The sequence below is a fragment of the Pinus tabuliformis genome, chromosome J (assembly GCF_031772625.1).
Source record: "Pinus tabuliformis cultivar Carrire ecotype Pingquan chromosome J, CPIR1, whole genome shotgun sequence".
Classification (NCBI taxonomy): Eukaryota; Viridiplantae; Streptophyta; class Pinopsida; order Pinales; family Pinaceae; genus Pinus; species Pinus tabuliformis.
In genome coordinates this window covers 1,534,422,044-1,534,566,222 of record NC_142295.1, presented here as the reverse complement: position 1 = coordinate 1,534,566,222, position 144,179 = coordinate 1,534,422,044, and positions in this window count along the sequence as shown.

The window sequence follows — 144,179 nt, the reverse complement described above, 5'->3', positions numbered from 1 at the left end:
GAACCCGCCCACCAACATCATCGCCAGCGTCATCGCCGTGTCAGTGCCCTGTCCGCCGTTTGCTCCACCTGTCTGCCACCTCACCATCCCCGTGGACCTCTCTTATGCCGCCACGTCACCCGATGACGTCATGCTGACGTCATCTGACCTTGACCCCACCTGATGACGTCATGCTGACGTCATCCAAAAAAAGCGCCAATGTTCCGAAAAATCCATATTTTGGCCAAATTTTCGTGTTTTTCGCACTTTTTGCCAAAAACGTTGTTGCTTTCTCTGCATGGTTTTTTATGTTCAAACCGCGCACCAACCTGTTGAACTCAACCTGGAGATCACCGGCGCGCCATTTCCACCTGCATTCGTGACCATTACTCGCTATATACCAGGTATTTATCTTTGTGAATCCCTCCTGCGCCTGGTTTGTCTGTGATTTACCATAAAAAGCTCAAAACACTGAGAAGCTTATAATTCACCGGCAAATCCCCTGTGCCTGGTCCCCATTTGCACCTGTAAGGTCGAAAATCACCAGCTGAGCCTTGTTTGCCCGAGCTTTTACCAAAAAATTGCATTCTGTTCGCGCAATCGTGAACTGGTAACCCAAATCGTACCAATTTGTTGTAAAAGAGAGACTAAGGATAGACATTGGTCTTATCCATGCATTAAGCAGTATTTCAATTGCTGCAATTGACCATTTATCCTCTGTCCTTAAGTAATTCACATTTCTCTGTCAAAGTAAACTCTTTGTATTGCTTTGCATAGTAACACCAGTCTATAAACAACCGAAATCCTTAAAGAAACCATGGATCCACCAGTAGCCCCGGTGGCTTTGAACGTTGCTCCATTGAACGCTCCCCAGAGAGAATTGGAATGGCAACCTCTAGCAGACCTGGATTATCAGATATCCGAAGAAATGTTGATGCACAGCAAGTTTCACATTCACCTATTGAATGAGTTGAAGATTAAACATGAGGTTGGAACAGATGTATTAGGTATTTGGGACTCTTTTCTCCCTATCTTCAAGCTCCCACAGGTCAACCAGTTTCCTGAGCTAATCCACCTATGTGCTAACTGTTATGATGCCACTCAGAGGGCTGTGATTGACCCTTCAGGCTCAATTGTTTTCTATGTCACCCCTGAAGCCATCAGAGAGATGCTGCAATTCAAAACTCAGAAGAAATTGGTTCCTTTGTCACTAATTGATCTGATTAAGCAAGGAGCCAACTTGACAGATGCTCAGGTCACCAAGCTAAATCAACTATACATTGACTTTGATACGGTGATGTACCCTCCTATCTCCCATGTATACCTCAATCAACTGGGCAGAGACCTAGTAGATATGATCAGTCCCATTCTGGGCTATAATTCTATTGAATTTGTTGATGAGACTGTGCTGGTGATGATGCTCATGTTTGCCCCTGGCAAGTCTCCAGTCTGCTATGACTATGCCACTTACATATCAGACAAAATACATGAGCAATTGATGAACTTGGCAAGAGAAAGGGTGTTTAGATACACCTCCTACATCTACCATTTGATTTTGTACTATCAACACGAGAAATTTCATTTTGCTATGAAAAGAGTGGATGCACAAGGAAACCCAAGGTCGGTAGTCTATTGGTCCTCTGCCTTCCACTGCAGATCTGAATCTCCATACACTTACTATGAGTTCATACATCTCTTCATCCACCTAGCCATTTCTATGCTAATGAGCTCACCTCCTCCAAGACTTACTGATGAGATGCAAAGGGTCCTTCAGTTGTCCAAATCATACAGCATTGGGGATTGGTACTTTTACCAACACCACACAGTCATCAGAATATATGGGTGTGAGCTGCCCCCTTACAGATTGCCCAGATATGTGCCTATGAGATTATTTTCCCTTGAATATTTCAGGCAATTTGGAAATGCTGATGTGCTGCACTTTTTAGGCAGAGGCAAGAAAGCACAACTCAAGGTCAGAAACCAATTAGGCCACTTTATCTATAACAAGAGGGAGGAAGGTTGGCGAGAAGCAGACAGAATGCTTAAATCCCTTGGCCTTCAGACCAGTTTTCTTTGGAAACCTTATGACCCCAATCACTTCATAACTTTAAGAAGGGTCAAGTATAGGCTGTCCGGTTATGATCATGTAAGGATTCCTCACATAGAAAAATATGCAAATCAAGTAAAATGGAGGAGAGGAACCTTAGAGGAGGCTGTCACACAAGAAGAGTTAAATGAAAGAGCAGTAAGAAATCTGAGGAAGATGGCTGACCTTGAGCTTTGTTCACAGGTGTTTACTCTTCCAAGCACTCAAGTGGGAGTAGCTGCCTCTTCCTCCACAGCAAATCAGCAAGCGGTTAAAGCTACTGGGCAGACTTCTAGCAAAGGCAAGGAAAAAGAGATGGAAACCGAACAGCCACCTCATGAGGAGGTGCAGCAGCAACAGCAACAGGTACAACAACCACAAGAGGGGCAGCAAGAGAAAGAGCAACCATTACAGCAAGAAAAGGCAGCTGAAGCCCCAATTTCCACTGAGCAGCAGGCTCAGGACACAGTGCCTCCTAGGCCAGAAACAACAGTGGAGGCCTCAGTCCTCGAAACCCCACAAAAGGAAGACATAAGCAGAAAGAGGGACAGAGAGACTCCCCTCACAATGACAACGACTCAAGGGAGAAAAGACACAGAATGAATCCCCTTTCAGAAGAGGAAATGCCTTTGGGGCAATCTTTGGGCATGGGCCCACCAAGTCTGGAGGCCTCAGCAAGTTCCTTCCAGCAGGAACAAGAGAGGATGATGGGAGGAGAAGTCAGCTCCTCAAGCCAGCAGAGAGAAGGTGAACTGAGCATCAAACAGCAGTTCATTGACATAAAGAGGAGGAATGAGCCAATAAAGATACAACTATATAATCATTTGTTGAAAATGGATCCCACCAACCAGCAAAGGCTCATGTCTGCATATGATGTTAATGAAGGAAAAATGATCATGATTCACTTCATGCCAACTGCATTGTAGCCATAGTCCCCTTCAGACTACTTGAGGACCAATCTTGAGGTCCTTGCCAAGGACATCCACCCAATGGACAAAATCGAATTGCATAAACAAACGGGTGAGATGGTGTATGCCTCCTTGGCAGATAAGACACTAGATAACTACATGCTAGAAAATAGCCTGAATAATACAGCTGCCCAACTTGAGTTGGAGAGAGCATCCTCTCAAGCAAAGGATAACAGGATCAGGGCCTTAGAAGATATAATCATAGAGATTGGACATGATCCTAAGGACATCAAGGGCATACAAGAAATATTGAAATTGAGGGATGCAGACATGGCAGCTTTGAGGAGAAAGATCAAAATCCCAGCAACAATTCACCCTCAAACAGATGAAGTTGCCTAGCTGAGACATGATCAAGATGCCACAGCTTTGCTGGTGTCTTTATATAAACAGCTAATCCAGACTCAAGAAAAGTTGGGTGAATCAGAGGCTACACGGGCAACATTACAAGCATCATTACAGCAAAAGGAAGGAGGTCAATCATCTCAGCCTCCTCCAGAAATAATTAACCTGGAGGAACCTCCTCAGACCATAGCTCCTCCTACTGAAAAGACAGCACCATCTACATCAGCAACTGCACCAACAACAACAGAGTAGGCTCCAAGCCTGGACATGCAGAAGCTCAAAAATGAAATACAAGCCCTGGAAGCCCAAATGGCAGAGCTAAATGAGGCCAGGGAAAGTCTAGCCAAGCTCAATGAGAGGTATGATAAATCCAAGCAGACTGTGGCAGAAAAGGGCAGGGAAATAAAAGCCCTCAAAGACAGGATAAAGGAGCTGGAGAAGGAGCTCACACTGGATAAAGTGACAGCTGAGCTCAAGACAGTCTTATGGGCCAACATTGGCCAATCCATCACTGACCAATGGCAATATATTGAGACAATTCATGAGCAGTTGGAGCTCATTGCAAAAGCACAGAGGGAAATCCAGAGATCAAGGGCATCTCTAGGCAATATGCCTGAGGTTGCCAATAGAATGATCAACGTGCTTAACAACAGAACAAGTGCTCAATTAGCTACTATGGGAATCTCCAATAGGACTGAGACTATTTTATTAGTAAAGAGGGTCCTAACACTAAGAAACCTGGTGCAGACACTAGAGAGAAGGACCCAGGACATGCAGGCAGAGGTCAACAGATTCATGGACAAATTTGTGGCATTTCAAAACAGAGGTCTCCCTGGCTCACTGAACAGCGCAGGAAGGCTACTTATACATGAGCAGTATGCCAAGAGGGTCAACACATTCACTACAAATCAGATCAATGAAAGCCCCAGCACCTCAGAGGAAACAGGGCCAGCTACAGGACAAAGTCTCTACAATAGGGTAGAGAATTTATTCTTTATAATGAATGAAATTAAACACCTGTTTGAAGTGCCTCCCAATTTCTATAAATACATAGAGGCAGATGAGACTTTGGATGCAATTCTTAGACATCAACTGCCCACACAGGAATGGTGGACTAGCATGATACAGAAGATACTGTAAATCCAAAGGCTTCCAGCACAGTTTTCAGCAAAAAACATAAGTCATCACCTTCAGAAAAGGTGATGCGTACACGGTGGATGAGAGAGGAATGGGCTGAGCCAACTCAGCAAATCATATTTGTCCAACAAAAGCAAGATTGACAGCTAACAGGTAAACAGGGCCAAAAAGCTACAGCACAACAGCCATAAACGCACATTTCCAGCATTAAAGCAGAACGTCCAGACCGACTAAGTGGCCTCCAAGGGTCAAAGTATCTCCTGACAGATATAAAGGGCATTCATTTTGTATTAATAGCAGCAATAACTACTTTTTTGATATTTTGTAAAAGTTGGTAACGTATTTAATTATCAGATAACTCAGCGGTTCAGATATTTTGCAACCGATTGTATAAATTCCCCCTCACATAAGCTTGCAGGGGTTGTTGATTTCCTCTTGAAGAGATCCTATGCTGTAATTTATTCAAAGTTTAATAAAAGAAGTGATGGAATTTCTCAAGTTCTGAGTTGTTTGAATGCGTTCATGGTGTTTGTTAAAGGTTGCAGGATCCCTGTGCATCTCACAATACAATAAGTCTTCTGTAACTCTCTTCGTTATGTGTTTTAGTCTTTTACAATCCATACATGTTTCTAAGTTCTAGTATTTAGCAGCAAAGAAAAAGAATAGCTTCAGGATTTATTCATGAAATACCCTGAGCTCAATCTATGTTGTTAATGAGTGTTTTCTTCAGTTATAATCTTGATAAGTGTAATTCTTAATTGCTGCACTTTCAGAATATATCTTTCACAGTTGCCCTTGTTTCGGGAATTCAAGTTTGCTCCTGTGCAATATACTTCAATTTCACACCACTAGCTTAATGGGAAATTCTTAATTGTTTTCCATTAGCTAATCATACATCATCACCACGGTTTTAAGTTTGTTTGTTGAAATACCCAATAGGCCCTGCAGTCTGAACACTCTCACTTAAGCATTTCAAGCAATTCACAGCTCTAGACTCCATTGCCCAATGAATTACAACTGTCTGAACACTACATCTTAGGTATTGAAAGATATCATTCAACCAAAATTCAAACCAAACCCTCACTTCATAACTAGCCTAAAATCCTCATAAAACAGAGACAAATCTTAAAGAGAGAGCCCTCTCTAATTACAGTTTGGCTAGAGACTGTAATCCAAAGCTTGGTTAGTGGTTACCCCGGCCGTATTCCCTTGGGAGTCATAGGGAACAACCTGGGTGTTAACATAAATGGCGACTCCGCTGGGGAACTCTTTAGGATTTTCTAATTACTATATATCTCCTAAGGCTACAGATGAAGCCTGAATATCAGCCAGGAAACCTTCAAAACTGTTTCTGTTTTACATTAACAGCTTTAGGGAAGAGCTGCTTCAGCCAATCTTCATACTAGCTTTGAGATCTATATAGCCATTCCAAAATCTTATCCAGTCCTTGCAGATATAAAAAAATTTCCTAAAAAATATTCAAAAACTAGTTAGAAGCTGGCTCCCAAGAAGAATCCACGGTACACTAGGTCAAATCCTGACCCAAATCCACCCCCTGTTTTTGAAAATCCTAACACCATCCCTAGAATCATTAAAAAGCAGCAAGAGCAGGAAAATCTTGCTGATTTGAGTCCAGAGACAGTTCATCCTAACCCTGTTTCTACCCCAATCAAGGTTCTTTTTTGGTCTACCCCCAATTCCCCTAGTTCACCATCCACATCTCAAAGCACTCCTCTCACTTCTTCATCCACTGCACATATCCCCTTGACCAACACTCTAGGTGCTGCTACACCTGGTACCCCTGTGGTACCCATCGTTCCTTTTGTCCCAGTTGCCCTTGTCAATCCCCCAAACCTTGTGAATATGGCTAACAGATATGCACCTTTGCAATTACCTGCTAATCCTGCAGCTTTACCTCAGGATTACCAAACCAAAATCTCATATTTTGACTCCACTGGCCCTTACTCTGCTATTCAACATGCCAAGAGGATGCAGGATCACTTTGAGAACTATGAAATCGATGATGATAGTGTGAGAATGAGAATTTTTGTCCAGAGCCTAACAGGTGATGTACGAACTTGGTTCAGATCACTAGCTGCAAATACTATCACAACTCCTGATGACCTTTATCAAGCCTTTACTAATAGGTGGGAGAAGAAGAAAGATCCCCTGCACATACTTGGTGAATATGACACAATCAAACGAGGTCCTCAAGAGACCGTTTTGGAGTATTGTGAAAGATTCAATAATGTATATAACGCAATACCACAGAATTTAAGACCTCCCCCTGATTTAGCCTTGTACAAATTTCCTGATGGTTTTGACCCTGATATGGCATATCAATTGAAAGAAAGGGCACCTGAAACCCTTGAAGAAGCCCAAAAGGTTGCTGTCACAGTAGAGGCTAACCTGATTGCCAAAAGAAACAGGGCAAGACTAGAAAAGAGAACCACCTTCAAAGAAGAACCCTCAGCCTTTGATCAAAAACTGGATGCAATACTCACTGGCATGAAGAGATTGGGGGACAGAGTAGAATCAGTTGAGAGAAAGTCATCATGGGATACACCACAAAATAACCCTAACAGGAATCCAAACTTTAGGAGAAATCAAAACCCAAACGTTGGCAAGACCGGTTCTGACCCAGACATAAGACCTCATTTCCAGGAAAACTATACTGAGGCATCCACTTCGGATGAACAAACAGATGACACCCACATTAACCTGATGGGCCTGAATGATGAGCAGCAAGTTTTTCTAAGTCAAGAGGATCATAAAGATGATGACATTCAGCAATTCCAAACCAGGTCAGGTGAGTCATTTGACTTTAAACAAGGATATGACACAACTTTTTATGAAGTTCACAAACAATATAAGCTAAGAAGCAGAACTATAAATGTGACACAGCCTGACAAGACAAAGGGCACAACACATCCTAAGAAAGCTATTATCACAGAACCAAGTGACAAAACTGGTCCAATTACAGATGAGGTAACAGTTGAGGAAATAGTTGTAACTTCTCCCTCAAAACAGCAACCAGTAGAGTCATCACCCTTGCAGCCCAACCCAACTAACATTCCTCAAGAGGTCAGTAACAAGGATAAGCTTCAAGATCAAGATAAGAATCAAGAAGAAGAGTTAGTGAACAAGGAAAGAACTGTCATCCACAACCAAAAGACCCAATCTGAAAAACCCTTTGACCTGGAAACTGAAATTGGTAAATTGAAGGTAGTTATTCCTCTTTCAGAACTAGCCAAGCATGACATTTATAAACAACAAATCAAGAAGTCCCTTCAACTTACTAACAACAAAAATGATGTCAATGTGTTGGATGATACCCCAGAATTGTTGTTCGGTCCAGAAGTTGATGGAAAAACAGTAGTCACATGGATCTTACCTTTTTATGTCAGTTTACATGTTCATGATAAGATATTGCACAATGTAATGTTTGACTCAGGTGCCTCTCACAACCTCATGCCAAAAGCAGTCATGGAAAGATTGAATCTAGATATTACAAGACCATATAAGGACCTATTCTCATTTGACTCTAGCCAAGTTAAGTGTCTAGGCTTGATAAAAGACTTATGTGTGTCCCTTGTTCAGTACCCAAATAAAACAATTCTCATGGATGTGGTGGTTGCTGATATCCCACCTAAATATGGGATGCTGTTATCAAGATCATGGGGGAATAAACTCCAAGGTTCCCTACAACTAGACATGTCATATGCAACCATCTCTATCTTTGGGCAACCAAAAAGACTATACAGAGAAACACTTATGAAGTACATGGTCAGCAGTGAAGAAAAACCTCAAAATTTTCCCATATATGTTGTTCATTCTGATATAGACTCATATATTCTTTTCAATGACAATACAGGTCTTACAAATAATGATGTTGAAACCAAAACACTTGAGCAAGACCAGGATATTGATGAACAAACTACTACCCAAGAAATAATGGTTAAACCATCACTAAACAAAACTGCTGTTCTAGAAATCAAGCTACTTCAATCAAGTGATCAGACTGTCCTAGAAGACAAACCAGGTGAAAAACCAGAGCTTCAACTCACTATCCAAGATCACAGAGAAATTATTAAATCACCCCTAGAAAAAGAGAACCTATGGTTTCTAGAATTTGATGGGTCAGTCAACAAGTTAGGGGCGGGAGCAGGGGTTTGGATACATAATAAACAACACAGTCATGCAGAGGGCCGAGCCTATAGGTTAAACTTCAGATGCACCAACAATATGGCAGAATATGAAGCTCTCTTGTTAGGCCTTAAGCTAGTAAAATCCTTACAAGCCATGAAGGTTTCAATTATGGGAGATTCAGACTTGATCATCCAACAAGTAAAGGGAAATTTTGTTACTAATGATAAAAGACTAAGATATTATAGGTCCGCTGCTGCTGAACTACTACAGTCCTTCACTGAATTCCAGATTACCAAAATTCCTAGAACCCATAATCTGCATGCCCATAGCTTGGCCACATTTGCAAGTACCTGCAAAATACCTTTTGAGCCTCACCACTGTTTTACAGCTGAGGTAAAACACAGACCATTTATCCTAAACAATGTCAAGGATTGGCAAGTATTTGATGATGATACACAAATAAACAATTTCTTGACTTTACAGCAAGAATTTTCAGGACTAAACATTGACACTGAAAGAGCAAGTCAATCACAAATACTTGAAAGAGCAAGTCAATCACAAATACAGAGTAAACAGAATAACAAGCCAATGTCACCTAAGACAGCTCACCAAATCCTACATCCAACAATTTTTAACAAAGAAAACATACAAGAACTTGGAGAAAACAGTTGGGAGGAGGCAGCCGAAGATGAAGCTGAAGTTATACAATTGAAGGACAATTTTCTTCCAACAGGCTTAGCTCCTTTAGAAGACATTTTCGACTCCAATGATGTTCCCAACAAACCAAAAATGCAGCCCCTCAACACTGCCATAGAAGAGTGTAACATTGGGACTGCTGAACAACCCAAAATAATAAAACTGTCTGCTTTATTACCTCCTGATCAAAAGCCTAAATACATTGACCTCTTCAAAGAGTTCCAGGATGTCTTTGCATGGAGTTATGAGGATTTAAAATCCTATGACACCTCTGTAATTCAACACACTATCCCTCTCAAGCCAGATCAAAAACCCTTTAAACAAAAATTGAGGAGAATCAATCCTATGCTTCTCCCAGCAATGGAACAAGAGGTACAGAAAATGTTTAAAGCAGGCATCATAGCACCAATCAGATTCTCTGATTGGATTTCAAACTTAGTCCCTACAAGAAAGAAAACCGGTGAAATAAGGCTATGTGTTGACCTAAGGAACTTGAATCAAGTATCCTTGAAAGATAATTGCCCCTTACCCAAGATGGATCACATCTTGCAGAGAGTAGTGGGGGCCTCAAGAATTTCTCTACTTGATGGATTCTCAGGTTTCAACCAGATCTTAGTTCATCATGATGATCAGGATAAAACAGCATTTACAACCCCATGGGGAACCTTCAAATATGTTAAAATGCCTTTTGGGTTGAAGAATGCAGGGGCTACATTCCAAAGAGCAATGGATATTGCTTTTGCCAAAGAGATTCATGACTTTCTTGTCATTTATTTGGATGACCTCACACCTTTCTCCAAATCTGACCAAGAACATTTGAAACATCTAAGGCAGATATTCATAACCTGTAGGAAATATGGAATTTCCTTAAATCCCAAGAAATCCCTGTTTGGTTTGGAAGAAGGTAAACTGTTGGGTCACATCATTTCAAAGGATGGCATTAGGATCGACCCAGACAGAATCCAGGCCATCTTACAAATGCCTCATCCAAGAAATGTAAAGGAATTACAAGCCTTTATGGGTAAAATCAACTTCCTAAGGAGATTTATCCCAAATTTGGTTGAATTAAGCAGATTACTCAACAGCATGCTAAAAAAGGATTCAAAAGTAAAATGGATAGTAGAAGCAAGTCAAGCCTTTGAAGGAATAAAATTGGCCCTCACCCAAACTCCAGTTCTAACAAATCCACAATTTGAAAGGGAATTTATCATATTTTCCTTTGCTTCCCAACACACAATTGATGTTGTCTTATTACAGAAAGATGACCAAGGAAATGAGAAACCCATTGCTTTCTTTAGTAAAGCTCTTAGAGATGCACCCCTGAAATACCAGATCATGGAAAAGCAAGCATATGCTTTGGTCAAAGCTATTAAAGACTTTAGGATCTACATCCTATACTCCCATGTTATAGCCTATGTACCAAGCCCAATTGTGAAAGACATACTTACTCAAGAGAACTTAGAGGGCAGGAGAGGAAAATGGATTGCAAATATTTTAGAATTCGACATTGAAATAAAACCTACAAAACTGATAAAAGGACAAGGTCTGGCTAAATTAATGTCTGAAACAAATTTCCAAGCCTTGGACATCAACCAACTGGACAGTGAACCGGAGCTGGCGACTCCAAAGATCAATGTAGCCTTTGAACAATCCCCCTGGTATTCTGATATCTGTTATGTGTTACAAAACCTGTGTGCTCCCCCAGGACTCTCCAGAACTAAGTGTAGGTTCCTAAAAATGAAAGCTTCAAAATTTTGTGTAATAGATGGAAATTTGCTTTGGAAAAACCATGAGGGTATACTGTTAAGCTGCTTAATTGAGAATGAGACTAACAATGTCACCAAAGAATTTCATGCAGGTGACTGTGGTGGACACTTGTATTGGAAGTCCACTGTGGATAAAATACTGAGGGCTAGTTACTATTGGCCCACTGTTTTCTCTGATGTCAAGAAATTCACCACCTCATGTCATAAATGTCAAGTGTTTGAGGGAAAGAGAAAGTTACTGCCACTTCCTTTGAGGCCTATTGCAACAGAGAGACCTTTTCAACAATGGGGCTTGGATTTCATTGGGGAAATTCATCCCTCATCTTCAGGCCAACATAGATGGATTCTAACAGCTACAGACTACTTTACTAAATGGATTGAAGCTGTTCCATGCAGACAAGCTAATGATTCCACTATCATTCAGTTCCTTGAGACCAATATTCTTTCTAGATTTGGTTGTCCTGATAAGATAATAACAGACAATGCTGCTGCTTTCAGATCTAAGAAGATGGTGAATTTCTGCCACAAATTTCACATTACCTTGGGCCATTCTACTGCATACTATCCCCAAGGAAATGGCCTTGCAGAATCATCAAATAAAAGTCTGGTAAACATCATAAAGAAAGTGTTAGAAGAAAATAAAAAGAATTGGCATAAGAAACTTGTGAATGCCTTATGGGCAGATAGACTAACAACCAAGAGATCAATTGGGGTCAACCCATATGAGTTAGTCTATGGACTAGAGGCCAAATTCCCTTCATCACTAGGGGTTCCTGTTATGAAACTACTGCAAGAAAGTCAAGCTGAACCAAATGATATGCAAAGGAGGGTAAATCAAATTATATGTTTACAGCAAACTAGAGACCAAGTTTACAACAGAGTTCAAGTTTTGCAAGAAAAGTTAAAGAAAGCCTTTGACAGAAGGACCAAGGCAGAAGATTTTAATGTTGGAGACAAAGTCCTCAAGTGGGATTCAAGAAGAGAAGATAAGGGAAAACATGGAAAATTTGATTCACTTTGGAGAGGACCATTTGCTGTTCAAGCAGTACAAGGAAATAATACTTACTTCCTTAAAATTCTTAATGAAACTGATTTGGATGAAGGTCCTGTGAATGGCAGGATGTTGAAGCACTATTTTGACTACCATCCATAAGTGCAACCTGAGGTTCCCTTGTACATATCCAGGTGTATATATTACTTTCTGTTAAATATGTAAAAATGCAGTTTCTCAAGTTTATAAGGTATCAGCATAAGGCAAATAAGTTCAAAGATTCACCAATATGGGAAGAGCACAAGTTTGGCATTTCAAAGCAGCATACTTCAAACTTTGGTAAAAGCAGTCAAGGGCCCAAGGCATTCTGACCTGCTGTTCTTGGCCTTTCAAATGGAAAAGCCATCCCCATGTGGAGCCACTGTTAGCTACCTATATCAATAGGTTTCATTTTTCATGATTGGCAAAGAAATTTCCAAATATGCTCTGCTTTGGTGATACAAAGATCCCATATTTCCATGAGGAAACAATGTGTGTATATAGCTTTATGTTGACTCAATTTTGATGGATGGTCCAACAGCCTAATCTGGATCATGCCATGTTTCAATTTTCTATTGTAGAATAGAGAAAGAAGTATGTCCAAACTGTTTAATCTTGGTAGACCAGTAGCTTAGGTAGAGAATTAAGGTTCCCAACTGCTTAATCTGGGACCTTGGAAGCAATAAGGGTAGTTCTAGATAGAAAATCAAAAGAAAAAGCCAAGAGAAAAGAAAAGGCAAATAAGGGTCTGCAAGTCTAAGTGCACCCTCCAAGAAGAAAACAAAAAATGCTAGGCAAGTAGATGGGTAGGCAGATGGGGTTGCAGAAATGTCATTCCTTACAATTGAATGTGTGCTAACCTATTCACAAAGGAAAATCAATGGATTGAGAAGGTCTTCTTCTCCATCATGTTGCAGCAAAGCAAAGGAGCATGTCTAACTTCCCATTTTCCCCTTTCCCATTCATTACTAACATCCCTTCATCAGTTGAGATTCATGGAAGAATTTGAGGTTTTATGCTGGTTCTTATTCCATTAAAAGCCACATTTCTTGTCTAAAAATTCATTTCATCTTGATCTACTCCCTAAACTAAGTGATTTTCAAATAAACTTAGTGATCTCACTCTTCATTCACCTTGTCCATCCATATTAACCCCTAACTTCTATTATCTAAATCCCCTATGTTACCCTTTCCCTACTATTATAACACTATGGTGTATAAACCCCAAACATTGTATAAATATCCCTCTCCTTGGCATTATAGCCATATGTTCACTGTTAGGGATTAAATTGGCATCTGGTCAGTTTAAGAACCCTAAACCTTACCCCTTTTCCCCTTCTGAAGCCATTTGACCCATTAAACCCTTCATTGGCTAAGAAACCTTGTGATAAACCCTTTTTTACCCCTAACCCGCTTCATTTGCAAAATGCGCATAAAAACCCACTTTTTCCATTTACCCAAAGTTTTAGCGCTATCCGCATTTTTATAAAAATACATTGAAAAACCATGAAAATCCACCATATTCCAAAGGTTTCCGCCGGGCGCAAATCCCAAAAGAAATATTATTTTAATCCCGCCCGCATCCGTATCGTCCGGCCACCTCAACGATCCGTCGACCGTCGGATCAGGCCCTTTTCATCCGACGGCTCTCGTGCATATCGGACCGGCCCCGACGTCCGAAAGATACCTTCCGATATCTGTCAGAGGGTGACGTCAGGCCTCTGCCACACGTCACCCCCACATCGTATCGGAGGTACCTCTGACATTTCCGCTTCCGTATGGAAGGCGGTGCGATATGAAACCGCTAACCACCTCCGGTTTCGGTGAACCCGCCTACCAACGTCATCGCCAGCGTCATCGCCGTGTCAGCGCCCTGTCCGCCATTTGCTCCACCTGTCTGCCACCTCACCATCCCCGTGGACCTCTCTTATGCCGCCACGTCACCCGATGACATCATGCTGACGTCATCCGACCTTGACCCCACCTGATGACGTCATGCTGACGTCATCCAAAAAAAGCGCCAATGTTCCGAAAAATCCATATTTTGGCCAAATTTTCGTGTTTTTCGCACTTTTTGCCAAAAACGTTGTTGCTTTCTCTGCATGGTTTTTTACGTTCAAACCACGCACCAACCTGCTGAACTCAACCTGGAGATCACCGGCGCGCCATTTCCACCTGCATTCGTGACCATTGCTCGCTATATACCAGGTATTTATCTTTGTGAATCCCTCCTGCACCTGGTTTGTCTGTGATTTACCATAAAAAGCTTAAAACACTGAGAAGCTTATAATTCACCGGCAAATCCCCTGTGCCTGGTCCCCATTTGCACCTGTAAGGTCGAAAATCACCAGCTGAGCCTTGTTTGCCCGAGCTTTTACCAAAAACTGCATTCTGTTCGCGCAATCGCGAACTGGTAACCCAAACCGTACCAATTTGCTGTAAAAGAGAGACTAAGGTTAGACATTGGTCTTATCCATGCATTAAGCAGTATTTCAATTGCTGCAATTGACCATTTATCCTCTGTCCTTGAGTAATTCACATTTCTCTGTCAAAGTAAACTCTTTGTATTGCTCTGCATAGTAACACCAGTCTATAAACAACCGAAATCCTTAAAGAAACCATGGATCCACCAGTAGCCCCGGTGGCTTTGAACGTTGCTCCATTGAACGCTCCCCAGAGAGAATTGGAATGGCAACCTCTAGCAGACCTGGATTATCAGATATCCGAAGAAATGTTGATGCACAGCAAGTTTCACATTCACCTATTGAATGAGTTGAAGATTAAACATGAGGCTGGAACAGATGTATTAGGTATTTGGGACTCTTTTCTCCCTATCTTCAAGCTCCCACAGGTCAACCAGTTTCCTGAGCTAATCCACCTATGTGCTGACTGTTATGATGCCACTCAGAGGGCTGTGATTGACCCTTCAGGCTCAATTATTTTCTATGTCACCCCTGAAGCCATCAGAGAGATGCTGCAATTCAAAACTCAGAAGAAATTGGTTCCTTTGTCACTGATTGATCTGATTAAGCAAGGAGCCAAGTTGATAGATGCTCAGGTCACCAAGCTAAATCAACTATACATTGACTCTGATACGGTGATGTACCCTCCTATCTCCCATGTATACCTCAATCAACTGGGCAGAGACCTAGTAGATATGATCAGTCCCATTCTGGGCTATAATTCTATTGAATTTGTTGATGAGACTGTGTTGGTGATGATGCTCATGTTTGCCCCTGGCAAGTCTCCAGTCTGCTATGACTATGCCACTTACATATCAGACAAAATACATGAGAAATTGATGAACTTGGCAAGAGAAAGGGTGTTTAGATACACCTCCTACATCTACCATTTGATTTTGTACTATCAACACGAGAAATTTCATTTTGCTATGAAAAGAGTGGATGCACAAGGAAACCCAAGGTCAGTAGTCTATTGGTCCTCTGCCTTCCACTGCAGAACTGAATCTCCATACACTTACTATGAGTTCATACATCTCTTCATCCACCCAGCCATTTCTATGCTAATGAGCTCACCTCCTCCAAGACTTACTGATGAGATGCAAAGGGTCCTTCAGTTGTCCAAATCATACAGCATTGGGGATTGGTACTTTTACCAACACCACATAGTCATCAGAATATATGGGTGTGAGTTGCCCCCTTACAGATTGCCCAGATATGTGCCTATGAGATTATTTGCCCTTGAATATTTCAGGCAATTTGGAAATGTTGATGTATTGCACTTTTCAGGCAGAGGCAAGAAAGCACAACTCAAGGTCAGAAACCAATTAGGCCACTTTATCTATAACAAGAGGGAGGAAGGTTGGCGAGAAGCAGACAGAATGCTTGAATCCCTTGGCCTTCAGACCAGTTTTCTTTGGAAACCTTATGACCCCAATCACTTCATAACTTTAAGAAGGGTCAAGTATAGGCTGTCCGGTTATGATCATGTAAGGATTCCTCACATAGAAAAATATGCAAATCAAGTAAAATGGAGGAGAGGAACCTTAGAGGAGGCTGTCACACAAGAAGAGTTAAATGAAAGAGCAGTAAGAAATCTGAGGAAGATGGATGACCTTGAGCTTTGTTCACATGTGTTTACTCTTCCAAGCACTCAAGTGGGAGCAGCTGCCTCTTCCTCCACAGCAAATCAGCAAGCGGTTAAAGCTACTGGGCAGACTTCTAGCAAAGGCAAGGAAAAAGAGATGGAAACCGAACAGCCACCTCATGAGGAGGTGCAGCAGCAACAGCAACAGGTACAACAGCCACAAGAGGGGTAGCAAGAGAAAGAGCAGCCATTACAGCAAGAAAAGGCAGCTGAAGCCCCAATTTCCACTGAGCAGCAGGCTCAGGACACAGTGCCTCCTAGGCCAGAAACGACAGTGGAGGCCTCAGTCCTCCAAACCCCACAAAAGGAAGACATAAGCAGAAAGAGGGACAGAGAGACTCCCCTCACAACAACAACGACTCAAGGGGAGAAAAGACACAGAATGAATCCCCTTTCAGAAGAGGAAATGCCTTTGGGGCAATCTTTGGGCATGGGCCCACCAAGTCTGGAGGCCTCAGCAAGTTCCTTCCAGCAGGAACAAGAGAGGATGATGGGAGGAGAAGTCAGCTCCTCAAGCCAGCAGAGAGAAGGTGAACTGAGCATCAAACAACAGTTCATTGACATAAAGAGGAGGAATGAGCCAATAAAGATACAACTATATAATCATTTGTTGAAAATGGCTCCCACCAACCAGCAAAGGCTCATGTCTGCATATGATGTTAATGAAGGCAAAATGATCATGAGTCACTTCATGCCAACTGCATTGCAGCCACAGTCCCCTTCAGACTACTTGAGGACCAATCTTGAGGTCCTTGCCAAGGACATCCACCCAATGGACAAAATCAAATTGCATAAACAAACGGGTGAGATGGTGTATGCCTCCTTGGCAGAAAAGACACTAGATAACTACAGGCTAGAAAATAGCCTGAATAATACAGCTGCCCAACTTGAGTTGGAGAGAGCATCCTCTCAAGCAAAGGATAACATGATCAGGGCCTTAGAAGATATAATCATAGAGATTGGACATGATCCTAAGGACATCAAGGGCATACAAGAAATATTGAAATTGAGGGATTCAGACATGGCAGCTTTGAGGAGAAAGATCAAAATCCCAGCAACAATTCACCCTCAAACAGATGAAGTTTCCCAGCTGAGACATGATCAAGATGCCACAGCTTTGTTGGTGTCTTTATATAAACATCTAATCCAGACTCAAGAAAAGCTGGGTGAATCAGAGGCTGCACAGGCAGCATTACAAGCATCATTACAGCAAAAGGAAGGAGGTCAATCATCTCAGCCTCCTCCAAAAGTAATTAAACTGGAGGAACCTCCTCAGACCACAGCTCCTCCTACTGAAAAGACAGCACCATCTACATCAGCAACTGCACCAACAACAACAGAGCAGGCTCCAAGCCTGGACATGCAGAAGCTCAAAAATGAAATACAAGCCCTGGAAGCCCAAATGGAAGAGCTAAATGAGGCCAGGGAAAGTCTAGCCAAGCTCAATGAGAGGTATGATAAATCCAAGCAGACTGTGGCAGAAAAAGGCAGGGAAATAAAAGCCCTCAAAGACAGGATAAAGGAGCTGGAGAAGGAGCTCACACTGGATAAAGTGACAGCTGAGCTCAAGACAGTCTTATGGGCCAACATTGGCCAATCCATCACTGACCAATGGCAATATATTGAGACAATTCATGAGCAGTTGGAGCCCATTGCAAAAGCACAGAGGGAAATCCAGAGATCAAGGGCATCTCTAGGCAATATGCCTGAGGTTGCCAATAGAATGATCAACGTGCTTAACAACAGAACAAGTGCTCAGTTAGCTACTATGGGAATCTCCAATAGGACTGAGACTATTTTATTAGTAAAGAGGGTCCTAACACTAAGAAACCTGGTGCAGACACTAGAGAGAAGGACCCAGGACATGCAAGCAGAGGTTAACAGATTCATGGACAAATTTGTGGCATTGCAAAACAGAGGTCTCCCTGTCTTACTGAACAGCGCAGCAAGGCTACTTATACATGAGCAGTATGCCAAGAGGGTCAACACATTCGCTACAAATCAGATCAATGAAAGACCCAGCACCTCAGAGGAAACAGGGCCAGCTACAGGACAAAGTCTCTACAACAGGGTAGAGAATTTATTCTTTATAATGAATGAAATTAAACACCTGTTTGAAGTGCCTCCCAATTTCTATAAATACACAGAGGCAGATGAGACTTTGGATGCAATTCTTAGACATCAACTGCCCACACAGGAATGGTGGACTAGCATGATACAGAAGATATTGTAAATCCAAAGGCTTCCAGCACAGTTTTCAGCAAAAAACATAAGTCATCACCTTCAGAAAAGGTGATGCGTACATGGTGGATGAGAGAGGAATGGGCTGAGCCAACTCAGCAGATCATATTCGGCCAACAAAAGCAAGATTGACAGCTAACAGGTAAACAGGGCTGAAAAGCTACAGCACAACAGCCATAAAGGCACATTTCCAGCATTAAAGCAGAACGTCCAGACCGACTAAGTGGCCTCCAAGGGTCAAAGTATCTCTTGACAGATATAAAGGGCATTCATTTTGTATTAATAGCAGCAATAACTTCTTTTTTGATATTTTGTAAAAGTTGGTAACGTATTTAATTATCAGATAACTCAGTGGTTCAGATATTTTGGAACCGATTGTATAAATTCCCCCTCGCATAAGCTTGCAGGGGTTGTTGATTTCCTCTTGAAGAGATCCTATGCTGTAATTTATTCAGAGTTTAATAAAAGAAGTGATGGAATTTCTCAAGTTCTGAGCTGTTTGAATGCGTTCATGGTGTTTGTTAAAGGTTGCAGGATCCCTGTGCATCTCACAATACAATAAGTCTTCTGTAACTCTCTTCGTTATGTGTTTTAGTCTTTTACAATCCATACATGTTTCTAAGTTCTAGTATTTAGCAGCAAATAAAAAGAATAGCTTCAGGATTTATTCATGAAATACCCTGAGCTCAATCTATGTTGTTAATGAGTGTTTTCTTCAGTTATAATCTTGATAAGTGTAATTCTTAATTGCTGCACTTTCAGAATATATCTTTCACAGTGACCCTTGTTTCAGGAATTCAAGTTTGCTCCTGTGCAATATACTTCACTTTCACACCACTAGCTTAATGGGAAATTCTTAATTGCTTTCCATTAGCTAATCATACATCATCACCACGGTTTTAAGTTTGTTTGTTGAAATACCCAATAGGCCCTGCAGTCTGAACACTCTCACTTAAGCATTTCAAGCAATTCACAGCTCTAGACTCCATTGCCCAATGAATTACAACTGTCTGAACACTACATCTTAGGTATTGAAAGATATCATTCAACCAAAATTCAAACCAAACCCTCACTTCATAACTAGCCTAAAATCCTCATAAAACAGAGACAAATCTTAAAGAGAGAGGCCTCTCTGATTACAGTTTGGCTAGAGACTGTAATCCAAAGCTTGGTTAGTGGTTACCCCGGCCGTATTCCCTTGGGAGTCATAGGGAACAACCTGGGTGTTAACACACAACACACTAACGAAGCACGGAGCCTTAAGGTGCATGGCACATTCTTGAAGCACAAATCCTTCATCCTTCCCTTTGAGTGAATAGAACACTATTTAAGCTTCAATCCTTTGAGATCATGGCACACTCTTGAAGCAAGAATATTTATAGTGCACTCCTTCGACTCGAAGAACTGTGCCCTCCTAGTTCCTCTTTGAGCACATAAGCGCACTGCGAAGGGTTGAAGCCTAACCTGTTCTTCCCTTTAGTGTGTGCCCTATCAGAGTCCTATATTATAGAGATCTTAGTCATGTTAGTATTCTATTTATCTAAGGTTAATTTTTGAATATCAGTCATGATGTCCAGACTATGATGGTTTAAAAAAGGTTTAGATTAGGGTTGAGTGTCATGAAAAGTGTGTCTATTTTTCTTAAAATTTAAATGTCTAATGTCATGAAGGATCATGATTAAAGGGATAATCATAGGGAGTCATTGGTCACCATGGAAGAGTGGTGAAGGGTCATGTCATCAAAAAACATTTGGTCATCATGAGTTAGTCACCTAAGTCTAGAGGTCAACTTACATCAAAGAAATCATGAGAAAGGGTTTGGCATAGATTTGGTAGGAGTTTTAGTCAGTTTAGATGTATTTTCATGATTGGTCATGACCTTAGCAAGTGTATAACGGTCAAGAGTATAATCTGCTGCATTTGGTCACATGTCGCCCTTCCAAACAAGGTGTTTCCCATTCATCATCACAATTTGAAGATGCGATTTCCGCCATCAACTCCACTCCAAACCATTTTGGGAGGTTATTTGTAATACTTCCTTCATACAACATCACTCGGTTCTTGTTCAGTCACATCGGAAGCTTGTGGTGTGATTGTGTTATGTTGCTGCACAAAGGAGGCAGGAGCATTGCATTTCCACCCAGCGCTACGTTTCTTGCTATTCAAAGATCAAACTCCTCTCCTAGGTGAAAACTCAAGATAATTTCTCTTCCTTGGTCATGAATGAATGCTAAATTGCATGCATGAGCTAGCCAAAATCATAGAAATCCTGTAAAAATAGTTAATTCTACATCGCTATGCTTTTCTCAATTCATTGCACTTTCTCCTAATTTACTATGCTTCCACACCGTCCTTCATCTTCTCCATTTAACATGACCAAGACTAGATTTTCCTCTATAGAGATTCCATATGCAAGGTATGTCATATGTTCAAATTGAATTGAAGCCTCCCACCTTAGTTGTGTGTGTTTAAGAAGCATTTGAAAGATCATTACCTTGTGCGCTGTGTTTCTAGCATTACGCCTATCCCTATAAATTTTATTCCATTAATATCAAAATTTGTAAGTTGTTTTAGGGTTTTTTTAAGAAAGTTTGTTTCCATTAGTCTTTGGTGTAGATTCTTCTTCTTAATCATCATCGGATTTTTAACCTGAAAACTCCTTCTTGTCATTACTCTTACACTATTTCACAAAAAAAGTTGCCTTAAAATCCTAGACTATTCATTGTTACAAAACAAAATCATGTCTATAGGTTTTAACCCCGTACAGAAATTACTTTCATACAAATTATAAAACACAGAAAATAAAAAATAGCGAGAGCATAACACATAAAACAAATATACACAGAGATTTTCCCCTGGATCCCAAAACCGAGACTACCAGATTGATTTTCCATTATGTTCCTTTCAATGTTACAATACATATATATACATGCTAAAGCATCCAATACCATGGACCAAAAACCATCACGCCCAAAACCATGTGCAAAAACCACGCACAAAACCATAGGTAGGTCTTCCCACCTAATATAGGGTCCAAAAGAAATTTCCCCGGGGCACTACCCTAGACCCCATAGAGGGGGTCTAACCACCCCCCTCAAAACCCCTGTACAGGGGGGGCTACCGCCCCCCGCTGCACAAAGAAGGGGGGTAGCTAGTCATGGAAACAATATAACACAACCCAGCATTCTCCCACTTGTTGTTTTCTTTCCACAGGGGGCCATAGGAGAGCTTAGTCATTTATCTAGCCCTGCAACACCCATTGTTTCTCTAAACCAAGAGAACTTCTTAGAGCTCATAGATTTTGTCAATGAATCTGTAGTATTCTTCAAAGTGTCCACCTTTACCAGCAACACCTTTTTGTCTTCTATCGTATACCTCACAAAGTGATACTTAACATCAATGTGATTTTTCTTTAAATGATAAGCAAGGTTCTTTGCCAAGAAATTTGCACTTTGGCTGTCACAGTCTATCCTTATAGCTCCCTGTACTAACCCCATACTTGAACACAATCTCTGCAACCATATTGATTCCTTTCTTGCATGAGTGGCTACCATGTATTCTTCCTCTATAGTTGATAGTGCCACTACAAATTGTTTCTTACTCATCCAACTGACTGCACCTCCAAATAGGTTAAACACATACCCACTTGTAGATCATCTTTGATCCAGATCTTCAACCCATTCTGTATCAACAAAGCCTCGAATATCCAAAACTTTGTTCAATCCTAGAATTCCTTGGTAGCACAAACCATAATCACTAGTGCCACGCAAATACCTGAAGACCCACTTCACTATTGTCCAATGCTCCTTCCCTGGTTTTGACATAAACCTACTCAATACTCCCAGTGCATGTGCAATGTCTGGTCTAGTACAGACCATCACATATCAGGCTACCGACTGCACTTGCATATGGAACATGGGACGTGTCCTCTTCCTCTTCTTGTGTCTTGGGACAATGTTTAGCAAATAACTTTACACCTATAGGAATAGGAACCTTCACCAGTTTATTATCCTGCATATTAAACCTCTGCAGTATTTTCTCGACATACTTCCTCTGGTTTAACCAAAGCTTCCTCTTTGCCCAATATCTTTTAATTTCCATGCCCAAAATATAGTTTCCAGCACCAAGATATTTCATGTGGAATTTGGATGAAAATTGGGTCTTCCAATCCTAGATAATTTCTTTGTCATTTCCAACCAACAACATATCATCCACATACAAGATCAGATAAATAACACAGTCACCAATTAATTTAAAATACACACATTGATCTGCTTTACTTCTAGTGAAGACAAGTCCCCATATAAATGTTTCAAATTTCTGATACCACATCCTTGGTAACTATTTTAACCCATACAGAAACTTCTTTAACTTGCATACTAGTTCTTGCTTACCCTTCAACACAAAGCCTTCAGGTTGCTTCATGCAGATATCCTCTTCTAGATCCCCGTGAAGAAATGTTGTCTTCACATCCATCTGTTCTACCTCAAAATCAAGAGTAGCATCAACAGATAAAAGTAATCTAATAGAAGCTACCTTGGCAATAAGAGAAAAAATATCACCAAAATCAATTCCCAACACCTGGGAATAACCTTTTGCTACCAACCAAGCTTTGTATTTCTCCACCTTTCCTTCTGCATTTGTCTTATTCTTGAATACCCATTTACTGCCAATGGATTTCCTTCCAGCTGGCAACTCCACCAAATCCCAAGCCTCATTTTTGTGCAAAGATGCCATTTCATCAACCATGGCCTCTTTCCAAAGTTTTCCATCCTCTAAATCTACTGCTTCCTTCACAATTCTGGGATCATCATCAGTAATAGATAAAGAAACATTTGGATAGAAAGCAGATGGACTATACCTTTATGGCTGCCTTCTTTCTCGAACTAATATTCTCACAACTGGAGTTTGTGGATGTTCATCTTTTGATTCCCCTTCTGTTGTAGAGTCTGATTCTTCCTCCTTTAACTCAATCTCTATCTTCTCAGGTTCCTTTGGTTGGACTTCATGTTTAATAACATCTTTCACCTCTCTAAACACCACATCTTGGCTATACACAACCTTCCTTGTTACTAGGTTCCAAATTTTATAACCCTTTAAACCATCCTTATACCCAATAAAGATGCACTTTTTAAATTTATTATCCAACTTTATTCTTTTCTCCTTTGGAACATGTACATATGCATCACATTCAAATACCCTTAGATGTGAAAGAGAGGCTTTCTTACCAGTCCATACCTCTTGTGGGGTCTTATCTTCCAACGCTGATGAAGGTGATCTGTTGACCAGGTAACATGCAGTCTCCATCACCTCTACCCAGAATTCTTGTCCTAACCTGGCACCACTGAGCATACTGAGCATACTTCTTTCCCTTTCCATCAACACCTTGTTCATTATTTCTACAACTCCATTTTTCTTAGGTGTGTATGGAGTAGTCTTCTGCCATGCTATACCACACTTCTTATAAAATTCTTCAAATTCCTTCTTGCAAAACTCTCCACCATTATTTGTCCTCAGCACCTTTATCTTCTTCTCTGTTTGGTTTTCCACCAGAGCCTTAAATTTTTTAAACCTGTCAAAGACTATAGATTTCTTCTTAAGGAAATATATCCATGTATTCCTTGAGAAGTCATCTATAAATGATACATAGTACACAAACTTACCCAATGATGGAACCTTCATAGGTCCAAACACATCATTGTGCACAAGCTCTGATATATGTTTCGCCCTCTTACCACCAAAGGGGAAACTCACCCGCTTCTGCTTCCCATATACACAATTTTCACAAAAATCAAAATCTAGAGAGCTATTAGTCATACCTTTACCATGAAGTATTCGAAGGCCCTTCTCTCCAATATCTCCAAGCATTTTATGCCATGGCATGGTCTTTTTTCCAGACACCACTAGATTTTTTGCTCCACTTTCAAGAACCATGGAACTATTGCACCCATAAACAACAGTGCTACCTTGCAGCTTGTACATAGTTCCAATCTGAACTCCTGGCATCAATACCAGTGCTTCCCAAACCATCTTGCAGATATCCTTCTTGAACACTGTTTTTACACCTGTATCATCCACCTTTCTCACAAAAATTAGATTTCCAACCAATGCAGGAATATGCAGAACACCTGGAACTGTTCTAATCCTTCCACCTTGCAAATTCAACTTAACTTTCATGCAACCAAAGATTTTATCCTTCCTATCATCCCCCAAGAAGGCATCACCACCATCATATTTCTCATACTCATAGAACCACTCTCTATGGGGAGTGAAGTGAAAGGATGCACCTGAGTCAATCAACCATGCCTCATGATCTACATGTGTACTTGAAGAAGCCAAATACACATCCCCACCTTCATCTGAGGTGGTTTTCACCTCTGCAAAAGGAGCATCATCAGATCCCTTTCATTTGTTAGGAGCTTTAGATTTACAGTCCCTTTTGTAGCGCCCTTCCTTCCCACGTTTCCGTCACACCTTTATAGGTTTTCCTAGAGATTTAGGTCCCTCTAGATTTAGATCTCCCACTCGATGACTTTTTTTTGTTTATGTTATGGGACCTTCCTCATATAGACAAGGCATCACCATTCTGGATCACCATATTTTTCCGTCTCATCTCCCCCGTCAGTAAGGATGAGACTATTTCATCAAACTATGAGGCAGTTGCATTACTACCTATTACAATAACTAGACTATCCCACAAATCTAGTAGAGAACACAACAAAATAATGCACTTATCTTCATCTGAAATTTTAATATCAACAAATAATAACTGACTTACCACAGTATTAAATGTGTTCAGATGCTCTGTCACCAAATCTCCATCTTTCATCCTCAGGTTATATAGCTTTTTCCATAGGAATAGTCTATTCACCAGAGACTTAGATTGGTATAAAGTCCCTAACTTGTCCCACAAAGCCTTCGTCATAGCTTACCCTGATACATTCAATAATACTGAATCTGAAACACACAATCGTATTGTTCTCTTTGCCTTCTGATCCAACTTCTTCCATTCTTCATCAGACACTCCCATTGGTTTTGTACCTAGATCTACCACGATCCACTAATCTTTATCCACCAACAAATCCTCCATCTTGAGTTTCCACAACTCAAAACACTGACCATTAAATTTATCAATCTCTATCTTTCCACTTCTTCCCATCTTATTTCACCACCAGAATCGATACTATTGGCTTGAGGGGGCCTGACCTAGGTTCGAAGTTAATTAGCCAAACAAATCCCTACACTACTGGCCCTTTCCGCATTAGCCCGCGATGCGCGAACTAAAGTCCCACCCGAAGCAATATGGGGGGATGCTAGAACCAAGTTTCCACACCCTAGTGATGTATGAGGTGTCAATTTAATCCAACTGTGCCTACCTTCGTCCAGGTCGCTTTGCGCACTATCCTGACCTATGATACCTTCACAATCTGTTAGGATCGCCTTTCGCATAGCCCTAACTAGTGGCTGATATGCTTTTGCGTTGCTAGGGTGGCGATCTGTGCTATTTCCCCATGTTACATCACGTATCTTACTTATCTTCTTACGACTGTTAGTTAACTTCACATAAACAGATACCTTATCTCACATTTACTTAATCAACACAATCATATATGTTTGTGCACCATATAGACAATAGAAATGCAATTTATACCCAATATATTCGATACAGAAAATAGGAAATAAATACACAAAATTGATGTAAAAATTCTCTTTATAATGCTTCAACAATTACAGACTCGACTCACCCTACGCACTCAGCTGCAAGGGTCCAAGCACTCAGATGCAGACTACTAGGCCTCTATGCACTCAGCTACAGAGCCTTCTCCTACTCTACGACCCAAAGACTCGACTCTACGCTTAGATCTTCTGCTATCCTTCTATTCCAACATCATTCCTTCTAATTCTATTATGTCTCAACTACTTAGAGCCTCGCTCTATTTATATAATCCCATGGTCCACGAACCATGGGTAGATCTCTAAAGCCAACATTACATTACAAAATTGAGGGCAAACAACCCTATGACTCATTTACAACTTCGTGCTCTATGCCCACAAAATGTGGAGTCTTTACATCAGATTTACAACTTTTAACCAAAAACTGGGCTTTATGCCCCAAAACTTTCCTTGGGGGATCCCACGCCCAACAGGCCCCGAACACAAACATTGTGACTTGCCCTCGAGTCACTCTGTCAGTGTGAAGATCTTCGCATGGAGACCTCCCAACTCTTCCTAGACTGCTGCAAGATCGGCAACACATTAAGTAGCTACCTATTGCACTTACTGGATGCGTTGTTCAAAGAATGTTGTAGCTAAACTACTACCCTACACTTATTCATAGTCCTGCACCTCCTTTCAGCTACCTATAGTGCTAAGACTGTGCTTTTGTCGGCTAGTTAAATAGGCAGGCCACCTGTGTATGGCTTCAACCGACTACCATTCACTTTTCCTGGGAAAGGTTCTCCATTTGACTTTATCAACTACACCATGCCTCCGTCTGTGACCTCCTTCATAACATACAGTCCCAGCAAATGCATTATGAGTTTTCCCAGGAATTTATAAAACTTACTATCATATAGTAACACCAAATTGTTCACCTTGAAGGTGCGTAACTTAATATGTCGATCATGCCAGGCCTTTTCGCGATGCTTTTGTACCTATTGGTTAAAGCCAGCCGAAAATCGTTCTTCCTCAAGTTCATCCAACTGCGCAAGCCTCTCCTCTAGGGCTTTACAGTCCATCATACCTATGAGCTTTGCTATGCGCAGACTAGGCATGATGTATTCTATTGGCATTATGACTTCTACTCCATAGACCAGCTAGAAAGGTGTCTGTCCCATCAGTTTCTTGCATGTCGTCTTATAAGCCCATAATACTGTGGGTATGCACAGGTCCCAATCACGTTTTTGTGCATTGCATACCTTGGTCAGCGCAATCTCCAATACTTTGTTAAATGCTTCTATTGTCCCATTAGCTTGTGGGTGATACAGTGTGCTTTTTTTATGATACACCTGAAATGCTTCTGTTAGCATGCTAATCATCTCGTTTAGGAAATGTGTACCACGATCGCTCATCAAGATCTTCAAACATCCAAATCATGTCAATACGTGTTCAAACAAAAACTTCGTGGCCATCGCGTCCATGCAATATTTTACTGATTGCGCTTCCGCCCAACAAGTCAAGTACTCTGTTGCAATGATAATATATATCGCGCCCATTTTTCCTTGAGGTTTGATAGGTCCCACAAAGTTGATCGCCCAATTTTCAAAGGGCTACAATGTCATTTGTGGATTCAAAGGCATCTCGTCCCTCTACGATGGTTTACCTGTTCTTTGACATACATCACAAGCCTTGCAATGTGCTTTTGAATCCTGATGAAGGGTTGGCCACCACAACCCTATGCGGAGAATATTCTACGCGGTCGCTCTCCCTGCATAATGTCCTCCCACAACGCCCCCATGAGCATCCACAAGAATATTACTTCATTCAAATTCAAGTACATACCTTCATAGTATCTCATCATTCCCCATCTTATATAGGTGCCATGCAATGATAGAGAAATTTGTTGCATGCATCACTAGTTCCTTCTTTTGCTGGACAAAGTATCTTTTCAGTGCAGTTCTAGTCATGAGAAAGTGAATTAGTGTTTCCATGAAAACTAGTGTCTTTTCAATCTGCTAGTCCCACTAGGATTGGTAACTATCCTAGAAACAAACAATCAAAGTAATTTGTGATTTCCTCTATGTATGATAGATAAGAGAGAAGCAAAGTGACCAGCCTAGATCTTCAGCTTGACTCCTTGCTTGATTTCTTTCTCCCCTGATAGAGCTTGCAACTCCTTTCCTACTTGTCCCGCTTAGAGAATATCTATAGAAACAATTTAAAAAAACACCATCAAAGCATCTCGATCTATTATATCATAAACAATGCAGAATCAGAAATACATTGAACATACAATAGCATTCACAAATAACAAGATTCACAAATACACGATTGTATGGAGGAAAACTCAAAGAAATTTATTAAAATAGAAGGGAGAATTACAACCCAGCTATTTGATCTAGCATCATCCTCCCAGCATCAAATCTCTCTTCACCTCATGAAAAGAAAAATCACCCAACAATACAATGCTCTTTCTGAAGGACAAACTATCAGCACTTCCTTACAAATTACAAAATTCCAGCCCCTAGATCTCTCAGATGAGGCATCCATTTATAGATGTCTGCAAGGGTGTGAGTCATCTCTGGGTTTTTTATTAGTTTCATTCCACTTTTTGTTCTTGGTTCCACTTGGAGATTTCTTGGATCTCTTACTCATCCCTGGACAAATTCAGAGAGGCAAGTGTCATAGGAGAAGTTTCTAGAAGATTCCATGAGCATCCACTTAGAAAATTGTCTTGGACATTTTTCCATCATCACTCATCGCACCCCACAGTATGCATCTTTAGTATGCATCACACCTGGCTAGTGTAGAAGTCAGTATGCATCACAACCTGACAGTGGAGTAGTCAGTATGGTCTAGTTTTGGCCAGTTCTGAGTGGTTTTTCAGGTGGAACTTTTGAGGAATTATGTAATTAGTTGACCATGATCCTTTAGGGTATGAAACAACACTTTTATGGGTTAAAGAGCCCTTAGTTTCTCGACATATAAGATTGGGGTTGCAGTGCCCAAATATGTCTATAACAATTATTTCTTCAAAATGTCCATCCGCTACGTGCACAGCAAAGAGTTGTGCGTCATGTAATCCTTCCTCTAGACTAGTAGGTTCCTCTCCTGTCTCAATGCGTGATAGGTGATTTGGTCCCACATTCAATCATCTAGGTTTCGCAACAACTTCAAAGTCATATTCTTGGAACAATAAAAGCCATCTGCATATGTGCACCCCCAACACAGGGTTATTGACCAAGTACTTAAGTATGGAATGATTTGTATACATCTTAAAGTGACCTCCTAGCAAGTACTTTCGATTATTTTGGAGTGCATACACCATATTCAATCGCGTTCAGTGGTGGAATAGTTCTTTTCTGCTTTAGACAATCTGCAACTTGCGAACGTCATAGGGTGATCCAAGCCCTCTCCACCATCCTGTATTAGTATTGCTCCCAGTGCTATACACGATGCATCAACATGGACATGAAACTCTTTGTTCCAATTTGGAAAGACAAGAATCGGTGCAGTGACCATCTTTTCCTTCAATATATCCAGGCTTTTCTTGCAGTCATCGTTCTAGCAGAATGTAACATCCTTATTCAACAGTTTCTCCATCGGAGCGGTGATTTGGGCATAACTTTTGATAAACTTTCTATAGTACCCTATATGTCCCAAAGTAGCACGCAGCTGTTTCACACTTCGTGGCACTTCCAAATTCAGAATCATTGCAATCTTCGTGGGATCTACCATCAGTCCCTGTCTGCAAACCACATGTCCCAATAGGTTCATAAAAGGAACAAGAAACACACACTTCTTGAGGTTAAGCGTGATTTGGTATCTTCAGTAGGTATCCAGCATCAAGCATAAGCTCGCTACATGGCACTTAACCAGCCCAAATATAGTCCAATCATCAAAATAAACCTCCAAGAACTTATGAATATATTCCCTGAATGCCACAACAACCAAACGCAAAAATATGGTCAGTGCATTCTTCAACCCAAACGACATGACAATGTATTGAAAGCAACCCCACTTAGTTACGAAGGTTGTCTTTCTCCTATCCTTCAGCGCAATGTTGATCTGGTGGTACCCTCAGAACCTGTCAATGAAAGAATATGCTTCCTTCCCACTGACATTGTCCAACACCTCATCTAAGAAAGGAGTTGGGAATGGATCATGCACACAAGTGTCATTCAATTTTCTAAGATCCATGCATATTCTTATCTCATCCTTCTGCTTCTTTTCTTGCACCACCATTGGACTTACCCAATCGGATTCTTCCACTGGCTGAATGGTTCCTACTGCGAACATTTTGTCTAGTTCTATGCGGACCTTCTCCTTGTATTTTTAATTTAAGCGGTAAGGCCTCTACTTAATTAGCTTCACATCGGGTTTTAACGTGATCCTCATCATTCCTAAATCTCCGATGATTCCCTTTAAATTTGTAAACTTGGTCAGGAATAAGTCTTGGTACTCACGGAGTAACTCAGTGACCTTATCCACCATCGTGTCATCCCAGTAGTCATCGAGCTTTGCAAACTTAGGTTCGGCCTCCATACCAATGTTCACTTGCTTTGTTTTTACTAGCGCGGTTATGTCATGGTTCTCAATCTGTGGTACTTGAACCTCGCAATGGCCTTCTGTTTCTAGAATGTTAATATTCCTCGGATCCCAATCCTCCTCTTCAATAGTTACATTATAACATTCTAGCGCATAACTCAGCTGAGTAGCCCATTCAAGCTGACTCAGGTCTAAAGGCTCCTGTAGTATCCTAAAGATGGTTGCTTTTATCTCTTATAACGCTTCATCAATATTGTCCCCCCATCCATCCTCAAAACTGAAGGTCATCATGAACCCTTCACGCAGGATATCCCATTCACCTATCCCATGGTGGATCTCCCTCTCTATATACCAAATCATGGGTATAACATCTAGGGTATGACAGAACAGGTGCACCCTCTCAGGTTATGCCTTTTCTCCATAGGCCATCATCCACTTGGCCAAGTGTACACACAGATCATCTCGTCTATCATACTTGTCTGTTAGTCGCATCTTAGGCTTCCCAAAATGCATGCGCATCATTCTCCTACATTCGTGCCAGTCCTCAAAGCTCCCTTTATGCGTACCCCATGACCTCGCAGGTGTAGTGCACAGTACCTAAATCAAAGCCTAGAAGCATTGCTTTTCTGGCACCTCCCTTTTGAATTTATTCAAGAAGGTATCTACCTTACTTAGGCCATCATAAGTAAGAAGGTCCCTTACTTTTGTCGATACATAGTGCAGCAACCTTGTCATCACATTACAATTCAGTGTAGTCACCTCATGTAACCAATTCTACCACCGCTCCATTTCCTCATCTGAATCTGAAGTACAGGAGCTCTCGCGCTCCCATGCAAGTTGTCCATCGATAGTGGGAGTCACCCAGTCCTAGTTTTGTGTTGTTATCTTATAGATGCAATCCAAATCATCATCACTTTCAGAGTCGTGCACCATCTTTGTATAGCGCAATCCTTCAACAAGGTCCAGAGGTATAACTATGCGTAGTGACTTCTTCTCAAAAATCATCTTGCGCTTCTTCAGATTAATCACCCCATTCATGTCAGTGGCCCAATCAATTCCTAAAAGCGCAGGGTAGGGATTGTTGTCATCAAAAATCTCCATTACTTCAAAGTTTTCTAGTGCACTCACTCCCTCAATATCCACAATGATTCCTTGCAATCACCCCATGGGTATTATTTTTTGTTGGTTCACCATTTGCAACTGAATAGTAAACCACTACAGCGTAGGCCTCCCCATGTGATCACATGTCTGCTTCGGCTGAAAATTCATGTCTAATCCTAAATCCAGAATTACTTGTTCCATCTCATATTCTCCAATCTATGTGGTTAACCTCATTTCTCTTCCCGTCCTTGTCTTATGCTTTCCAATCTTTTGGAATACACACGGTTCTCCTAGCACAGTCCCAGCGCATCTATTAATGAGTTCCTGTCATCCTTTGACAGCCTTACTGTCACACAGTAACTTCATGCATGTTTCTAGGAATGTCATAAGCATAGATGGGTCCATCTTTGGCTCCAGTCTATATTTGCTTCCTGAAGTGGAGGCATCAGTGAAGCTCTTCTTAGCTTCCATAAAGGTTTCCCGAGCACACTCCAAATCAAACTCTGCTTCTTTCACCAGAGCTTCACGAAACCAAGTACTGTCTTCGAGTTGTTTGCCTTTGTCATCTCCCATCTCAATTCCACTTTGGAGCAAAATGTTCACATTTGGATCTTCCTCGTGTGGCTCAGACCTCATCATCTATAGGTTCTAAGTCGGGGGAGGTGGTACCACTCCTTTGTCACATATCCTAGCTATCAGCATAGGACAATCTTCTTTTTCATGATCAAAAAAGGTACAATATAAAGACGAAAGTCACATCGGATTCATACAATCATGGGCATAATGTCATGGCCCTCCACAATTGTAGCATATCAATTGACGCGACCTCTTCTGGGTCCTCCTCCGCCTCGGCCTCATCCACGCCCCTGAAATCCGGTTCATGCCACTACTGCATTCTGGTCTACGGGCCATGATTCGGCCTGAACTCTGTAGGTGGGAGTTCTATCCATCATCAACTCATAGCTTCTACAAGTACGCTCATCATATCCCACTAACCTACAAAAATTACATAACAATTGCTGCAAATTTTGTGTATACTTTTGTAACAAATGATAGTTGTCCGTAGCGTTTTTTCCACCTACTTGGAAAATCCAAAAGGTAGATGTCACGCTAGGTCCTACTTGTGCTTCCGGCCTTAATGGCATCGGTCCTCCTCCCGTAAGGTAATTTGTGAACACTAGGCAGTGGTCCTTATCATGACCCTGACCCTTGCATTTTACGCACCACACCTCTTCGCACACTTTTGGTCGAGCTATTTTGTCCTATTTCAGACTCTGCATCTCCAAGCATAAATTTTTCAACTGCGCATAGATCTGCTGAAATCCCAAGTTAGGATCCTGCATTGGGGTCTCATTAAGCCTCATCGTGATCTCTAAGGCCTCTACCTGAGTCTTTAGCTTCTACTTCGATAGCACGCTCCTTAAATGTGGCATTAGCGATGCTACAAACCATTTGGGATGTTGTCCATCCATCGTATTCATATTAGCTTTGCAAATCATACACTTCAACCTCTGATCCAACTCCCAAGGAGTATCGCCTGGTAGCATTGTGATTTCTTTGAATCCAATGATCGATTGTGCTTCATACTTCAACCTGCTAAATTCTCTATTTAGCGTTGCTTGGATATCTATGATTCCTGCATTTGGATTATCATTGGAGTGCTTAATATATCATGTTAGCACGCAGTCCTATAGGGTGCTAACTAGTGTTTCTTTCTTTATATTATCATTTTTAACTCCCTGCACTTCCGATACAGCTCTTACCATGAACCAAAATTGGTCTAGATCCTCATTCCCCAATCCCTTGAACATAGGCAACTTTATCATGCTTGCCATATCGACTCGCGATGGTGGCAGAGGCAGTACGGGTCAAGATGGAAGTGAAGGTGGTGAAGCTCGTGGCAGTGTGGGCAGGGGTGGTATTCACGGAATTCTTTGCCTTATTAGATGGATCGCACTTCATGAGGAGACCTTCGCAAGTTCTTCCTCGTACCCTTGAGGAGGTGAAATCAAGGGGCTAGTTTCTGGTCCCTTGTTTCCTTCGTTCCTGTAAGTTTTTCCACTTCGCGTAGCCCTGAACATCAAGGTAATTGCATAACCCTCTTTTCACACAATAACATTATAATCCAAGTATTCAGAGACTTTACGTACTTACCTCGCGGTCCCTTGAGAAAGATCGCTATGCCTCGATGTAGCTAACTGAAGTGTCAACCGCGAACTCAGTAATGAATCCTCCTATAATTCGATTGAACCAGTGATCAGTGGCGCACGTGATCTTATCCTCCATTGCTTCCAACCTGCACACTAACTCTAGGGCCCACACAATAGGATTGTCAATTTTCCTCCTTCCTTGGCTATCTGCTAGCTTCGTGATCCACTCATACAGCTTAGTAGGAAAAGACACGAAGAATATTTTATGGATCTCTGTGTACAAGTAGCAATCTAACCACCCTTATTCTATCAATCGTGGGTTCCTTTTCTCCTACGCCGCAAACTCGTGAATCCTCCTATCCAAACAACCTTCAACTTCCTTCTTAGTTGGATTCCAATGATACAACATCAGACATCTCTATGCAGATTCACGTTTTGAAAATGCAACCATTTTTTGGCTTGATGGGGCCTAACCTAGGTTTGGAGTTAATTAACCAAATGAATCCCTACACTACTGGCCCTTTCGGCATCATCTCGTGGTGCACAAACTAAAGTCTCACCCGAAGCAGTATGGGGGGATGCTGGAACCAAGTTTCCGCACCCTAGATATGTTTGAGGGGTCAATTTACTCCAATTGTGCCTACCTTTGCATAGGTCACTTCATGTATTTTCCTGACCTGCGAGACCTTTGCAATCTATTAAGATCGCATTTCACACAGCCCTAACCAGGGGCTAAGATGCTTTTGCACTGCTAGGGCAGTGATCTGTGCTATTTCCCCAAGTTACACCGCGTATCTTACTTATCTTCTTACAATTGTTAGTTAACTTCGTGTAAATAGATACCTTATCTCACATTTACTTAATCAACACAATTAGATATGTTCATGCACCATATAGACAACAAAAATGTAATTTACACCTAATATACTCAATACAAAAAACAGGAAATAAATACACAAAATTGATGTAAAACTTCTCTTTATTAATGCTTTAACAGTTACAGACTCGACTTGCCCTGCGCACTTAGTTGTAGGGGTCCACGCACTCAGCTGCGAACTACTAGGCCTCTACACACTCAGTTTCAGAGCCTTCTCCTACTCTACGACCCAGAGACTCGACTCTACGCTTAGATCTTCCACTATCCTTCTATTCCATCATCATTCCTTCTAATTCTATTATGTCTCAACTACTTAGAGCCTCGCTCTATTTATATAATCCCATGGTCCGCGGACCATGGGTAGATCTCTAAGGCTGACATTACATTAAAAAATGAGGGTGGACAACCATATGACTCATTTACAACTTCATGCTCCGTGCCCACAAAATATGGAGTCTTTACATCAGATTTACAACTTTTAACCAAAAAATGGGCTTTAAGCTCCAAAACTTTCCTTGGGGGATCCCATGCCCAACAGATCTCGTAGATCTCCCACTGAATAGGGTCTACCATAGGTCCAAGCGAAAACCCTCAGCAAAAAAGACATCCCCTTGAAGCCAAAACAGCTCCGATACCAAATGTAGGTTTTAAATCCGTACAGAAATTACCTATATACGAATTATAAGACACAGAAAATAAATAATAAGGAGAGAATAACACATAAAACAAATATACATAGAGATTTCCCCTGGTTCCCAAAACCGAGACTACCAGATTGATTTTTGATTATGTTCCTTTCAATGTTACAATGCATATATATACATGTTGAAGCATCCAATACCATGGATAGAAAACCATCGTGCCTAAAACCATGTGTGAAAACCATGCACAAAACCATAGGTAGGTTTTCCCACCTAATATAGGGTCCAAAAAAAATTTCCTCGGGCTGCTACCCTAGACCTCATAGAGGGGGGCTAACTGCCCCCCTCAAACCCCCTATGACCCCCCCACTACGCAATCGGTGCAACAAAGGGGGCTAGCTAGTCATGGAAAGAATATAACACAACCCAGCTACTAGCACAAGGAGTTACTCCTAGACTGCAAAAGGAGTAAGCCTTACACATCATGATTTCATTACAAAATTTAAAAGGGTTTTTTGAGTGGTAGGATGGCTTCTGAAGGAGTTTTTGAAATGACTGTGTTCCTCTTTAACTTTCATTCATTTGGAAAGCATAAATTACATGGTTAAGTGAGTAATATAGGGGAGAAGAGGAAAGAGAATAGGTAGCTGTTAAATATCCTAAGAAACTGAGTATCTTAAGACAGTCACTTCAACTACATAAACAACCTTGTAATAAACTATGTTTCTTGGCAAGGAAAATAACCGTTAGAAAGTAAGAAAAAGTATAAAGTATTTCCCAAATCCTTTGTGAAACCTTCACTAACAATTTCTACTTGAACTAATATTATGATTTACATAAAAGTGGATAGTAGATAAGTCATCATTAGATCCTCTTAATGATTTCTCACTCATACTATACTAGCTGTTGTAATTTATCATTTAAGATTAAAGCAGGCTTGACGAGGGAGACAACAACTAGAAAGTAAAACATTTATAAAGTATCTCACAAATCCTTTCTGAAACCTTCACTAACAAGTTCTTCTTGAATATATATTATAATTTACAGAAAACTGGATAGGAGATAAGTCATCATCAAATCCTCTTAATGATTCTCACTCATACTATACTAGCTACTGCAAATTTATAATTCAAAAAATTGGAACAAGGAAATAGACAAACCACAAATTAGATATAACTTGAATCACAAAAGCCTCCATCATGAAGTGTAGAAAAAGCTATTTTATTAAGTTGAGTCTTCAGCTGAACAAAAATCCAACCGTGAAATCATATTTAAAAAAGATATATATAGAGAGAAAGGCACCAACTCCAACTCTCCTAAATTTGTGGTTCCACTATTTCCTTGTTACATATCTATCTTTTATATATTAAAAACATCTCCCATTGAAATTAAATTGGAAACACAAGTGTAGATGAGAAGAAGAGGAAAAATGACTCTTGGCTGTTGGAAAAACTGACTCGCTACCCCTTTTGCTGCTGATTTTTCTCTTCATGGTCTTGACTATTAAATGACCATATGGCTTCATTCAATACAACTTTCAACAACCTCATAACTATCCTATATCCATCATCTTCCTTATCCATATTGTTATGGGTTGTTGTCTTCCCAAAGCTGGCCCAGAGGTTTTCTGTTGACATTTGTATATTTCTGTTGAAACAGGTGCTACCGGAAATTCTGGTAATACCTATAATAGCGAAAAAACTGGAAACACTTCCATGATTTTCGGTAGGATAACATTTTCACCTCAAAATTTTAACAAAAAATACTTTGAAACACTTGTATATGCTTGGATATTCTGAGCTTTAATCTTCATATTCAAAACTTTGACTTGATATGCAAAAAGGTATTTTTTAAAGGAAAATTACCCTTTCATTCCATGTGAGTTGCAACCTTTGCAAGCTTATCCAAGTTTGTTTTATTTCTGGCAGTAGATTTTGACCTTGTGATTTTGGTTGTGTCTTCTTTGATAATGGTCTCTTTCTTTTCTACTTCTTTTTGGACCTTTCTTCTTTTGGGAGGCTCTGATGGCTTGTCCATGGGAGCTTTACCTCTTTGCTTCTTCAAAGATTTTTTGATTTCTGCAATTGAAGGATCCTCATTCTGCAACTCTGTATGTTGTTCATCTATGACTATTACTTTAGTCAGTAAACTAGGATTATTTAGGGATTTTGATTTTAGTCTGTATTTGTTTCTTTCCCTAGTATGCCTCTTCCTAGCTCCAGCAACTAGTTTTATTTCTTTTTTCTTGTTTTTACTGGTCCTTTTATACCCTGCTTCTCTCAGCAATTCCTCATCAGAATCAAAAGGTTTGTTTTCTTGTTGTTTTTCATGTGCTTCTAGAATTTCAAGAAACACCTACGCCTTAGATTTCTCTTCAATTGCAAGTTTTTTTCTCCAATTTCTTGTGTAAACCTTAGGAAAAGGTCTAACAGGAGGAACCATTTTCATGCTTTTTGTTTTCTAGGCAAATAGCTTTCACCTTGCTCCTTTTTCTTTTCAGTTTCAGTAGCTAAAGGCTTCTCTTTGTTGCTTTTGATACCTCTGGTTGCACTTTCCTTCTTTTCCTTTCTTTTGGAACTTCCTTTAGCTGATGTAGTTGATGTCCTTTCTATCTAAACATGAGTTGAAGAAGATTTAGCAATTTCTTGGGGTTTTGGTGCAGGCTGGCCTGCCCTATAAAACAAGAAATGTTCCCAAGTCTACTTTCTCTTTTTCAGTTATTCTTCAACCAGAACCTTGATAATTTCCTGATGTTACAGGCTGTATTATGATGCTTCCTAGTGTGTTTGAATTATGGCTGCCATTTTGGTCAGGCTCTTCAATATGAAATAGGCCAGATTCAGAGTCCTCATACCTACAAAATGAAAAAGAAACCTAATATGGTAAATAAATACTACTATATACCTTCTCTCACAAGTGAGAAAAATCTTAACCAGTTTGATTGTTTCTTCCCATTCCTTCTTAAGATAATTGCTGGGAATTCCTTTAGCCTAGTTAGGATCTTTGTATTCATCTCTAATCAAAGTATTGAGATCTCCTCCTGTAATTATTTGTCCCTTAAACCACTTTTCTCCTTCTCGAGGAAGGTTAAAATCTTCTGTAAGTCACTGTTCTGAAACTTGCAATTTGAAACCAAAGATGGTAGCTTCCTGTCCATTAAAGGTTTGAGCAAACTCTTGGGCTACACCTTGATGTGAGCCTCCTAAATTGGTGCAGAGTGGATACTATCTTGCCTGAATAAACGGTCTTCTAACACTTGGGTTAGCATCAACTAGCTCAGCTCCTTGAGGTTTGATTCTCTTAAGCTTTCCACCTTTCCTAGACTTTGGTGCCATAGATATCTGCTTGCTTGTTATGAAGAATAGATGTCAACGTATGCAAGCTTACCCAATAGATGTTGCAGTTAGATTGAATTAGGCTGCCTAAAAATATGGGATGTGTTCTTAACCTCCTCAATGATTGTCTCCTTTTTTGCACTTCATAAATTCGAAATGGTGAAATTTCCTCCATTTTTGAATATTTGAGATGAAGTTTTGGTTCAATATCCTATGCATATGATCCTTCATGATTACATGAGATTTCATGTCATAATAGATAGCATGTAATAGTAATGATGAATTCGAGTTTCTTTGGAGAGTCTAGCTGATCTGCTACAGGTGGTTGTACGAGATTGTTTACAAATCTAGCATTTTCACTGCTTTAATTCGGACTGGCCAGAAATTCCGGTAGCGTATCACGCGGAACAGAAAGAACGACCATCAAAATTTAAACCTATGGCCAAGACTGATCCTGCAGACACATTTTAACTTTGGAAACATGGGTTTATTTACGATCAGTGGGGTAGGAAACAACTGGCCATAGTTGTGACTGACACCTAGCTAATACAATCAACCAAATCAATTAACCACTACCACTTGACTTGACTTGAAGTTTTTGACCTATCCAATCATGAATTCTTATGATTTGGATTAATCATTTCGCCATTATGACATGTGGACAATTGAAAATGGTTGTGTTTTTGGCTTTAATTTTTTCTTAAAACAGGAGATGCTATCGAAAATTTTGGTAGCATCGAAAAATTAAAAAAGCAAGCAAATAAAACAAGAACAGAAAGATTGTCCGAAAAATAGAGGAGACTATCTGAATAAGAGAATTGGGCACTACCGGAGATTGTGGTAGCATTTTTTTTTTTTTTTAATTTACAAAATTAATCCTAAACAAATAAAAAAATTTAAAACCTACTCATGACTTAGCCTAGAACTGTGCTAACACCAACAATGTCAACTCCAAAGGAAATTTAGCACGAGGGAGGTGCTATTGTCCATTTTGAACCATAGTATCTCTCATATATCAACTCATACCCAGCTATCAAAATGGATTTTGAGTAGGTGGGGTGTATGAGGTTTTGTGAAAATTTTCAAGGGTACAACTTACAATTGACCAAGGATTTTGCCAAAAGATTTGATGGATTGGATGCTAAGACTGGATCACTTACCTTTCCAGTGAATGAGGTCACAATACTAGCTGCAACATAAATTCCCCTCTAGGAGTTGCAATGGCTCAAGGGAATGCCCTCTGATATCACCCATTACAGAGATTTTTTTAAACCTGGAGACAAAGACAAGGAGTATGGGTCAATTGTGCCTAAAGAGTATATATTTGAAAATCATAACAAGTGTTTGCAAGCTATTCAAAGGTATTTCACATGTTAGGGAAGCTTTTGAAGAGTTTATTAATACCACTTCAGACTCTTAATGCATTTCACTGGGAAAATCTCTTTAAATTTGCCTTTTTATCTATTTAGGAGTCTCTTTGTCTCTGAGGTTTTTGCGAGTTTCATGTTTGTTTAGATTTTCTTCCAGATCCATCGCATTCAATTTCTTTTTAGATCGACGTTTTGAACTAGCAATGGTGGTTCATCTTCAGGATGTGAGAGAATTAATTGAAAGATTGGTCTTATTTGCCAAATATATATAGAGATGCATGAGACGCTTAGCCAACAGGTCTTTAAATGAATCTCTGCATCTTTTCAAGAATGTAAGGTCAGTATTCTTTTTCGTTAGGAGCAATTTGTCTTTGAGGTTTTTGCAAGATGGAAGATAAAGTACAAGAAAGACAAAGTCAAGTTGAACCAAGCCTTTTACATTTTTCCTTGATTAAGTTGTTGGTACTGGAGGAGTTGAGAAAAAGAAAAAAACTATGGAAATCATTTTTTGATTCATCAAAATTACTAGATGATGTGCCAAGTAGTCCCTTGACCAAAAAGGAGGCACCCTCAGTGGTGGTAAAAGACATTAAATTACCAGATGGAAGCTCAGTAAAGAGGCCGTCATCTACAGTGTAGTCTACAGGAAAGAAGAAAGGCAAGAAAATACAATTTTCTCCAAAGGTGGTGGCTGCCCCTAAAACATCTCTCACTAGGTATGCTGCCAAAAGGATGCCCTTGGAGAAAACATTTGAGACCATGGATACCATGCCATAAGTTGAGGTGATTGAAGATAAGGTCAGGGAGGTTGCAGAATTACAAGAACAATTGAAGTCCCATTTCATGATTTCTCAGTTGCAGTGAGAAAATAGGAAACTAAAGAAGGCTATTTTAGAAAAAAAACTCAACCTAGTGAATATGTGCCTAGGGCTACAGCTACACCAGTGGATGTCAATTCCAAAGGAAAAGAGAAACTAATCAAAGAGTATGCTAAGAAGGTAGAAATACCAACAACTAGGATTACAAGGTCCTCTTCTAAGAAGCTTCAAATCCAAGAAGAGAAGATAGTGCAAGAGGAGAAGATGGAGGTAGATGAGGGGAAACACACTTTTAAAATGTTAAGAAGGCAACTAAAGGAGGCTCACAGAGAGAAGGTTGAACTCAAGAAACAGGATGAAAGGATGAGGAAGAAATTGAGTGATCTTATGGACATCTATCACCCAGCCATGGATGATGCCAAATATATGTTGATCAAAACCCTTCAACTTCACAGGAAAATGAAGAATGTATGTAGTCAAAACCTATCTATGAGGAAAGAATTAAGAGCCACTAAACAACAATTAAAGGAATTGTAAGAGAAAGATAGGGGTAAACTAGACCTATTGGTTGAGGCAACCAAAATCTAAAGGTTGGAAAAGGTAAAGTAACCTTTTTTTTGTTTTTTGTGTCTTACTTAAAGTATGCCTATTTGTAGGGTTTGTTTCCAGATGATATTTTTTTGCACAAATTTTCCTCTAGCAGCCACATCTAGTCAGAACTCTAAAGCTATTTTGAAGAAGCAGTTGTGTAGCATTTTGTGCCCTAGCTAGCATTAGGGTTTTTGGTGTGAAGGTGGACACTTGGAATTTTTTAGGAAGGGAATATTGAAATTGGTATATGATAAGGTATTTATAGTGTTAGTATCATCATCAGTGTGTGTATATTTTCTACTAAAATCCTCACCACTTAAACCATAAGAAGAAGATGGTGTTGTGTTTCTAAAGCAAGCATTGAGTTTTTGTCTACTCGAGGATTTGTCAGATTTTGAGGTATTCTATAGTAAAGAAAACTTTATGAAGGGGAAGGTGTCCATATTTAGGTTCATTTACAGGTGTTGGAGCCATCAAGAAGCTCAAGAATTGGCCAGAACCATCTAAACTATTACGCGTTACATTTTTGTGCGTTGTGTTTCTACTTTTCTAAAGAAGTTGGAGTTTGCGTAGCATTGACGCTGCACTTCCAAACAAAGTTTTTTTTATCGATTTATGTTGGTAAAAACATCATGTAATTCTTTTTTAAGTGTTAGTAATTTTAATAAAGCCATCAGGAACTCGTGAACTCTTTTTGAGGCTGAGAAGTCAATGTAAAGTGCTTAAAAAAGATATAGTTGTGTTGTTCCTACACTCTAGCAATTAGTTCTATTTCCCTTATAGAAATTAGAAACGATAATACAAATTAGGAATTCAATTCCTAGAGGTAATAACTAACTAATTTTTGTATATTTATGATGTAAATTTAATTGAGAAAAAGGTTGGTTAGATTGGAGAGAAAGAGACTTGTGTATGTGATATCTTTTCTAAAAATGTTTGCCAGTGAATGAAAGACAAAAGGTGATTTGTAGGGATTCCCATTTCATATCTTGATGGCGTTGTGCTTATTTCATGTTGTAAGTTTGTCTTATGTTTTTACATCTCTTGAATGTATGTCTTCATGCTTGGAAGAAACAGATGTTTAGCTCAAAATTCATCTAAAAGGTGTTATGATTTAGTTTTAACCAAGTGAATTACATTTTCTTCTTAAAACAACATTCAAAATTTATCTACAATTTGATACTTTGTGTTGTTTCCATTTTTTCTCATGCACACCCTCCTACAACAAATAAATTCCATCACCAAGACAACCTACCTTTCCCCTATGGAGAAACCCTTTCTCTCTTCATCTTATCACAGGACAAATAATCAATTTGACAGGACTCCATGCCCAATGGTTTTGTCTCCTTTCTTACCAGCAAACCTTTGAAAAGTAGACCTTATTGAGCGTTATACCTAGCCTAATATCAGATTAGTTGAAAAACCTAAGTGAGAGAGCCCTCTCCAAAGCTATAAGGGCAAGATTATAGCCTAAAAGTGTTTTTTTGGTTACCTCAGAAATTTCTCTCCTTAGCCTAGGGAGATTTACAGAGTGCTAACATGCCCTTAGAGCGCACTATGAACCAACAAATGTTTTTTCCTTCATGCTTTAATTATGTTCCCTATGCCCTACTTGTTCCTCTTGAGTGCATGAGTGCACTTGGAAGGATTGAAGCCTAACCCTTCATCCAGCATGTGTGCTCCCTTGCACCCTCCTTTGTTCTTTCAGCGCATGAGTGCATCTTGAACTAACAAATGATTCTCCTTTGTGCTTTAGACCTGCACCTTGTTCCCTTGAGTTCTCTCTCTCTTTCTTGAGCATGCAAGTTCACCTTGAATACCTCTTGTGATCCTTTATCAGTTTGATTGCACCCTCCCAATCAAGCTTTCTTCTTTTAACCCTCTCACAGACCTATCATGAGATTAACATTCAATGATCTAGGTAGTGATAGAATAGATGTTTTAAGACTGATTTTTCCTTGGTGTGAATGATCTTCATTAGAAATAGTACTATCTCAGTGTGACAATGTAATTCTTATGGAAGATAGTAAAGAATACGAACAAAGAATACTTGCAAAGAAGAAGCGTAAAGAAGAACAATCATGAAGACGTGAAGCACATCATGGACCAAGACGAAAATAAGACATTTCGTGATGACTCACAGGATTATGATATTGATCAAAGACTCTTTGGAGGGTGAATATAAGAAATAAAAAAAATCTCCCATGAAGAAGAATCATAAATCATATTCACCATCAAGAATTCAAGATGAAGCAACAAGGAAGACAACTTGGCATTGCCACCTCATCATGAAGACCATGTCATCATTTTCAAATTGTAACTTGTACATGTGTCATCATAATGGTCAATATGTATATCCATGTGTCATGCCACATCATCATGTAGAATGTAATGATGTATTTCAAAGAAAAGAACAAAATGTAATGTTTGGAAGTCCAAGATTCATATGTGGAATATGAAAAGTCACTTAGTCATATATGCACAAAATATCTTTAGGAGAAGTCTAAATGTCATAGAGAGAAATCCAAAGGTCATTTATAAGTCCAAGAGTTATTTAGTATTCCAAAGTACATAGTGGAAGTCCAAGAGTCATAAGGATATGAAAGGTCATTCTTCTTGTTATAAAAGAAACCTCGTAACTCAAGGAAAGGGATTTTGGAGGCTTAAGTTTTAGAGAGCTAGTATTTCCTTCTCTACTTGGAATAAGAGAGAAACTATTCTTTGGAGAAGAAAGAAGTGACTTAATGTTCCACTAATGGAACTAGTACCTCACCAGTGTAATTGTGTGCTTAGATATTTCACCTTATAATTGAAGCTCAATGAGCCAACACATTTTCATGCATGTATCATGAATGTTTTAGGACTATTCTTGGGATGTTTATGATATATGTTGCGTTCATATGTATTGGAGAAATTGAATAATTTCGGTGGCTTTAGTACTCATATTGTTGAATGTGTGTTGTATTCACTTTAATAATCGTTATGTGAACTATTTCACTAACCCATATTTCTTTTCTCGTGTGTCTCTATTAGGTTAGAACTATTACCTCCTTTTAGAGGCTAACTTTCATCTCTCCCCTCGTGAAGGTCTTCTTTTACACATAACAATCAAAGTTTCACAATTTCATCTTGATTGTTCAAGCTTTATGTATATAATCTCTTATGTTATCTATTGAAACCAAGACGAACCTTTCTGTTATGGTGGTCATGCTGATAATCCAAATGGGTATCCTACTCCAAATAATGTGAGGTCTAATTGGGGCTTCACATCGAGGAGACCCCCTGTATGTTGGTGGTATCCAAGACTGTCAACATTTTGGCACTAGAAGGAGGGCCGGATGACAAGTTTTTCCCATTGCACTTGTTTTGAATCTCTTATCTTAAATGAATTTTTCCCGAATCATAATCCCAAGATGTTTTTCTAAGGAGATTGACTTTACCATCCCTGCAAAAATCATTCATGACTTGTCTCAATTTAATTTTGATGGCAAGAGTGAATTAACTATCCTCGAAAACTTATTTCAATTTATGCATTTTTGTCTCTCTAATGAAATACATTATAAATATGTCATGTCCAGGTTCTTGACCCTCACATTTGAAGGTCAAGTTAAGAAATGGTGTCATACGCTACCAACTACTTCTATCTATTCACTCAAGCAAATAGTTAAGGAGCTTCGTGAAGCCTTTGATAGGTATGATTATTAAGATGTATGCGATAGAATTGATTTTCTTAGAATGGAACCTAGTGAATCTATAGAGGATTTTCTTAATCGGTTTCTTCACCTTTGTTGTGAATTTCCCAAGGGATTTATTGATTCAGATTTCATTATGGAAAAAATTTAGAATTTGATTCTACTCTCTTTCAGATCTTTTAAATTCAAACCTTAAAATGATTCTTTCTCCCCAACTTTGGCTAACCATGAGACACCTTAATCTTCCAAGGAGGAACCTGTTATTCCTTTTTTCTGTTGTCCTCCTTTTCCACTACCAATTTGGGTGCCCCCTAGTGATGATGTTAAATTTGGAAATCTGAAAAACAAATTGTTGATCTATCCATTCAACCTCCATCCAATTCTTATGATCCAAATACTATGGGGGATAATATGGAATGGTTTTGTAATTGCATGGATCCCAAAGTGAAAGTTGATCCATCCGATTTTCAAGATCATATTAATATACATAAGTCTAATCTTGAATATGATCCAAATGAAAACTCAATTGTCTTTGGGGATACTATGAAACCTCTACCACCTATGTTTCATGATTCTTTGTGTCACCTACTTCAACTCATAATGATGTTCAATCTATTGTTTCAATGAATAATCAACAACAAGGTAGTTATATTTCACATGTAAAGGAGTAAAGTGATGAGGATATGTCTTATCTTTCCTTCCTCTTTCAAGATAATAATCTTGCCTTTTCAGCTGATCTCTGATCTTCTAATCTTGATAACCTACCATATGACCCTGAATCTCGCATCCAAGTTGATATTTTGGACAACCATTACCGTGACATCCATATTTCCATTAACACATGTGGTAGTGATTATCCATGTATATCAGATGATATCCTCTCTTCTAAGGGCTTGTATTTGAAAAGTATCGATTCATAATCTGTTTCTCATAGTTTACAATCTCATTTGTGAATTGGGATGCTCTTTTAATTGAGAATTATGCTTAATCTTCTTTAATTCATACATACTTGTATGAAAAATATGAAGTAGTAAGTTGTCAGTTTTTTGAATCTTTGGAATATCCCGGTCAATCTGAGTGTCATATTGGTATGCCTATCGTTGGCCATTATACTGATGACAATGATGCATGGGGGCTTAACTAGGGGAGAAATACCATACCACGTGGGTTCATATTGGGGGATATATATTAAGGGAAAAATTACATAATATATTGTGGCATATATAGGGTGTAAAGGGCTTTTATATTAGAAAATAGAAAAAATGGACCTCAAAGTTAATGAAAAAGTATAAAGAGGTATAAAAAATGTTAATGAAAAAATGGATACCTACAATATCTAGTGAAAATATGGGTTTTTCTAATTGGGAAGGTGGCTTGGATTCATCTTGGTAGTGGGTTAAATAATTTGATTTTAAGAGGGATTTTCCAATATGTAGTCAAATTAAGGGTATTGTTTAATATGCCATGAATGCATGTGATATGTCAGAGGTTCACTGAGTGAAGCAACCCGTGCAATGATGTTGATATGTTTTTATTTCAAGTTCAATTTGATTTAAGTACAACTGTCGCTCCTTCTCCTGAGTCTTTTAATCCTTCTTCACCTATATCACACTATACATTATATCCAGATATTTTCGATAAGTTTGTCACACCAGCAGCCCCCTAAATTATTTTGATCTTTATCCAGTTGATCATGGTTGCAATCAGGTGCAAGATGGTGTGATATTACAATTAGAGGATGAAAAGTTTGAATCTATTATTCATGATTTATTTAATTGTAAATATTTCCTAAGTTAGGAGGTGGATGTTCCGACCCTAAATGATCAAGGGATTTTTCCAATTGATGTATCTCAATTTTCTATCCATCAAGAATGTAATATTCCTAAATATGATCAAACCAGTGGTAATATTAGTCTTTTCATTGATACATCTATTGGTAGTGGTGCATGTCTACCTATTGATTTTTCCAAGCCACCCAGATTTGATGATCCACCATCAAAATGTTCTAAGACCTATCAGGAAGTCGAGGCACTTTAGATCTCAATGACGGTTATGTTAATTTCTCACAATCCTATTGAGATGCCTTAACTAAGTTAGACCCATATTTTCATGCATAATTATTTCATTAACATTCTTCCATTGGACATGATTTTACCCTTGAAGGACACTTAACATTTCCAAATTAATCTTCCTAATGCTCAAAATAGAATTTCTTATCAGATAAAGGATTCTTGTTTGGTTATTCCCTTTCCATGTGAATCCCTTGTATTGGACCAAGGGTTGGAAAGCACATATTTCGCAGATATTCACAACCTTAGAACCTGTCATTCTGATTATGAAAATAAATATAATTTTGGGTTGAAGTATTTTTATCTGTTAAACTCTTCCAAATATGATCATCTTATTATCTCTTTGGAGCATATCATGAAGATAATAATCTTCATGGCACATTTCCTTTTCTGGAGTAATTGCAATTGCTTCAACCATTCAACTGACCAAAACCCTTGTGTTAGTATTGGGTTTGATTTGACACATGTTTCTAATATTTTTTCAACTCAACACCCTGATTGGTTTCCTGGATTCACAATTTCAACAATTGTCTTGAATGCTTGTATATTGTTTATTTGTCATATAATTGGACATAAAGGGAACCAATAGAGGCATGAGAATCTTATATTTTAATTGACTAATCTAATCATTATACCAGAGATTCTCATTTTGATTCAAATGCATTAATTTAAAATTCATTTTTCCATAAGTCCCAAGGTCTTCAAATTGGTTTTTTTCAATATCATGATCTAGTTGTTGAAGGTTAGAACAATATTACCTCGCAAATTCCATTGCAAATAACAAGTTTCAATCTTTTCTGATGTTTGCAAGAACTGAAAACATAGATGAATGTGTATTCATAAGCATCTCGCAAGGTATGTATGATTGATATTTCAAACAAAAAGGTAAATCATGAAACGGGATCAAACTAGTCATTACAAGACATCCTTTTGGTAATAATCAAGATCGTTAGTTTATTGTGAAAGTTTTCAAGGCTCTTATCTTTTCCATTGCATATTGTTTTATATTAATTTTAATTTCTCGTATATTTGTGGTTAGAGGTTAGGAACGATAATGGATACAATGGAAATATCATTACACTTAGCTCTAGCCTTCTAGCTGATTATGTTAAGAGTAGGCTTAGTTGCATCTAGTTTCCCTTGCATTGCATCTGCCCTCTATCCTTCTCTCCATCAAGTCTCTACATTTTTTTTCTTTCTTATTGTATATCATGCATGTTGTTTTATGTTCTACCACCATTTTCTTAGGTCTTTTCGCTTTGATTCATTGTTTTGTCTTGTATTTTATTTTTTGTTTGTTTTGTTCAATAATACTTTGCATGAAAAGTGCTCCTGTTTGGGTCAAAAGACAATGTGGTAAAACTTGAAAAGGGAAATCGTGAAGACGAAAAATGTTTGGTTTATTTGTTACCTATTCTCTATATGTTTTTACATATCTTTAAATTCGATGTTTGAAATCCACTCAAATGGAAAGCATTTGGTCAAACTATAAAGCCTATATCTTTTCTAAGATCCTCATTCCTCAACTCAGAATTGTAAGTAAATAGTGTTTTCTCTTGTTGATCCAATCAAGTGGATAATGTAAGGGGAAAATAAATTAGTGAGAAGACCAATATTATAGGTTATATAATTACTTCTCTAAAGGGGGAACCTCCTCTGCTCTCAATAAGTCAGGATCCCTCTTCTTCTCGTTAAAAATAATAAGTGTCAAAGCACAGTCCTATTAAGTAAATAAATAAAGGGTGAGAAAAGAGAAAGGTTTCTTGCATAGGGAGATGAAGAAAATGACTTTGTTGGGGTATTTTTTAGACATACTGGTAGCAAAGAAACACTTGTGCTCCTATAGTGACTCCACCGAGGTATTTTCCAAGCCTGTTGGTAGTGAAGCAACACCAGAGATGCAAAATGTTAAACTCGTCATGTATATTACCCTTTCCTAGATTAAAACAATTGTAATTTGGCAAGCCTTGATATGCATTTAACTAAGGAAATGGAGGGGATATATCTTTAACCAGGTTAAGTAGGTAACCCAAGGTAATCTATAATATGAATTAATAGCTCCTGAAAGATTGAGACCTTGCACTTAGAGAATTAAACCTAAACAAATAAGCTAGAGTTCTACTAGTGTGTCACCAAGTGTTGACCCTATGATCAACACCCTCCAAAAATTTTCCCACACTTTAATTTTGGAGCTTACTGAGGATCTTATGATTTGTCGTTCCATGGTCGATCGATATTTTTTTTAGTGTTTAGGTCTTCTTCCAAGTTTAAACTTTCAAAGTCACCTGCACACACATGCTCAATCTTTGATGAGTCCATGACCACACTTTCTTTATGCTAGCTTGAACAGGCACAACATTGTAGAATTTTCTCTACAAATCAGCTAGCTCACTAATATCATGTAGAAATTTCACCTGCAGATCCAACTGATATATGCAATGTACTACAGCATAATACTATATCTACATCTACCATAAACTTAGCGGAAGCTTAATTGAACATGAGCAACATCAAGCATGAACAGATATAACTAAGAATGAGAAGTAATCAACCATAACACAGAAGATATGACCTGGGGAAAGCACCAACCTAAAACCTCATCTTTGTATTATCAATAAAGTGGAAATCCTCAACAACATACAAAAAGAATTAGCTCAAAGGCTATCCTGCTCTCTCTGTACTCTAATGATGTAGCTCATGGACTACTTAGGCATGTATATATAGGCTGCACAAGTCCTCCAAGCTCCTATTTCCTTGTGCAGTTTTGATTGGGGACCAATGTCATAACATGTGTGAATTGGACATATCATACTTGTTGTAACCTCAGGTCCAACTACGCAATCCATAAGGAATAATATTCCTTCTGCATGCAAGGAATATTCACCAAGGAATATCCTAGCAATTGATAGTACACTGTCTCTCCATTTGATATCAACTGGGTCTCTTTCTGAACTGACATGCATGAGTTATCCATGAGTGAATCTTCAATTATTTGAAAATACCAGTGGTTACATGCATGCAAGCATTAACAAACTGAATCTCATTAATTTAACAACTCATTAAATTAATTTAACTGGAATTGACTCAGTTAACTGAGCCAACTAATTCCAACTCAATATTACAACTCATCCTTATCTCTTTAACTGATGGATAAATTCCTCAATTAATAGATAAACTATTGCATGTCCTCACATATACTTCAAGTTTGATTTTTCCTTAACTAATTAACTCAAGATGAATTCATTAATTAATTTACAACCTGCTGTTAATATCAAATTCGAATTTTACTTCCTATTTTTAGTCCAGGGACTGACTAAAATAGGAATCGATCCTAAACTGCTAAAAATATAATGCTATTTTTAGCACTTCCATTTTTCATTCCCTGTTGCCCAATCCAACACTAATACTCAAATTGCTATTTTTAGCAGTGCTATTTTTAGCACTTCTATTTTTAGCATTTCTTGTTGCCATTTTCAACACTCCTCTCAACAAGAAAGGATTCCTCTCAAAGCTGATCATGTACCTTTGGAATGTTCTACATGCAACACTTCTACCAAGTGTGGTTGCTCCAGCAGCTCTCGGAACAAAAAAACTCCCAACTGACCTCTCGGTTGGGCTAGAAACATACTCTGATGCTGAAGCTCTACCTACTGCTGACAAGTGCTCCCTCTCTGACCTCTGAGCTACTGTAGCACTCGATGCATAATGCACCGTTGCACACCTCTTTGTGCCATCCTGCACTAGTGCAACACTCTTGTGCCTCTCGCATCGTTGCAGCCTACTAGCTCTACACAGTCCTAAGACTCCTACACTATAGCTCTCTCTGCCACTCCATCTGCATCTGTCTCTACCCAATCAGTCAATCCTCCTACTCCTAATCGGGGCTCCTGTAGAAAATTCGAATCAAAGAGGTTAGGTACCTCAAGGATCCTTCCCCTTCTCCTTGGGACGATCACTCCACATCGCCCCACCTCCTACCTAGAGGTATGGCTGCATGTGATCCCTTAGCCCACCTAGATCGAATTTTCCCCCTACTAGAGGTCTCTACATGAGTAGATGTCTCTACTCGATCTCCTCTCAGCTTCCCCTATTGTGGCTGCTTCACAACCTCTTGAATTTGCTGCACCAATTATGGCTCCTCCACAATCGTATGAGACTTCTTTTGGCACTGCATGTTGAGAGGTAATATACTCTCCCTCTCAACCACCAAGTCTCCATAGGTTTCCTTGCTACTTAAGGCTTTGCATGCATCTTTAACCTCAACAGCATACAGGTTCTTGACCTGTGAACCAATCTGCTTCACCTATCTAGTGATGATGTGTCTAAGGAAAAACTTTCCCTTACTAAAGACTACATCATAGCCTCTGTCTTCCAGCATCGTGATCAACACAGAGTTTCTCTTTAGTCCTGGTACATACTTGACATCGATCAAGGTAAGGCAAGCTCCATGCTCCCTCTGAAAAATAATCGTCCCAACACCTAAGACATTATACTTTTCATCATTACCCATCACTATGAGTATCTGGAGATCTTTCTCCTCCAAAGTACTGAACAAACTCTTATCACCAGTCATGTGGAAAGAAGCTCCACTGTCAAGAAACCAACCACTTCCCACCATGGATGAAACCATGCTTGTGAAGAGTGTGAAATCCAACTCGAACTGTCACACGGAATAAGTCGATCTTGCGGACAAGATAGACCTTCCTAGAATCTAAAGAAGACCTAATGACAAGCAAACCAACCAGAAACTATCTTTCTCTAAATATTCTTTGATAAACAATAGCAAACAAGTGTTTTTAGGGCCTACCTTAGTTCCAACGCAAGCTTGTGGATGCCCTCACTCCTTTGATCCAAATGATCTCCTTTTCACGAATCTGCAAACACAAACAAGGCAAACAAATTAAATAGCACCTGAAAATCCAATTGCATAAAACATATTTAACATGAAAGTCAAGGAGTCCATGAAACAAATAACATGAGATACGTGTTGAGAAAAATGAGTTTGATTGTATTAATTCAAAAGAAGAAGAACTTTACAACCTTTGCCTTGACGCTGTACAAGCTCCTCCCAGGGTCTAGCAAGAAGTCTCCTCTACTTTGACAAGTTTCACTCACTCCCCAATGAAGCCAAAAAGATGTGTGATCTCTCCTCTTAAGCTCAACTAGGAAGTCTTGATTTCACCAGCATTTACCCTCAAAAATTTTCAGCTTCTAACCTCCCTAGCAACCAGCCCAATGCCTGTATTTATAGTGCAATGGAGGGAGGTTACTAGGTCCTCCTTCAAAGGGATAAAGCCCTCCTTCAAATGGATAGCTCCTCTCATCAAGGGATTAGCTCCTTCTCTTTTGGGATGCATGAACCACCTCAGAGTGAACAATCCACGTCAAAATTCCTTCTCGAAACATCTAGAATTAACCTAAAGTGAGTTTTTTAAGATAAAACTTGCGCCTTTTGACTTTCACAGGGGTCCGCACCTACACCGTTAGGGACAAAGCGGGCAGGTCCGCAGTTTTTGTACACAGAAGGTGCGGGACCGCAGGTGACCATGAGAGAAAGTGCGGAACCAGAGTTACATTGATTTTTAATGTCTTTCTCTCATTTCCAAAGCTTGATTTGAAGAGCTGAGACCTGAGACTTGCTTAGGAGGATAGTACAAGTGATGATAGACCCATACTAACTGCAAATAATCATGGTGACGATATTTTTGTGTAACAGATTTCCCCCTAAAGTGCGAAGTCTGTAGTAGATGAGGATTTCTTATCATTTAGGAAGAGTGAAGTACTTTATCATTTCGAGGATCATCTTGTTGAGAACCCGGTTGGAACCTGTAAAAACATTCAATGCAAGATATATATATATATATATATGAGATCATATCATCGCAGAGGTAGGCATTCCCATGCTCAGATCAAAACTGACTAGAAAAACTAACTACTGCTCTGATACAAGAATGATCTTGTAAAACATCACAAGTATAAACTCATGTGGACACAGTATGGATGCAGCCATATGTTTATGAATAGTCCATGATATAATGAATACAAAATTCCTCGCAGCCTGGATTGTGGAAACTAGATCCAGGGTCTTCATTTCTACTTCCCGAAACAGTACGATTCTATCCATGCAAATGAATGTGTTGATGTCGAACATGGTAGAAACCACTTGATTACCAGTCATTGATGTAAACTGTTAACAAGTGTGAGAGAAACCACCAGTGATGTCAATGGCTCTCAAAGTACCCAGTACAATCCATGAGATGCGAATAAATGTGTTGATGTTGAACATGTCACGGAATCCTTTGATTGAAATTCAATGATGTAAACTATCGTCAAAGGCGAGAAACCTGCCATTGAGGCATGCAGATCTCAAGGTACTAACGATTTCTAGATCATCTTTCTAGATAATGAGTTGATGTCGATAGAAAGCAATCCGTCGTAGGCAAGCCCACAACATGAAATCATAGATCAAGTTGAAGAAATTTAGTTGCAAGGACTGACTCAGGGATGGTCAAAATGGATGACAGATATTTTGCAGATGAATGGCTTATTGGCAGTGACCTCTTGAACACATAACGACACGACAGATGGCTTGGTGACAATTGACCCAAAGTTAATACCTAGAAACCGGCTGAAGACTTTCAATGTGGTTTGATCAACTGTTAGGCAAAGGATTTCCCAACCCAGGTGAATAAAAGTGTCGTGTTCAAGATTGGTTACAAAGTATGACAAACAGGCTCATTTTTCTCTCTTTTCCCCCACCATTTCTGGCAAGTACCTCTTTATTTTTGACAAGCTTGAGGAGGATAACATTTGCTTGATTATAAGCTCATCCTTCGGATGAGTCCAACTTAGTTTAAATTTGAACCCTAAGAAGGAGTGGTTCGTTCCTGTTTGTAATTGAACAAGTCCTTCACTGTGAAATTTTAACGAGTCCAGTATAGGAGAAACTTGGTGTTTTTCAATTTTAGAGAGTCTGGAAAAACTTAAGAAGACTCCAGGGTTGACTTTTTTCGTAAATTTGTGTCTCCCAAGCCCGAAAAAGTATAAAATAATACTTGAGAGAACCGCTTGATCTTTTATGACCAAGGAGTATTTTTCGTTATTAGTGCCCTTGACCCAAAAAAGTAAAAAAGCGATCAATGACATGTCGTTTTATAACCAATATCGAATTTGAAATGACAAAAATCCGGCAATCTTTTCATGTTTTTTACAGTCGAAAAAGAGCTGTAAGTGGACCGTATTTTAATTCCGTTTTAACGAGTTTAAAAGAAACACTCGGCAATATTTTCATGTTTTAGGAGTCAGAAAAGAGCTTAAAGATGACTCTACATGTTTTTTCATTGAAAATGATAGATTTTACCTTAATAATCCGTGATTCTGCACAAAAACACAAACATTACTCATACCTGTTTGAAATGGATAAAAATGTCGCAAAATACCTTTTCAAAGTGAAACATAAACAAATTTGCAATTTATTTACTCAAAAAACTTATAAAAAGGGCCTTTGTCAATTCATTTTTACCGTTTGAGTTTGGGTGAGAAAATAGTGCTTTTGCTCAGAAAACTTCCTGTGAAGATTGCGGAAAATCCAACCGTTGGAATCGAACGCCGTCTTCTCCAGGTAATCCGCATCATCCCACTCTTCATTTTTAACAGTTTAATTTTTTGTTTTAGTCCTTTATTTCATTTTTGGGAGGGTTTTTAGACGCAAAACCCGCGCGCGGGGGCTCGCAGGTTTACCATTGCGGGCCTGCGGACCCTGACTTTTTCTCCATTGGGAAAAAGCTCAGGGTCTGCACCTTCCGTGTAGAAAAAGTGCGGTCCCATGCACTGTGTCTAACCCGAAGGGTGCGTACCCCGCCGCAAGGGTTTTTAACCCAAAAATTCTCAAAAATGGACCACACAAAATATTTTCTAGCATTTTAATTTGTCTTTATACTTGATGCAGAGAGTACATCATGCTAGCTTGACGTGAACGAGAGCATGAGGACGTGGATGCTGCCGCATGGAATCATCAGCCTTCACTTGATGTTTTGAGGGCGTGCGGATTGTACAAATTCTGGGCCATTCCTGGCATGAGGTCTCAGGTGGATTTCTTACAGTGGCTGGTTGATAGACGGAGCATACAGGACCAGTGCTTCTTCATTGGCGGCCACCAACTCAAAATCGAGTCGGCGGACATTTATTTCTTGACTGGGTTGCCTAAGAGAGGCGAAGACTTGGCTCTGCATGGGACTAGGCCAGTCTGTCGATAGCCTCTGGCTAGAGTACTGCAACAACCAGGCTAGAGACAAAGGGATAGACATAAAGACGATATCCTGTCCTGAGCTCATGGTGATTGCATTCACTGTCACCAGACTTTGCGGAGCTGCCGCATTACATATTGCCACCGGATCCTAGATGCGTATGGCAGTTGATTGCTTTCGAGGCACCATCTTCAACTGGTGCGATGCTATGTTGGCCAATGTGAAAGGCCAACTGACTAGGGCCAAGAACGGATGACTAAAGAGCTTTGGTTATGGGGCTTTGGTCGTGAGTTTTGGCCTGGAGAGGGTTCCTATGCTGATCCCACAGCACCTTACTGTTGGAGCTGGGCTTCCTCGAGAGCCCAAACTGATGCGATGGGTCGCAGTCATGGCCCGTCACTCGGACGAGAGGACAGAGGTTGCTCGATTCAAACCTGAGTATTTCCAATGGCTGGAAAACTAGGTATTTTCCATTTAGGACTTTCCTTACGCTGGGATAGATTTTCATGGTGACCCAGACATGGTTCTTCCACCAGGAGAGTAGTGGGACGAGTCAGGTAAAATCCTTTTCAACATTTTTCCTATTTTAATTTTTTGTTATTTTTTCATCGTCTCAAAACTGATAGTAAAAACTTCAAATGCAGATGTGTGTCCACAGCGACCAGCCGCTCTCCAGCCTTACGAGAGGAGGCAACTAGTTGCACCCGCACCAGCCCCACAGGACGAATCAGCAGAGGTTTTAGCCGAGTTGGAGGGTCATCTCGAGCGCTTGACAGGAGATATTCCTGAGACCACTATAGACGACATTCCTCGTCGACTTCAGCGCTATGTGATTGGGGTCCCAGGACCTTTTAGGAGGTTCCTTTGCAAGGTGGCCCGTGCAGTGGTTTCTTATAGAGATCATCACCAGTGATAGGATGATCGCCTATTGTGGGCACATGTGACATTTTTGTTTTTTTTACTTATCATTTTTTGCCGATCATAAGGTGTTTTTCAACCTATGATCGAGGACGATGTATTTTTTGACACACTCCTATATATATATATATATATATATATATATATATATATATATATATCACTATTACCGGCTTATCTTGTAAATCATGTTATTGAATGGTTTTAAATTTACATGTATGATTATTGCAAATGTCTATTTAACATTCGAGAAGCAATTGCATCTGCTAATGTATTTAAAGATCTTGGAATATGCTGATATTCAATATAATCAAATTCACGTTCCAAGAGACACACTCTCAAAAATAATCTTAATAACACTGGATTTCTAATGGCATACACTCTATTAAGCTGTAATACAAAGAGTTCAGAATCTAACCTCACTATCAAACTCCGAATCCCAAATGAAATAGATTCAGACAATAACTCAATCACTCCACTATACTCGGCAATGTTGTTCGTTGTTTGACCGAGGCTTACCCCATGCATAGATACTAACTCGTTGTTATAGACATTTTTGGGCCCTACAACCCCAAGCATGAAATGTCCATAAACCAAGGGCTCCTAAGTCCCTAAAAGTGTTGTTCTAACCCCTAAAGGAACAAGGTCAACAGATTACAGCTTCTCCCAGAAGTTCTCCATGAAAAACTGATCAGAATTGGTCAAAACAGGATCATTTCAGTTGCTCCACTGGCTAAGTGCGTTGCACCTCACCTAAATACACTGTGTGGGTGCGTTTCATTTCAAAAATCCCTTCTGTGGGGTGCGATGGGCGAGAAATGACAAATGGCAATGTCATTCCGCGAGGTGGAGAGGCAATGGAAGCTTCCAGAAACTTCTCCTATGACACTTGCCTCACTGAATTCGACCAAGGATGAGTAAGAGATCATCAGTCTCCAAGTGGAAGCAAGAACCATCAAAGGGAAGACACTAATCAAATCACAAGCTGACTCATCCCCCTTACAGATATCTATATATGGATCCCTCATCCCAGAGATCCAGAGGCTGGAATTTTGCATATTGTAAGGAATTGTTGTTGGTTTCTTGAGACAAACATCAGATTGTTGGGTGATCTAAGCTTTGTTTGAGGTGAATAGGGGCTTCTTTGCTGGGAGGTTGATGCTGGGTCAGAACAACTGGTTTTAACTCCTCTTGGCTCTTTTCTTGTTTATCAATAAAAGCTATTCAATTTTTCCTCCATGCTCTTGTGTTATTGATGCTTGCTACATTTGTATGGTCAATTTACATCTAATCCTAGATTGTTTATGATTATAGATCCATTTCTTTGTATAGTGCTATGCTTCTGTGATCTTATAGGTACTTTGTGAAGCTGGGTGTGCAAGGGAGCAGGTAGCTGAAGACTATCAAAGAAGAGAGGAATCAAATCAGGAGATTAGTGCAAGACAGAGGTTGGTCTTTCTGTTCCTCTCTATCTATAATTCATAAAGGAAAAACAAAAGTAGCTTTTCTCTGTTTGTTTCTAAGGCAATTGTCACACCTTAGTGGAATAGAGCAGTTTTATATAGACACTTTTCCCTGTAACAAAATGGCGACTCCACTGGGGAAGAATTAGTTTGTTTGTTTATCATTCTTTGTTGTCTATTTCATAAACTTACAGGTAGTATTCGAACTGCATTTGCCATAGCAAATGCAAAGTAGATAACTGCTACTTCAATCCATCTACTGGATCTGTTTATGATTTAAACAACCGATTCACAAACTATCTGATTGCCCTTGTGATAGCTCTTAGATCCTCCTTAGATCTACCCCTGATTGTTGCATTACTGATTGCTTTTTTCTCGGCCAAAACCTAAGAACTGAACTGCAAAATGTGACTCAGAATCCAAACAGAGTCTCGTTTCTGGCCCAGCGCAGGTACTTTTCAGAGAATCTGAACTTCAGCACACTTCCCGAGTGGACAAGCTGTGCTGCATTTCAAATTCTCTGTGTTACAGGTGCGCTGATCAGACTAGCTCTGTGCAGTTTTGGCTTCTGTGATTCATTCTTTCTAGTTCTATTCATGAATTTTGCTGCCTGTGATCAGTATATGTCTATTTGAAACCTCTTTTCCTTGCTGTTATTCTGCCTCCTTTGTACAAAAGAACTGTAGATGTTTTTGTGTGTTTGTTGATTCATTTTCAGTTCTCCTTTGCAAAAGTAGCATAATCGTACTGTCGTCCTTTGATTTGAAACTGTCGCAAGTGTCGATTTCAATCGTAGGAAAGAGTTTGATTGCTATTGATGGTCGATTATCCTGTTACTATTGCTTTTGGTCTGAATTTGTAATTTTCTAGTGTCAAGAACAAGTATTCATTTCAAAATCGTAAGGTGTTGTGATCGTCTCCATTTTTTATTTCGAAAAGAAACTTGTTGATATTTGTCGCTTGAAAAGAAATTCAGATTTGTGCATCAACTTTCTTTTTAGCATTCATATACTAAGAAAGTCGAAAACAAATACATGCATATGCATTTGCATATAGACAGTCTGATTGGCTTGATTTAGGAAAGTGCATTTAGAGTGTGCTCTTTGCTCTTTTTGAAAAGATTTTGTCTTTCTTTTCCTTAGTAGCTAGGATTTTCATTGCACAAAGAAGATAAAAAGTTTGTTTATAATCTTATATTGCATTTTAGGAATTACATCTACATCTCGCAATGAACCTGAAAGGAAAACTTCATAAACAAGATCAACTTAAAATAAATTCAATGAATCTAACAATGCTTTGGAACTTAACGCACAACATTTAGAAGTCTAGGCTAGAGACGTATTCCGGCATCATAAAACCTGGTAATTGTTGTTCTCACTGATGGTTGGGTGATTCCTCCACTTTGAGACGATAAGTGCCAGTACGGACTTGTGCTCCCACGTACCGTCGAGTATATTTTGGGAGACCCCAATAGGCTTAATCCTTTATCCATAGGAAGCCGTGTCTGCCGCCCTATCGATCGCAATGCACTGAACACAGCATTTGGGAAGATTGATTGCCGTACCGTAAAAAGTATTCTGCAGTTTTGCAATTTGTTTGGTAATCCCTCTACCTAGATTTCCAGAGCAGTCCCTTTCGTTCCTTTTCAGACTCCTTAATAGAAAAGGTCCATCTGAGCACTTATCACTTCAAGCTCATTAAAAATCGAAGGCGACTAGAGTCATCTTTTGTTTTTTCTCGACTCTTAAAAACTGAAAAAACAAGTTGTGTCAAAGCATCTAAAATTCATTTTAAACAAAATATTCATTACCCTTTCCTACGTTGATCTTGGGTTGAGAAAATGGAATCCACCAACCAAGGAATTCCCCTTGGAGGGAATCCTAGTCCCTTATCCTCTTGGGGAGATGTTGGTGCACCCCATATGGCCACATTGTAGCTTCTAGGACTGACAATCGGCTTGCCTGTATGGCTCTTCTCAACCTCTGTCGTTCAGAACACCACAATTCCTGAACAATCGAACCAGCAACTAGACGAGTCCAGAGTTACCCACCAACCTTCTACTTCCTCTAATTCTTCCTCTCCTCCTTCCTCTTCTCTTGATGGGGCTGGTAAAGCCAAAAGTCAAGTACCTAAGGAGAAGAAGGAAAAGAGGAAGAAAGAGAAGAAGAAGAAGGAGCCAAAAGCGAATGGGGGCAAACGAGCGTCGTTTAGCGAAAATCCACACACTGCACCGACCAGGCCTAAATCACCATGTGTCATTTGCAAAGGAGACCACTATCACAGAGATTTTCGTTGCATCCCTCGGATCTTAAGGGACTGGTCTCCTTGTTTGCACAACCCGGTGTCGTCAACCTCTGATGGTCATGTTGAAAACACACCGTCAACTAGTGAAAGTGAAGCCCCAGGACAAAAAGGAAAATATAGATTTCCTTGTAAACTGTGCGAAGGCGACCATGCCGTCCACCATTGTCCCTTCTTAGACGAAGCTAAAAGAGTTTTGGATGATCGTCCGGTTTCACCGTTACAACTTCCTCCTGGATATAAAAAACTCTTGCCGAGTCTGTCACTAGTTGAAAATCTGGCTGGCCCGCTCAGGTGGTTGGCTGAAGCATCTATCATTGAAGATAAACCATCTAAACCCATACCAGATGAAAGTCAAAAGGTCGAGGCGGCAGTTGACCCGGTCTTGCCTTCAGAGGTTCCATCTTCAGATGATACAGTCACCGAAGAGAACAAGGATGACACCGTCCAAATTCTTTTCATAAGCACAGACTCCAACGAACATGGGGGCAATTTACCCATTCCTTTACCGCAGGAAGGAAGTTTGTCAGAGTTGTACCCGGCCGTCTATTCGGTCCCACCTCCAAGAAACCTAGTTGTCTCCTTCCACTGGAATCAACTAGGCAGACCCCGTTTACCAACTAGTATACCATTCTGAATCATTGTTCAAATATATATAATGGTTATGGCCGGTACCATCATAGATGAAGGGGCTTCTGTGAGTATCCTTTCCTCAACTGCTTGGAAAGCGCTTGGTTCGCCATTGCTTTTGCCTGAGATGAGAAATCTAACAGGCTTTGATAAAGGAACCAGTCGACCATTAGGGATCCTTCCCAATGTGCCCATAACATTGAGAGGGAAAACCGTTCATATGAACGTGATGGTAGTTCAAGGACCCCTGGATTACAATCTACTCCTTGGACGAGACTATATTTATTGCATGAGAGCCATTGTCTCATCACTCTTTAGAGTGATGTGTTTTCCACACGAAGGAAGAGTGGTCAAGCTCGTAGACCAGCTTTCATTTCCCGGATCACGCCTAACAAATAGTCATATACCATCCCTGAATGGTCTTTTCACACAAGAAATGTCTCAATCCCCAGTCCGTCCACCCGATGAGCGCGAGTGATTCAAGGGACATGACTGAAACCCAGGGGGCATGCACCCTGGTCTGCTTCGGCAGGAAAACTTTGGGTATAGGGTAGGTTTCCGCGAGAAAATATGACTAGTCTGTACTCCCGTCTGTGATTGGAATAGGGGGTTATTCTAGAACAAGATTCTCTTGTCAAAGTTATGTGAGTGGGGTAGCCTCCTTCACTCACCTTTGTCTATTTCGGTAGACATCGCCGAAGAAGTGTTTTGTTTGTGTTGTGAATAGATCAATCTTTGGGTAACCTGTAAGAGGTAGGCCTCTCTCGGTAAAACAAATGTTTTAACGGACTAAAGAAGAGGTAACCTTGAAACCCTGTTTTATACCTGGGGGCATGCAAACCTTTTGGCGTGCAAGCGAAGAGCGACTATTTATTTTTTTAAATTTGTAGGTCCTCTAACCCTTTAAACTCGTAGGATTGGCCGTTTCCTAACTTGCATAAAGAAAGGATGTGGGGCAAAAATCAAAAAATTGTTGTTTTATATGACACATTCTTATCACACGACTGGATTAATCGAGCTGTTTTAGCAAATAGTTCAAGCTCGTTAAAAAATAAACATAAGCCATGAGCAAATGTTTCCCCCCGCATTTAAGCTCGTTAAAAAATGAACTATTCCCCGGTAAATAACCATCGTGAATGTAGTACTTCAGCCATTAAAGCCTTGGTCGTTTTTGCACCGTCGCCTCCACTTTTGCATTGGCTGCTCATTCACCCCCATTTGATTGTTTACCCATTTTTAGGAACAGCTGCGAAGAGTGATTTCACTAGCCATCCTTGTAACACTGCCGTGATTGGAAAATTCCAAACCTTACCTGGAATCAGATGCTACCCATTTTATCACTCGTTCCTCAAAAGACGAGTCTCCTTTAAGCTCTTTTCAATTGACTCATAAAATATGAAAAGATTGCCGAGCCATTGGCCTCTCCAGCTCATTAAAGAGACAGGAAGTGCTATCCCTCCTCTAAATTTTAATCTTTTTGGACCTGAGGGATTATTACACAAAAAGATCGAGCGCTTGTTTTGTTCGGCTCGTTAAAAGTATCGAAAATTCATCCCTTCTGTATTGTTTTATACTTTTTCGGACTCAAGGGATTAGATGACGAAAAGGGAATTTTGGAGTTACCTTTACGTTCCTTTTCAGACTCTCTAAAATTGAAAAGGACCGAGTTATCTTTGTCGTTAAACTCGTTAAAATTTTAATAGCGACAAACTTGTCTATAGATGAGAACGAGTTTCACTATCGCTAGGCCCGTTAAAACATAGCGATGGGTTTGCCCGAAGGGCAAATTATAGAACAAGCATATGTTATCCTCCTCAAGATTGACAAAAATAAAGAGGTACTGGTCAGCAATGACTGGGGAAAATTGGGAACAAAACTTGAAGAAACTTTGTTGGTAGCAAGTCGCTCTTGAACATGACACTTCCACTCCATGTCCGAGTTGGGTTGGGTTGTTTCATTCACCGGTCACATCACCATGGTCCCATCATACCATCCACATTTGGGGTTAATGCTACCAATCCATCACATCAGTGTCGTCGATATGTTCAAGAGAAGTCATTCAGAGAATTCACCTGTGTCTCACCCACTACCATACATTTATACTCCATTCTTTCATGACCGCCACCCTGAACCTTATATCACCAGATCGTTTTCACCTCCATTAAAATCATTTACTCCATTCTGTGTCATTGATGTGGGATTCATTAAGGCCCTCCTGTGACGGATCACTTCTTGTCGACATCAGCTCATTATCCAAGAAGTTGATCTAGGAACACCCCATTCAGTACTTTGAAGCTTGCATGCCTCAATGGCAAGTTTCTCACTTCCGGCGACAGGTTTACATCAATGGCCTTCGACCGAAAGATTTTGTGTGGTGTTCGACGCCAAGTCCTTTATTCACACCACGTGAATTGTACTGCAGTACCTTGAGGGTCATTATCATTATCGGTGACTCCTCTCACGCCTGTTAACAGCTTACATTATTGGCTGGTAATCAGGCGATGTCTTTCCATGTTCGACTCCAGAACAGCTTTCACATGGATCGACTTGTACTTCGAGTGAAGATCGAACGAGATTGGAGACCCCGGATCTAGTTTCATCCATTCGGGCTGCGATATATATTCAGGGAAATAAAGACATTAAATGTACATCATTGCTGCACAGATAATCATCCAATCAAAAGGATGATGGCTCTATCAGAATCATTAGTCTACACTCAGACGATTGTCTGTCCTATGTACATGAAAATGAATTTATAAAGCTGAGCATGGGAATGCCCGCCTCAGCTAGATCATGAAAATATTATGAAGATAATGTATTGTATTGTATCTTATTACAGGTCTCCTCCCAGCATTGAAAGAACTTCGGATCCTCATAACAAAGCATTTCACCCGACATCAAAAGATTAACGACCTCATGCTTTAGGGGGCAACTGTTATAGACATTTTTGGGCCCTACAACCCCAAGCATGAAATGTCCATAAACCAAGGGCTCCTAAGTCCCTAAAAGTGTTGTTCTAACCCCTAAAGGAACAAGGTCAACAGATTACAGCTTCCCCCAGAAGTTCTCCATGAAAAACTGCTCATAATTGGTCAAAACAGGATCATTTCAGCTGCTCCACTGGCTAAGTGCGTTGCATCTCACCTAAATACACTGTGTGGGTGCATTTCATTTCAAAAATCCCTTCTGTGGGGTGCGATGGGCGAGAAATGACAAATGGCAGTGTCATTCTGCGAGGTGGAGAGGCAACGGAAGCTTCCAGAAACTTCTCCTATGACACTTGCCTCACTGAATTCAACCAAGGATGAGTAAGAGATCATCAGTCTCCAAGTGGAAGCAAGAACCATCAAAGGGAAGACACTAATCAAATCACAAGCTGACTCATCCCCCTTACAGATATCTATATATGGATCCATCCTTCCAGATATCCAGAGGCTGGAATTTTGCATATTGTAAGGAATTGCTGTTGGTTTCTTGAGACAAACATCAGATTGTTGGGTGATCTAAGCTTTGTTTGAGGTGAAGAGGGGCTTCTTTGCTGGGAGGTTGATGCTGGGTCAGAACAACTGGTTGTAACTCCTCTTGTCTCTTTTCTTGTTTATCAATAAAAGCTATTCAAGTTTTCCTCCATGCTCTTGTGTTATTGATGCTTGCTACATTTGTATGGTCAATTTACATCTGATCCTAGATTTTTTATGATTATAGATCCATGTCTTTGTATAGTGATATGCTTCTGTGATCTTACAGGTACTTTGTGAAGCTGGGCGTGCAAGGGAGCAGGTAGCTGAAGACTATTAAAGAAGAGAGGAATCAAATCAAGAGATTAGCGCAAGACATAGGTTGGTCTTTCTGTTCCTCTCTATCTATAATTCATAAAGGAAAAACGAAAGTAGCTTTTCTCTGTTTGTTTCTAAGGTAGCTGTCACACCTTAGTGGGATAGAGCAGTTCTATATAGACACTTTTCCCTGTAACACTCGTCAGAGGGCGAATAGATAACCCAAGCTGCGGAAGAGATGTTCCGTGTATTACGACAAGCACCATCAGCGAAACCAATGTATGTTCGGAGAGGCATCGACATCTGCAATATCAAGAGTAAAACCAAGATAAGCAGGAATAATGACGAAAAAACACTCTCTAAGCTAAGCACACTGTTTAAACTAAAACACACCAGCTAGAAAGAAAAAACTATCCTAGCTAAAAATCTCCATACCCATTCTTTTAAGCATAATACCTCTTCAAGTAAAGGCCATTTCTGGGTTTACCCAAAGAGTCCCCGTCAAAGTCTACCAATTCATAAGCCCCTTTGGCTAGCTTTCGCTTGACAACATAGGGACCATGCCACATAGGAACGAATTTTCCAGTGCCTAATTTATCATTAGCTTGATCATAAACTAAGACTAGATCTCCTTCTGAAAAATTTCGAGGGGTCACATTTCGATCATACTGAGCTTTCATGCGTTTTGCGTGAGTCTCAATCGCCAATGCAACATTACGTCGATCCTCATCTAATTGAGCCAAGTATAACAAACGCTTTTCCTCTTCGGAAGTGGCTGGAAGTAACTCGATGGCCATTTGCAGTGACGGGATTTTGCATTCAATGGGTAACACGGCTTCCAAACCGTAGACTAGTTGGAAAGGAGTGAACCCTGTTGATGTTTTTACTAAAGTTCGGTACGCCCAAAGCGCTGAAAATAGCATGTTGTGCCACTTCAACCGATGAATCCCAATGATTCGTCCGATCATGATAACTAAAACTTTGTTGATGGAGTCAACCAGACCATTCGCTTGTGGATAATAAGGGGTTGAACTATCATGACTTAAACCAAGCTGGCCTGTAAGTTCGGTCATCATAATGTTTCGAAAATGACGCCCATGATCAATGATTATCGCTTGTGGGACACCAAACATAGCAATTATATGATTGAACACGAAAATTGCAGTTGTCTTGCCGTCTGCCTCGAATGTAGGAATTGCCTCGGCCCACTTAGTAAAATAATCTACCGCAAGGATGATATACGCATTCCCCCCGGCCGAGTGAGGGTTACATGTAATAAAATCGATACCCCATTTGGCAAAAGGACCAACGAAAGTTATAGGGTGGAGAGGAGCAGGTGGAGCGCGCATCTTACGATAAAAAATCTGGCAGTTGTGGCATTTTCAGACCGCCGTAATACAATCTTTAAATAAAGACGGCAAGAAGTAGCCAACGCGCAATATCTTTTGGGCTGTGGCATACCCAGAAAGATGACCACCACACGCTCCAGAGTGACAGTCTTCGTGAGTTAAGCAACGTCGAAAAATAGAATCCGCCCCACAGCCATAAAGAGTATCTCCAATAATCGTGAATTGTTGGGACTGGAATCGAATTTTTCGACATTCTGACCTTGAAATTTCTGGCCGAAAGGATTGGGTTTGGAGATAAATGATGATATCCCCATACCACGGATCTAAAGTGCTGATTAGAAACAAGGATTCGTCCGCAATGGGCTCCTCTGCCACAGTTTCCATGTCAGCACGCGGGAAGTCACACATTAACTCCGCAAAAACTAAAGATTTCTTAGACTTAGATTTCTCAAATTCCAAGTCGAACTCTTGCAGGATAACGATCCATTTAGAGTACTTTCCCCCTAGCAATTGCTTTGTTAAAATGTAGATCATAGGGTTGCAATCTGAAATTACCGTAGTTTTACGTAGTAGAATGTAGTGACGAAAACATTGGACAGCTTGAACGGCTGTCAATGCCAATTTCTCCACATGTGAGTATTTTAGCTCAGTTGGATTTAAAGTTCGACTAAGGTAATATATCACATGTTCAGTTCCTGATTCATCTTCCTGAGCTAAGACCATTCCAATGGTGGAATGAGAGGCGGCGAGATACAAGAAGTAATCTTGATTGTAGTTGGGAGGATGCAACAACGGTGCATGGGTCAACGCGTGTTTGAGTGCATCAAAAGATTTTTGAGCTTTCTCATCCCAATAGAATGGAGTATTCTGCTTCAACAACTGGGTAAAACCCTTTGTAACCTCGGCGTAGTTAGGAATGAATCGTCGTAAAAAGTTTGCTTTCCCATGCAAACTTTGGAGTTGGTGAAGACTCAATGGAGGAGGTAATTTGATGATAGCTTCGACCTTCGAGGGATCAACACAAATGTCGGCTTTCGAAACTACAAACCCCAACAATCGACCCGTTTCTATACAGAAGACACATTTGTGTGGGTTCAACCGAATAAGATAATGCCTACACCTCATAAAGATTGCTCGTAAATGGACGAGGTGATCAGCTCGATGTAATGAATGAGCAGGCAAGTCATCGAGATAGGGTTGCACAATGTGCTTGATGTCATGAAACGCATAAGACATCGCCCTTTGAAAAGTTGCTATGGCATTCTTAAGCTCAAAAGGTAACTTGCAATAAGCAAATTTCCCCCATGGACAAATGAAAGCCGTTTTTGGTTGATCGGCAGGTAGAATATTGATTTGATTGTATCCAGAAAAACCGTCCATAAAGGAAAATATTTCGCTGCCGGCACAATCATCAATGATTTGATCGATATAGGGAGTTGGGTAATTGTCCTTTGGATAGGCTCGATTAATGTCCCTATAGTCGATGCATATTCTTATTGTTCCCTGCTTTTTGTTAACCGAAACAATATTCGATACCCAATTCGTTAGTGGGATCAGATAAATGAAACCTGCTTTCAATAGTTTTTCAACTTCTACTTTAATTGTAGTAGCTTTTCGTGGGTGAATCTGACGCAAACGTTGCCGGACGGGTTTAGCATCTGGGTAAGTCTTGATCTCATGAACAACAATCGCGGGATCAATTCCTGGCATTTCCTCATAGGACCAGGCAAACACATCATTAAATTCTTGAAATAGGGCCTTATATATCGGAATTTTGTCATCTATACACGAGGCACCTATATGAATGTTCTCAACAATTTCGGGCTTAACCGAAATGTCAATAGGAATAGTTCGAGAGATGTTTCCCAAATTTAACTCTGAATCAGGATGTTTCATTGGATTCTAAGGTTCCTTGACATATTCAGTTGTAAAAATTGATGAGAAATCATTTTCAAAACGATCATCCTCAGGTAAAAACGAAGATCTGTGATGGAGATCTTCCCATGGTAAATCATCTACACATAGGATTTCACGAATTTTCTCATCAGAGTGAACAAGTTCAGAAAACGTGGTTAAATCCGAGGTTGATGTGAAAAGTGATTCCTCACGGACCACATTCATTAAGTCATTTTTGGTTGAACACGGGTTGGAAAACGACTGCACGGCTTCATAGGCAATTTCATATGGACTCAAAGGCATGGAATTACCAAATGAGTCTATCTCAGATTCAGAAGGAATGATCCAAGGATCATCGTAAATAATGGTGTCTGATATAATCATATGAATGGTTGCAAATGAAGATGATGCATTGATTGGAGGAAAAGGAAAAGTTCCCAGTAAACCGACATCTTTAACTAGTCCTACCCCAACATCCTTATATGGGATAGTAGTTTTACCAACATGTTGAATACTCTCCGAAGAGGCTGGGTCAGATGAAAAGTAAGCCAGCTGGTCTATTGTTACGATCTTCCCATTGTGTGGAAACTTTATTACTCGAAAGACCGATGAAACGACTGCTATCATAGCATAAGACCAACTTCGACCCAAGAGAAGGTTGTAATCTAGAGGGGCATCAACCACCTCCACATCTAGACTAACAGTTTTTCCTTCAACCCCTATAGGCAAATCCTGTAGAATGCCAAAAGGATGAAACCCACGACCATCAAAGGCCTTTAGAATGGTCGGGGATTGATTTAGCAAAGGAGAACCAAGCGATCTCCAACACTGTATCGACATAATACACGTTGAGGCTCCCTCATCAATTACAGTCCGATGAATAGGCCTGTTTTTTACTATCACTGGAATCTGGAAAGCCATTTGATGAGGCAAACGCGGTGTACTATTTTCTAGATCGAAAATTATTAGGTTCGGGTCCTAAACATCAACAGCTCCTATAGCCAACAAAAGTAATTTACGTTGTGCTGGGCATGATTGCAGCACTTCCAAAGCCGACATTGCTGAGGGTGAAACAGCTAAATCCTCAACAATGTTATAATTCTGAGCTGCTCTCGCATGTGGATTGAAAGCTGACTTTCGAAGTATACCCTTGGCGGGCGGTTTGATTACCAAGTCTGGATTAGGTTTCTTGATCTGTAGTGGATCGGAACCAGGAGCTGAGGTTGATGGATTAGAATGAGAAGATTCTGCTTCTTTACCATCAATAGGACTCTTACTACCATAATCTTGCGATCGAGTCGCAATCCTAACATGGGACATCATCAGTATGGGTTCTTCATTGGCACTCGAGGATGAACCTATCATCTTACTGTCTTGAGCCGGAAAAGGATCCTTCAAAACAACAGGAGTTTGGGAACCCTTGACAATCTTCGCAACCTCTGCACGATGAGGGAAGTCTCTTGTAAAATGTTCATCCTCACAAATGAGACAAGGATAATGAGGTTTGCACTTTTCATCATTGGATTCCGCCTTTTTAGGTTTCTCCTTTGAACTTTTGTCCGTTTTATTCTTCTTCTTTCCTTTCTTCTTCCCACTGGATTTTGATTTGGCTACAGATGACTCTACAACATGAATATCGGCGGAAATCTCTGCAGAAGAATCTCCTGTTGGGGAATCAGGCAAGGCTATGATAGGGGAAGAATTCTTGGAAGAATTCTTCTTACTTTTAGTGTTAACCGTACCAATCATACCATTGGTGGCATGAGATCCTGAAAGAGCTGCAGTGATTTGATTTTGCTTGGGAAGATCGGGGATTCTTTCGTGTAACGCACCTGACTGAGTATAGATCAAGTCAAGGTACTATGCTTGAGCAATGACTTGCTCCTCAGTAACAACTACGGCTTTAGCAACATCTTTAGTGATCTTTGGCAACAAAGATTTTACAAACCACTCAACCAAGATTTGATCCGGAATAAATACCTTCACTAAACCACATCGACGTCTCCACTCATGAATATGAGCTGAAATGTAAGTGGATGTCGATTGTTTTAGCGAAGTTAACAATTCCGTGCCATTGTCATATCGGACTGGCAACTGAAAATGAGTTAAAAACGAGGTAGCTAACTGACTAAAATTGTAAAAAGTGCCTCGCGGTAACTCAATGTACCACTTGGCCGCGAGACCAATTAGAGTGCGCTGGAAAAGTCTAAGATAGATTGAATCATCTGTAATGGAGTTAGATGCACACCAGAGGTGGTAAGTCATTACATGGTTCGACGGGTCCTCTCTTGATTTACCTTCGAACTTGGGAATGTCACTGGGCAACTTATTCGGCATTGGCGGCCAAAACGGAAGATAATTGATGGGATCGTTCGTTAGGCACGACAAGTCAGGTAAGTCCAAAGTTGCGATAAACGGTAACTGCCGATTAGGATCCCTAAAACTCTGGGTCATGAGACCAGCCCCAGGAGGAGGATATCCAGGATAACTAGGAATGGGAATGGCGTTCGGGATATTGTATCCTCCTGGAAGACCAGGATTAACCGGACCGTACTGGGGTTGTTGAGGTTGTTGATAAGTGTACCCAGGGTACGGTTGATACTGATAAACTGGCTGCTGCACAGCAGAACCGAATTGGTACTGTCCCTGGTACGGTTGATAGGTAAATTGTGGTTGACTTGTGACAACCGTACTTAAACCAGGTTGTCCTACAGGCATCTGAACCGAAGTTTGAATCGTAGATCCAGATGGTGGTAAAGATGTCTAAGGAGTAGATACAGGAAGAGTAGAAACCAGAGCTGTCGATACTCCAGAAGTAGGTGGGGTAGATTGAACAAATGTTGCGGTAGTTGTAGCAGTCGTTTGAGGCGGAGTACGAGGTGTACTAGGCCCAGGCTGAGAAACTACCAAAGGTACAGAAGTTTGAATGTTAGACTAGACTGGTTGCTGGGGTGTACCAGAAACTAAGGGTTGTCCAGTTTGAGATGACAATTGTACACTTGGCTGCAACACCTATTGGGTTTGCGATGGATCCCACACTATATTCATTCCAGGGTACTGACCCATAACTGGTTGAGAATACTGAGGACCATAACTGGGTTGAGGGTAGGATTGATAATTGAAAGGTACATTTCCCATTCCTTGAACATACGTCTGACCTTGGGGTGGTTGGAAACCTTGGTTCGAGTATTGACCTTGGGGTTGATACCCTTGAGGCACATACTGATACTGGGGTTGACCTTGAGGTATAAATTGATACTGGGGTTGACCTTGGGGTACATATTGAGTCTGGGGTTGACCTTGAGGAACGTACTGTCCCATAGGTATGTATTGTCCTTGAGGTTGCCCCCCAGATGCAAATTGTGTACCTTGAGGTTGCCCCCCAGGCGGTAACTAGCCACCTTGAGGTTGAGGATTGGGAATAGAACTGACATCATAAGAATGTCTTCTACGCTCAATGGCTTAGTACCATTGCTTCCAATTAATAACCCTTGATCAATGGGTTGAGGAGATGCTCCCGAAAAAGTACCAAAAAGTGACTGATACCCGGAGGGAACAGAAGGACCACTGTACAAAAAAGATTCGGGCGATTAAGTAAACATGGATGACTGTCCTACCATATTGACGGGAGTATAAAAACCTCTAGGTGTTGGGTGATAAGGAGCACGAGGTGGTGAAAAACTTAACCCTGAGTTTTCTAGAAAATTAGTCAAAGAAAGATACCAAGAACTACTCCTAGGTGGACTGTAAAAATTGATTCACGCTCCCTTAGTTCAATAACAGGTTGATTTTCAGGGATAGGGATGCCTACTTCTTCCGGAGCAAGTTCTTCAATAGCAATAAGTCCAAAAGGAAGATCTTGGGTGATTACTCTTTCTACCCTAGGTGAACCAGGACCACTAGAAGTTGGAGAAACAAACCCCGATGTCAGAGTAGCAGCAAATTCACTTTCAGGCTCGGATATTTCAGGTTCTTCACCTATATCACTAGTAGATGAAAAGCTACCAACAATTTCGGAAACAGACATTGATTGTGGATTATACTCTGCTACTAACGGTTGAAAATCAGGATGTACTATCAAAGAATATTCTCCTTCCTCGGGTGACCCAACTCTACTGTCTCTAGGAGATACGAGGACTTTCAAGCCTTCGAGCTGTCTCGATACTTCCTCGGGAGGTTGGCCCCGAAGTCTACGAGACTTCCTCAGTAACTCAGCCATGTTTACAAACTCAGGAGACTAGCCCCGAAGTCTACGGGACTCTCTTGGTAATTCAGCCACAGTTAAAGACTTTTAACTACTTCACACGCAAACAAAGTAAAATCTCAATGAAAAGCACCTAAAGTCTCTAAAGAACCAAACAAATTTGAATCACACGCCTAAAGAATCTAGGAGATCAAACACACACAAACAGTAACTTTCCGGACTGAAAACACTAGCTGGTGATGAAATCCAACGTCGCAGAATTCAATACAGAAATGGTGGTTGGAACAGTTACCCCGGCAACCTGCTTAATGAATAGACTGGCACAAGTTCCTCCACTTAACCGTCTCGAGTGAAGTGAACCCCCTAGAAAATCCAAGTGAGTCTAGCCGACGTTTGCTCCAAGTACAGTGGGATCTTCCCACCACTGTCACCTCAGGAAGAGTCCTAAAGAATATGGCCACTAAGGTTACCAACTGAGACAAATACACCTGGGGGAAAAGTCTATGATCTGATACGCATGCAAGGGCAGAGTAGCAAGCTCAATCCCCTTGAAGGCTCCTTGACATAATCCAAGGTTTACCAACAAGTGACCCCAGGCTCCTCGACAATGGTTAATCCGAGGTTTACTGTTTTTAATACGTGAATATCTGGCGTCGTTCCCAATGAGGAAGGATTGATTCCCACACTGGTTTGGACACGATCCCGTGCTTCTCCTTTAAGAGGAGCTTTCCCAGAGCATAAATGCAACAATTGGATTTCTTCCCTACCACAAGATACAGCTACTTGTTTTTTTTTACTGTCTTGGAGATTTAATTACTCTCCTACTCCAAGACACTAGCCTAAGCTAAGTTGGTGTATCAGAGCCCTAGAAATAAAAATGTTACTAGGTGAATTTTACTTTAAGCGTTAATTTTAGTGGTTTTTGTTTAAGTCCAAAGGTGCGGAGATGAAACTCGTGGTATGAAGACTTGACTCAAAATCACTAAAAATGCACCTAAGATGATCTAAACAATCTTTTTCTCTTCGATGAACTTCTAAACTAAGAAAGAGTTTGAGAATGCAAATACTTTGTAAACACAAATCTTTCTCAATTAAACAAATTAAAAGAAGAGCTTTTCCTTTCCAAAGCACTCAAAACGAGACAACTAGTTATTTCACAAAAATTTCCCTTTTTCGTTCCAAAGCACTCAATCACTACAAAAAACAAACTTTTTGTTTTCAAAAGAGATTTTTATATTTTTATAAAACACTCAAAACTAATGAAAATGACTAACTTTGAGATCTACAAATTATGAAAACCTATTTGAAGTCAAAGCCTACTAAAAGTCTTTTTTAAGGATGTTTTACTTACCTAGATGTAAGCTAAGGACCAATTTATGCAGAATCACAAATAATTCAAGAACAACCAATTTTGTTTTCTTTTTGAAAATGAAAATCCAAACTCTCAAACACAAGCTTTTCGAAGTTTTGTAAAGAGAAAACTCAAAGCAGATTCCTCAAACAAGGGGAGATTTCATAAATGGTCAGACTCATAAGAAAGCTAGTAGACACTAAGGTGATCTGAAGTCCCTACAGCTTCTAAGCTCAGAGCCACTACACAACCAAAATGAAAAACAAACCCAACAAGCAAAACTCCTAGGAATTTCACCTAAAACCCTAACACTAACGAAATCAATCCAAGGAAAGCTTCTGACAAGTTATATGCAGGTCTGGGCAGTGGATAACAATTTCTAAACACAAACTAAGCTGACTAACAGAGGAAATCTTAGGGTTTTCAAAATTTTGACAGGGTCCGCAGGCCCACAGTTGGCACAGGTGCAGTCCCGCTCTGTGCTAAAAGCTGAGCTGCGGGTAGGTACACACTGTGTCAAACGGCTAGAGTGCGGTCCTCTCCCAAAGCTATGAAAAATGAAAAATAACCCTGGATCTACAAACTCTACCCAATTTTACACACAACAAGCCAAAAACAGAAACAAAAATAGAGTTTCTCAGGTCAAAGTAAAAACAAGGAAAACAATCAATTCCCCAGTGGAGTCGCCATTTTGTCACACGGAATAAGTCGATCTTGCGGACAAGATAGACCTTCCTAGAATCTAAAGAAGACCTAATGACAAGCAAACCAACCAGACACTATCTTTCTCTAAATATGCTTCGATAAAGAATAGCAAACAAGTGTTTTTAGGGCCTACCTTAGGTCCAATGCAAGCTTGTGAATGCCCTCGCTCCTTCGATCCAAATGAGCTCCTTTTCGCGAATCTGCAAACACAAACAAGGTAAACAAATTAAATAGCACCTGAAAAGCCAATTGCATAAAACATATTTAACATGAAAGTCAAGGAGTCCATGAAACAAATAACATGATATACTCGTTGAGAAAAATGAGTTTGATTGTATTAATTCAAAAGAAGAAGAACTTTACAACCTTTGCCTTGACACTGTACAAGCTCCTCCCAGGGTCCAACAAGAAGTCTCCTCTACTTTGACAAGTTTCACTCACTCCCCAATGAAGCCAAAAAGATGTGTGATCTCTCCTCTTAAGCTCAACTAGGAAGTCTTGATTTCACCAGCATTTACCCTCAAAAATGTTCAGCTTCTAACTTCCCTAGCAACCTACCCAATGCCTATATTTATAGTGCAATGGAGGGAGGTTACTAGGTCCTCCTTCAAAGGGATAAAGCCATCCTTCAAAGGGATAGATCCTCTCATCAAGGGATTAGCTCCTTCTCTTTTGGGATGCATGAACCACCTCAGAGCGAACAATCCACGTCAAAATTCCTTCTAGAAACCTCTAGAATTAACCCAAAGTGAGTTTTTTAAGATAAAACTTGTGCCTTTTGACTTTCACAGGGGTCCGCACCTACACCGTTAGGGACAGAGTGGGCAGGTCCGCAGTTTTTGTACACAGAAGGTACGGGACCGCAGGTGACCATGAGAGCAAGTGTGGAACCAGAGTTACATTGATTTTTAATTTATTTCTCTCATTTCCAAAGCTTGATTTGAAGAGCTGAGGCCTGAGACTTGCTTAGGAGGACAATACAAGTGATTATAGACCCATACTGACTGCAAATAATCATGGTGAAAATATTTTTGTGTAACACGGACTTTGAAGCAAGTGCCTCACCTTCAGATCCTTCCCCGGATCCCTTCTTGGATTTCCTCAATGGACAATTTGTAACAAAATGGCCCACCTCATGACAACGAAAGCATTTCACTTTTGATTTTTCAAACTTCTTCCCACCATGGGAGGAACTAGATTTGGAAAGAGAAACCTTCTTCTTCCCCTTCTTTTCCTTACTCACTAAGGCACAGTTCTCTTCATCCTCCATGGATGAAGAACCGTCTCTAGTGCTTCTTCTTATTTCCTCCTGCATCAAATCCAACCAAAGTTGTTCCCAATCTAGCAGTTTCTCTCTTCAATTAACCAAGTCCTGGTAGCTATGCCAGCTCTTAGGAAGACCGAGGAGTGCAAGACTCACCATATCATCATCAGAGGTCACGATCCCTACACTTCCAAGCTCATCCTTGCATGAGGTGAGCTTGTTCAGATACATAGAGATTGTGTCCCCACTTTCACACTTGATCTTTCAAAGTTTGTCCTTCAGTGCCAGCTTCCTCTGATCACTGCTATTCTGATAAAGATCTTTCAATGTTTCCCACATCGAAAACGGAGTATCCTTCCCATGGAGGCTCGAGACAATGTGATCTCGAACTCCCTCCAAGATGATTCTCCTAGCTCTAGCAACACACTTCTTCCATTCTGCCAGTTGAGTATCATCAATTGGCTTTTGGAATTCCTAATCAACGAAATCCTTTAGACCATTATCTTCTAATACTACCTCCATGCGATCCTTCCGGGCTATATAATTCGAACTTCCATCAAGGGCATATTCAAGTCTCAAACCATAGAACGACATCAGTGAAATAGATGTGATAAGAACTCAATTCAATATTCAGAAACCACAAACTTCAACTTCTCCCTTCTTGTATACTATTCTTCCTTGATCACCTGTGCTCCAATACCATGTAGAATTTTCTCTAAAAATCAGCTAGCTCACTAATATCATGTAGAAATTTCACCTGCAAATCCAACTGATATATGCAATGTACTAAAGCATAATACTAGATCTACATCTACCATAAACTTAGCGGAAGCTTAATTGAACATGAGCAACATCAAGCATGAACAGATATAACTGAGAATGAGAAGTAATCAACCATAACATAGAATATATAACCTGGGGAAAGCACCACCCTAAAACCCCATCTCTGTATTATCAATCAAGTGGAAATCCTCAACAACATACAAAAAGAATCAGCTCAAAATCTATCCTACTCTCTCTGTACTCTGATGATGTAGCTCATGGACTACTTAGGCCTGTATATATAGGTTGCATGAGTCCTCCAACCTCCTATTTCCTTGCACAGTTTTGATTGGGGTCCAATGTCATAACATGTGTGAATTGGACATATCATACCTGCTATAACCTCAGGTCCAACTACGCAATCCATAAGGAATAATATTCCTTCTGCATGCAAGGAATATTCACCAAGGAATATCCTAGCAACTGATAGTACATTGTCCTTCCATCTGATCTCAACTGGGTCTCTTTCTGAATTGACATGCATGAGTTATCCATGAGTGAATCTTCAATTATCTAAAAATACCAGTTGTTACATGCATGCAAGCATTAACAAACTGAATCTCATTAATTTAACAACTTGTTAAATTAATTTAACTGGACTTGACTCAGTTAACTGAGCCAACTAATTACAACTCAATATTACAACTCATCCTTATCTCTTTAACTGATGGATAAATTCCTCAATTAATAGATAAATTGTTGCATGTCCTCACCTAGGCTTCAAGTTTGATTTTCCTTAACTAATTAATGCAAGATGAAGTAATTAATTAATTTGCAAACTGTTGTTAATATCAAATTCGAATTTTAATTCCTATTTTTAGTCTAGGGACTGACTAAAATAGGAATCCATCTTGAACTGCTAAAAATAGAATGCTATTTTTAGCACTTCCATTTTTCATTCCCTGTTGCCCAATCCAGCACTAGTATTCAAACTACTATTTTTAGCAGTGCTATTTTTAGCACTTCTATTTTTAAAATTTCTTGTTGCCATTTTCAACAAACATCATCCATAAATATAATTCCTTGGTTGCGTTCATTTCATATTGATAGTCAGCAAGCACTTTCGTTGGAAATCTCCCTCACTTCGATTGCGTTTGTATTTTTATTTCAATGAGTTTTCTTAACTGTCTCTTTTTGTGCACCGTTTCACACTCATGACTATCTCTTCTTCTCATTTTAAATTTAATAAGCCTATTCTTCATGTTATCTTCACTCTGGCATGTGTCTCTTTCAAGGTCGTTCGTATTTTGAAAGTGTCATCTTCATTTTTCCTCATGTCATAGATTTTGTTTTGTATTTTCACTCCTGCATGTGTCACACCTTTGTACGTCACCAAAGTTAGTTCTTGCACACTCTTCTACATTAGATGGTATTACATATCATTGGAATATATTCTAGACACATTCCTATAGCTTAGAGCACCTTTTGTTCACAGTCGTCACTCCTCTCATAACTTGTGTTATAAGTGTTGTTTAAATTGTCACACTCTGAAATAGGTGTCTCTTTATTGTTGTTTTAAGATGTAACTATTTTTCAAGAGTCTTGTGCATTTTGTTGGCTTATATTGATGGCATTTATGTGTGAGATCCATGTTTGAGTCATGTTAGGATGCATTTCGTTTTCCTACTCTGTTGGTCCCACACTTATTCACTTTGAGAGCTCTTCTTCATCCTTCAATGCAGTGCAAGTTCTCAAGGCATTAACCCTCTTACTAGGTGATGAGCAAAAATTATTCAAGAGCCTCATTGACATATATTTCCTCCCATACTTGTGTAATAAGTATTTTCTAAGGTATCCTCCCTCTCACAATGCATTATTACTTCCTAAGGATAATTCACCTAGCCTTGTGATGAGTTGCATCATTGGGTAACTATATGGACCTTAATACAGCTCCAAGCTTACTAAAATCAACTCTTCTCATAATTCCTTACATTTTTTAATTATATTTTGCTTAGTGAGATGAGAAAAATTAAGATGTTATGTCTAGTGGTCTAATGTGCATAGATTGCAGGTTTTTGGGAGAAAATCATGGCAATTTTGCCTAATTAAGGTGCAGGAACTCAAATAAGACAAGAAGGAGAGATTATAGGATATGGATCTTCCTCATTAAATCCTCACTCATTCAAATATATCTCAATCAAATCACACTAGCTCAGAGTTTCAAGCAGCCGAGTCATGGAGATCATGGGAAGCTGAGCCAGTGACAGTTAAGAACCAGTTCATATTCAGTTTGGGAGCCAAGCCTCCCTAGATTTAAGGAATTTGTTGGAGACTTCAATTTTATAAATAAGGAGGCCTAGAGCCTCATTAGGATTCAGATTTTTTATGTAATAGCACTAAGCATTTTCAAGTTAAAGGATTGTGGCAAAACATTGTTATGTAATTTTTGATATGATAATGAGAATGAGCATTTCCTTGATCCATCACTAAGTTGACTCAGAGGGATGAAGCTCTTGGGTTAGGACCCAACCCTAGTAGTAGAGGTTCCTATTATTGTACTTGTATGCTTAGGTTATTTCATAGATTCATTTTTTAATTGATTTTGGCATTATTTCATTGCAAGTAGCAGTGAATTTGATTAGTTTGCTTCCATTTGTGCATAGCTTTAGCAATAGCTTTAGAGAGATAAAGGAATAACAAAAATGTTGATAGCGGGTGGATTTGGCCTCACTCCTCCCTTCAGGGACCATGGTTTGAGGAAAAACTCTTATTCAACCCCAAAAAGAGAGAATTCTGATTTCTTATGGAATTTAGGGTTTTCTGCTAATTAGAACAACGTCTTTTCAGTTTTCAAGAATAGGTTTTAGTTGTTCTTTCAGATATCTCAAGCTTTGTATTAGATATCATGGTTTTTCACAATATTCTGTGAGTATTTCCATGCATGACCTAGGAAACTAAATAATGGAATTTTGTTTTCTTATGTTGATTGGAAATCTTTCTTGTTTGACATGATCCATGAGAAAATGCCAGTGATGTATGTATTGCAGGAGTTTCAATAGTGTAGGAAGATCATGTCAGTAGCCCCATCCTAACCTCATTCATCCATGATCACCAACAGCCACTAAGTCCATCAACCAATTCATAATTCCCTAAGAACAACTTTCCAGGTTTGTTGAGCAAATCTAGCCATCTCATAAACTTTGGTTTGAGCTCTGAGGAAGTCCTAGCCACTCCCTTTCCTCATTTCTTCCATCATTCACCTTCCCTAAGACTTATACCACCTTCCAAACCCATCCTTATGCTTTCAGCCAGATCCTATAGGAATACAGGGGATCATGTAGAAGCATTAGGACATCTTGTAGGTGCATTAGGACATCCTGTAGGATGACCTGTAGTGGCTTGTTTTGAGGCCGATTTGAGGAAAATGCATCTAGGAAGTTAGGAGAAGACCCCTCACTTCCACCTAAGCCATCTGACCCTTCACAACCATCTCTAACTGACCTGCCATACCACCAAGAATATTTTGCATTCACATTTTCACAAAAAAGGACAAAAAGGAAAAAAGAGTTATTGTGTTCATTCATATGCACAACAGTAAAGTGTTTGATTATATCATATTTCATGCCTAGGATAGTTAGAATTACACACATGTTAGCTTAGAATTATTCTGAAGCAAGATCTCTTAACAAATAGTTAGATGAGTGGTGTATTTAAAGCATTTATTTTAGTCTTTCATTACTGCAGTATACAATGTTCAATTCTCTCAATTAGGGTAAAATTCCCCTTTCTTCATTGGTAATCAAACTTCTTCTAAATCAATAGAAGGCTAATTTGAGAAACCATAGTGGTCTATCGTGAGCTCAGTAATGACAAAGAGTGGACCCATTGCATCTACGTGTATATATAGCACTGTCACCTCCAAGTTTGTACGAACCCTGGGTTGATAAAGTAAAGTTGGTAGCCCCAAGAGTTGCATCATTCTTGTTGCAATACTAGTGCTCATCACTTTTTGGCACCATTGCTGGGGAGGCATCTAAGTAGATGTGATTTCTGCTTTCTTTCTTCAATTTCTTATCTCTTTCCTTTCCACTATTAGCTTCATTTCTATAAAATTAATTGTAATTAGGTTTCTTTCCTTTCCATTCTGCAAGTAAGATTTTATTCAGTAGTTAGTTTCCCTTTAGTTTGTTATTTCAATTCTGCAATTAGTCTTAAAGCTTGAAAAAAAAAAACAAAAACACTTCTTTCATTCCTCATAGGAATATGGATAACTTAGGAAAAATTCTACCAAATACCCCCACCACTTCAAACAGCCAACCTTCCCTCTTCTTCGGTGGCTGTGAATTGGAGGACCCCTTAGGTGAGAAACCAGAGATTTTTGAAGAACCTACAATGGGAGAAGAAGAAGGAGAACACATTCTAACTGACCTAATGGCTGAAAATAGAAATGACAGAGGAGATAGAGAAATAATTGAGGTTGATTTTCCTATCGAAGAAACCAATGGGGATGCTAAGATGAAAAACATAAGCCCCTTTGCTCTTCCTCACTTCCATGGCCTGACCTCAGAATATCCAGATACTTTCTTGTTTGAGTTCACTGTCATATGTAGAACTTATGTTTACACCACTAATGATCAGAAGTTGAAATCATTCCCATCCACTCTCAAGGATGCAGCTTTGCTGGTTCGTGGGTCTACCTAGGGATAGCATCACCACCTAGGCTTAGATGCAACAAGCCTTCAACAAAAAGTATCAGGACTACTATAGGTCCAAAGGAACTAAAGATGAATTTTTTATAATAACCTTATGGCATGATGAGTCCTCAGAAGATTATGAAGAAAGATTCCAACTTAGCTACAAAAGGACTAGGTGCACACTCGATCCTGAGTCGCTTAAGCTAGTCCTACTCGGGGGTCAAGGAAGATCTTTTGGATACCATAAACCTTCTAGCAGGAGGGGACATCTACCAGCTACCCTATGAAGATATCAATATTGTCTTTAAGAACCATTCTAGGGCAGCTAGGAGAAAGGGTAGGGGGTAGTCAACCAATGGCCAATTCATCCTCTTCCAAAACATCCATAAAAGCTTAAATTGGATGTTGGGTTGTGTTATATTCTTTCCATGACTAGCTGACGTAGTTAATTGTGGGGTTATCCTCCCCCCCTTCATTGCGCCGATTGCACAGCGGGGGGGGCAACATCCCCCCCTGTCCAGGGGGGTTTGAGGGGGGCAGGTAGCCCCCCTCTACGGGGTCTAGGGCAGCGCCCCGGGAAAAAACATTTGGACCCTATATTAGGTTGGGCAGACCTACCTATGGTTATCACACATGGTTTTGGACACGATGGTTTTCGGTCCATGGTGTTGGATGCTTTGGCATGTATAAATATGTATTGTAACATTGAAAGGAACTTAATGAAAAATAATGTTGGTAGTCCCGGTTTTGGGATTCAGGGGAAAATCTCTATGTATATGTGTTTTATGTGTTATGATCTCGCTATTTTTTATTTTCTGTTTTAGAATTTGTATGCAGATAATTCTGTACGAGGTTAAAACCTACATTGGAAATCTACTAGAATATTTCAAGAGTGAAATGTTGCAAACCCTTGCTCTTCAGATGGAAATTATGCACATCAAGAGAAATAAGAAGGAAGCAGAGAGAGCATTAGCCATATTCTACCCCAGATGCATGAGGCACTGTAGGAATTGTTAGAGTTAGTATTTTCATACTGCCACCAGTGATCAAATATGCTCTTATAAAGTGGTCTTAGGGTGTCAAAGTCAAATGTTTTCATTTCAGTGAGTCTTCAAGTAAAAATTTGGTCACTGGGTATTAGGTCTAGGATTTGTTTTCACTCCTTCCAAAGTCTTCCAAGTATTGTTTCATGTCACCATTCGACTGAGTGTACCATCATTCAAAGAGTTTTCATCATTATTTCAGGTTCCAACGGGTCATTTTACACCTTGTTTGTGCTTCAATTGTGCTTAGGTAAGGCTCATTTCCCTCTCCTAGGGTTTTGAAGGTAATTTTTCTTGGATGGTCAAATCATCAACAAAACTTGTATCCTAATGCTTACACACCTTCCCCTATCCTTAATATACCTTCTTAAGCACTTCCCATCACTGATATCCCTCAAATTCATCATTTTCCCACAAACCCTAGCCTATTGCTACAATTTGACACTTTTCTAGGTTAGGCCTGTGTTTTTCCCTTTTGGACCCCTTCCCCTCACTCAATCCTTGAAATTCCACTTTCCCCTACTTCCTAACATCCCTCCCTACTTCCCAACTTTTCTCAAGAATTTGGAAGCCCCTCATCCCCTTCATTTCCCTTCATTTCTACAAATCCCTTGTTCCACATATCGGGATAGGTTTTATTCAAATGGTGTTTCTAAGAAAGAAAAGATGAATTTGAAAAATGTGAGAGAAATTTTTGTCCATAATATACCCAAGAAGAAAATCCTCCTTCATTTTTTACATAGGTGTCATGGTTTTGGAGAAATGTCAAAACTACAAGTGTCACAGGAGAGTTGTTGCACTTCTGGAGTGACCTTCGAAAAATCGCATTGTATCATAGTTGGAGTGTCCAAATGACTTTTTTGATGAGTCAAATGATAACTAGACACAGATATTTTTCCAATGAGCTATCGTGATATCAATTTGGAGTTGAGTAAGACCTCCAAAAGTTGACTGCAACAGCACACTGCATTTTGTAAGCCTCATTCTGCACATTTTGACCAGTCTTGGGAGATGTAGCTTTTGATAGGGACAATGAGCTCTAAATTGAAAACTTAAAAATTTTCTAGAAAGTAGGTAGGACAAGCTTTCCAATGAGATATCCCGCACCTAATTTGGACACCGGGAAGGCAGTCAAAATTTGCCTTGAAGTGGCACTATGCGTTCAAGCCGGAGCATTGTGTGTAGAGACTTAGCACTGCGCGTAGGCTTGTTTTGGCAGTGTAAAAAACAACTGCGCTACACGTTCAGAAGGGCATTGCATGCTTGTAGTAGGCACTGCATGTTGGGCCAACAAGGGCCAAAAATCCTCCTGCTACCTAAAAACGTCAATAATTTCCCTCTCTCCCCTCAAACAAGTAAGTGCCCTCACTATACCTCATCATTGATTTGCAATTGAAGTGTTTGAAGGTAATTTACCATGAAAAATGTGAAACACTAGATTCTCCCTCAATTACACCCTAGAAATCCTAATCCTCTTTATTTCTCCCACCATCTATTACTAAAGCCCTGAAACTCTCCCCTATATCACTCCATAACATTCTATACCCCCTCTTCCTTCATCCCACAAGTTATATTTCACAAAAGACCCAAGCCCCTCTCCCTCTTTCATGATTCATACCCTCCCCTTCATTTTCTAGCTCACCAAAATACCTCACAAGTTCATCTCCCATTCCCTCACTCCTAAATCACTCTTACTTACTCCCCTCATCCCTTTTCTAGGAGTGCACAACCTCAAACTTTACAAACATGGACAAAGAAGATAGAGATTATGAGGAGGAGGAAAACACTGGCAGTGACAATTTGATAGATAAACCTCGGCATTAGAGAAAACCACACAAGGCAAGTAGAATTATCGGGGAAGACACATCAAAACTCAAATAATTGTAGGCTTCTCAGTTGGTTGTCACTTGTTTCAGACATCTAGGGTGCTATGAGTTTTGTGAGCACGTAGAGAGAGTTCAACACCACCCTGAGCTCACCAGGCTTTTTGTAGAAAATCTTTGGGACAACAAAGTGACTATTGCTGGGGTGACATTTATAGTTTCACCTTTCATTATTACGGATGCAACGAGGATTCCAAATATAGATGGTACAAAGAATAGGACCTGGATGAACACTATTATGAGCCTTATATCAAACCCAGGTACAGAAATGAGGCAAAAAGACTTTTTCCTTTCAGATTTCTTGAAGACAAGTATGCCTCCGTGATGAAAATCATCATGAAATATTTCACTTGTGAGGGAAGATTTTCTAGACTGTACACCTATCACATCAAGCTTCTCATGCATTTTACCAGGGTGAGGATGTTAAACCTCCCTTATTTCTTATTCAGGAATATTGAGAAGATGGCCCATTTTGTGCAGAAAAAGCCATACCCTCAGCAGATGAGTAGTCTTTATCATTATTCCATGAACAAGATGATTGTGCTTCATCATCTTAGCCTCTTCAACATCTCTTGTGAGACATTTATTTCTCATGACATCTTCAGGGGTCCTCGAATTCCTCCACCAATGTCTCAAGAATTAGGAGGACCTTCTAGCAGTGCTTAGGTGAAGATAGATGAGAAGGCCAAAGAGACTAGAGCTACTGAGGTGCCCAGGACCTACATGACATATCAGAGGGGCACAAGGATATGTTTGCAGATGATAGGCAAGTGTTTTCTCTACAGGATGTGGAAGGGACCTTGCCTTATTCATCAACTGATAGGCAAATTCTTGCTCCATAGGGTGTGGAAGGGTTTTGCCTTCCTCATCAACACAACAAGAACATGTGAAACATTTGCACAAAGGGAAAGAAAAGATGCCGAAGGAAATTTTTGATGAGGAGCAGGAAGAGAGAGACTTTGATTTGACAAAGCATGATGAGCCGGAGCAGCATTATACTCATCATGTCATGGAAACAATTGACTTAGAGGCTCAAGATGAAGAAACAATAAAGGACATCATCATACAGGAAAACAAGGCTCAAGTCCAAGCATTGATGGACAATTTGGAGAGAGCCAAGTATGTCCTCACATATCTGGAACAAGAGAACAAGTTTTTGAGTGACATGTAGGTCCTCATGGAGCTGGAACTTCTCAAGATAAAACGACAAGGTGACAAGGATGAACTGGTCACTTTGACTCCTATTGAGAAGTAAATTGAGGATGATAGAGAGATTTGGCTTGAAAGAGTCAATTTGCACCTAGAGAAGTTGTTGTAGAAGGCCAATAGGGACAACCAGATGATCAGGCACATGGCCTACCACTACAGGACCCGAAACAAAATTTACAGCATGAGGGTCAAACAGATGAAGGCTAGGCTAAGGCAGGCTCTAAAGGGAAAAAAAGAGGAGGGTACATCATTTTGTACCAGTGTAGCAGGAGATTAATAAAAATTGCAACTATTTCTTTCGGATCCATGTGGTATGAAGTTTAGTTCAATTTCTTCTCTTGTGATCAGATGTTAGAATGTTTTGTGTACTTCATTAATCAGTACATTGCTTCTAAGTGAATTTTTTCAAGTTGATAGGCAGAATTCATAACATCATTGCTCTGCTTTGGGGAAATATTCACCATTATATGTTTTCTACAGTCTAGGAAGGATCCATGGTAATCACATGCTCTTCCTAGCTTCTTACCAGTCTTAAAAAACCTCACCCATCAAGCCCTAGAGTGACAAACCTTATGCCTACCTTGCCCCATTTAACAACCTGCAATTTTGACCTAATTCCCTAGCCCTAACTGTCTGGCTCCTCCTAATCGAGCAAAACCCCTTCAAAATCAAATCAAACCTTGTGCTACTATACCTAGCCTAATATTATTTTCCTGATCCAGTCATCCTGGCTTAGATCCTCATGGAGAGGGCCCTCTCCCAGCCTAGTAGGGCTAGCTACTTGGCTAAGCATGGTTTGTGGTTACCCTGGCATTGCCTTCCTTCAGCGTGAGGTTCAATCCAGGTGATAACAAGAATGAATTTCCATTAAACCTTATAGAAATATGCTTTATCTGTGAAGAAAACTACTCGAAATACAAGTTCCCTTCTCTACCTAGACTAAAAGTTGTGTATCAGGGAACTAAAGGGGTGACTGAACAGCTCTGCTACATAAATTAAAAGAGGCCTCATGGGCCTCGACCGTACCAATAGGGCATGCAAGGGTCACCCTATGCATATTACAAACCTAACCAAAACACATCCATTCCCTCTTGGGGACCCCCGGCTTATCCATCCTAATCTACACCTTTTCCTTCATCTTTTGCAGCTCAATACCATTCCCAACTAACCAAATAGCCATTTCATCCATATACTCCTCCACAGCCTCAGTGGAATGCACCACCCTAGGGGTGGAGGCCCCCATACAACAATGCTACGGCTTTATTGTCTTAACCTCCTACTCAACCACAACTTTTACACCCTTCTCCACCTAAACAACCTTAGATGCCTACCCGGCCAAATCTAAACCAAACAACAGATAGACACAACAAGTATACAATGGAGAGACATCCTACCCTTCTTATGTTGTGGAAATTCAAGAAATCAACCTGAGGTCTAGGAGAGTACTCCCAGACATCCAACCTCCATCTTCACCAAGGGAGAGTGAGGATGAAAGAGAGGAAAGTATACCTAGAGTGAATCCACCACCCTTTCTTAAAAGATTAACTCATCCATTCCAGCCTACCCCAGAAGAGAATGAACTTCCAGGTGAATTGAAAAATCTATGTGTCAACATTCCACTTCTCCAAGCCATTAAGGATGTACCTATTTAAAACAAATTGATTAAAGAGAAGTGTTTCAAACATCTAGGGAGGCAAAAAAGAGACACCCCTACCATTAATGTCATTGGACAATTGTCCGACTTAATATTGGGGCAGGTAATTTGCCCAAAGTATTTAGACCCTAGAAGCCATGTAGTAGATGTGCACATCAATGGCACCATTGTCCCACACACCTTGATTGATATTGGGGCTACCATTAATGTAATGAATAAGGACACCATGCTCAAGCTAAATCTCCAAGGTTCATTAAGAAATACCACACCAGTCTTGCAGCTTGCGAACCATTCCACAGTGACCCCTGAGGGGATTTTTGAGGATGTGATGGTCTCCATTGACTCCTGGGAGTACCCTGCCGACTTCCTAGTTCTTCAGCCTAAGGCCAAGCTTAATGGTTATCCTCTCATACTTGGGAGGCCTTGGTTAGCCACTGTCGATGCCTACATCAGCTGCAAGGCTAGAAACATGACTATCAAAAATGGGCATCTATCCAAGTAGTTGATATTGTACCCTCCTAATTAGCCATCTTTACAACATTATTTACCTTTATGGCTAGAAGAGGAGGAAGAAGATGAATTTTACTCAACCCAACTCTATACCCTAGAAACTGCCATGGGAGGAGGACAGCCTGATGAAGATGATTTGATTGAACACATCCTCCAAAATCCAAATCCCAACACCTTGTCCTTAGATGAAGTTGTGAAGGAAACCAAGAGAAACCATCATATTGATCTATGCTAAGATGATTCAAACCCTACTCATGTCAAGGCAATAGAATTCAGTCCTGGAAGAACTTTGAAAATCAACCCCTCTTTCTGTACACCGAGAAGAAGAGTTGTGCAACATTCTAAGCGAACATATGGATGCCTTTTCTTAGAGTTATAAAGAAATGAAGGGAGTGCACCTCTCAGTGTGTACTCACAACATTTATATCAAATAAGGTTGCAAACCAGTTTGACAACCCCAAAGGAGAATGAATCCAGCTCTCAAGGATATAGTGAAAGAAGAATTGAAAAAGTTGTTGGATGCAAGATTCTTTTACCTTAGCTCAGACAGTGAGTGGGTTTCTCCTTTGGTGTTGGTTCCAAAGAAAAATGGGAAGTGGAGGATTTCTGTTGATTACAAATAATTAAACAAAGCAACAAAGAAGGACCATTTCCCTCTACCTTTCATTGACCAAGTGTTAGGTGGCTTGGTAGGGAAAAAGTTATTCTCTTTCTTAGATGGGTTCAGCGAATACAATCAAATCTAGATTAGCCCAGAGGACCAGGATAAAACCACCTTCACCTGTCCTTGGGGTACTTTCACTTATATGGTCCTTCCTTTTGGCCTATGGAATGCCCCTGCCACTTTCCATAGGGAAATCATGAGTATCTTTGTCGAGCTAGTCCATGATGCAGTGGAAATTTACACCCTATGGGTGTGATTTCTAGGAGGCTCTCTCCAAATTAGGTAAGGTGTTGAACAAATGAATTGAAATGAACCTATCCCTTAGTTCCAAAAAATGTGAGTTCTTGATGACTGCAGGGACTATTCTAGGTCACTCAATATCCCAAAAAGGACTGCGGGTAGACCCAAATAAGATAACCATCATCCAAAGGGTCCTAGCTCTGCAAAAATAGAGAGATGTCAGAAGTTTTCTAGGTTTAGCCGGATATTATAGGAGCTTTATAAAAGACTTCAACAAGTTATATTCTCCCTTATTTGCGTCATTGGCCAAGGACTCTGAATTTGTATGGTCAGAAAGCTGTCAAGGAGCCTTAGACACCCTAAAGGACAAGTTGACTACTGCACCTATTGTTTGAGGCCCAAATTGGGCTCTTACATGTTGATGCCTCTGACAAAGCCATAGGGGCAGCTCTAGGCCAGCTAGATGACAAGCTACCTTATGCCATTTACTTCATCTATAAGAATCTGTCTAAAGTCGAACTGAACTACATAGTGACTGAAAAAGAGCTCCTAGCTGTTGTGCATTCATTGAATAAATTTATGCATTACATTACTTGTTACCAAACATTTGTACATACTGACCATTTTGCATTAAATTCTTGTTGAATGAACCTAATCTAAATGCCCGAATTATTAGATGGTTACTTTAATTGCAACGGTTTGATTTAACTATTATTGATAAGCCTAGAAAGCAGAATGTTGTTGCATATTTTTTATTCAGATTGACTTTTCATACAGGGGAGGAAGGAATGGTTGATGATCAGTTACCAGATGAACATTTATTTTCAATTTCAGTTCTCTCTCCATGGTTTTTTGACATAGCAAATTACTTGGTGTCTGCACAGTTTCCACCAAATGTGTCCTCCAAGGAAAAGACCAAGATTGTAAGGAAGAGCACCCCATTCACTTGGATTGGGGGCAACCTCATAAAATAGGCCTGGATCAGATTCTGAGAAGATGTGTCAGGGAGGAGAAAGTCTTTGACGTCTTTCTGACCTGTCACGATGGGCCTTATGGAAGTCACTTTACAACCAAAGGAACAACATTCAAGGTACTACACGCTAGTTATTACTGGCCCACTATTCCCCAAGATTTGAGGAGGTATACTAGTTAGTGTCACCCAATGAAGTTTACTTAGCCCAACTCTATTCCCTAGAAACTGCCAGGGGAGGAGGACAGTCTGACAAAGATGATTTGATTGAACACATCCTCCAAAATCCAACTCACAACACCTTGTCCTTAGAGGAAGTTGTGAAGGAACCAAGAGCAACCATCAGATTGATCTATGCTTGTATATTCAAACCCTACTCATGTCAAGACAATAGAATTAGGCCTTGGAAGAACTTTGAAAATCACCAATATTGAAGAAAGAATGTTGCAACTCCTGGGGCTACCAACTTTACTTTATCAACCAGGGGTTCGTACAAACTTGGAGGTGACAATGTTGTATACACAAGCAGATGCAATGGGTCCACTCTTTGTCACTGTTGAGCTGGTGATAAACCACTATGGTTTCTCAAACCAACCTTCTATTGATTTAGAATAAGTTTGATTACCAATTAAGAAAGGGGAATTTTACCCTAATTGAGAGAATTGAACATTGTCTATTGCAGTAATGAAAGACTGAAATAAATTCTTTAAACATACCACTCATCTAACTATTTGTTAAGAGATCTTGCTTCAGAATAATTATAAGCTAACATGTGTATAACCCTAACTATCCTAGGCATGCAATCTGATATAATCAAACACTTTACTGTTGTGTATATGAATGAACACAATAACTCTTTTCTCATTTTTGTCCTTTTTTGTGAAAATGTGAATGATAAATCTTCTTGGTGGTATGGAAGGTGGGTTAGAGATGGTTGTGAAGGGTCAGATGGCTTAGGAGGCAACCAGGGGTCTTCTCCTAACTTTCTAGATGCATTTTCTTCAAATCGACCTCAAAGCAGGCCACTACAGATTGTCCTACAGGATGTCTTAATGCACCTACAGGATGTCCTAATGCACCTATAAATTGTCCTAATGCTCCTACAGGATCCCTTGTATTCCTACAGGATCTGACCAAAATCATAAGGAGGGGTTTGGAAGGTGGTATAAGACTTAGTGAAGGTGAATTATGGAAGAAATAAGGCAAGGGAGTGGCTAGGACATCCTCAGAGCTCAAACCAAATTTTGTGAGATGGTTGGATTTTCTCAACAAACCTAGAATGTTTTTCTTAGGGAATGTCATGCGGAAAGAGTCAATTTTGCGGACAAAACTGACCTCCCTAGAAGCTAAGGCTTTCTAGTGACAAACAAGACACTTAAGCACTATCTTTCTCTAAATATGCATTTAGAATACAAGTAAGCAGGTGTATAAAACATACCTTTAGTCCAACGCTGTTTGTAGCAGTCCATCTTCTCCGATCCGGATGAGCTCCTCCTTCTCTTAAAAACCTGCATTCACTAACAAGCAAACGATTACATAGCACCTGAATAACTCATAAAATAAAACATATTCATCATAAAGACCAAGGAGTATATGAAACAAATTATAAATAACAACTTGTTGAGAAAAATGAACTTAATTGTATTAAGTGGAAACAAAAGAAACCATTACAACCAGTGCCTTGGTGTTGTGCAGGTCCCTCCCAGGGTCCAGCAAGAGTTCTCCTTTACTTTGATCAGCTCACCCACTTCCAAATGAAGCTAAGAAAGGATGGGAATCTCTCCTCTCAAGCTCTATAAGGGAGTCCTAATTTCAGCAGCATCTACCCTTAGGAATGTTCAGCTTTCAACCTCCCCTCCCTCTGGCCCAATGCCTGTATTTATAATGCTTTGGAGGAAGTTAATCAGGTCCACCATGAATGGGATAAGCCCCTCTTTCAATGGGATAGCTCCCCTCTTGATGGGATAAGTTCCTCTTTCATAGGGATGCATGAACCATCTGGAGGCGCTCAATACACGTCAAACCATCTTCTAGAATGCTCTAGATTCGACCACAAGTAACTTTTTTGAAGTAAAACTCGCGCCTTTTGACCTTTACAGGAGTACGCACCCACCCCTTTACAGACAGAGCGTACAAGTACGCAGGTATTGTGAACTTGAGGTGCGTACACGCAGGTAAGGTTAAGAGAAACTGTGTAACCAGAGTTAATTGACTTTTTAAGGACTTTCTCTCTTTCTTGGAGTTTGACATGAGGAGCAGAGGTATAAGACTTGCCAAGGAGGACAGTATGACAGTCGATGGAGCCATACTGACTGCAAATAGTCATGGTGACAAATTTTAGTGTAACAGGGAATGATGAATTGGTTGATGGACTTGGCGATTGTTGGTGATAATGGATGAATGAGGTTAGGCTGGGGTTGTTGAAATGAGATCTTCCTACACTATTGAAACTCCTACAATACATACATCACTAGAATTTTCCCATGGATCTTGTCAAACAAGAAAGATTTCCAATCAACATAAGAAAACATAATTTCATTATTTAGTTTCTTAGTTCATGCATGGAAATACTTTCAGAATATTATGAAACACCATGAGATCTAAAACAAATATGGGGATATCACAAAGAACAATTGAAACCTATTCTTGAAAACTGAAAATATGCTGGTCTAATTAGCAGAAAACCCTAAATTCCATAAGAAATCAGAATTCTATATTTTTGGGGCTGAATAGGAGTTTTTCCTCAAACAGACCAAATCCACCTGCTATTAGCCTTTGTGGTATTCCTTTATCTTTCTAAATCTACTGCTAAAGATATGCACAAATGGAATCAAACTAATCAAATTCACCACTACTTGCAATGAAACAATGCCAAATTAAATTCAATAATTAATCTATGAAATAACCTAAGCATACAGGTACAATAAGAGGAACCTCTACTGCTAGGGTTGGGCCCTAACCCAAGAGATTTAGCCCTCTAATTCAACTCAATGTTGGATCAAGGAAATGCTCATTCTCATTATCATATCAAAAATTACCTAACATTGTTTTGCCACAATCCTTTAACTCGAAAATTCTTAGTGATCTTACATAAAAAATATGAATCCTAATGAGGCTCTAGGCCTCCTTATTTATACAACTAAAGTCTCCAACAACTTCCTTAAATCTAGGGAGGCTTTGCTCCCAAACTCAAGATGAACTAGTTCTTAACTGTCACCGACTTGGCTGCCTATGATCTCCATGACTCGGTTGCTTGCAACTCCAAGCTAGTGTGATTTGATTGAGGGATATTCAAATGCGTGAGGATTTAATGAGGAAGATCCATCTCCTATAATATCTCCTTCTTGTCTCATTCGAGTTCCTGCACCTTAATTATCCAAAATTTCCATGATTTGCTCCCAAAAGCCTACAATCAATGCACATTAGACCACTAGACATAACATCTTACTTTTACTCATCTCACTAAGCAAAATATAATTAAAACATGTAAGGAATTGTGAGAAGAGTTGATTTTAGTAATCTTGGAGGTGTATTAAGATCCAAATAGTACCTAATGATGAGGCTCATCATCACCGCCCTACTGAAAGTGTTTCTCATCCTCTAAGAAACTTAATCTATTTCCATGTCCTTCATCGCTCTGGTGGCCTCATTGACATCCCATTCTTTTGATGTAGCTTCCTCTTCCTGTGAATAAAATACTGCCTTCCTCTCTATTTATTCCCACTACTTTATTTCTTCTTCTTCTCTCATCCCTTCCAAAATTTCTAAAAGCAATGGTGGATTGAGTCTCAAGCCAATCCAATTGACTTTGAGTCTTTATAGAGCCTGCTTATACATGGGTGTTCTATTTAGTGCCTCTCTAATTCTCTGAGGAGAACGGTATTCTCTGATTTTTATGTTGTGAGGCAAGGTGTTACATCTCCTTTGGAAAGATTGCATGCTATCATCTCCTAGCAATCTAAACATGTATTCAAAGTGTGTGACTTCTTGTTCTTGTGCAATAAGGTACCAAGGTGCAAGCTTAGGATCATTTTCAATGAGTTTGTGGGTGTTGATGATAGCCATTGGATTATATTGTTCTTCTATGATCATGATAGGTTTTATCTATTCTCTTGTCATTACCTTTTTCATCTCTGTAGCTCTTGCCTCCTCATGATTCCTCCATGATGTTAAGGCCATCAATTACAAGTCTCCAAGTTTTGAATTTGGGTCCCACACATTCAAATTTGTTAAGTCCAAGTTGTGTAGGTAAAACTCAGACATTTTTGCTCTATCTTCCAAGGTGATTTGATCATAGAGATCAATGAATTGTCTATAGTCCTGGAAGGGCATAGTGCCTCTCTATACTAAAGTCTTGATTTGGAATTGTAGCCATTGTTCCTTGAGATACAAGGCATAAGACTTACTGGCATCCTGCACTAGATTGCCTCAAAGAATAAGGTAGCCATAGTTGCCAACTAGATTTCCCTTTCTTGTAGTTGTCCTCTTAGCCATGCATTCTCTACTTCTAACTGAGATTTCATAATTGCCTCTATGTCCCTTACGCTGCTCAGCTCTCTGCCAATCTCTTTAAATTTTTCCTCCATGTGGACTACATCATCCACTCCTTTTAATTTGGCAATTTGCATCCACCTATGTGTCCTTCCCTCTCTATTTCAAGCTCAAAGAATAAGGAAATGGCAAACATTTTTGGGATTACCTACCTCCTTCAATGAATCTGTAGTAGGAGTTGAGGTTGGGTTGTGGACTAGGTCCCCTTAGTTCTTGGTATTCTTCTGTTGTTTCTTGTGGAGTGATACCTTCTTGGTCCCTTTTATGTACATCCTATAGGATGGCCTCTGCTTCCTGTAGGTCTGCCTGTGTCTCTTGTAGGAGACCTTTTCCTTTTGATGAGGCTCACCTTGTGATAGGCCTCCTAACATAAGTGATGGGAGATTTGGGAGAGGCTTGTCCTGATGATTCTTCTCCTTGAATTTTCTCTATAGGTGTTAGCTTGAGGGGGCCCGACCTAGGTTCAGTGTTAGTTAGCCAAATAGATCCCTACACTACTGGCCCTTTCGGCATCAGCCCATAGAGCGCGAACTGAAGTCTCACCTGAAGCAGTATGGGGGGATGCTGGAACCAAGTTTCCACACCCTTGAGATGGTTGTGATGTTGGTTTGTTCCAATTATACCTGCCTTTGCGCAGGTCACTTCACGCTCTGTTCCACCCTTCAGTACCATCGTGATCTGTTACAATCAGCTTTCACACAGTCCTATCAAGGGGCTAAAGTCCTTTCACGCTGCTAGGGCAGCGAACTGTGATATCTCCCAAACTAGGATAAGTATCTTACTTATCTTATTAACAGATATTATTTAGCTTCATGTAAACAGATGTTCTTGCTTGCATTTACTTAACCAATACAATTATACACATTCACACATCATATAAGCATTAGAAGTGAAATTCATACCCGATATAACAAATGCATAAATAGGAAATAAATACACATAAATGATAGAAAACTTCTCTTTATTAATACTTCCAAATGATTATAGACTTGACTCGCCCTGCGCACTTAGTTGCAGGGGTCCGTGCACTCAGCTGTGAACTACTAGGCCTCTACACACTCAGCTGCAGAGCCTCTACCTATGCTACAACCCAAAACGTAGACTTACACTTCATAGATATCTCGCATACATCTTCATTGCTTCGAGATTGTGTGTCTAACTACTTAGAGCTTAGCTCTATTTATACAATTCCATGGTTTGTGGACCATGGGTAGATATTCTATAGCTGACATTACATTATCAAAATAAGGGCAGACAACCCTATGACTCTTTAACAACTATGCACTCCGCGCCCACAAAATGCGGAGTCTTTACATTGGAATTACAAAATTGGGCTAAAATATGGGCTCTAAGCCCCAAAACTACCCTTGGGGGATCCCGCGCCCAACAAGCCCCCAACACAAACATCATGACTCACCCTTGAGTCACTATGCAGATGCAGAGACCTTAGTGCGAAGACCTCCCAACTCTGTTTAGATTGCTTCAACTTCGACAGTGCACTTAGCAGTTGCCTGCTGGACTTCCTCCACGTGTTGTTCAGTGACCGTTGTTGTTGAACTGCTACCTAAATCCTCTCCTAAGTTTCTTGCAATTGCATGAGCTTTGCTTCAATGTTCATCATTCACCAAGAAGAGCGGCTGCCTGATGATGAAGATGGTCACTGGGGCGCGGTGGTAATGCGGTACCTAGAGAAGGTTTAGCAACCCGGATTTCTCTACACCTCTGATCCATTTGCATGGATCCAATTCAATCATTCCAGCCATCGCATCTATCTTCTAGTGCATTAGCTTAACAGTCGGTAAATGTGGGAATTTCTCGTGGTCTGTAAGGTCCCAATATTCAAATTTCAACACGGGGACCCGCCCCAGGTGCGGTCCCTCAAAAATAATATCGTTTGGGAGCAGTGGAGTTTATAGAGAGCTCTTGCTCTCATCTATGTCCTTCAGCACCTTAGCTTTACACTTGCATGGAGGAACATATTCAGGTAACCAGGTAATAGGTTCCACACCCTAGGTTTCAACATCCATCTCTACATCCTCCTCCTCCACCAGGATTTCTTCAAACTATTCCTCCTCATCAGCCTCCAAATTAATGGTCTTCCCCTTTTTCCTATAGGGTGAGCTTGGTCCTTAGTGGATTTCTGGGTGAGACGCACATCGGTATCATGGCCTACTTATCCTTCTTAGGTCTCAGTGTTCGCAGTGATTTATGGACCTCAACGATTATTCTGGCGCTCTCTAGGGCCTCTACTTCCGCAATTTCCTGAGCGGCTACCTCAGCTGTCACTACTCTTATGTCCATTGCTTCTTTGGGTGCTGACATAGCACTACTCCACAGTTCTTTCAGTGTCTAGGGTAGTTTCACAAACAACGAATTCGCTTTCAGAGTCTTGAATAAGTCTCAATTCATGAATACTTGAGCGCGTAACAACTCAGTTGTCAAATTGCCAAGTGTTGTTTGCTAGACAACCACTTGTAATTTATAGCACCTTTTGAATTTGAATTCAACTGTTCCCCCACATTCAATCCATTAATGCTAGATTAGCAGCAGATTTTTAAGAATCTGACCCATAAATTTCACCTTAAATGCCTGCCGCCTGCTCCATTTGGCCTAAAACCAACCATCAAATCATGAATAGTGACTTTAACGGTCACTTTCTGATAGACCTACGTGTCAGCGTAGCTGTCTTCACACTATCGCAAACCTATGACACTTTGCTACTTCACGCAATCCTGAAATTTCATAGCTCCCGGGCAGTGTAGTTTATAGTCCTGCGCCTCCTTTCAACTACTTGGAGCGATAAGACTGTGCCACTTTCATATAGTTACATCGCAGGATTGCTGGTGTATGGATTCAATCGGCTGCAATTAACCTTTCCTGGAAAGGGTTCTCCATTTAACTTTACCAACTGTACCGTGCCTCCATCAGTAATCTCCTTAATAATATATAGTCCTAACCAGTGCATCCTGAATTTTCTGGGGAATTTATCAAACTTACTATCATACAACAAAACCAGATCATTTACCTTGAATGTGTGCAGCTTAATATGTCGGTCATGCCATGCTTTTTTGTGTTGCTTTTGGACCTGCTAGTGAAATCCAGCCAAAAATCGTTCTTCTTTGAGATCATCCAGCTATGCGAGCCTCTCCTCCAAGCCTCCATGATCCATTATATCTATGAGTGCTACTATGTGTAGACTAGGCACGATGTATTCCATAAGCATTATGGCTTCCACTCCATAGACAAGCCTAAAATGTGTCTATCTTGTCAGTTTCTTGCATGTCGTTTGATAAGCCCATAACACTACAGGTATGCAAAGGCCCAATCACTTCGCTACGCATTGCATACCTTGGTCAGTGAGTTTTCAAGCACTTTGTTGAACACCTCCACTTTCCCGTTAGCCTATGGGTGATAAGGTGTGCTCTTCTGGTGATACACCTAAAATTCCTCCGTTAGCGCGTTGATCGTCTCGTTCATGAAGTGTGTATCGCGATCACTCATCAAGATCTTTAGACATCCAAATCACATCAGTACATGTTCAAATAAAAACTTCGCGGTAGTCACACCTATGCAATCCTTCACCGCTACACTTCTGCCCAACAAGTTAGATACTCCATCGTAGTGATAATATACCTCGTGCTTGTCTTTCCTTGAGGTTTAATGGGTCCTACAAAATCTATTGCCCACTTTTCGAAAGGTTGCAATGCCATTTGTGGATTCAAAGGCATTCATCCCTCCGCGATGGCCTACCTGTTCTTTGACATACATCACATGCCTTGCAATATACTTTTGAATCTTGATGAAGGGTTGGCCACCACAACCCTACACATAGAATCTTCTATGCAGTTGCTCTTCTTACATAATTGTTATAGACATTTTTGTGCCTTACAGCTCTAAGCATGAAATGTCCATAAACCAAGGGATCCTAAGTCCCTAAAAGTGTTGGTCCGGCCGCTAAAGGAACAAGGTCAACAAATTACAGCTTCTCCCAGAAGTTCTCCACCAGAAACTGCTCAGAATCAGTCAAATCAAGATCATTTCAGCTGCTCCACTAGCTAGTTGCGTTGCATAGCACCCAAGTACACTAGCTAGGTGTGTTGCAACGCACCTAAATGCACTACCAGGGTGCGTTGAGCGGGAAATGACAAATGGCAGTGTCATTCCGCGAGGTGGACAGACAATGGAAGCTTCCAGAATCTTCCCCAATGACACTTGCCTCACTGAGTTCGACCAAGGATGAGTAAGAGGCTCTCAGTCTCCAAGTGGAAGCAAGAAATGACAGAGAGAAGCCACTAGTCAAATCATAAACTGACTCATCCTCTTTGCATACATCTATATATGGATCCCTCATCCCAGAGATCCAGAGGCTGGAATTTTGTACATTGCAGAGAATTGCTATTGGTTTTGAGATAGAGATCAGAGTATTGGGTGATTTATGCTTTGTTGGAGGTGAAGAGGGGATTCCTTTGCTGGGGGGTTGATGCTGGATCAAGAATCATCGGTTGTAACTCCTCCTGGACCTTCTTGTTATATCAATAAAACTATTTGAGTTTCTCCTACATGCTTGTGTATCAATGATGTTTGTTATATTTGCATGTTTATCTTAAATCTGATCCTAAGCTATTTATGAATATAAATCCATGTCTTTGTGTAGCTTTCTTCTTCTATGATCTTGCAGGAACTTGGTGAAGCTGGGCAAGTAAGGGAGCAGGTAGCTGGAAGCTGTCAAAGAGGAGAGAGATTGGATCAAAGGACTAGCGCAAGACACAGGTTGGTTCATCCTATTCCTCTTCGTTTATAGTTCATAAAGAAGAATACAAAAGTAGTTTTCTCTGTTTGTTTCTAAGGTACTGTCACACCTTAGTGGGATAGGGTCGTTCTGAATAGACACTTTTCCCGTTAACAAAATGGCGACTCCGCTGGGGATCGTGTCTAGTTAGTTTGTTTGTGTTTCTCTTGTTGTTTATTTCATAAACATAGAAGTAGTAATCGAACTGCATTTGCCATTATCAAATGCAAAGTAGACATCTGCTACTTCAATCCATTCACTGGATTTGTTTATGATTTGAACAGCTGATTCACAAATGATCTAATTACCCTTTGTGATAGCTCTTAGACCTCCTTTAAATCCACCCTCTGATTGTGCATTACTGATTGCTTTTACTCGGCCAAAAACCATAGATTAAACTGCAAACCGTGACCCAGAACCCGGATAGAATTCTCGTTTCTGTCCCAGCGCAGGCTCTGTGAAGAGATTCTGCATTTAAATGCAGTTCCCGAGAGGGCTACCTGCGCTGCAATCCAGTTTCTCTGTGTAACAGGTGCGCTGATCAGCCTAGCCCTGTGCAGCTGAGGTTCTTTGCTTCATTTTTTCAGTTTTGTCTCTGATTTTTGCAGCCTGTGATCAGTGTGTGTCTGTTTAAAAACCCCTTTTCTTTGCCTTAACTCCGCCTCCTTTGTACAAAAAGACTGTAGATGTTCTTTGTGTGTTTGTTACATCATTTACAGTTTTCCATTGAAAGAGTAGAATAGTCATACTGTCGTCCTTTGATTTAGATCTGTCGTAAGTGTCGATTTTGATCTTAGGAGAAAATTTATTTGCTATTGATAGTTGATTATGCTTTTACTTTTCCCTTTGGTTTGAATTTGTCACTTTCTAGTGTCGAAACAAGTATTTATTTCAAAGTCATAAAGTGTCGTAATCTTCTCTACCTTTTGATTTCGAAAAGAAGCTTGTTTGTGTTTGTCACTTGAAAGCAAATTCAGATTTGTACATCAACTTTCTTTTTAGGCATCAATATTAAGAAAGTGAAAACAAATACATGCATATGTGCATTTGCATATTGATAGTCTGCTTGGCTTGATTTAGGAAAAGTGCATTTACAGTGTGCTCTTTGCTCTTTGAGAAAAGATTGTGTCTTTCTTTTCCCCTTGTAGCTAGGATTTTCATTGCTGAAAAGAGATAAAAGTTTGCTTATCATCTTTAGATTGCATTTTAGGAATTACATCTACATCTCGTGGTGATCTCAAAAGGAAAACTTCTAAGAAAGATCAACTTAAAATAAATTGAATGAATCTAACAACGCTTTGGAAATTAACGCACAACATTTAGAGGTCTAGGCTAGAGACGTATTCCGGCGTCGTAAAGCCTGGTAACTGTTGTCCTCACTGATGGTTGGGTGATTCCTCCACTTTGAGACGATAAGTGCCAGTACGGACTTGTGCTCCCACGTACCGTCGAGTATATATTGGGAGACCCCTATAGGCTTAAAACCTTTTATCCATAGGAAGCCGTGTCGACTGCCCTACTGATCACAATGCACCGAACACAGCATTCGGGAAGATTCACTGCCGTACCGTAAAAAGTATTCTGCAGTTTTGCAATTGGTTTGGTACTCCCTCTACCTAAATCTCCAGAGCAGTCCCTTTCGTTCCTTTTCAGACTCCTTAACGGAAAAGGTCCATCTGAGCACTTGTCACTTCAGGCTCATTAAAAATCGAAGGAGACTAGAGTCATCTTTTGTTTTTTCTCGACTCTTTAAAATTGAAAAAACAAGTTGTGTCAAAGCGTCTAAAAATTTATTTTAAACGGAATATTCATACCCTTTTCCTACGTTGATCTTAGGTTGAGAAAATGGAGTCTACCAACCAAGGAATTCCCCTTGGTGGAAATCCTAGTCCCTTCTCCTCTTGGGGAGATGTTGGTGCACCCCATATGGCCACATTGTCGCTTCCAGGACTGACAATTGGCTTGCCAGTATGGCTCTTCTCAACCAATGTCGTTGAGAACACCACTATTCCTGAACAATCGAATCAGCAATTAGACGAGTCCAGAGTTGCCCACCAACCTTCTACTTCCTCTAATTCTTCCTCTCCTCCTTCCTCTTCGCTTGATGGGGCTGGCAAAGCCAAAAGTCAGGTTCCTAAGGAGAAGAAGGAGAATAAGAAGAAAGAGAAGAAGAAGAAGGAGCCAAAGGCGAATGGGGGAAAATGAGTGTCGTCTAACGAAAATCCACACACTGCACCGACCAGGCCTAAATCGCCATGTGTCATTTGCAAAGGAGACCACTTTCACAGAGATTGTCCTTGCATCCCTCGGATACTAAGGGACTGGTCTCCTCGTTTGCACAATCCGGTGTCATCAACCTCTGATGATCATGTTGAAAGCACACCGTCAACTAGCGAAAGTGAAGTCCCAGGACAAAAAGGGAAAGCTAGATTTCCCTGTAAACTATGTGAAGGCAATCATGCCATCCACCGTTGTCCCTTCTTAGACGAAGCGAAAAGAGTTTTGGATGATCGTCCGGTTTCACCGTTACGACTTCCTCCTGGATATAAAAAACTCTTGCCGAGTCCGTCGCTAGTTGAGAATCCAGCTGGCTCGCTCAAGTGGTCGGCTGAAGCGCCTATCATCGAAGATAAACCATCTGAATCTATACCAGATGAAAGTCAAAAGGTCGAGGCGGCAGTTGACCCGGTCTTGCCTTTAGAGATTTTATCTTTGGATGATACAGTCACTGAAGAGAACAAGGATGACACCGTCCAAATTCTCTTCATCAACACAGACTCCGACGAACATGGGGGCAATCTACCCATTCCCTTACCACAGGAGGGAAGTTCGTCAGAGCCATACCCGGTCATCTACTCGGTCCCACCTCCAAGCAACCTAGTTGTCTCCTTCGACTGGAATCAACTAGGCAGACCCCGTTTACCAGCAAGCATACCATTCTGAATTATCGTTCAAATATATAGAATGGTCATGGCTAGTACCATCATAGATGAGGGGGCTTCTGTGAGTATCCTTTCCTCTGTTGCTTGGAAAGCGCTTGGTTCGCCATCGCTTTTGCCTGAGATGAGAAATCTGACAAGCTTTGATAAAGGAACCAGTCGACCTTTAGGGATCCTTCCCAATGTGCCCATAACATTGAGAGGGAAGACAGTTCAAATGAACGTAATGGTAGTTCAAGGACCCTTGGATTATAATCTACTCCTTGGACGAGACTATATTTATTGCATGGGAGCCATCGTCTCCTCACTCTTTAGAGTAATGTGTTTTCTGCACGAAGGAAGAGTGGTCAAGCTCGTGGACCAGCTTTCATTTCCCATATCACGCATAGCAAATAGTCATATACCATCCCTAAATGGTCTCTTCACGCAAGAAATGTCTCAATCCCCAGTCCGTCCTCCCGATGAGCGCGAGTAATTCGGAGGGATATGACTGGAACCCAGGGGGCATGCGTCCTGGTCTGCTTCGGCAGGAAAACTTCGAGTATAGGGTAGGTTTCCGCGGGAGAATATGACTAGTTTGTACCCCGTCTGTGATTGGAAGAGAGGTTATTCTAGAATAAGATTCTCTTGTCAAAGTTATGTGAGTTGGCAGAACTGAGTCACTCACCCTTGTTTATCTCGGTAGACACCGCCGAAGAAGTGTTTTGTTTGCACCGCGAATAGAACAATATTTGGGTAACCTGTAAGAGGTAGGCCTTTCCTGATAGAACAAATGTTTTGTCTGCAAATTGAGGGGTAACTTTGAAACCATATTTTATACCTGGGGGCATGCAAACCTTTTGGAGTTCAAGAAAAGAGCGGTTATTTATCTATTTTTTGGATTAATCGTTTCCTAACTTGCATAAAGAAAGGATGTGGGGCAAAAATCTAAAAATTGTTGTTTTATATGAGACATTCTTATCATATGACTGGATTAATCGAGCAGTTTTAGCACATAGTTCAAGCTCGTTAAAAAATAAACATAAGACATGAGCAAATGTTTCCACCCGCGTTTAAGCTCATTAAAAAATGAACTATTCCCCGGTAAATAACCACCGTGAATGAATCATTTCAGCCATTAAAGCCTTGGTCGTGTTTGCACCGTCACCTCCACTTTTCTATTGGCTGATCATTCACCTCCATTTGATTGTTTACCCATTTTGACGAACAGCTGCGAAGAGTGATTTCACTAGCCATCCTTGTGACACTGCCGTGATTGGAAAATTCCAAACCTTACCTGGAATCAGCTGCTACCCATTTCATCACTCGTTCCTCAAAAGACAAGTCTTCTTTAAGATTTTTTCAACTGACTCGTAAAATATGAAAAGATTGCCGAGTTTTGGCCTTCCAGCTCGTTAAAGCGACCGGAAGCGCTATCCCTCCTCTAGATTTTAATCTTTTTGGACCTGAGGGATTATTGCACAAAAAGATCGAGCGCTTGTTTTGTTCGGCTCGTTAAAACTATCGGAAATTCATCCCTTCTGTATTGTTTTATACTTTTTCGGACTTAAGGGATTAGATGATGAAAAAAGAATTTCGGAGTTACCTTTACGTGCCTTTTTAGACTCTCTAAAAATGAAAAGGACCGAGTTATCTTTGTCGTTAAACTCGTTAAAAAGATTAATAGCGACAAACTTGTCTTTAGACGAGAACGAGTTTCACTATCGCTAGGCTCGTTAAAACATAGCGATGGGTTTGCCCGAAGGGAAAATTATAGAACAAGCATATGTTATCCTCCTCAAGCTTGACAAAAATAAAGAGGTACTGGTCAGCAATGACTGGGGAAAAATTGGGAAGAAACTCAAAGAATCTTTATTGGTAGCAAGTCGCTCTTGAGCATGACACTTCCACTCTGTACCTGAGTTAGGTTGGGTTGTTTCATTCACCGGTCACATCACCATGGTCACGCCATACCATCCACATTTGGGGTAAATGCTACCAATCCATCACATAATTGTCGCCGACATGTTCAAGAGAAGTCATCCAGAGAAGTCATCCGTGTCCTATCCACTACCATACATTACACTTCATTCTTTCATGACCGCCATCCTGAACCATATATCATCAGATCGTTTTCACCTCCATCAAAATCATTTGCTCCGTTCCGTGTCATTGATGTGGGATTCATCAAGGCCCTCCTTTGACGGATCGCTTCTTGTCGACATCAGCTCATTATCCAAGAAGTTGATCTAGGAACACCCCATTCAGTACTTTGAAGCTTGCATGCCTCAATGGCAAGTTTCTCACTTCCGGCGACAGGTATACATCAATGACCTTCGACTGAAAGATTTTGCGTGGTGTTCGACGCCAAGCCCTTTATTCACACCACGTGAATTGTACTGTAGTACCTTGAGGGTCATCATCATTATCGGTGATTCCTCTCGCGCTTGTTAACAGTTTACATCATTGACTGGTAATCAAGCGATGTCTTTCCATGTTCAACTTCAAAACATTTCTCACATGGATCGACTTGTACTTCGAGTGAAGATTGGACGAGATTGAAGACCCCGGATCTAGTTTCATCCATCCGGGCTGCAATATATATTCAGGAAAATAAAGACATTGAAATGTACAGCATTGCAGCACAGATAATCATCCTACCAAAAGGATGATGGCTCTATCAGAATCATCAGTCTACCATCAGACGATTGTCTGTCCTATGTACATGAAAATGAATTTATAAAGCTGAGCATGGGAATGCCCGCCTCAGCTAGATCATGAAAACAGTATGAAGATAATATATTGTATTGTATCTTATTACAGGTCTCCTCCCAGCATTGAAAGAACTTCAGATCCTCCTAATAAAGCATTTCACCCGATAAACGGCCTCATACTTTAGGGGGCAACTGTTATAGACATTTTTGTGCCTTACAGCTCTAAGCATGAAATGTCCATAAACCAAGGGATCCTAAGTCCCTAAAAGTGTTGTTCCGGCCCCTAAAGGAACAAGGTCAACAAATTACAGCTTCTCCCAGAAGTTCTCCACCAGAAACTGCTCAGAATCAGTCAAATCAAGATCATTTCAGCTGCTCCACTAGCTAGCTGCGTTGCATAGCACCCAAGTACACTAGCTAGGTGCGTTGCAATGCACCTAAATGCACTACCAGGGTGCGTTGAGCAGGAAATGACAAATGGCAGTGTCATTCCGCGAGGTGGACAGACAATGGAAGCTTCCAGAATCTTCCCCAATGACACTTGCCTCACTGAGTTCGACCAAGGATGAGTAAGAGGCTCTCAGTCTCCAAGTGGAAGCAAGAACTGACAGAGAGAAGCCACTAGTCAAATCATAAGCTGACTCATCCTCTTTGCATACATCTATATATGGATCCCTCATCCCAGAGATCCAGAGGCTGGAATTTTGTACATTGCAAAGAATTGTTGTTGGTTTTGAGATAGAGATCAGAGTATTTGTTATAGAAATTTTTGTGCCTTACAGCCTCGAGCATGAAATGTCCATAATCTAAGGGATCCAAAGTCCCTAAACATGTTGTTCCTACCCCTAGAGGAACAAGGCCAACTAACCACAGCAACTCACAGAAGTTCTCCACCTGAAAACACTCAAAAACAAGCCAATTCTGGATCATGTCAACTGCTCCACTGAGCATCTGCGCTGAATGTCAACTGCTCCACTGTCTACATGCGTTGAATGTCAACTCCAACAAAGGCTACCTGTGCTGAGCGTAATTGGACAAGTGGCAGGATCATTCCTCAATGTGTCAATGCCCAGGAAGCTTCCAAAATGACACTTGCATCAAGGAATTCGACTGGTGATGAGTAAGAGGTTCCAAATCTCCAAGTGGAAGCAAGAACCTCCAAGTGGACTCAAGAACTGAGAGAGGGAGAGGACACTAGTTAGATCTCAAGCTGACTCATCCTCTCTCCAAACATCTATATATGGATCTCTCCTCCATGGGATCTAAAGGCTGGAATTTGGTGATTGCAAAGAATTGCTGTTGGTTTGTGGCTGGAAACATTGGGTGCTTAATGCTTTGAAGGGAGATGAAGAAGGAATTCCATTCTGCTGGGAAGGAGATGCTGGATTGGAGCCCTATGGGTTGTATCTCTTCCTGAACCCTGTTACTTATCAATAAAGCTATCTTGATTCTTTCCTATATGCTGGTGTATTTTGTATGATTGCATTAGTGTATTTGATTTACTTCTAATCCTGAATCATTTATGAATATGTATATTTGCCTTTGCATTGTGTTCTTCTCTTGTCGCAAGTAGCTGTTCTCTTGTGCAAGCGAGGAGACAAGTAGCTGTGGAAACACAAAGAGAAGAGGATCTAGATCGAGGGACAACCGGAAGACAACGATAAGTCTGCCAATCTCCCCCCTTTCGCATTTCATAAAGGAAGAAATCATAATAGCTGTATTCGTTTGTTGCTAACGCGCTGTCACACCTTAGGTGGATAGGATCGTCCTGCATAGGCATTTTTCCCCACAACAAATTGGCGACTCCGCTGGGGAAGAATTTGTTTATTCATTTCATTTGTGTATCTGTCATTTGTTTATTTCATAGACTTGGCAGTAACTATTGAACTGCATCTTTCCCGGATGCAAAGTAGAAAGTTGTTGTTTTGATCCAGTTGCTGGACTTGTCTATGATCTAAACTAGATCCACAAATGATTTGATGATCCTTGTGATAGTCTTTAGTACCCTATCAAAGTATCCCTCTGTTTATACCTTGCTTGTGTTTCTGATTTGGCCTGAAACAGTTGATTTTTGAGCATTTTATGACCCAGAACCCAAGGGAAACGAGACTTTCTCTTTCAGCGCAACTGCTGTGAAGGCAGTCTACATTTCAACGCAGGTCCCGAAGGGGCTACCTGTGCTGAATGTCAAGTCCTCAGTGTTGAGGTTGCGCTGAACCAGTTTGGCCTTGTGCAGCTGGGGTTCTTTGTCCTCTGTTGCCCTGTTTTGATCTCTGTTTTTGTAGCCTTTAACCAGCATAGGTACCAGTCTGATAAGCCTATTCTTTGCTTAAATTCCGCCTCTTTTTTGTACAAAAAGATTGTGAATGTTTTTATGTGTTTGTGGCATCATTTACAGTCTTCCTTTGCATGAGTAAAGTAGTCATCCTGTAGCCTTTGATTCAGATTTGATTATAATCTTAGAAGAGAGTTCATTGGCTGTTTGCAGTTTGATTATAGAATTACTTTTGCTTATTGGTTTGAATTTGTGTCTTTTAAGTGTCAAAACAAGTCTTTATTTCAAAAGTAGCGAAGTGATTGTAATCTCTTCTACCCTTGTTGTTTTCGAAAGAGTGAGCTTGTTTGTATTGATCATTTTAAAAGCAAATTCAAAGTTGTGCAAAAAGCTTTCTTTGTAGGCATTTATACTAAGAAAGTGGAAAACAAACACCTGCATTGTGCATTTTGCATTTGATAGTTTGCATGTTGGATTTAGGGAAAGTGCATTAGAGTGTGCTGATTGCTCTTTGAGAAAAGATAGTGTTTTTCTTTTCCCTTAGTAGCTAGGATTTTCAAAGTTGAAAGATAATAAAGCTTGCTTATCATCTTAGACTGCATTTAGGAATTTGTATCATACATCTCGTGGTGAACCTTGAAAGGCAAACTTTAAAAAGATCAACCTAAAATAAACTGAATGAACCTAACAACGCTTTGTAACATAACGCACAACATAGAGGTCTAGGCTAGAGACGTGTTCCAGCGTCGTTAAGCCTAGTGACTGTCGATCTCGAAGAAGGTGGGTGATTCCTCCTGAGAGACGGTAGCGCTAGTACGGATTTGTGCTCCCACGTACCATTGCGTATATATTGGGAGACCCCTATAGGCATATATCTTTTATCCTTAGGAAGCCGTGTCGGCCGCCCTACTGATCGCAATGTAGTGAACACAGCATTCATGAAGATCGACCACCCGTACCGTAAAAAGTATTCTGTGGTTTTGCGAAAAGTTTGGCACACCCTCTGCCTAGATCTCCAGAGCAGTTTCTTTTGGCCTTTTTCAAACTCTATAACAGAAAAAGTCCATCCGAGCATTTGTCACTTCGGGCTCGTTAAAACATCGAAGGAGACTAGAGTCATCTTTAGCTTTTTTGCGACTCTTTAAAACTGAAAAAGCAAGTTGTGTCTAAAGCGTCGTTAACAATTTATTTTAAACGGAACAATCACCCTTTTATCCTGCGTTGATCTTTAGGTTGAAAAGATGGAGCACACCAACCAAGGAGTTCCCTTGGGTGGAAATCCTAGTCCCTTCTCCTCTTGGGGAGATGTTGGTGCGCCCCACATGGCCACATTGTCGCTTCCAGGACTGAAAATTGGCCTACCAGTTTGGCTCTTTTCAACCAATGTCGTTCAGAATACCACCATTCCTGAACAGTCGAGTCAACAGTTAGATCAGACAAGAGTTGCCTCCCAGCCTTCAACTTCATCTTCCTCCCCTCCTTCCTCTTCGCTTGACGGAACTGGTCGAATTAAAAACCAGGTTCCTAAGGAGAAGAAGGAGAAGAAGAAGAAAGAGAAGAAGAAGAAGGAGCCTAAGGCGACTGGGGGCAAACAAGTGTCATCTAACAAAAATCCACACACCGCACTCGTAAGGCCTAAATCGCCATGCGTCATATGTAGGGGAGACCACTTCCATAGAGATTGTCCCTGTATCCTGCGGATACTAAGAGACTGGTCCCCCCGTTTGCACAATTCGGTAGCGTCGACCTCTGATAGCCATGTCGACTGCTCACCGTCAACTAGTGGGAGTGAAGCTCCAGGACAGAGCGGGAGAGCTAAATTTCCCTGCAGACTGTGTGAAGGCGATCACGCCATCCACTGTTGTCCCTTCTTAGATGAGGCGAAAAGGGTTCTGGAAGATCGCCTGATTTTACGAGCGCATCTCCCTCCTGGATATCAAAGACTCTTGCCAAGTCCCTCGCTAGTTGAAAATCCGGTTGACCCACCCAGGTGGTCAGCCGAAGCACCTGTCATTGAAGATGAACCATCTGGATCCATGCCTGACGAAAGTCAAAAGGTTGATACGGCAGTTGACCCGGTTTTGCCTTCAGAGGCTCCATCTTCGAATGACACCATCACAGAGGAGAATAAAGACAACACCGTCCAGATTCTCTTCATCAGCACTGACTCTGATGATCAAGGGGGCAATGCCACCATTCCTTTATCGCAGGAAGGAAGTTCACCAGAGCGCTATCCGGCCGTATATTCGGTCCCACCACCAAGCAACCTAGTTGTGTCCTTTGACTGGAACCAACTAGGCAGACCCCGGTTGCCAGCCAGTATACCATTCAGAATTATTTGTCAAATATACAGAATGGTAATGGCTGGCACTATCATTTATGAGGGGGCATCTGTGAGTATCCTTTCCTCTATTGCTTGGAAAGCGCTTGGTTTGCTAGCGATTTTACCTGAGATGAGAAATCTATTAGGTTTTGATAAAGGAACCAGTCGACCTTTAGGGATCCTCCCCAATGTGCCTGTAACATTGAAAGGGAAGACTGTTCAAATGAACGTGATGGTCGTTCAAGGACCCTTGGATTATAACCTACTCCTTGGACGAGACTATATATATTGCATGGGAGCTGTAGTCTCCTCACTCTTTAGAGTAATGTGTTTTTCGCATGAAGGAAGAATGGTCAAGCTCGTGGACCAACTGTCGTTTCCCGGATCACGCATCGCAAATAGTCATGTGCCATCCCTAGATGGTCTATTCATGCAAGAAGTGTCTCAACCCACGGTCTGCCCTCCTGATGAGCGCGAGTAATCTGGGAGGATATGACCGGAACCCAGGGGGCATGCATCCTGGCCTGCTTCGGCAGGGAAACTTTGGGTATAGGGTAGGTTTCCGCAGGAGAATATGACTAGTCCGTACCCCGTCCGTGGATGGAAGAGGGGTTGTTCTAGAATAAGATTCTTTTGTCAAAGTTACGTGTTTGGCACCAGTCATTCACCCTTGTCTATTTCGGTAGACATTGCCGAGGAAGTGTTTTGTTTGAAAGATTAACGAGACAATCTTTGGGTAACCTGAAAGAGGTAAGCCTCTCTCGATTAAAACAAATGTTTTGGCGGAGGGTAAGTAGAGGTAACCTTGAAACTCTGTTTTATACCTGGGGGCATGCAGACCTTTTGGAGTGCAAGCAAGGGGCGACTATTTATTTTTTAAATTTTTAGGTCCTCCCTTTAAACCTGTAGGTCTAACCCTTTAAACTCGTAGGATGAGCCGTTTCCGAACTTGCATAAAGAAAGGAGAGGGAGCATAGCTTTGGTAAGGCGCAAGATCTATAAAAAATGGGATCTTTCATGAGACACTCTTATCTTATGACTGGGTAATCGAGCAGTTTTAGCATAAAGTTCATGCTCGTTAAAAAATAAACGCAAGATCCGAGCAGTTTTAACGCGGTCTTCATGCTCGTTAAAAAATAAATATAAGCAGTGAGCAGAGTTTCCTCCAGTGTTTAAGCTCATTTTTAACTAAAAAATGAACCTATCCGGGTAAATAACCACTGTGATCGTAAATTTATCAGCCGTTAAAGCCTTGGTCATGTTTGCACCTGCCACCTCCACTTTTCATTTGGCCGATCGTTCACCCCCATATGATTGTTTACCCATTTTGAGGAACAACTGCGAAGAGTGATTTCACCTAGCCATCCTTGTGACACTGCCATGATTGGAAAATTCCAACCTGTACCTGGAATCAACTACTATCCCTGTTTATCACTCGTTCCTCAAAAGACGAGTCTTCTTTAAGCTCTTTTCAATTGACTCGTAAAATATGAAAAGATTGCCGAGTTTTGGCCTTCCAGCTCGTTAAAGGACAGGAAGAGCCATCCCTCCTCTAGATTTTAATCTTTTTGGACCTGAGGGATTATTGCACAAAAAGGTCGAGTGCTTGTTTTATTCGGCTCGTTAAAATTATCGAAAACTCATCCCTTCTGTATTGTTTTATACTTTTTCGGACTTAAGGGATTAGATGACGAAAAAGGAATTTTGGAGTTGACTTTATGTACCTTTTCAGACTCTCTAAAAATGAAAAGGACCGAGTTATCCTTGTCGTTAGACTCGTTAAAATTATTAAATAGCGACAAACTTGTCTTTAGACGAGAACGAGTTTCACTATCGCTAGGCTCGTTAAAACATAGCGATGGGCTTGCCCGAAGGGCAGGTTATAGAACAAGCATATGTTATCCTCCTCAAGCTTGACAAAAATAAAGAGGTACTGGTCAGCAATGACTGGGGAAAAATTGGGAAAAATCAAGAAAACTTTGATGGTAGCAGGTCGCTCTTAAACATGACACTTTTCCTCCGTATCACATTCGGGATGGGTTGTTTCATTCACCGGTCACATCACCATGGTCTCGCCATGCCATCCATATTTGGGGTAATGCTACCAATCCATCGCATCAGTGTCGCCATATGTTCAAGAGAATTCATTCAGAAAGAGTCAACCGGGTCCCATCCACTGCCATACATTATCCTTCATCCATTCATGACCGCCACCCTGAATCATATGTCACAGATCGTTTTCACCTCCATTAAAATCATTAGCTCCATTCTGTGTCACTGATGTGGGAGTCATCAAGGCCCTCCTATGACGGATCGCTTCTTGTCGACATCAGCTCATTATCCAAGAAGTCGATCTAGGAACAACCCCTTCAGTACTTTGAAGCTTGCATGCCTCAATGGCAAGTTTCTCACTTCCGGCGACAGGTATACATTAATGACCTTCGACCAGAAGATTTTGCGTGGTGTTCGACGCCAAGTCCTTTATTCACACCACGTGAATTGTACTGCAGTACCTTGAGGGTCATTATCATTATCGGTGATTCCTCTCGCGCTTGTTAACGGTTTACATCATTGACCGGTAATCAAGCGATGTCTTTCCATGTTCGACTTCAGCGCAATTCTCACATGGATCGACTTGTACTTAGAGTGAAGATCGAACGAGTTTGAAGACCCTGGATCTAGTTTCATCCATCCGGGCTGTGATATATACTCAGGAAAGATAAAGACATTTGACATGTGCATCATTGTAGCAAATGATTATCCTACTCAAAGGATGATAATTTCGCCAAAATTATCAGTCTACCATCAGACGATCATCTGTTCTATGTACAAAAATGAATTTATGAAGCTGAGCATGGGAATGCCCGCCTCAGCTAGATCATGAAAGTAGTATGAATCATAATGTATTGTATTGTATTTTATTACAGGTCTCCTCCCAGCAAATGGATGAACTTCGGACCCTCCTGGATAAAGCATTTCACCCGATAAACGGCCTCATACTTTAGGGGGCAACTGTTATAGACATTTTTGTGCCTTACAGCCTCGAGCATGAAATGTCCATAATCTAAGGGATCCGAAGTCCCTAAACATGTTGTTCCTACCCATAGAGGAACAAGGCCAACTAACCACAGCAATTCACAGAAGTTCTCCACCTGAAAACACTAAAAAACAAGCCAATTCTGGATCATGTCAACTGCTCCACTGAGCATCTACGCTGAATGTCAACTACTCCACTGTCTACCTCCATTGAATGTCAACTCCAACAAAGGCTACCTGCGCTGAGCGTAATTGGACAAGTGGCAGGCTCATTCCTCAATGTGTCAATGCCCAGGAAGCTTCCAAAATGACACTTGCATCAAGGAATTTGACTGGTGATGAGTAAGAGGTTCCAAATCTCCAAGTGGAAGCAAGAACCTCCAAGTGGACTCAAGAACTGAGAGAGGGAGAGGACACTAGTCAGATCTCAAGCTGACTCATCCTCTCTCCAAACATCTATATATGGATCTCTCCTCCATGGGATCTAAAGGCTGGAATTTGGTGATTGCAAAGAATTGCTGTTGGTTTGTGGCTGGAAACATTGGGTGCTTAATGCTTTGAAGGGAGCTGAAGAAGGAATTCCATTCTGCTGGGAAGGAGATGCTGGATTGGAGCCCTATGGGTTGTATCTCTTCCTGAACCCTGTTACTTATCAATAAAGCTATCTTGATTCTTTCCTATATGCTGGTGTATTTTGTATGATTGCATTAGTGTATTTGATTTACTTCTAATCCTGAATCATTTATGAATATGTATATTTGCCTTTGCATTGTGTTCTTCTCTTGTCGCAAGTAGCTGTTCTCTTGTTCAAGCGAGGAGACAAGTAGCTGTGGACACACAAAGAGAAGAGGATCTAGATCGAGGGACAACCGGAAGACAACGGTAAGTCTGCCAATCTCCCCCCTTTCGCATTTCATAAAGCAAGAAATCATAATAGCTGTATTCGTTTGTTGCTAAGGCGCTGTCACACCTTAGGTGGATAGGATCGTCCTGCATAGGCATTTTTCCCCACAACAGTATTGGGTGATTTATGCTTTGTTGGAGGTGAAGAGGGGATTCCTTTGCTGGGGGGTTGATGCTGGATCAGGAATCATCGATTGTAACTCCTCCTGGACCTTCTTGTTATATCAATAAAACTATTTGAGTTTCTCCTACATGCTTGTGTATCAATGATGTTTGTTATATTTTCATGTTTAGCTTAAATCTAATCCTAAGCTATTTATGAATATAAATCCATGTCTTTGTGTAGCTTTCTTCTTCTGTGATCTTGCAGGAACTTGGTGAAGCTGGGCAAGTAAGGGAGCAGGTAGCTGGAAGCTGTCAAAGAGGAGAGAGATTGGATCAAAGGACTAGCGCAAGACACAGGTTGGTTCATCCTATTCCTCTTCGTTTATAGTTCATAAAGAAGAATACAAAAGTAGTTTTCTCTGTTTGTTTCTAAGGTACTGTCACACCTTAGTGGGATAGGGTCGTTCTGAATAGACACTTTTCCCGTTAACAATAATGTCTTCTCACAGCGCCCCCATGAGCATCCGCGAGGATGCTGCTTTGTTCAAACTCAGGTACATACCTTCGTAGTATTTCATCATTCCCCATTTTGTATAGATGCCCAATAATGATAGAGAAATATGTCGTGCACACCACTAATTCCTTCTTTTGCTGGATAGAGTATCCTTCCAACACAGTTCCAGTTGTTAGAAAGTGTATTATATATTCAAACTTTCCATCTGCTACGCACACTGCAAAGAGCTGTGCGTTAGGTAATCCTTCCTCCAAACTAGTAGGTTCCTCCCCTATCTCAATGCACGACATGTGGTCTAGTCCCGTGTTGAATCTTCCAGGATTCACAACAACTTCAAAATCGTATTCTTGGAACAATAGGAGCCATCTACAAATTCATCTCCCCAACACAGGCTTATTGACTAGGTACTTTAGCGCGGAGTACATGTGCATCTACTTAGGTTGGGGCTTTTCATCATAGGCCTACATTCATGTGCGTAGATCATTCTGCCCATGATACTTATATGTTAGTTGCATCTTAGGCTTCCCAAATCATACTCGCATCATTCTACTACATTCACGCCAATCATCAAAGCTTCCTTTGTGTTTACCCCACCATCTTGCGGGTGTAGCACACAACACTCAGTCCAAGGCCCAGAAGCATTGCTTTTCTGGCACCTCCCTTTCAAATGCATCCAAGAAGGTATCTACGTCATTTAGACCATCATAAGTAAGTAGATTTCTTTCTTTTGACAACACGCAGCGCAACGACCGGGTCATCATATTGCAATTCAGCGTAGTTACCTCGTGTAACTGATTCTTCCATCGTTATACTTCTTCTTTGGAATCTGAATTGTAGTAACTCTCATGCTCCCATGTAATTCGCCCATCTGTGGTGGGATTCACCCATTCTTAGTCTCACGCTGTTATCTTGCAGATGTAGTCCAGATCATCATCACTCTCATAGTCACAGACTGGTTCTGTATAGCACGATCCTTTAGCAGGGTCCTAGGGTATTATTACGTGTAGTGATTTCTTCTCAAAGATCATCTTCTTCTTCTTCAGATTGATTACCCCATTCATATCAGTATCCTAGTCAATTCCCAGGAGTGCAGGGTAGGGATTATTGTCATCAACAATCTCTATTACTTCAAAATCTGGCAGCGCGATCGCTCCCTCAATATCCACAGTTATTCCCTGCAATCACCCCATATGATTTTCTGTTGATTCACCATCCTCAACTGAATCGGAGACTATTGTAGCATAGGTCTTCCCATTCGTTCCCATGTCTGTTTCAGTAACACATTTGCATCTAATCCCAAATCTAGAATGACTTGATCCATCTCGTATTCTCCGATCTGCGTGGTTATTCTCATTTCATGCCCCATCCTTGTTTTATTCTTTCTAATATTCCAGACTATATGTGTTTCTCCTAGCGTGCCTCCAGCACATCTGTTGATGAATTCCTGTAATACTTTCATAGCCTTACTATTGTGCAACAACTTCATATAGGTTTCCAAGAATGTCGTGAGCATAGATGGGTCCATCTCCGGCTCAGGCTTATCTTTGCTTCCTGACATGGAGGCCTCAGCGAAGCTCTTCTTAGCTTCCATGAAGGTTTCCTAAGCGCGCTCCAAATCAAACTCAGCTTCTTTTGCTAGGGCTTTGCGAACCCAGTTGTTGTCTTCTGGTTATTTCCCCTTATCATCTCTCGTTATGATTCCACTTCGGAGCACTATATTTACATTCGTATCTTCCTAGTGCAGCTCAGACCTCATCATCTGCAGGTTCTGAGTCGGGGGAGGTGGTAGCGCTCCTTTGTCATAGATCCTAGCTATCAATGTAGGACAATCTTTTATCGCATGATCAAACAACATGCAATAATTGCATGATGGATGTGTTGGATTAATGAAATTGTGGGAACAATGTCCTGGCCCTCCGCAATTGTAGCAAATCAACTATCTGCAACCTCTACTAGGTCCTCCTCCGCCTCCGCCTCGTTCGCACCCCTGAAATCCTATTTGTGCCATCCCGGCATTCTGGTCAAGGGGCTGCGTTTTAGCCTAAACCCTGTAGGTGAGTGTTTCTGGGAAAACTAGTGTCTTTTTGAACGATTAGCCCTCTAGGTTTGGCAACTACCCTAGAAACAACAGTTTAAAGCAATTCAACGATTTCTTCTATGTGTAATAAATAAGAGAAAGATAATGGAACCAACATGGAACTTCTACTTAATCCCTTGCTTGATCTCTTTCCCCCTTGACAGAGCTCGCAACTCCTCCTCGTACTTAACCCACTTGGAGAGTACCTACACAAGTATAGTAACAAAGATCCGTCAAAGAATCGTGATCTATTACAACATAAACATTACAGAATCAAATATATAATGAACAAATGATAGCATTCACAAATGATAACATTCACAATTACACAATCATATGGAAGAAAACTTGAAGAACTTTATTAATAGAAGGGATAATTACAACCCAATTTTCTGATCCAGCATCATCCTCCCAGCTTCAATCCTTCTTCACCACATGAAATAGCAAGATCACACCAACAATACAATGCTCTTTCCTCATTTACAAACTATCAGCACTTCCTTGCAATTCACAATATTCCAGCCTCCAGATCTCTTAGATGAGGGATCTATTTATAGATGTGTGCAAGGGTGTGAGTCATCCATGGGGTTATGATTAGTGTCATTCCACTTGTTACAATTGGTTCCACTTGTAGATTTCTTGGATCTCTTACTCATCCTTGGGCGAATTCAGAGAAGCAAGTGGCACAAGATAATTTTATAGAAGATTCCATGAGCAAACACCTAGCAAAATGTCTTGGACATTTGTCCATCCTCACCCATCGCACCCTATAGAAGGTCTAAATAGTATGCATCACACCTTGGCAGTGTACCACTTAGTATGCATCGCACTTTGCCAGTGGAGCAGTCAGTATGGTTCAGTTTAGGCAACTTCAAGATGGTTTCTCAGATGAAACTTTTGGGGAATGATGTAATCAGATGACTAAGCTCTTTTAGGGTATGAAACAACTCTTTTTGGGGTTGATGAGCCCTATTTTATTGACATATAATTTTGGGGTTGGTGTGCCCAAATATGTCTATAACAGTTGCCCCCTAAAGCATGAAGTCGTAAATATTGATGTCGAGTGAAATGCTTTATCATGAGGATCTGAAGTTTTGAATTGGAAGGTGACCTGCATAAGTTACAATACAATACATCATCATACTATAAATTTCATGATCTAGCTGAGGTAGGCATTCCCATGCTCAGCTTTATAAATTGATTTCATGTACATAGATCAGATAGTTGTCTGCAAATGCAAACTAGTGAATCTTCAGATATAGAGTCATCATCCATGGTTTGGATGACCATCTGTGTAGTGCCTTTGTACATTTGATGTTTTTATATCCCTAAATATATCGCAGCCCGCATGGATGAAACTAGATCTGGGGTCTTCAAACTCGTTCAATCTTCGCTCAATGTACAAGTCATTCCATGTGAAGAAATGTTCTGAAGTCGAACATGGGAAGACATCACCTAATTACCAGCCAATAATCTAAGTTGTTAACAGCCACGAGAGGAATCACCGATAATGATAATGACCCTCAAGGTACTACAGTACAATTTATGTGGTGTGAATATATGATCCAATGTCGAACACCACGCAAAATCTTTTGGTCGGAGGCCATTAATGTCAACCTGTCGCAGGAAGTGAGAAACTTGCCATTGATGTATGCAAGCTTCAAAGCATTGAAAGGGTTGTTTCTAAGTCAACTTCTTGGATAACGAGCTGATGTCGACAAGAAGTGACTTGTCATAGGAGGGCCTTAATGTATCCCACATCTATGACACGAAATGAAGCAAATGATTTCTGGAGGTGAAAATGGACTGACAACACAAGGTTCAGGAATGGCAGTCATGAAAAAATGAAGGTTGGAGGTATTGCAGTGGATGAGACATTAACTGGATGATGATTTCTCAACTGAATGACTTCTCTCGAACATGTCAGCGACACTGAGATGAATTGGTAGCATTAACCCCAAAAGATGGATGATATGAAAGACCAATGGTGAGATGACCAGTGAACGGAATAACCCAACCCAACTCAATAATGGTGATGAAGTGAAAGTGTCATGTTCAAGAGCGACCTGCTACCACAAATTTTTCAAGTTTTTTCCCTTTTTCCCCAGTCATTGCTAACCAGTACCTCTTTATTTTTGTCAAGCTTGAGGAGGATAACATATGCTTGTTCTATAATTTGCCCTTCGAGCAAACCTGTCGCTATTTGATGTTTTAACGAGTCTAGCGACAGTGAAACTCGGTCTCGTCTAGAATGGACAAGTTTGTCGCTATTTTTTTAACGAGTTTAACGACAAGGATAACTTGGTCCTTTTCATGTTTAGAGAGTTTGAAAAGGGATGAAAAGAAAACTCCATAAATTATTTTTCGTAAAATAATCCCTTAGGTCTGAAAAAGGATAAAATAATACCAAAGGGATGAATTTTCCAATCACTTTAACGAGCTAAAAAAGACAAGCGCTTGACTTTTTCGTAAGATAATCCCTCGGGTCTGAAAACGTATAAAATCATACAGGAGGGATGACATTTCCAATCCATTTAAGGAGCTGTAAAGGCTAGCGCTCAACAATATTTTCATATTTAACGAGTTCGGAAAGGGTTTAAAGGAGATTCGATTTTGAGGAACGAGTGGTGTCAAGGGTAGCAACTAGTTCCAGTGATTTTGGAACTTCTCAAAACATGTTGAATTCTGTGAAGAGGTTGGCTAATAAGACCACTCATTGCAACTGTTCCTTAAAAGGGGTAAAACAACCAAGTGAGAGCATATGATCAGCCAAAGGGATGGTGGTGATGGGATGTACACAACCAAGGCTTAAAAAGCAGATAGAATGGCAATCACAAGGGTTATTTAGTTGTAAATGGGTTCATTTTTTGACAAGCTTGAACCATGGGGGAACTATGCTTGGATTTGGTTTCATTTTTACACAAGATGGAAAAAAAAAACTATGCTTGGATTCAATTTCATTTTTACAGAAGCTTGAAACGAAAAACTATGCTTGAAGTTGGTTTCATTTTTACACAAGCTCGAAACAACAAAACTATGCTTGAAAAAGAGATTTTCTTGTAACCAGATGGAAATCACTGCGGTGAAGCAGGACAATTGGCTTCGTCCAAAATAGACAAGGATGAATGGTGTGCTAGACCAATCATATAACCTACAGGGAAACTTATCTTTACTACTAGGTGCACGCCCCCCAAGCTTCATTACACTCACCGGACTACTCATGGCTATTAGGTGGATGGAATGAAGGTTCAATTGATAACGTTGATGCAAAAGGGACATTTAGGGATGATGATTGACTTGGAGCTATGCTTGGACCGGGAAATGAAAGTTGGTCAATAGTGACAATTTCACCTTCATGTGGGAAACACATCACTCGAAAGAGTGTTGAAACAATAGCTTCCATGTTATAAACATAGTCACGCCCAAGAAGTAAATTGTAATCTAAAGTTCCTGGGACTACCATCACGTTCAGATGAATGGTCTTCCCTCCCAAAGTGATAGGTAACTTAGGAAGGATCCCTAACAGTGGACTGGCTCCTTTGTTAAAGCCTAACAAATTCTGTGTAACAGGCATAAGCGGTGGCGAACCAAGCACTTTCCAAGCAGTTGAGGAAAGGATACTCACTGATGCACCCTCAACTATAATAGTGCCACACATGATCATTTTACAAACTTGTACTATGATCCAGAAAGGTACATAAGAAGAAAGGCAGGATCTTGCCAATTGATTCCAATCAAAGGAAGTGACTAGACTACTTGGAGGGGGTACCGAATAAACAGGAGAATTAACCCCTTGAGTTACAAGAACTGGAGGGTTTTCCTCTTGTCTTTGTGGAACAGGTGGATTTCCCCCAAGTTCATTAGAATCTGAAGTAACAAAAGAACTTGAATGGTATCACTTCCATTCTCTTCAGGAAAGGTACAATTAGCTGAAGGTGAAATTAGGTCAACTGTTACCTCGACCTGTTGACTTTGGTTGGGTATAGACTCATAAGGTTCACTTTCAGAGAGAGTGGCTTCGACCGACGATTGATTTAAGTCAGTCAGTTTTTCAACTAGTGAAGGACTTGGGGAGAGTTTCTTATAGCCAGATGGAAGTCATTGCGGTGAAGCAGGATGGTTATCCAACACTCTTTTGGCTTCATCCTAAAAGGGACAAAGCTGAAGGGAATGATTACCTTCACATAACCTACATGGAATCTTTACCTTTCCCTTTCATCCATGAACTTTACTATCACTGGTTGATGGTGTGTTACCAACATAATCTCTAGAGGTTGATGACATGGGATGGTTTGAACGGGGAGACCACTCTTTCAAGATCCGAGGAAAGTGAGGACAATCTCGATGAAAATGGTCTCCCGCACAAATTATGCATGGATATTTAGCTTTGGGAAGTTTAATGGACATATTTTCATTAGATGATGCATTTAAAGCAATGGTTGCTTGGTTTCCCCCTTGTTGAATTGGCTCCTTCTTCTTCTCCTGCCCTTTCTTCTTCTTCTCAACCACCTGGTTATTAGTATCACTAATTTCACCAAGCAAAGAGGAAGAAGGGGAGGGAGAAACAAACGAGGAAGAAGGCAAAGTGTTAATTTCAGGTTCAACTAGAGGTGTACTCGATTGTGGAGAAATCACAGCATTTTGAACCACAAAGGTTGAAAACAGCCATATTAGCAAGGCAATGGTAAGTCCCGGAAGGGACAATGTAGCCATATAAGGAGCACCAATATTTCCCCAAGAAGGAAAAGGACTAGGATTCCCCTCAAAAGGTATTCCTTGATCAATGGACTCCAGATTCATCACCATATGTCTCAACCTAATATCAACTAAAGAATAGGGATGTTATTCATAGTCAATTAATTTTAATGACGCTTGGACACAACTTTGCTTTTTCAGTTTTTAGGATTCGAGAAAAAGCTAAAGATGACTCTAGTCTCCTTCGATTTTTAATGAGCCTGAAAGGACAAGTGCTCAGATGGACCTTTTCTTTTAAAGAGTAAAAAAGGAACGAAAGTGACTACTGTAGAAAATCTAGACAGAGGGATTACCAAACCAATCGCAAAACTGCAATATACACCTTGGTGATAAATTAAAAAGAAATTACCAAGGACTTATATACGGAAGTCAATCTTTCTGAATGTTGTGTTTAGTGCATTGTGATCAATAAGGCGGCAGACTCAGTTTCCTATGGATAAAGGATTTAAGCCTATTGTGGTCTCCCAATATATATGCGACGGTATGGAGAGCACAAGTCTGTGCTAGCGCTTGTCATATCAAGGAGGAGTAATCACCCAACCTTCAATGAAAACGATAGCCACTAGTTTTAACGACGCTGAAACACGTCTCTAGCCTAGACCCCTAGATATGTTGCATTAAGCTCCAAAGCGTTGTTAGGTTCATTGAAATTTATTTTAAAGTTTATCTTGTTCATATTTTGCCTTTCAATGGTTCACCACATGATGTTGATTTGAAATTCCTAAAATGCAATCTACAATGATAAACAATCTTTGTTTATTTTAAGCCATGAAAATCCTAGCTACTAGGGAAAGAAGATTACAATTCTTTCAAACAAAGAGCAAAGAGCACACACTAGTGCATTTTCCAAAATCATATTTTCGTACACAAATCTAAAATTTCTAAATGCAAATTCATGTATTTGTTTTCATTCTCCTTAAAAAAATGCCAAAAAGGAAAACTAAATGCATCAAAGATCTGAAATATTTCTTTCAAAATGACATTTTCAACAATTTTTTCTTCAAAAGAGAAAGGAAGACTCAACAACACTTTTTAATTTTGAGTAAAAATGCTTTCGATACTTCGAATAAAAACAAATCAAATCAAATACATGAATAAAATTTCAATCGATTATCAAGGGAAGGAAGAATCCACGACACTTCTCTTTTCGACAATTATGACACTTTTTATAGCAAAGCGACAAATCGATTTATACAACTTTTCGGAAAAGAATTGTAAATGATGAAAAAATACACAAAAAAATTCACTAATCCTAATATAATTGAGGCTGATCTATGTGATGCAAGTAGGCATCAGTAAGGAGGCACTGTTCATATGCAGCAAATCAACTAAACAAAACTAAAAACAAGGTCAAAACCCCCAATTTCTAGAATGGAAAAAGAGTTCAGTTAGTCATCGCACCTGGGCTTCATAGAAATAGGAATGCATTGCACTTACTACACTTGGGAGATGTGATGCATACTGGGTTATAGTGACAGACAGTGAGATGGGCCAGGGAGCGCAACTGAAATGGGTTTTGGCTCAGATGTGCAACTGTTTTCAATGAGTTAAGCTTAGCTTTGATGAACAGTAAAGAGAAAAGTATGAAGGAGTGCCTTGAGAGGTTACTGAGCTACCAAAAGGGCACCTAGATGTGCTTGTAAGTCAAATGTTTAATTCATAAACTAAACCAGAGATTGACTGAAGCAACATTCATCTACTATGCAATTGCAGAGCAAGAGCAGTTCGAAGGCTACCTGGCTGACTTCAGACTCTGTCTATAGTTTATAAAACAAACAATAACAACAAACAAACATCTGTTCTTTCCCAGTGGAGTCGCCAATTTGCTTCTGGGAAAACTAGTGTCTTGTCGAACGATTAGCCCTCTAGGTTTGGCAGCTATCCTAGAAACAATAGTTCAAAGCAATTCAAGGATTTCTTCTATGTGTAACAAATCAGAGAAAGATAATGGAACCACCATGGAACTTTTGCTTAATCCCTTGCTTGATCTCTTTCCCCCTTGACAGAGCTCGCAACTCCTCCCCGTACTTAACCCACTTGGAGAGTACCTGCACAAGCACAACAACAAATAACTGTCAAAGAATCATGATCTATTACAACATAAACATTACAGAATCAGATATATAATGAACAAATGATAGCATTCACAAATGATAACATTCACAATTGCACAATCATATGGAAGAAAACTTGAAGAACTTTATTAATAGAAGGGATAATTACAACCCAATTTGCTGATCCAGCATCATCCTCCCAGCTTCAATCCTTCTTCACCACATGAAATAGCAAGATCACACCAACAATACAATGCTCTTTCCTCAATTACAAACTATCAGCACTTCCTTGCAATTCACAATATTCCAGCCTCCAGATCTCTTAGATGAGGGATCTATTTATAGATGTGTGCAAGGGTGTGAGGAATCCATGGGGTTATGATTAGTTTCATTCCACTTGTTACAATTGGTTCCACTTGGAGATTTCTTGGATCTCTTACTCATCCTTGGGCGAATTCAGAGAAGCAAGTGGCACAAGAGAAGTTTCTAGAAGATTCCATGAGCAACCACCTAGCAAACTATCTCGAACATTTGTCCGTCCTCGCCCATCACACCCTATAGAAGGTCTAAACAGTATGCATTACACCCTAGCAGTGTACCACTCACTATGCATCACACTTTGCTAGTGGAGCAGTCAGTATGGTTCAGTTTAGGCGATTTCAGGATGGTTTCTCAGATGGAACTTTTGGGGAATGATGTAATCAGATGACTAAGCTCTTTTAGGGTATGAAACAACCCTTTTAGGGGTTGATGAGCCATAGTTTATTGACATATAATTTTGGGGTTGGTGTGCCCAAATATGTCTATAATAGCAGGAGTTCTATTCATCATAAATTCATAGCTCTTGCAAGTACGCTCATCATGTCCCACCGATCTACAAAAGTTACAAAACAACTGTTGCAGAGTTTGTGTATACTTCTGTAACAAGTGGCAGTTATTCGTGGCATGCTTTTCGACTACTTGATAGATAGCACACCACAAAGAAGGTGCCACGCTAGGTCCTACTTGAGCTTCCGGACTTAGAGGCATCAATCCTCCTCTTGCAAGGTAATTTATAAAGACCAGGCAGTGGTCTTTTTCATGACCATGACTCTTGCAATTCATGCACCATACTTGATGAGCCTAGGTATTTCAACAAGAATGCTACAACTCCCAAGCCTACCAGCTTTACTTATCAGCCCGGGGTTCGTACAAACTTGGAGGTGACTGTGTTATATACACAAGTAGAAGTGAAAGTACTACCTATAGTCTCTGCTCATCTGGCAAGAGACCCCAGGGGTTCCAAGCCAGACTTCTATAGGGTCAAAAGAAGCTTGATTTTGATGGAAGGAGAGCAAACCTAGTCTAGGGGAGAGCTATTCTATTGTAGAGATGGAGAAAACAACATGGAAGCCTACTCACACCAAACCCTAGCTAACAAATTACACAACTATGCTAAGCAGAATCAAAAATTAACACTAACCTATTGCTGCTATCTACGTTGCAGAAGTGAAAAGCATCAAAACTAGGCTAAGGGTTGAACAACAGAGAATAGGCTAGGTCTGTTTCTAGGCAGAAGAAGGGTCAGAAATCAAAATGGTGGAAATATAACATGAAGGAGAAACAACGCATGAGGACCGTTGGATCAAGTGGATGAATGGTAAATGAATGGTTGAGATTGGATAGTATGAGTGTACGTAGGAAAATGTGTGGGCATGGTGGACTAATAGGATGGACGACTAGGATTAACTCATGCGGGAAGTTGGAAAATGAACGGTAGAGAATGAGGGTAGAAGAAAATGTCCAAAAATGGTATAGGGTGAAGCAACAGTCATCAGATCTGACAGGGAAGATCGACGGTGGAGGTTAGAGTGTGAAAAGAAAACGTACAGAAAGGACGAGCAGGTTTGGAGGGCGGTAAGTGAAATATCGCATGTTCTCAAAGCCATAAATGGTTTTGGGGAATTTCACGCGATTAGCCTCCTTGGCTGACATGTAGCATGGGGAAACTACCCATATCGCATGCCCTCAACCTGAGAATGGTTAGAAGGAAATCCACGTGATATGGTGCGAGGGTCGTCAGATCTCGCAAAGCATATCTACAGTGGAGATGTGACCGAGCAGGTTGGTGAGCGAGTGTGCGACAATCGTCAAATCTGACAAGGTGGATCAACAGTGGAGATTTAAAAGGCAGAAATTCAAACACGAAAAGTGGATTTGAGTGGTGATTGGATGATTTGGCTTGTGAAAGGAATTTTACCAGTAAAACCATTTAAACATGAAATATCAGCTCCTGCGCAAGCACTTCAGGTTGAAAGAGAAAGACATGGGAATGTGAGGTAGGCCTGAGACAGAAGGAGAGCGAACAAGCTGATGAATAGTAAAGGGGTAGAGCACTATGAAATGACCTCGGTGACTATATTAAATGACAAAACTCCATGAAAAATCAAAACCCTGTGTTTTTGGGTTTGTTGCAGGGTTTCTTCCTCACACCATAGTCCCAGAGGGAGGAGGTGAGGCCGAGACACCTGTGAACAACCTTGCGAACCTTTTTCTCTGCCAACCTACTGCTTAGATGAAAATATGAAGGGAACAAACTGAAACTCAACTACTTTTTTCTACCTTGCTATAATGAAACTACAACCACTCAAGCAAATGAACAAGAAATAGGAAACTACTTAAGTCAATGAGTAGGAAACCAGAAATTTGTGATAAACCAATGTAATGAAAATGCATCTATTTAACCAAATGAACAATCAAACCATGCATCTATGCTACTATTGTATTGGAAATGAACTGCTTAAGTTAATCAACAGAAAGCATGAATCTATACTGTTGTTGTAATGAGAATGCAATTGATTAAGCAAATGAATAGAAAGTAGGAAACTATGCTAGAATACAATAAAAGAAAGAGGAGCTTAGGCTGCTAGGGTTGGGCCCTAACCCAAGATCTTTAGCCCTCTGAGTTAACTCAGTGCTAGCTCAAATCAAAACTCATCTTCATTATCAAAGAACATTGTATTACATCAAATTGTTACAATTCAAAAGGTCTGAATACTTGCTAACTAACTAACCAACTATTGGTTAACTGCCTAAAAACACTGAGGTCCTAGACCTCTCTATTTATACATTTGAAGTCTTAACGACTTCCCTCAAAAGTAGGGAGGTACAACTCCCAACTTAATGGTAACTTGTCCCTTCATTTTCACTAGCTTGGCTACCTTTTAGTAGGGAGGCTACTTGTACTTCCACTTGCTTGGCTGTCTTTTAGTACTTCAGATTTGGCTATTTGTACTTTCAGCTGATGGAGAGATATTCGAATGGATTGGTAGTAAATGAGGAGGATTTACCTCTTGTAATTCCTCTCCCTTGTCCCATTTGAGTTTTTACCAAGGTATTTTACCATAATTCCTTGCTTTTACCTTTTATCCCTTCATCTCCTTTGCTTTTATCCTTTATTCCTACATTACATGCGCATTAGACCACAAAGCAAGATATCCAACTCTAACTCAACTCATAAGCAAAATATAGTCAAAAGTATGCAATAAGTTGTGATAATAGTTGATTTGACGAAGCTAGGAGGTGAGTTAAGGCCAATTAAGGCCCATGTAATTACTCAATGATGAGACTCATCATCACCCCCTACTGAAAGTGTTGCTCATCCTCTGAGCAACTTACTGGCTCTGGTAGCCTCTTTAACATCTCATTCTTTTACTGTGGTCTTTTCTTCTTGTTTATAGCAGCTTGCTTTCCTTTCTTCTTCTTCCCACTGATATTCTTTGATCTTCAAGCTATGTGGCAGTGTGTTATTAGTTTTAGCAGGCATGCATATTATCATTTTTTATCAGCCTAAACATATCCTCAAATTGTGTACTTGCTTGCCCTTGGACAGAAACATCTCTAAGTGTCATCTGAGGATTATTTTCAATTAAATTATGGGTGTTGATTAAGGCCATGGGATTTTGATTGTTCAGCTGCTTCTCTGTCCCTGAGGCCACTTAGCTCTTTTGTTTCTTGCTGTTCTTTCTTTTTTTGTTTCAATTCCTTCTTTCTCTTCTGTTTTAGCATCATGTTTCTTTGTGTTCTCCTTCATCATGTCCCTCTGTATTAGTTTCTTTTGTATCCATCTCCTCCCCATATAGCTTTGGATCTGCATTTTCTTGTTTTGTCTCCCTACAGACAAAAGGACTAACATCATAGATGAATATTTTGACGTCATCCTCTGCTGGTAAGTCATTGAAGACTATCCATGTTATAGGGATCCTGAGGTTTTGGAGGGCATAGCCTTTTTAGAGGAAACTAGCCACCTTTTTACTCACAAACCAACTACCTCTTAACCTTTACAACTTTTGATCAAATGATGCAGTTGAGTGAGTGAGTAGGATACTTACCTATGGCCTTAATGCCACACTGCAAGTGTCAAAGATGAAAGGTGTTGTTGATGGTCATTCTTCTTCCTCCTCTACTATCTGCTGATGGTTTCTAGACCATATGCTACTACTTCTACTGTATGGTCATCTTTCTGCCTCTTCTGATGTCTTTTGATGATGTCTGTGACTGCAGATCAGGTGTTGTTGCATGTACGTAGGGAGTAGGAGTGTGTGTGAAGGCAGGGATGATGGACGAGGTGATGTTGTGGAAAAAACAATGGAATTTATGGAGGGATTCATGGTAAGGAGTGGGGGAGATGAACATGTGTGAGGCAGGCCCCCCTTTGGATCTTCCCTTTGCTCCTTGATTGTCTTTCTCACCCTCCTACAAACAACAATTGTGTTTTTTTTCTTTTTCTTATTATTATTATTATTATTATATATTTTTAAAAACACCTAGGATGCCTCAGAGAGGTTTTCACCCTAGGTATCTGCCCTAACTGCCTCAAGGAATGTTTTCACTCAGGGATCTCCTTTTTATTTCTTTTTTTCTCATCCCTGGGCCACCTCATGGAGGTTTTCAACCCAAAGATGGGACTCAGGCACCTCATGGAGGTTTTCACCTGAATCCTTATTTTCTTTTTTTTTTATTTTTCAGTGACCTGATGAGGGGGGAGCTAAAACTTGCTCCACCATCATCACTGTCTTATTGATGTGGTCAATGAACTCTTGTTTAGTTGAAGGCCTCTTGTATAATTTGAACTTGTGTCCATTAACTAGCAATGGAATGGCTTCTTCATCTATAGTCCTGATTCGCACTGAACCATTGTCATGCATCTTTCCACCACATATGGTCTAAGCCATCTTGTTCTTAGCTTTCCCTTGAAGTATTTGTACCTTGAATCAGATAATAAGGCCCAATCCCCCTATTGAAACAACTTCTCCTTAATGTGCTTATCAATCCAGATCTTCCTCTGAAGTTGAACTATCTCTGTATGAAGGAGGGCCTACATTCTAAATTCATCTAGGCCATTTAAAAGGAACAACCTTTCTTTTTGTGCATGACTGAGATCTAGATCTAGTTGGGCTACCATCCTCAATGTGTTATATTCAAATTCAATGGATAGTTTCGAGCAGTAAAAATGGTCCTTTTCACCTCTATTTACCTCACATTAACTTGTCAATCCAGGAACGATTTGTTATCCCAAAGAGTATACTCAGTTTGAGGTGGTCATTTGTCAGAGTAATGCTAGTCGTATAGTGTTCTAAATACAAGAGTAAACGGATGCTTGAAATAAGATCTACTTATAGAAAAGAACCTTAAGACTCAAATCATGCACCCAGAAAACTATAGCAATTTATCAGTCAAGGGTACAATAATGATAACTCATCCCTCTGTAAACTGATGTAATTAAAGATAATCAAGAAAAATATCATTAACCTAGGAACTAGACAACACATGTCAACGTTCACTGCAGTCTTAGATCGTTCCACACACCAAAGCAATGATAATACAAATAACAGAAATGGAACAACAACTAGTTCTTATAAATAAGATTTAACAACAAATGGAGCAGAAACTTAAGATATATGCAGAAATTTATATATAAATATTTATTAAAAAGATGAATTACAGATGATGAATGATTACAACGTGGTTCCTGGCTTATATATCACCATGGACAACCTTTTGGAAAGGGCATGATCTTATGATCATGCCCTTTTGTCTAACTAAACCTAAAATTAACTAGTTTTTTACATAACATTGCCTTCCTCTCGAAAGAATGCTTTGTCCTCAAAGCACATGTAACGACGAACGTTGTTGACAAAATGCTTCATTCTCTAAAGAAGCATTTTCTTCAGGTAAGTTATTCCACTTGATCAGATACTCCAAGATGATCAAAGTCACACACTTTAAAAGATCTTGGATTAATCTCTCAATTTCCGCTTTTTGGAGATGTGGATATCGGTATGGCTTGATGTTGATGGGGTCTGACCCTACCTTGACTTCTATTCTATGCTCAATTTCCCTATTAGGCAGCATCTTCATAGGTAGGTCTTGAAATACTTTTTCATGCTTGCGAATCAAATCTTGTATCTCTGGTGACTCTTCTCTGGTTGTATTTGCAAATAACATCTCTAACTGGTGACATTGTACAACATAAGCAAGTGCTCCATTTCGACTCAGCTTCATCATTTGGGATGATGATGTAACTTGATTTTCTGGTGCTTGGAATCCATGTAGCTTGTACTTCTGACCTCCCCATTTGAATTTTATAAATTGTACTTGATGGTTGGCGACATAAGTACCTAATGTTCGTAACCATTGGATACCTAAGACTACATCTACTCCTCCTAACGGTACTGTGAAGAATGGAGACTCTAGATTAAAGTCTTGAATCTGCAAATTGACCTTATGGCATTTCCCTACCTTTTCAATCTTCTTACCATTAGCTACCATCACTTTCATGTTTGGTAAGGGAAATGAAAAGATATTGAGTCTCTTTGCCACGGTTGCATCTAAAAAATTGTGTGTGCTTCCAGAGTCGACGAGAACCACTATGTTGTTCTTCTTTATGTGTCCTTTTAACTTTAAAGTCTGAGGTTGTGATATACCTGTCATAGCTGATAATGACACTTGCAGAATACTTCCTTCATCTAATTCTGGTGAGAATTCTGTGGCGTCTTCTGTGTCTTCTATGTCATAATCTTCACTGTTTGAATCATTGGTTGCTTCACAATTATATAGGTTCTTTGCTTCTTTTCCTTTAGCACATGTATGTTTGGGGTCCCATTTCTCACCACAGCGTTTACATTTTCCCTCTTTTATCCTTTGTATTTCCACATTAGACTTTTCATCTTCACGACGATGTGGTGGAACATATCTTGTATTATTGGAGTCCACATACTGGGGTATCCTTCGTCTTGCATAAGCTTTTTCCGCTTTTGACCAAAATATTGGTTTGGATTTCTTTTTAGCTATTTTTGCTTTTCGTCTTGCTACTTCTATAGATGTAATATCATGCATCTCAAGTTCTACTTGTAAATGGGTTTTGAGTCCCGAGATGTATGACTGAATTAGACGAGATTCTGATAACCCAGGTACTCGTGTTACTAAGGTCTCCCATTCTTGAGTGTATTCGTCGACACTTCCTTTTTGTCATAGATTGATGAGTTTTGAAAAGAACTCTTCTTCCTTTACACCTTGGAATCTTTTGAAGAATGCATCTTTAAATTTCCTCCAACTAATGACATGTGTTATCTTTTTCCACCACATATACCAGTTATATGCTTCTCCCTCCATTTTCATGGATGCATGTCTGAGATTTTCGTCATCGTCAGTGATGTCACATATCTCAAAGTATGCTTCTGCTTTATTTATCCATGCAACATTGTTTTTTTCGTTTCCATCGAATTTAGGCATCTCAACCTTTGCCCTCTTCTGGTATGTGGCTAATGGTTGAGCAAAAAAATGGTGTTGATTAGTAAGGGTATCCCAAAGTTGCTTGTTTGTAAAGGCTGTGTTACTTGCTTCTTGATGGGGTGTCGCTGATTTTCTTGGGGATTCAACCTTTTCATGAGAATCTATTGACTTTGTTGAATCTGATGAGAGGTGTTCTTGATTCTCTTCACTTTCTTTTAATAGCTCTTCGGGTGTACAATTCGACCTTTTACACAAAAGTCTCAGCATTGTTAAGGCATCTCTGATGTTTACTTCTGTTTGGACATGTTGACTTTCCATCTTTATCTCTATTCGATTTGTCGTATCTTGAAGATTTTTGATTTTGTCTGCTTGCTCCCCAAACTTGATCTCGAATTCATTTAGTCTTTTATTGACCTCATCGTGGTTGCTATTTATCTTATGCTCTGCATCCAACAACTTTTTTTGGAAATCCGCCATTGTCATTGTCGACATTGAGCGGGTTTGCGGGGGCGTGTATTTATTTGCCAGCTAAAATATTTTTCCTCCCCCCCTTTTTTTTTATTAGCTAAAATAATTTTTATACATATAAATTTTAATTAATTAAAATAAATTTAATTAATTAAATTATTTGTATTGTATATAATATATAATATAACTATATATATATATATATATATATATATATATATATATATATATATATTATAAATATATATAACCACTGTTTCACCGATACAGTTTCCAACTATATACTATATGTATATAAAATTATATATAATATATCATTTTTAATATAATTTAATTATATATATCATACATATATATATAATAAAACTCTTATCGAAATTAGCTTGGAGCGACACGACGATTTGAGCGGATCAACAAGAGAGACGTGGGCAGTAATAAAAGTTAAGAAACAAAGCAAAGAGAACAACGGACAGAGGTAGTGGCGACTGCAAAAAACAATTGTGGGGATACGATGGTTGATGAGGCAACGGAAAGGGAGTGCAGCTGGACCACAATGCTCAAAATGACAGATCTCCCGTGGATGCGAAAGGCCTACAAGACTACATACCACCGATGCAGCGTGTGGTCAGCGAGTAACCTGTGGTAGCAGCGGAATGGAAGGAGGTCGTGACAGTTTCAACGGCAGTCGAATTTGGTGGACAACGAGTCTTCTTAAGGAGTATACAGCGAAGTGTTCTGTGCTGGCAAGCTTGAAAGAATTTCAAAAGTGATTAGGTTCACGTCTTGGATCAAAGCGAACCTCTGCTCTTGCGCAGCGAACCCTAGACAGATACGTCCAGATTGCTTAGGCTCCTGTCTGTGGTGACACCGAACAGTCTTAACTCTACTGTGGTTGCGGATTGTCGGTGAGGGAAGCGTGTGAAAGAAAAAAAAATTACGGCGGAAGGATGGATGAATGTTGGTGGAATGCTGGGCAGGGTAGATAGGCAGTGTCAAAAACTAATGAAGAGGCGAATTCGAAGGCGTGGAATGTAAACAGGGTACAGGGAGAGTGAGGGAAGAACGACAGCAGAGGAAAACCGATGGCAGCGAATCAACAGAGCCCGAGTAACGAACTTGCTCTGATACCAATGGAGCAGAAACTTAAGATATATGCAGAAATTTATATATATATATTTATTAAAAAGATGAATTACAGATGATGAATGATTACAACGTGGTTCTTGGCTTATATATCACCATGGACACCCTTTGGGAAATGGCATGATCTTATGATTGTGCCCTTTCATCTAACTAAACCTAAAATTAAATAATAACCTAAAATTAACTAGTTTTTTACATAACAACAAACCTCAGTCTAAAGAAATAAGTGCAAAAATCGTATCCTATAGAAATTAGATAGCAATCTCTACTCTGAGGATAAATCAGATAGCAAACAGAAATAGAACGACAACTACTCGGCAATGAAATATAGAACAGCAACTAGAGTTAAATGTAAATGTACAATGAACCAAAATAAACAACACATGAAGTACGCTTAATATTAAGAGAAACAGTGTTCTGACTTTGATACAATGGGTATCAATCTTAGTTATAAAGAATAACGATTGTAATTCGTAATGGAACAACAACGTCAATTGAACAACAATCATGATTAAGTGTAAACCATAGACGAATACAATAATACCAACTTATGAATGTTACAGCACAGTTGCTCTGTAATTGAACATCAATAGCATTCTGTAAGGAACAACAATGTTATATCAATGATTAAAGGAATAGCAATGCGTTACAAAGTCAGAATGAATATACAACATTCCTGTCATACAGAATAACATTAATCAATTTAACATAAATCAAATATAATAGAACCGTGATGTAAAATAACAAAACACATCAGATTACCGAACAAAGCTGATGATGAAAACCACACATGAATTAGAGATAATGGTATAGAAGCAAGTGTTCCACCAGGGCCGGGCCCTTAGCCTCCGGGGACACACCGCTTGAGATTACTCCAGAATCAGAGATGAAACAACAACCAGATTTATATTAAAACATCAAAGCAGAGTTACAGTGGATCACTTCTCAATGAGAGTCGATGATCAAAGTTTCAAATACAAAGGAGAAATACATGAAAACAACAACAGGTCATCCCCCTCGGGCTAGTAGTGCTTCCCCTTCTTATAACAGCTGAGCGGAGATATCAATGATGCAAAAATAGTTAAGATTCACCAGAGTGTTAATTTCCAATTATCTATTTGTTCTCTTGCGCCGATTCGATATCTCCTTTTCCCTTTCTTGGCTGATACGCTCCACTTTGGACCGTCTTGTTTGCATGCGATTTCCTGCTAGAGGGACAACAGTTAACTTTTCCCTGTCTTTTCCTTTGGGATGGCAATATTTCATTTTTTTTTCTCTTCCTGCATAATAAAATGGAAATTATTAGTAGTTTTGTGTTGCATATAAACCCTTAGATTTTGTCATCATTTCTTATTACATGCCTAGTTCATGATGCAAAGAGGTTATGAGTTTTAAAGAAAAGATAACAAAATAAACGATAAAAAATACCTTTTTTTGTACTCCACACACCCCCCTGCTTACCCTTTTTCATGCCCTCATGAAAACATTGTAGTTGACATGTAAGGCGGTGAGAGAGTAGGACGGAGACAGAATCTCATGTGGTGGTCTAAAACCATGATGCCTAGCTAGGTGTTCAAAAATATGGCCTGTCTGACCCTTAGTCATCTCATATAGGGCTTGGTATCTAGGTGTAGGGTGCCAAATAATGGGACTCCTGAACCTATATCCTAACCAAGATGGCCCTGCCCTCAAGATAAGATCACCATAGACGCTCAAGTGATTAGTGGCTAACTTAAAGTTCTCATAATTAAATGGTTCCCCAGGTTGGATATTCGGATTAGAGGTCTGATATCGAAATTTAGCAGCTGCAATGGCAAGGTCCTTGATGGTAAAGAAGTATTCTATCCCTTTCCGATTGATTGTTGTATGAATGGGTCCTAATGCTTCAATCACGCCCGAAGTCCTCATGAGGTTCCTATGTTTATTCCACAACTGTAATGGATCTCTAGGCTCAGCTCTTACCCATAAATTTAATCTATTTTCTTGTCTTTGGAAGGCATTATAGACTTTAAACCATTTGATTTGATTAACTCCAAAAGAAATAAATGCCTGTAGTTGGATGTCCCCAATGAAAGGGTGGGGGTTCTGCTCTGTCTCTTGATCTAGCAGAAGGTTATGCAGACATAATTCACACAATAATATTTGGACCTTTATTCCATAGTACTTACAACAATTTATGAAATCATCAATAGTATTAATTTGTATAGGGACTCCTATTTTGACAGCCTTAATTTTCAATTACAAATATCGTTCCATTAAAAACAAGGCATAATTCTTAGCAGGGGCTCTACATGCTAGGATGTCAATGTATAAAGAGCATAAGGTATCTATCTGTCTGATAACTACATCTAATCTATGAGTTACCTTGGCGACTCTTTCTTCTTCCTTTTGCCATCCTTCAAAAGCCTGGCTTTCAGATAAATTGACATTCCTTAGCTGTTGTTGTAATTCTTCATACTTCTCTCGAGAAACCATTTGTTCTGTAAGTTTTTCTACTGCTTGTTGAGCTTGCATCAAACCCTCTCATAGGGTTACTATCCTCGGATCATTGTCCCACATGGTAGTGGTAAGTGGAAGATTTACTTGAATCTTCTTATTGCATCGCCTCGTGTTTATGGTTCGCATTTCTTTAGAGGGTTGTGCCTCTGTCTGAACTTCCTTGTCGCAGGCCGATATATCATCTGTTTGCACTTCAACGTGGGTAACAGCTGAATGCTGTTCCTTTTGGTTTTGAATGACAGTCTGGACTTGAGTCCTCCTAACCTTTTTCTTGAGGGGTCTCGCTAGGGTGGTTGCATGTCTTACCCCCGAGGTCCTTTTTTCTCTCTTTCCCATTTTCAAAACCCTGATTTGTTGTCGAAGTCGTGCTATCACATTCAGTAGTCTTTGCTGTTATTTTCGTAATATTTTAATTTCTTTTGTTTTCTTAGAAGGAATAGTTGTCTATTTACTCGGGCCTAGACTGTCATCTTGGCCAATTTCCTGGTTTTCTTCTTGGGGTGCCCCTTCGTTATTCTGACTGAGTTGCTTAGGAGTAAAAACCCTAGCTGGTTCTGTTATTTCCTGGGTGACTTCTTTTTCCACCCCTTCTTCTCCATGAAATTCTTCTGGTGTAGTCTGGCTAGGAACAGATTATTTCGCTTCTACATCTTCATCACTTTTCTCTCCAGTTATACTTTCATCATAAATGGAATGATTCTCTTCTTCTTCTTCCTCGTCGCACAACTCTTCAGGTGTATTTTTGTCCTGAGCAGAATGCTCCTTTGGTTCTTCTTCAATATGGAGGCCTAAGGGGCTAAGAGGTTGGGCATATTCACCCATATTGGCAAAAATTTGGGCCAATTCATCCTCTTGCAATGGATTTTGCAATGGGCTCTCTTCGCGTTGCTCTGTCTCTTCCTCCACCTTCCCAGACTGCTCAGTCTCTTCCTCTATTTTTCCTTCCTTATTTTCCTCCATCTATTTCTCATTCTCCTCTCCTTCTAAATGCGAGGATTGCTCATCCCCTGAATCATCTATCTCCACTAGTTGGCTGGTATTCCCTCGGGAATTTTCCAGCCTCCCTCTGATCCATGCCAATCTAACTAATTTCCTCTGTTTCAACAGTCTATTCGATGTACTGGTAACATGTTTTTGTTTTGGGGCTGGCAGAGTCAGTCCCCCGTCTATCGTGGAAATTAATTCTTCCCAACTGCTCTATTACTAAGCAAGACTGTGGCTAACTATCAAATGTATCAGCCCATGGTGACTTACTACCGATTCTACGTGTTGTGATTTTTTCATGCTTCGGGAAACATCATGTAGTAAGGAATTTAAAAATGTAGATAAGTTCATAGAGCATTTCTATTTTAATACGACTAAAAGCTTAAGGTGTCGTGGTCTTACCACATCTTTTTGGCCTTCACAAGTGATGTAGCTCTGGATGATCTTCACCAATTCTACCCACGGCTCTCCTAATGCTGCTGGTAGAACTCCCTTTCCTCTTACGGTCAGGTTCTGGCCTTTGTCTTGAAATTTTTGTATGATTTTTCGCAATCTCTCCTTCTTTAGAGTCTACACAGGTCCAGTGGCTGGTAATCCCAAGACCTTTGCAATTATGTCATCAGTGACTGCTATGTGTCTCCCTCTTATCGTGGAGTGATATTCTTGCAAGTTCTATAAGAATTCTATTGCTACAACCTCGTTGGATTCTTGTATCCGATTGAGATAGACTATCCATCCTACCTTCGTTAAGATTTCCCGTGCAGCATCAAAAACTGTCAATACATGTGGTTCTCTCTGAATTGATCTTCCTCCCATGTTTTAGCACACTGTAAAAACACAGAGATGGCAATGGAACAGTAGGCTGTTCAAACTGTTAAAAATACAGAGAAAATAACGAAACAGCAAGCTCATTCAAATCCTGAGTTCCTTACTAATTGTTGCAGCGCATAATACAGAAATAGCTTAGGAACAGTAGGTCATGCAAATTTAAAAATGATATACTGTTAAGACTTGTTATTCCCAAGTAAAAGTTTCCCGAATAATAGTTTGACACGTATATCAGCAAATTATGAGGTCACCTACTTCACCCCTGCAATGTGATAGGCCGTCCTTGGCCGTCAAATGAGAGAGCGGTGTGCCAAACTGCCTTGGTACAAAGTCATAAAGGAATAGTGTATACCAAAATGCCATGTTTACAAAAGGAACAAATTGCTGAAATCGAGGTGTATAGTAGGATCGCTTAACAAGTAAGAGAATGTTGTGATATGATGCGAGGCTGGGAGGATAGGACAGCTGACATGCATAAAAATTTTGATGCAATCATTATCAACTTTTCCGTCATGATTGGTTGTAATAGATTTTCATGTGTTTAAAGGTTCAAGGAAGTGATATACATAATCTCATTTGACCCATTACAAAGGTATAAGACCAAGAAGGGTGTTGATGATTGCTATTGGTGTATAAGGAATGTGAATTATATACCATCAATAGAGCTTTGTTGCCCACAGGTGTCCATAACCTTAACAGAGTTGTTTGTTTCACCCATGGAACCATGATCCTTTGTGTATGCTTTAGGAAGTGTTGTGCAATGTCAAAATGGAGGTCATTATGCTGGCTTGGTAACCAGTTAAACCATAATTCCATTCACCAGGAAGAAGTGAAAGGTGGGCAGGCCAGCTCGTGATGAGACCTCCTATTCCAAGGACTCTTTATTTTTTTGTGATGTGCCTCTTGAATCATATCCCTGGTGTGGTGGCCATAGTGGGAATGCCACTTCACTTTCTTCCTTATGATCATGGTAGGCTGGTTCTTTATGAGACCCACTATCCTTTATTTGACAACCAATATCATATAAACATTTTTCTCTTTTTCTCTTTTATAAAGTACTTTCCTATTTATACACAAAGGGTGGTTCAGCACTCCTTAAGAGTAGGAATGGTGGAAGAAGTCTTAACATCTCAATAGAAAAATATACCCTTTGTTCGTATTCCTTAATAATGATGAAAGAAGACTATGGGAATTCAAAAAAACCATCATAATAAAGATAACCAATCATATTATTATTAGTAGAATAATGACAGCAAAGTGATAAATAATTGTGTCCTTTCCTCTTTCCTCCTATCAATTCAAAGCAATTTCTTGTAAAAATAGTGATTTTATGTAATTTACTGATTTCAGTGTGTTCTAGTTTTGTATGCATTGCATAAGTGTATAGTTGTGCTCCAATAGACTCGAAACATTAGGAAAAGCAGGTGTCTTTGAATTGGAATAGCAAGGAGAACAAGCATAAGTGAAAGGAATACAAAAATGTTGGCATTTCAAAGGGGAATAAAAAAAACGCAAGCGTTGTTCCTTTGGAAAAGGAATAGCAGAAAAATACAAGTGCTGAAAAGGAACAACAAAAAAAATGCAAGTGTCATTCCTTTAGAAAAGGAACATCGAAAAAATACAAGTGTTGTTCCTTTGGAAAAAGGGAACAACAAAAAAACACAAGTGTCATTCCTTTGGAGAAGGAACAGCAGAAAATACAAGTGTTGTTCCTTTGGGAAAAAGGAACAACAAAAAACGCAAGTGTCGTTCCTTTGGAAAAGGAACCGTAGAAAATACAAGTGTTGTTCCTTCGGGAAAAAGGAACAGCAAAAAACGCAAGTGTCGTTCCCTTGGAAAATGAACAAAAAAAAATGCAAGTGTCGTTCCTTTAGGAAAAAAGAACAGCAAAAACGCAAGTGTTGTTCCTTTGGAGAAGGAACAGAAAAAAAATGCAAGTGTTGTTCCTTTGGGAAAAAGGAACAGCAGAAACCAAAAGTGGTGTTCCTTTGGAAGAGGAACAACAAAAAATACAAGTGTTGTTCCTTCAGGAAAAGGAACAGCAGAAACCAAAAGTGTTGTTTCTTTGGAAGAGAAATAGCAGAAAATACAACTGTTTTTCCTTTGGGAAAAAGGAATAGCAGAAACCAAAAGTGTTGTTCCTTTGGAAAAGGAACAACAAAACAAAAGTGTTGCTCCTTTGGAAAAGGAACATCAAAATGAAAGTGTTGTTCCTTCAGAAAAGGAACAGCAAAAAAACAAAAGTGCACATAAGTGTTGTTCCTTCAGAAAAGGAACAGCAAAAATGACAGTGTCATTCCTTTGGAAAAAGGAACAGCAGAAAAATTGCAAGTGCTATTCCTTTTGGAAAGGAACAGCAAAATGATGGAACTGCTGAGCCTACAAAAAGGAATAGCAGAATGCAGGGTTCCTTGAAAAAGGAATAGCAAAGTGGTGAGAATGCTATTTCTTCCTAAAAGGAACAGCAAAGTGCAAATATAAAAAAAAAAAAAAATATGTACAGAAAATACTTTATGCAAAACAAAAGAATTATGTATAGAATGTAAAAATAGTTGAATCACTTAATGAACTAGAGGTGAGGAAGATTTCTCTTCCTCCTCCAAAATTTGGATGTCAGATTCTTCACGGAGTTGCTGGTAGAAGGATTCTCGAGTAAGTGGTTTGCAGTATAGTCAAACTCGGTGGCCGTTCACCTTGAAGGTATGTCTAGATCTGTCAATGGTAATTATAGTAAGGGTGCCATTATCATGTACCTTCTAGATTTTGTATGGCCCCAGCCAACGAGTCTGAAGCTTTCCGGGAAAATCCTGAAACCTGGAATCATATAGGAGCGCCCAATCTCCTTTGCAGAAGACTTTCCTTTTAATGAGGGCATCATGCCATTTAGCTTGCTGTTGTTGGATCAATGCAGTGCCTTGAAGGACAGAGAGCCTAATTTCATCTAGCTCATTGATCTGTTGTAATCTATTAATCTATGCCTCGTTTAGATCTAAACCGACTTCTTGTGTTGTTCGTAGTGTTTTTATTTCAAATTCTATCGAAAAGATGGGTTCCTTTCCAAATACTAGTTGGTATGGTGAATAGTCGGTAGTGCTTCTCCATGTTGTTCTGTAAGCCCACAAGGCTTCTGCTAATCTTGCAGCCCAATCGCATCTATGTGATGCAATGGCTTTTGTTAGGATTGCTTCTATTATTTTATTGTTGTTTTCTACTTGACTATTTGCCTTTGGGTGGTATGGAGTAGTAATTTTATGCTGGACATGATAGTTTTTTAGTGTTGCAGAAATCTTGTTACCAGAAAACTGTGGTCCACCATCTGTAATTATGTCTCTTGGAAGCCCATATCAGACAAATATACGGAATAGGAACTATATGACGGAATCCTCTATAGCTCTTAGTAATGCCTCTTCTTCAACCCATTTGGTGACATATTTTTTTGCTACGAAAATATATGTTTTATGGTTTGAGGATGGGTTAATTGGACCAACAAAATCAAGGGCCCATCGCTAGAATGGTTCAATAACTAGCTGTGGATTCAGGGGCATTTCATTGGACTGACCAGGGCGTCCTGCTCTTTGGCAATTGTCACAAGCTTGAAAAAACTTCTTTGCATCTTTGAAGATCATGGGCCAATAATACACTATTTGCAGCACCTTATGTCCAGTTCTTTGATCGGTGAAATTTCCGCCACATGGTCCGTCATGAAAAGCTTTAAAAATGTCAAAAATTTCATCTTCGTGGGCGCATCTCCTGATGTGCATATCTGCCCTTGTATGGAACAGGTAGCCCCCAATCCAAGAAAATTGAGTACTTCGCTGGATAATTTGTTTTCGTTCATTGGGGGTCAGATGTTTTGGTAATTTTCCTACTGCTAAGTAATTTGCAACATCAGCATACCAGGGTGTTTTAACAGTGACAGCAAACAAATGCTCATCTGTAAATTGATCTTCAACTGTTGTTGCGTCCATTGGTTTTGGCATTCGCGAGAGAAAGTCAGCTACAAGATTTTCTTTTCCAGGTCAGTCCTTGATTGTGATATCGAATTCCTGCAATAAAATCAGCCATCTAGTTATTCTGCCATTTGTGATTGGTTTATTTGCTAAGTATTTTATGGCAAAGTGATCTATATACAAGATAACAGGATATCCAGTACTGCAATGCCTAAACTTATTGACAACATGTATTACAGCTAAAAATTCCTTTTCAGTAACAGTATAGTTTAATTCAACAAGAGATAAATTCTTGCTAATATAATAAATTTCATATGGTTTTTTATCTTCTTCCTACCCAAGGACTACTCCAATAGCTGTATCTAAAGCATATGATGAAATTTGAAATGGCAGGTCCCAATTTGGACCTCTAAGGACTGGGGCTGTTGAGACAAGCTTTTTCAGATCTTGGAAAGCACGGTCACATTTTTTTGTCCAAAGAAAGTCAATATTACCTGTCAGTGCATATAAAGGTGCAGCAATATGAGAAAAATGTTCTATAAATCTTCTATAATAACCAGAAAATCCAGGAAAACTGCATACCTCTGTTTGAGTGGTAGGAGTGGGAATTAGCAAAATTATTTGAATTTTGGCCGGGTCTACCTGTATTCCAGCTGCTGAAATATAATGGCCTAGAATAAGTCCGTCTGTCATCATCATATAGCACTTGTCATGGCTCAAACAGAGCCTGGTGGCAATGCAACGTTGCAGCACTTTTTCCAGTGTGTCCAATGCTGGGTCAAAATCATCCCCATATGGTGTAAAATCATCCATGTATACTTCGAGCCATTCATTTATTAAATTTGAAAAAATGCTAAGGATAGCCCTTTGAAATGTGGTAGGGGCATTGCATAAGCCAAAAGGTAGAACTCTATAGGCAAATGTTTCCCAAGGACAAGTAAAAGTAGTTTTGTCTTGGTCTTCAGGAGCAATCTAAATCTGATTGTATCCATTGAAGCCATCTAAGAAAGAAAAGAATTTCTTTCCTGCCAAAGTGTCTAATACTTGGTTAATGAATGGAAGGGGAAAGTCGTCTTTTTGTGTTTTTTTATTAACTCTCTATAATCTACACAAATTCTCCACTTTCCATTCTTCTTTGGTACCACAACAAGCAGAGAGACCCATTTACTATCAGAGATAGGGTAGATGAAGTTCACATCTAAAAGTTTTTGAAGTTTAGCCTTTACAATGTCTTTTAGATGAGGATTAAGTCTCCTTTGTGGTTGGCAAATAGGTCTCGCATCTTTTTCTATGTAAATGTGGTGCGTACATAACTGGGGATCTATTCCTTTCATGTCAGGATAGTCCTATGCAAATGCTTCTTTATATTTCCTTAGTAATTGGATTATCTTCTCTTCTTGTTCGAAAGTCAGGTTGGCATTAATGTTTAAAGTCTTTCCTGGCTCAATTTCTACAATTTTTCTATTTGAGACAGAGATGGTAGGTATTGTTTGATTGTGTGTATCTTTAAGAGGATATTCTTCTAATTCATTATCAAATGTTGCTTCTATCATGTGACATTGTATGTGGGATCTAGATTCAACTTGACTAATAAAATTGTTAATGGCATCATCTTCTGTTTGGTCTTTGAAATTAAGGGCCTCTTTTATGGTTAATGAAGATCTAATATTTTCGGTGAGGTATGATATATGATGTTTATTAGTTTTTATTATTGTGACACTTGGCTGTGATGGAGGGTATAAAGCTAGATTCTTGATATTAGCCTCGCTAGTTATGGTCATACTACCTTGTCGACAGCCAATATAAGCATTGGCAGTTGCAAGCCAAGGTATACTTAAAATCAATGGATGTCCATTAAGTCGGTTTTTGGGGTTTATTATCAGAAAATTGGCAGGATACTCCCAATAGTCAACGGATACCATGACATCATGTAGTGTGCCTTCTAGCCTAACCACAGATCGGTCAGCCAGTTCTAATAAAGTGGAGGTCAGTTCTACTGATGTAATGCCCAGTTTTTGACAAGTGGTAGTTGTTAAGATATTTATTGCAGATCCTAGATCAACTAAGGAATTTGAGAAGGTTTGTCCATTGATTTGTATGATTGCTATTGGATTTCCTGGGTCTTCATATTTAACGGGTGTTTCTTTTCCTGATAATAGGTCAGATAGAGTGCCAAATACTTGGACTTTTGGGTTATTTGTTATTTTCCTCCTTGGTTTCTTTATACATATCTCTTTGATAATCTTTACATATATTGGGATGTCTTGAATGGCTTGGAGGAGTGGGATTTTTATGTACAGATTTTTTAGTTCTCCTAGAATGTCAAAATTAGGATATTGTATAGGTGGAGATATAATTAATCATTCTGGGAATGGGAGGGAAGGTGTGGTTGCTTGATCATGAATTTGTTGTCTAGTCACATCCTCTTCTTGTGGCGATTGTTCTATAGGTAATTGATTTTCAACTTGAGCGGTTTTATCTCCCTCTGTTTCAATGATACGCCCAGATCTTAATTGAAGGTCATTACACTCCCTTAGATCAGTTCCTATTTCTGATGTTTCAATTATTTGAATAGATTGGACCGGTCTGTTATTTGGATTGGGGTTGGGTTGGGTTGGGAGTTGCGGTCTTAAGTTAGACTGGGGATTTTGTTGTAATGCTGGCAGTGTAGGTTGAGGGAGCGAAATGGTTCCTACTGGCTGATTCATCGGTCTTTGCCAGTTTGTCTGCCAGGCTTGACTCTGTGAAGTAGGAGGGGACCATTGTGCTAGATATACGTTGTTTTGCCAATATGGTGGAGTGTAGGGAAAATTTGGCCAATTGGGTTGGCTTGCTTGATTCGGCCATGGAGATGATGAAGGAAATGGTTGTTGTAACCAATTCAGGAAGGGAGGTTGATTTTGCCACATTGTATTATATTGTTGAGCATGATATTGTGGAGGCTAAAAAGAAGAAGCTGGGTCTGAGATCATACCTGATTGTTGTGGCTACCATTGACGACACCGATTGAGTAGATACACCGGCTCTGGCTCTTCTTCTGCTTCCTTGTATACTTCTTTCAATCCAAGAAGTGAGGGGCAGCTCTCTGTGGAGTGGTCTTTCATACAAATGGCACAAACTTGGACTGCGTCTAATGGACACTCCTTGTGACTGTGTTTCTCTCTACATCTGGGACAGAAGATTGCCAAATTCTGTTCTACCTCTACTTGCTTTTGTTTAGCCTGCATAGTATCAATTTTTGTTGTCAGTGTCCCTAATATGTCAGTTTTAAAATTTTCTAATAAATTTCCAATTTCTGCATGAGTTACTCCTTCTACCGAAATTCTGTTATCTCTTGCAAATCGATCATGTTCTGCTGGTTTCAGCCTCGTGCTGCCTCTCAAGCTCCTAATACATAGATTAATAATGTCAGCAAAATTTTCCTGATAAATATCTCCTTTTCCCATAATATTTAGTGTTTCAATCCATTGTTCCTTCATTCCCATGATTAATGTTATTTTTAATACATTATCAGGTAAGGGTAATGATGCATAAGGAGATCTTTGAAGATTATATTGAAAACGTTCAACATACTCTTCTAATGTTTCATTTGGTCTAGCTACCATCTGAAATATTTCATCTTCTAACTCTCTAGACCTACAGTAATCTTGATATTTTTTTAGAAAGACTCTTTCATTTGATCCCAGTTATTTATAACACCACCACCCAATCCCATAAACCATCTTAAAGCAGCCCCTTTTAATGTAGAGGGAAATAATTTTAGTTTCTGAGAATTGGTGGTATAGTCATATCCTCTACACAGCACATCAAATTCAAATAAGAATGCATCCAAATCTTCTGATGTAAGGCCATGGAATGTAGGGATATGCTGGAGAGGAATTGATTTCATAGGTGTGTTAGCTGCAGTATCCGCAATGGGGTATTGTAGTGTAGAGGTTTGGGTGTTTGGCTGGTTTTGGTCCATTTGGTCAAATATATGCCAATAACCTTATGGGATATCTAGTAGGGTATTCCTGGGTTGTCGAGGGGGAATGGCTCTAACAGGAATGGCCTTAACAGCACTTCCTTTATCTCGGATGATGAGAGTGCCTAATGTCTGGGGGGATTCTTGAGTTTCCTCAACTTCGTTATAAATGATTTTTGCAACGCTTCCCTTATCCGGGCTACTTAATAGCTGAATTATCCCAAGAGGAGATCTTGGTTCTTCAGTTTCCCCAGTTTCTCCTCTTCCTTCACAGAGGTTGCTAAGGTTCCATTCTTGCAATGATTTTGGGCTAGAATTTTCAATTTCTTGAAAATCTTGCTCTTCAGTTTTATTGTGCACCTCAGCAAAGGCTACAGATGGTGATCCTTGGCCTGAAGGGAACTAGTAGGCTATCTAGAAATAACTTTTTTAGGCCCTACTGAAGGCTAAGATTCTTCTTTCTTAAGGATTTC